The 144,179-nt window shown below is 40.5% G+C and overlaps 6 protein-coding genes and 2 pseudogenes across 8 annotated transcripts; 4 read left to right on the top strand and 4 right to left on the bottom strand.

The window, feature by feature from the left end:
* Nucleotides 1–1,524: 1,524 nt before the first annotated feature.
* LOC308705455 (Fc receptor-like protein 5) lies at nt 1,525–33,495 on the top strand (the record flags this gene model as incomplete). Its single annotated transcript, XM_081390478.1, has 11 exons — nt 1,525–1,651; nt 5,407–5,667; nt 23,218–23,472; nt 23,584–23,874; nt 28,682–28,930; nt 29,043–29,333; nt 29,694–29,954; nt 30,058–30,321; nt 31,362–31,646; nt 32,305–32,496; nt 32,627–33,495. The coding sequence occupies 11 exons, from the start codon at nt 1,525–1,527 to the stop codon at nt 33,493–33,495; spliced, it is 3,345 nt and encodes a 1,114-aa protein (XP_081246604.1).
* Nucleotides 33,496–45,684: 12,189 nt separating this feature from the next.
* On the bottom strand, nt 45,685–46,605 carry LOC308705445 (uncharacterized protein; the record flags this gene model as incomplete). Its single annotated transcript, XM_081390468.1, has 1 exon — nt 45,685–46,605. One exon carries the CDS (start codon nt 46,603–46,605, stop codon nt 45,685–45,687), a length of 921 nt encoding a protein of 306 aa, XP_081246594.1.
* A 15,763-nt stretch (nt 46,606–62,368) lies between these two features.
* On the top strand, nt 62,369–64,553 carry LOC308705435 (uncharacterized protein; the record flags this gene model as incomplete). Its single annotated transcript, XM_081390458.1, has 4 exons — nt 62,369–62,405; nt 63,445–63,662; nt 63,770–63,926; nt 64,417–64,553. The coding sequence occupies 4 exons, from the start codon at nt 62,369–62,371 to the stop codon at nt 64,551–64,553; spliced, it is 549 nt and encodes a 182-aa protein (XP_081246584.1).
* Nucleotides 64,554–66,257: 1,704 nt separating this feature from the next.
* On the bottom strand, nt 66,258–66,569 carry LOC308705428 (histone H4-like; the record flags this gene model as incomplete). Its single annotated transcript, XM_081390444.1, has 1 exon — nt 66,258–66,569. The coding sequence occupies one exon, from the start codon at nt 66,567–66,569 to the stop codon at nt 66,258–66,260; it is 312 nt and encodes a 103-aa protein (XP_081246570.1).
* Nucleotides 66,570–69,698: 3,129 nt separating this feature from the next.
* LOC308705418 (histone H2A-like) lies at nt 69,699–70,056 on the bottom strand (annotated as a pseudogene). The gene has a single exon. The product of its transcript is annotated as a histone H2A-like (transcript).
* Nucleotides 70,057–94,667: 24,611 nt separating this feature from the next.
* LOC308705408 (sialoadhesin-like) lies at nt 94,668–113,685 on the top strand (the record flags this gene model as incomplete). Its single annotated transcript, XM_081390424.1, has 4 exons — nt 94,668–94,917; nt 103,049–103,309; nt 113,287–113,574; nt 113,678–113,685. The coding sequence occupies 4 exons, from the start codon at nt 94,668–94,670 to the stop codon at nt 113,683–113,685; spliced, it is 807 nt and encodes a 268-aa protein (XP_081246550.1).
* A 274-nt stretch (nt 113,686–113,959) lies between these two features.
* On the top strand, nt 113,960–127,761 carry LOC308705404 (Fc receptor-like protein 5; the record flags this gene model as incomplete). The annotated part of the gene is made up of 8 exons (XM_081390415.1): nt 113,960–114,101; nt 114,935–115,219; nt 122,175–122,459; nt 122,535–122,813; nt 122,902–123,165; nt 123,854–124,111; nt 127,370–127,468; nt 127,718–127,761. The coding sequence occupies 8 exons, from the start codon at nt 113,960–113,962 to the stop codon at nt 127,759–127,761; spliced, it is 1,656 nt and encodes a 551-aa protein (XP_081246541.1).
* Nucleotides 127,762–131,984: 4,223 nt separating this feature from the next.
* On the bottom strand, nt 131,985–142,383 carry LOC308705397 (histone H2A-like; annotated as a pseudogene). Its single transcript has 2 exons — nt 142,276–142,383; nt 131,985–132,321 (listed from the first exon to the last, which is right to left on the bottom strand). The product of its transcript is annotated as a histone H2A-like (transcript).
* Between the last annotated feature and the right edge of the window lie 1,796 nt (nt 142,384–144,179).

The following is a 144,179-nucleotide window of genomic DNA, read 5'->3' as shown; positions in this document are numbered from 1 at the left end:
AGCGCCAATCTCATTGGTCGGATAGTTTTTGACACGGAGCGTCAAACCAAAAAAACGAACCCGAGGCGTTTTTAAAAAAATGACGCTTTTACGCGTGCCGTTTTTCGCGCCGGTGTACACTCACATTGGCGCCCTTTGTTTATTCACAGGGCGTTAAACGTCGGCGAATATCGCGCGCGAAATTCGTCCCGGTGTGAACAGGCCTTAAAAGTGATCGGTGCCGGCCATCATCATCTTGGCAGCGCGTCACCGTGTGTCACTCCCGGATAACAGAAAATGGGCAAAGAGGTGGGACGTGGGTGGAGCTGAGGTGCCCGGCTGCTGAAACTATGCTTGCCTAGCTCGACGTGATTGAGTTTGCTCAGGCTAAGGAGCTAATGCTACATGCTAGTTAGTAACCTACTGAGCAAGTGGGCCTCCCGCTAAAGTGACGGCTGACTTGATGATGTAAAGCCAATAGATTCAATAAAGTTCATGTTTTTGCCCTTCGAAATACTATAATAGTTAAAAGACATAGCTAAAAGTGAGACTATGTGTGTCATGATGCTGTATTAATCTACTAGTTTAAAATGTATTATGTACTAATTTACAATATTGCTCTGAGTGCAAGTGGCTGACGCACGCAAACCAACCATTCCGCCATTCCATTGGCTTCTGGCTATACAAGCGGGCCATTTCGCCATAGGAATCTGATTTAATCTCCTTGCAGCAAGCAGCTCAGTGGACGGCGGCCTCCCGACCTACACGCTAGAACTCTACGCCGCCTCTTCTGATTCGCCATTCACCTGCGGCCATCCGACGAGGAGCCTATATCCTTTTAAAGAGCTTTACAGTGTGTTCGTCACCGTTAAAAAAGAGCAAATTTCAAACAACGGCATTGTTTCAAATGCCGCATCCGGATTGTGCATGGCAGGCACAGTGAGTGCACTTCATGCCTGGGACGTCACCACGCGGAAGCGACACTCGGCAAAGGCGGCTGCTTTCACTGTGAGCGCGGCTAGCTCTCTTCTCAGAGGGTGACCCCGCCCCTCACGCTCTCCCGTTTCCCACCCTCCTCGAACCGTGGAGGAAAGCCAGAGGATGCCTGAGCGAATGGAGATGAGCGAGCCCACGCCGGCCATGTCCCTGCGTGCCTCGCTCTCTCTAGTGGAGACCCCTTCACCTGTTCTGTTCACTCAGACGGACCAGCGCCCCTCACCGCAAGCGGCAGGCCTCGTCTCTTTCGGTGAATCAGAAGAGGAGGAAGATGACAGCCTGTCTTTGGCTGCATCCGAGTGCAAGGATTGGGCGGGCTCGGCTGACCCCGCCCCCTCATCTCAGTCCAGTGAAGTAGAAAGTTCTTTCCTGAGGTACATGACGAGCTGACTAAATCATGGCGCGGGGCTACTTGGCCCGTCTGAGAACATCCACCTCCGCAACGCTCTGTTGACGGCGCTGAGGAGAAGGGATACGAGAAGCTGCCACCCCCCCCCCCCCCCCAGAGGATGCAGTGGCCTAGCACCTCTGCCCACCCACTGCTATTGGATGGAGATCTTAGGCAGTTCATCCATCGAAACCCTGCAGAGCCACTTCAGCTCTCGCCTGCCGAGCTTACACCGCCGCTGGCCAAGCTGCATCAGCCCTGCACACCATGGCGGTCCTCCCCCTGGAGGTCCGATGATGACCTCGGAGGTCGTCGAAAGGGGTCTTGGGATCTGCTGCTACATATCACGAGACCTGCACAGAGCATTCAACGCATACACAAAAGCACAAGCGAATAACAGTTCTACCAAGGTTGTAGAGAGCCTGAGCTCATTATTATCAGGACAGACTACCCAAAACATATTGATAACACCTTCCCTCCTCAGAAAGAAGTACAGATAATGTTCACTTTATTCTTTAGAGAAATACACATGAAAGAAGTACAATTCTGTGAACTAGACCATGTAAGTCACGTAGAGGTTAGTCTCGCGTAGCCAGACCTTCAGACTGACGGCTGAAGGTCTGGAATTCATAGCAGCTTTCTTTGGCCAAGGCCCGCCCATAAGGCCGTTTGACCGACATGTCAAACAACCAATTACAGTTCGTTTCGTTCAGCGTCACGTTTCGGGCGTGGAAATGTCCCCACAACAACAGACCGGCGTGCAACAAGTCAGTCAGGATAGAAAATCAAAGAAGGAGAAGAAAACAAGCAGTAAGTCATTGATCTGTTCGTGCACGTGTACTTTTGAGAATCCTACGTTTAGCTGATCTTGATAAATGCTCATTGTCACTCATGTAAACACAACAGTTTTTCTTCCGCAATCACACGTCTGCGCTTTGTTTCCCGGCTGACCGAAAATAAACGCGACACTCGCGCCCCCCGGAAATCCGATAAAATTCAACCAATCAGATGACGACTTCGACATTCCTGAAGTGTTTCCAGTTAAGTGTACCATATGCATCAGACGTTTAGCCAACGTTCCGTGGGCGTGACGTCTGAGGCTGAGACTCCTGTAACCTAAACTTGGTCAGCAGAAAACAGACATAGGGTCATCTGATGAGTCTTCAGGCTTGACCTCTTCTATTAGTTATTAGCTGTCTTCCCAATACAAAGAGCCTGTTCTCAAGGTCCTCGTTCAGGGCACTAGTCACAGACACCATAATGCACTTAGAAATATACTGGTAGAAATGCTGACAACAAAATATGATTAAAACTATATGTGTATCACTTATTGAATATAGTAATGTTTATATAACTTGATTAGTACTTGTTATAGAAATAATGTACAAAAAAACTCAAAAGGAAATATAGATATAGTAAAGAGACAAGGGATTCTGACCCCAACCCTTCACTTTCATATCCAGATAGCCCCCCATCACAGGCCATTCTTGAGTTTCGCCTTCGAGGGGCAGGCTTATCAATACACAGTTCTGCCATTCGACCTGTCTCTGGCACCTTGTGCATTTACGAAGTGCATGGACGCAGCTCTTCCCCCCTGAGACAGCGGGGAATGCGCGTTCTGAATTACCTCGATGATTGGCTCATTCTGGCCCAATCGGAGGCCGAATTACTGACCCACAGATCCTGGCTTCTTAGCCATTTGCAATTTACAAGAGTGTACAGTGCGTGCAGAATTATTAGGCACGTGGATTTTCTGATCATATTTTATTCCCAGGCACATTTTGCCAATTCCAAACCATATTAATCTTAATACTATTAATTTTGTATTTAATCATTTATAAGTGATACATAATTGTTCATGAAGGCTGCAAATGAAAACGCCTTATATTCAGGTGTGCAGAATTATTAGGCACGTTTCTTTTACAGATAAAATAAGCCAAAAAAGAGATTTAACTCAAACTGAAAATTAAAAAATTATTAAATGCCCATGAGAAGGATACAATACTAATGCAATACTAGAGATTGCAGTTAATTAAGGCATGACCATTGGACAGTGAAATGCTCATTAGGTCAGCAGGGTTAGACAAAAACAGGTGGAAAGAAAAGACACGTTAACTGCAAAAGAATTAGGAATTAAGGTGAAGAATTAAGTGTGAAACCATCAGGAACCCTTTAGTCTCCAGCGCCACCATTTTCCAGAACTGTAACCTACCTGGAGTCTCCAGAAGAGCAAGGTGTCAGGATCTCAGAGACTAGGGTTAGGTAAAGAATCCTAAAAATGAACCCCCTCTTAATAAGAATCACAAGCTGAAGTGTAATAAAATACATGAAGACTGATTTTTTTATAGGCTTTATAGACAGACAGATTGAGAGTAACTCTTGAAGGACCAGCACCACATCCTCTTGTACCAGTATTTGAAGAATTCATCTTCCAGAATCTGACAAGTTTTGGGAGTTCATTTTTAGTCCATCTCTGCAAAACGGACTTCAGGGTAAGAGATGGACTAAAAATTAACTCCAAAAACTTACTGTCAGATTCTGGAAGATGAATAAAATATGATCAGAAAATCAACGTGCCTAATAATTCTGCACGCACTGTACTGTCTCCCAGCCAAAGTGTAACCTTCCTGGGAATAGTTTTCGACTCTGTTCAGATGAGATCACGGTTCACGCCAGACCGCGCTCTCTATTCAACAGCTAGCAGCATCGTTCAGGGCGGGCTCTCACACGCCCCTCAGAACATTTCAGAGGATTCTGGGCCTTATGGCCTCAGCATCATCATAGTCCAGGCGTTTTAGGAAAAAAGGGTGAACAAATTGCAACAGAATCAAACTCAACTGATTTTGTATCCTCCATGTGTCCTGAGTAAGGAAAAAAAGCCCAGAAGAATCCCATTAGGGGAAAGTTCAGAAAAAGACCCAAATATATCTTATTCATACGCCTATTCATTATTTTTCTCACATGAATAGGGTAAAAAATGTAACCTTTAGTTATCACCATGAAAATTACTGAGTTGATTACTTATATTAAGACAAACAAAAAATGTATTACAAGTTTTTTTTTTTTATTGTTTGTTAACATGGACAAACGGTGCATAATCTAATTACAGATGTGCCAATTTGCATAAATACCACAACAGATCTAAACATTGGGTACAGCCAGGAGAAAATGTCTTGTTGAATCTTGTTGACATATAACAGTAAAAGACTAAATGTTAAGGTCTGAATGAAACCCATAAGTTAGTAAGTTAGTAAGTTCCCAGTTCAGATCTTTTTAAAGTCTGCGTGAACCAGAAGTTGCAAACGACTTTTCTCCAGTGTTGTGACGTATTTCCAAGTGAAACGGAATATTGAACAGAGGGCAGGGTTTTACTCTAGCGCTCCTCCTCTCCATCTCTCGCTCATAGCAGACTGACGGTTTGAGGGGAGTGGTTAAGCGTTTTCAACCCAAGCCGTCAAACCTACATCATCAGAGAAGGAACGCTATTCCAGACCGGAAGTAACTTTTCAAATTGTGATTAATCTTTGTGATTAAAGATTACCACGGCAAACTATTTTTTTCTGGGTTGCACATGTGGGTTTTAGCTAGGGCTCATGTGAAGCCCACGTTAATTAACTGGGCCCCATCTGGGCAGCCCAGATGGGGCCCACTCACCAGCCCATATCCATCCCTTATGGGCCCCACATGGGTGTGTTGACAGGGTATTAACTTGCACGGATTAATTGTTCACCACAAGACTAGTAATATGCGCTAATAAAGTAAATAGGGTCAATTTTGATTTCATGTCGACTTTAAACACTCAGACTGTAAACAGCATCATCTACTGGTCAGAACTGGCAGATCAATAATACAAAAGACATGCAGACTGGATAAATCTAGAAGTTTCATTTAGTTTTTACCAGCACATACATTTTTGATGTAATCATTACAATTTACAAGCAAACTAGATTTTTAATTTAAGTGTTTTTCTCCTGATGAAGTTTTGAGTTCATGACAGTGATCTTGATACTGCAATGCTTTTCAATATTTACTTCTTTTCTCAGTGAAACCTGTAGTGACGGTGAAGCCAGATCAGCGTGTGTTCATAGGAGAGACAGTCACTCTCACATGTGCCATACAGAGAGAAGGAAACATTCAGTGGGGATACAGATGGTTTAAAGATGGATACACTGAATGTCAATGTATGACCAAAGCAGTGTACAGTTTCACAGCTGATGTGTCTGCCAGTGGTAAATACACTTGTAGAGGAGAGAGATCATACTTATACACAGACTTCAGTGATGCTGTTACACTGACTGTATCAGGTGAGTCTTCATATTTACATCTGTTTATTGATCATTTAAATTAATATTTCAACACTTATCATTTTCAACCACATCTGTTGTTATAAGAGGACTGAAAATTCACTTTTTAGTAATTATTCAGTAACTGCACACGTCTTGTGTGTGTTGCGTGTTTTGTTGAGGTTTTGGTTTATTATAAAATCATGTAAATTGTGACTCCAGTCTGAAGGGTGTCTCCATCTTTGATATTTAGTCACTCTCACTATGGTTACATGAGATATTCATGAGTAGGCTATCATGAGAATAGAAAAGGACTTGGGCGATTGAGTTCAGTACTGATGAGTTTTGTACTGAAGTCAGAGAGAATGACGTGACTTACAGATTATTAGTGTTGTAGTCAAAACCACAAACTGAGACCAAGACCAGAGTGTTTTCCCAGATAACACATTTTTCCAAACATTCTGTTTTAGTGATGGAAACGTTAAAATGTCCGGTTTTCCTAGTGATGAGTTAAACATAATTGTCCTCCTAAACTCTCTGTTATGATCATATAGAGACATATAGAGCGCAGAGTATATTATACTTTTTTCTTAAGTGAAACAGATTCACATTATGCAACAATAGCCGCTTTCCGACCGGAGGAACCTTTTCACAGTTCCTAGAACTATTAGCTAAAGTACCCGGATGTCGGCGTGTTCGCACCGCAGGAACTAGGAACGATTTTAGTTCTAGGAACTCCATTTGGAGGAACTAATTTAGGTCCTACTTCAGAGTAGGGTCTAAACCAGCACTATAGGAACTATCCGTGACGTTAGTGTACGCTGATTGACCGAACGCACGCGGAACACCAGCACCCGCCATTTTTTAAAAAGCTAGAATGTAAACACACAGATTATAGCCTATATATTTACTCCATAAACTAACTATACAAACATGGAAAACAGTGATAGATGGGTCTCTAAACCTTTATGCTGAAGAGAAAATCCAACGCAACTTTGAGGGGACCAAGCCAAACATGATTATGTTTATCTGCCCAGCTAGCAAAACTGGACATCAACCACACGGCATAGGCTAATAACCTTTTTTTCATATACTGTCTACTTTCTATAACAGTTATATCTAATAAGATATTAAACAGTACTGTTAGACAGATTGCTAACTAATAAACAGAGAATGAATGCGAGCATTGTTTGCTCTGGCGTTCTCAGCGCCGCCAAAATAAAGGTCCGTCGCGCCGTCAAAATAAAAGTCACCGTGCTTGCGTCACTCCCTTACCCCTCCTACCAGTTCCTATGGCCACTTGGCCAGTGCGAACGCAAACAGCAAAACCGAGTTTGGGGGAGAGTAGTTCTTAGAACTGTTTAGAAGTGGACAGTTCCTAGAACTAAGTTCCTAGAACTACTTGGTCGGAAAGCGGCTTATAAATGATTCAAACTGTCACAAGACATCATCACATTGCAAGTTTAATTCAGCACTATTTTGTACTGTCTTATATTATGTAAGTATTGTACAACCTGCAGTTGTTTCTCTGTATGTTGTGTTGTCTCTGTAAAACTGTGGAATGGACAGAGTCCAAAACAAATTTCCCTTCATGGACAATAAAGTATATCTTTAATTATCTTATCTTATCTTATCTTATCTTATCTTATCTTATCTTATCTTATCTTATCTTATCTTATCTTATCTTATCTTAGTAGGGGAGAGCCGGGACGATTGAAACGCGGGACGGATGAAACACTGAGATTTCCATGAAAACCACTCAAATCATGTGCGTCAAATTTCGTTAGCACGTACCGTACGTATGCCTACCATACCCGCGAAAACATTTCTTCTCTATAGAGTACGTATACGTTATGCCGTTTCGCAGGTTACCAGGAGCTTAATGACTTCACGAACCGTAACTACCACAATGTTAACAGAAAGTAAATAAAGGTAATAAAAGGCTGATTTGACATTTACTTGACTGACAGGACAGCTGTTTCATTGGTTGCCTAGCAACATAAAAAAACGCAGCGCACTGCTCGTTCTGTGTAATGTAAAGTGCTGTGCACCTCGCGTTTTCGAACCTGAAAAACGCGTCAGGTGTGATCGGCCCCATAGTCAGCCAGTCTGACCAGCTAAAAACAGCCTGACCAGCTAAGCCCAACAATGACCAGCTAAAACCAGCTAAGCCCAACAATGACCAGCTAAGACCAGCCTGACCAGCTAAGACCAGCCTGACCAGCTAAAACCAGCTAAGACCAGCCTGACCAGCTAAGACCAGCCTGACCAGCTAAAACCAGCTAAGACCAGCCTGACCAGCTAAGACCAGCCTGACCAGCTAAAACCAGCTAAGCCCAAACATTACTAGCCTGGCCAGATAAAACCAGCTAAGCCCAACAATGACCAGCTAAAACCAGCTAAGCCCAACAATGACCAGCCTGACCAGCTAAAACCAGCTAAGACCAGCCTGACCAGCTAAAACCAGCTAAGACCAGCCTGACCAGCTAAAACCAGCTAAGCCCAAAAATTACCAGCCTGGCCAGCTAAAACCAGCTAAGCCCAACAATGACCAGCCTGACCAGCTAAAACCAGCTAAGCCCAACAATGACCAGCCTGACCAGCTAAAACCAGCTAAGCACAACAATGACCAGCTAAGACCAGCCAGGCTGACCAGCTAAAACCAGCTAAGACCAGCCTGACCAGCTAAGACCAGCCTGACCAGCTAAGACCAGCCAGGCTGACCAGCTTAGACCAGCCTGACCAGCTAAAAAAGTGTTCAAAACCCCTCTAAAACCAGCCTGATAAACCAGCTATGACCAGGCTGGGAGACCAGCCAAAACCAGCCTGACCAGCTTAGGCTGGTTTTAGCTGGATTTTTCAGCAGGCGCACTCGCCTCCGAACACATTAATCACGATATGAACATAACAACAACAATCGGATGTACAGCTGCTACATGAAAGTGTTAATATATCTCGATATAACAGCTAAATATATAAATAAACTTACATTCATGCACGCACATTTACCACTCGTAGAAGATGGCGGCAGAAACGAAACTAAGAGAAAACTGAAACCGCTCTGGCGGAATGCACGTCAGCGCGCTGTTCGTGCGTAACAGTGTAATACAAATTAAAGGGCTACCAATACCAAATGTATAAGGAATTTAGTACATATTCTTTTTAACCACAAATGCCCGTCTTGTACCATCTCTGAGATGCACCATGCATTATGTCATCACTTTGGAAAGGTCACGAGTGACATCGTTAAACATCCAGGATATGCACACGTAAGGACCATTTTAAACAATAAACTGACACAAATACATATATAGTGGAGCGGCTAAGTGATATAATCGTGATATAGTGGTTTATTTGGTGATACAAGCATGAAAATTGGCATGAGCAGTCTCTGATGGTCACTAGACAATAAGCCACCCACAGCTACTTGAAATTTCAAGATGGCGGCCATTTTTCAAGATGGCCACCACCTTAGTGGAGCAATTAGGCTTAAGAAATCATTTAGTTGGTAATACAAGCATGAAAATTGCCATGAGCTGTCTCAAAGGGTCATTTGACAAGAAACCTCCCACAGCAACATAAAATTTCAAGATGGCGGCAATTTTTCAGGATTACTGCCGCCCGCCATGTGGATCTTTAAATGATACATTTTCTCATAGAAATGTATTGGGTTCCTCAAAAGACTCTGTCAAGAGAGGTAGTTTGACTGTGTTTTGTCTGACTCCTCACCCATGACCTGTCTAGTTTGGTAAAGCCTGTCAGGAGTTGCCTCCCACCGGCATAGCTCTCAGGGTTCATTGAGGTACACAAGCTCCCTTACCACGACAAGGTAACAGTCACAAGGGAGGGAGGTCACAAGGTTAGTTTTTTTAAACTAACAATTATTAAACATGTCAAATTAATACTGAGAGGTGGGGAAACAAAAATAAGATTCATAAATTAGCACAGTTGTGGTGCTGAACGGACAGTGCACCAAACAAAAAATTGAGCAATGACTAATACTGAATGTCAATAAGAACAGATCCAGAGGCAACAGCGACTCTGGCTGACACAGCCATGGAACCATGACAAACAGAAAGTATCTCAAACAATACTAAGGAACTAAACTGAAAATGTCACAGTGATAGTCTGGTGACAAAATAAAACATGATGCGCCGATGTGGCGAGGGGAAGCCGAGCCATAGGCCTACACCGGAAAACATAGAGGACTAACACTGGCAAAAGAAACATGCAAATAGGTTCTAGCAGGGGCAACTACATAGGCATGTGCAACAAAGCTTTCGAGGGCTGGGATCCTCTTGGCCTCTTGACATGGATATCTTTGGTATCTTCAGTGTCTTTAACAGCAGTAGATGCTCTCTTTTGGGCCCTTTCCAGCTTTGTGTTATTGAACATAAGTTTACAGCTTGAATGATATTTTGCTCTGTTTCTTGTCAATGTATTTTCTATGCCATCACCTTCATCTAGTCGGGTTGGACTAAGTAAGATAGGCAGAGCATTGATCTTATGAAATAATGGAACATTTCTTGCAATGGTATCATAACCAGTACGATCGTGCACTCTGTTGAATAAACTCGGATGAATGAGTTTTTCCTTGGTGTCCTGCTGACAAATGAAACATCTGTCCCAGTTAGTTTTCTCAACTGTTATGATGGCTTCTGCCATGTCTGCAGCAAATGTATAGGCAGAGGCCGAGGGTTTATCCTTTTACCACCTTTTACCAAGCACTTTGATGTATGGGATACAACTAAGGCCCCATCCACACTACGGCGTTTTAGTTTAGAAACGGAGAATTAAAACGAATACGATCTCCGTCCACACCAGCGTTTTAGCTGCGTATTAGAATTGATCTCAGTCCACATTAAAACGACTGAAAACGCGGATCACGTGACCATTCACCAACACTGGGCATGCGCGTGCCGGTGTAAACCTAGAGACTTTCAAAAATAGACTGTAAAAAAATGCTTTCAAACATCAAAATGTCATTTTTTAATATGTATTTGTGTCAAAATGACATATAAACATCTTTTCCTATTCTATTTTGCCTGGAAACGCTTCCAACATTGTGTGTCGCATAAAAAATAGGCGTTGGTTCTATTTCTAGCATGCATGCGTTTTCCGCGCGAGCCGCGCCTGAGACTCCAATATTATGAGTTTCTTACTGTAAGAAACTGTTCCAGCGGGTGGAGTTTACTGGTACTGAATATTACCTGTGTATACTCCATGACTGATGACACCCAATCATAGAGCCAAGCGTGAGCCTCTGCGTCATCGTTTCTAAAGTCCTCCGTTTTGACCCGTCCAGACTAAAACGCCCTCCGGAGATTCAAAACGAAAAACGGGTCGGCAGCGTTTCTAAACTTCTCCGTTTTGAGTCTCCATTTTTGCCGTTTTAGTGTGGACGGGAGGTGCAAACGTAGCAAAAGGTCTCTGTTTTTAAACGAAAACGCAGTAGTGTGGACGGGGCCTAAGTTCATGCCTTAACCCTACACTTAGTCCGATCGTTCATCCAATGCCATTTATATCCCGTGCGATCTGTACACCATCTGGTTAACTAAAACCCCATTAACCTTGGCTCGGCTCTCCCGCACTGGCACAACCTGTCAATTCAGGCGCGGCTATCTAACTGTTTTGGGATAGATTAGACAGCATTTGGTATACTAACTTTACAATTCTGACATTGAACCCCACTCTGAGTTTAACAGCAGTGATATATCACCAGTGTGCCCTGGTAGTGCAGATATTCACTCTTGTCTAATCTATCTATAATCAACAAATCAACACAACTGTATTTTGATGCGTTAAAAGTTGTTCTTTAGAATAATCTAAAACATATAAAATAAAATGACACCAAATCGTCCTTAATGAAAAAACAAACAAACAAAAAAAAAACATTTCTATCGTAAAATTGATCTTTTGAGGATCCAGGGGTCGGCCATCTTGAAAATAGAAATTTCAAGTGGCTGAGAGTGTTTTCTTGTCAAGCAACCCTTAGAGACTGGTCATACCAATTTGCATGCTTATGTCACTAACTAAACAATTATATCGCTTAACTGCTCCATTTAGGTGGTGGTAATCTTAAAAAAAAGGCAGCCATCTTGAAATTTCAAGTGGCTGTGGGCGGTTTCTTGTCAAATGACCCTTTGAGACAGCTCATGGCAATTTTCATGCTTGTATCACCAACTAAATGATTTCTTAAGCTTAATTGCTCCACTAAGGTGGTGGCCATCTTGAAAAATGTCCGCCATCTTGAAATTTCAAGTAGCTGTAGGTGGCTTATTGTCAAGTGACCCTCAGAGACTGCTCATGCCAATTTTCATGCTTGTATCACCAAATAAACCACTATATCATTTAACTGCTCCACTAAGGTGTCGGCCATCTTGAAAAATGGCCGCCATCTTGAAATTTCAAGTGGCTCGGACAATTTTCTTGTCAAGTGACCCATGGAGACTGCTCATGCCAATTTTCACGCTTGTATCATAAACTGAATGATTCTGCCAAACATAAGCACTTAGCCGCTCCACTAATAAATGTGTCATTCAACATACAATAACTTTGAACGGTCCAACTACGTAACTTAATTAACTTAACAACTTAAGTAATAATAATAATAAAATAAATACAGGTAACTTAAATTAAAATTAAAGTTCATTGAAAGTATTTTTTATATATATTTTTTTTGTGTGTGTGTGGCAAAAGCAGATAACTCCACATTTCATGTTTCAGAGTTAAACAAAGCCAAGTAATTGCTATGATACATAATAAAACATTTTGTGGCAGAGCGGGGGAGCTATGGGGTGAGGCGGAGTGGCGCGCTGACTATAAACGCACTCAGCAAACTCAAATCAATATAATTTCCGACTACGCCACCTGGGGGATTTCACCCCAGGAATTAAACACAACCTCTAAAGGCACGCACAGGTCCTAATCATCATTAGGGTCAGAGACATAAGTAATCATACAAAAGTATTTTATTAGCAGTTAAAAGAGACATTCATAGTTAAAAGAGGCATTGACCAGCAATCACACTCATCTCAATTGTTAAGTTCAATCATTGGTGGCAAGGGAAACCCGGGCTTACCAACAGGGGCAGTCTCAGAATATCACCCTTAATGAAAATCACTCAAATCACAGTGCGCACACACTAGCACACACACAGCGACTAATGTCAGAGAAGACCACGACACACTGTGAAGGATGCCACCACCAGATAGTCACTTGTCTGCACCCGGGTGCCCAGGTCCTGCCAACAACCAAAAAGAAAAGACATTAAGATGGAGCAGAGATATGCACAAACAAAATAATAATATAACAATATAAGGAGTAACTTAATACAATTCCAGGAAGGAACCAACTACTTGGTTCCGCCCGGGTTGTCACGGATCAAGATCAGAAGTAGCAAAAGGAAAGCATAACTCAAATTAAGTATAAACAAATTATTAAATAAATTAGAACAACACAGAAAAACTCGTTGAGACCAAGGGCGTAACTTTGGCTCTAACATTGGGGGGGTTAAACTTGCGGCATATTTATCAATTCATTTATTTATTGAATAATTTACTTGTGTAAAAGGTAACATGCTAATTTGCCGTTCCTGTATTAGAAATACATTGTGATACTTTTACTGATTTAGGCTACTTAATGTAAATGCAGCTGTTCACTTGACTATTTATGCCATAATGACACAGTAGTTAAATTAAGTCTTTAAGCACTAGCCAGCAGTGGCAGCTTCCACTTAATTGATTTTTTGTGTGTGTTCAATATCTTACGGAAAAAAAAAACCCAAGAACTTAAAGATTAATCAATTGCATCACTGTATTGGCACCTACATGCAGCAAATGTATTATGCACAATTCAACTCTCAATACATTACACAATACAGGGTGGCACACTGGAGTGCAGCTTGCACCTTTATTCTGAACAGATTTCACATATTGGTGGGCATCACCAAAACTCACCATCCACTAACAAAATCTAAACAAAAGCATGTAAATACAAAAGAAGGCCTATCTGTAAATCACATTTTAAGGTATGTTACAACAAGGCTGCAACTTAACACACATACCATTCAGATAAAAGCACCAAACACCTGTTTACGTCTCGGTGCAAAAGAAAAGAACTGTGCACACACTGACTTCTTAGTTAAGAGGTCCAATTTGTCCTGATGGATGTGACAAACTGCAACATGGTTCAGCCTCTGCTGTGTCATAGTTGTGCGTAACCAAGTCTTTAATCGTCTAAGAGCACTAAAGCTTCTCTCTGCCTCAGAGGACGAGACTGGTACCACAAGGAGTAACCTGATCAGAGTTTCAACTTCAGTAAACAAGCCTCGCACCTCTACTGGCAAATCTTTGAGAATGTTTGTTGCCTCTCCACAGGAACCATACATGTAATTATGTTTGAACATAGGTAGCTGGATTTCCAGCAGCTGGGCATTAATTTCTGGGTAGTCATGAACCACCGGATCAATCTTTCCAGAAAGCAAGGTGTTCTCCAGCTTTTGTAGGGTAAGAAGTCCACCCTGCTGGAAACGTTCTGTGAATTGTGTGTGAATGGTGTCAAGTACCTTATTAAACTCAACTCTGTAGTATTCCATAGGAGTTTTAGGACTGAAACCACTTGATTCTCCACTATAGCGCTTGGGTGGTTGTCGAACTCTTGGCATTGTTATGGGTTCTAAGTCTAAAGAATTCACAACTGTAGATGCCCTCTCAAAAAGGTGTTGGAAGGCATCATCACTCCTCTTGCCCCTGAGAGTAGACTGAACCTTACAAACAGCAGCCTGCATGCCAGAAACAGTCTGTGTCCTTCTCTGAAGAGACCTGTTGAGACACTCTAGCTCTCCAATAACTGCTTGTGCCATCACAAGACCAAGTACAGTACTGCCTCTCATAAACTGCTGAAATAGACCATTTGCAGTGGCTGCAGTGGGAGAGTTAGTCCCTGCCATTTCCTCCAAGGCAGTGAGGATAGAGTCATACTGTGTTAAAGCAGAATGGATGGCACCGTGTCTAACAGTCCACCTAGTTTCACAGAGTGGTTTCAGGGCACTTGAGGTTCCATGGTCAGATATCGCAATCTGATGAAACATCTGTTTGAATTTGCCAGACTGTCCACACAAAACTCCTAATTGATGAACCCAGTCAAGGGCATCTCGCACAAGTATAGAAGCTGTGCATGCCTTCTGTGCTATCAAATTAACACAGTGTGCTCCACAGTGCCCATATAAAGCAAGTGGTTGTTTCTTCCTAATGTGAGCCTGTGTTCCAGAATATTTGCCGGACATATTCGGTGCACCATCATATGTCTGCCCACGCAGTGCTGACAATGGCAAATTTAGTCTGCAGATTACATCTAATGCTACATTTGCAATAGATTCTCCTGTGGTCTCAGGCACTGAATACATCCCAATGAATTCCTCATGAGGATTTAAGTCAAGATCCACATAACGAAGACATACAGATTCTTGTTCTTGACCTGATATGTCTTGTGTCCCATCAACAATCAAGGCAGACTGTGTGACTGGGAGGCATCGAATAGTGTCAGCTATTCCTCTTATTATGTATTTGCTCATTATGCCTAGTATTTCGTTTTGAATGAGAGCACTTGTGTAATCCTGCTTATGTGTCACTAATCACTTCTGAAAAGCAGGGTCATCTTCTGCCTTTTCTTTCAGATGTTGGGATAGATTACCCTTCTCTTCCACATGACCTCGTAGAGCTAAACCTTGCCTAGCTAAGTATTTGATGGAGCCTACAATCTTCATCAATCCATACCTTGCTTCCTCCTGTTGTCTGGCAACAGCTAAAGAAAGCTGTGAAGCCACAGTGTTACCTTTTTGTGCACAGATGTTCATGGCATGGATATGCAACTGACTTTTTGCATGTTCTGAGAACCTCTGGATAGCCTTTTTCCAATTTTTAAAGCCTACACTTACAAAGGCAGGGTCAACTTGAGAGTATCAGTCTCGGGCTTGACACGGACTAATTCACTGGACACAGATGAAAACCCATTGAGAGCGTCTCAGTCTCATGGAAACAGAACAGCAACTATGATGAAACACAGAGCGTCGGAGCGAGAGCAACTCTATGATGAGGCACAGAGCATATAACAAGAGATCAGAACACCGCCATTGCCCTTGTCACACGCCTAAAAACAAAACAGAAAGTGTTACACGGCCATTCATTCTTCCCTTGGCTTCAGGCTCGAGCAAGCATACTCACAATAGCAGATGCTGCACTGGGATTAATATCCCGAATTCCTAGCGATGCCATGGAGCACTGCGCTAGAAAGAGGTTCAAGGAGACCGAGACGCGCTAAAGCAGCGCACCATGTTGTTTTCTTTATTTTTCACAGGCATGACATTTTGTAGTCATTTTGAATGTACACAAATAAAATTATAGGCTACATTTTACTGTTTCGAATGACAGAGTATTAAACAACAGAATATTAAGTTATTTCCCCTGCTGAGCAACAAATCCAAGTGATGGCGCTGGCGCATCGCGCTTACACAACATAGGCATCAGTTCACTTCTGGGATTGCTAACTTGACATTACAGCCTGTTCATTATTAAAATAAAACTGTCAACCAAACATTTAAAAAAGTTATTCTGCTTAATTTAATTCGTCTTTTGTACAATATAAAGGCTGTGCCGGTCAGTCATAACTGGCTGTTATTCCGATAATTTCTCTTGAAGATGCTGATTTAGCCTTTGTGTATATTAGGACTCGACTGAAGTACGAAGCCTTCTTTACATTATAGTTAGCATCCAAATGTTACATTGCAAATATGGAAACGTTGGACCGAATGAGAGAATGCGCGAAACCAACGTCTGTAGGCTACAGTTTCAGTTTAGATTAAAAAAAAATTCGTTTAGGCTTGGTGTTTAAAATAGGCTAAATGTTGTTTGTAATAAAGTGCACAATAGGCTATTTTTATAGGCTAGGCTACTATGTATATTTTTATTATATGTGGCTACTTATTTTTCATTCTTGTTGTTTTCTGAATTCCATTCATTTACGGATTTATAGGCTACAGTATGGGGAAGTAAAATACTTATACTTAATAGTGTTTATAATGATCATTTTGTATTTTATTTAACAGTCTTTTACACTATGCGCATGTGTCTCAACTTGACCCGGTGCACCACGCACAAGCGCGCATCCTTTAGATATTAAATTATAGGCTAATAAATGTGAATAAAACAGTAAAAAAAAGGATGTTGTGTTCTCTTATTACGATGTTTATTGATAAATGTCCACTAGATGGGGATATTGTTCTAGATATGAAAGTAGGAAGGTGGAGAGGAGGAGGTTGTTGTGCTTATGGAGAATGAAAACTAAAGAGACCAGGGCCCGGTTTCCCGATAACGCTCACTCTTAGCCTGCTAAGAAGACTCGAAAGATATATCTTACCAAATTTGTTTATTTTCCTAAGTGTGTTCCCCGAACTATACCTTAGGAAGCCGCTTAAGATATACCTTCTTACGTGGGACGTGACCAGGCGCTGTCCGTGCCAATGGTGCTGAATTGTTTGAAATCGATGGCTCGAGAATCAATTATTCTCTCGTGCAGGGGCTGTTTATGTGAAAAAGCGGTCATCTTTATAAAAGAAGCACTTCAGAAATAGTTGAAATTTCAATTTATTATGATTATTGGATATTATAAAAAATAATTCAAACTATAATAGCCTATAAAAGCGTAGCCTACATATTTTAAAATTGTAACATATAGCCTAATTGCTGCCACAATAACCTTTTCAAAAATTTACGTGCCGCCTTTTCTTTCCCATTTTTGTTCGCTGAGGTGGAGCTGCTATGAAATATTGTTCTTGTGTAAATACTTCCCAGCATTTCAGTAATAAAAGTTTACATCTTGCGTACGGTGCTCGGCAGTGATCAAAAAGGATTTAAACCGTGAATTTTGAATCTCTTGTAAACTCGGAGATGTGGATTCAGACGGCAATTAAATTACCACACGACCTGTTTGTCAAAAAACAGAAGGTACTAATTTGGCCATGGATTTTTACGCGGATTGGGTGAGAAAAACACTGATATTATGGATTCGGACGGCACTAAAATCACCGACTTACCCCTGTAAATGTTTAAAATACCGGACGAGCCCATGAGAAACAATATTAGCGTCCGAATAGGACTTAACTGACAGTAGCCTTTGCTTTCACTGGCCTTTAAAAGAGCGTTTTAATTCAATTAATAATATTGTATAATAATATAATTAAAAATCTAACAACAATCAGTGTAATGACAATTTTATTCTTTGCATGAAAACACTTGAATTAGCCTAATGTAATACTGTCTGGGTGTATTAAAACTTCATAATTATATTCATTTAGACCTGCAACAACGCTAAGAGAGAGCTACGAATGGTCCAGACCAACCTTACGAAAGTGTGACTTACAAAAGATATACTTAGCGTACGAACGTTTCGGGAACCGTCCCATAAGGTTAAGAGAGAGGTTAAGGAATAGGTTAAGAACTACTTAGAGATAAGAACGCTTTGGGAAACCGGGCCCTGTTCGCTACTCGGTGTGCTTTACACAACAGATTGGTGACGAGGATGGCAGTTCATCTTCCTCCTACATACTTACAATGGCCTGGTGAGCCTGCAGTTCCGTTTGGGATATGGACGCAAATGTTTGAGAACTACTTGTTGGCGATTCATGCTGAGGGAGATACTCGTAAGCGTGCTACACTGCTTCACTGCCTGGGCACAGAAGCACAGATAATATTCTACACTCTTCCTAATACCGGTACGACCTATGCATCTGCTCTTACAGCTCTCAGAATGCATTTTGTATCGAAAGTTAATGTCATTGTTGAGCGACATAAATTTCGTCAAAGGGAGCAAAGGCATGACGAAAATATACTTCACTATGTGGCCGCGCTTCGTGATATGGTGTCATTATGTGTATTTGGTAACAAAGAAGATGAAATGCTAAGAGATCAAATTGTGGAGAACGTGCACTGCAGTCGAATTTGTGAACGCTTACTACTTGAAGCGGATTTGACGTTAGACAGAGCAGTACAAGTGGCCATTCTAGTGGAAAATGCCATGGCTAATGCGAGTGAATTTGCAAAACCTTCCGACTTACCAGTTCAACCGCTATATGTCAGAAAAAAGAAACGACCATGCGTAGAACCACACAAGGTAAAACCCAGAGCCATTCTGCACGCAAATGTTATTGCTGTGATTCTAGCTGCCATTTGGCAAATTCCAAGCAGTGCCCTGCTTTAAATAAGACATGTAAGTTGTGTGGTAAAATGGGACATTTTGCAAAAGTGTCCCGCTCTGGATGAAGACAGGACATCAGAGAAATCAAAGTCCCTGAAATGACTGTTTTGTACATGACTAACACAGTTGCTGCTGCAAACAAAATTGTGTGAGACATTGAAATGGGCACATTTTCTGGAACTACGACGCAAGAACGAATTGTTGAAACTGGATCATCCGTATCTTTGTTTCCAGAGCATATATATAAGCAATACTTCTCTGAACTACCCTTGGAACAGTCAGATATGTGCGTCTATGTGCGTCTTGTCACATATTCGAAAGATGACCTTCCAGTGCTGGGATGTATTAAGATGTCTGTGTGACATGGTGAACATTCAGTACCTGCCACATTCTATATTGTGAAAAGTGGAAAAGCACTTATGGGCATGGATTTAATATATTCCTTGAACTTGTGAATAACAGGAAATTGAGTACTCACCCCCAACACAGCTACCCCATTCCACACATTGAAGAACTCTTTTCACAGTTGAGAGGTGCTGTGATGTTTTCTACAATCGACCTGGCAAATGCTTACCATCATGTAACCCCTCTCACCGGGTCCTTCACACCCCGCTCCGTGCGGGTCTCCGGCATGAGAGTCAGGCGCTCTAACAAGGAGGCTAAAGACTGCAGCCTCTAGCATCTGTCGCTAGAGCGCCTATTGAGATCAGAGGAGTGAGGTTTACTCGCACAGCAACTACTAGCTGGCCTCCGTTACACTCACCCCCCTAAACCTCACTCCCATCCGGGTCACGGCACCAATATAACCCCTCTAACCGGGTACTTCACACCCCGCTCCGTGCGGGTCTCGAACTCGGGTCTCCGGCATGAGAGTCAGGCGCTCTAACAAAGAGGCTAAAGACTGCAGCCTCTAGCATCTGTCGCTAGAGTGCCTATTGAGATCAGAGGAGTGAGGTTTACTCGCACAGCAACTACTAGCTGGCCTCCGTTACACTCAGGTACCACTACATGAGGACAGTAGGGACCTCACTAAAATAACTGATTGCACAGAGCTCTGCAATGGCTTTATTTGATCCTGCTTTGCCAACAATTGTTGCAACAGATGCCTCAGACTATGGCATAGGTGGCATCCTGACTCAGCTTCATCCAGATAAGTCAGAAAGGGCCGTGGCTTTCGCATCCAGAACCTTGACATTGGCAGAAAGGAAATATTCTGTTACTGAAAAAGAAGCCCTTGCTTGTGTCTGGGTCATTGAGCGTTGGAGGACATACATGTGGGGCAAACACTTCAAATTAAGATCAGACCACCAAGCCCTATAACCACCCTTTTGACTACTAAAGGTATGGGACGAGCTGGACTGAGAGTAGCACGATGGTCTGCCAGACTACTCTGCTTTAACTATACTATGCAGTACAGATGGGGGTTGACAACCAGGTAGCGGATTGCCTTTCGTGTCTTCCATTGCCAAATTAAATTAATTCTGACTTTGATTCTGAACCCGAAACTGTTGCTGCTATCACTACACTCCTGTCAGCTGTTCCTGTGGCCGAGTTTGCTGCTGAAAGCTCCTCATGTCCTGAGCTTGCCAAACTTCGCCAATACATTGAGTATTGCTGGCTCGCTACATCCAAAGCCCTACATCCTGACATGTCCAGGTACTTTCCAATACGAGACAAACTGTCTATTTTGGACTCATATGTGCTAAGAGGACCACACCGACTGATTGTGCCACTTAGTTTACGTTCGCGTTTGGTCACCCTCGCTCATAATGGCCGTCAAGGCATTGTGAGAACCAAGCAACGGCTTAGGGAGCTATACTGGTGGCCTAAGATGGATTCACAGTTACAGTCCACAATTGCAACCTGCGTCACCTGCCAACTCAATGATAAAACTACTAGAACCACACATGCACCACTTACCCCAGTTGACTATCCAGTAGGTCCGTGGCAGAAACTGGGCATTGACGTGGTGGGTCCTTTCGACATTGTTAGTTGTAGATTCGCGATCACATTGGTAGTAGCTTTTGCACCTCTTGTGACTGCATCTACCATTAATTGTTTTCTGAGGTCAGTATTCAGCCAAAAGGGGAATCCTCTGGAGATTGTTACTGACAATGGGCCTCAGTTCCTGTCAACGGAGTTCAAACTATTTCTACAAGAAAGAGATGTAAAGCACATCCGTACTTCTATATATGACCCAGAAGGAAATGGAGCTGTGGAGCGCTGGAATAAGGTACTGAAGGAGGCTATTCTGACTGCAGAAAGGGAGAGAGCCCCTTGGACATCATTCATTCCGGATTTTCTGCAAACTTACCGAGCCACACCTCACGCCATGACAGGAATTTCTCCTTTTGAGCTGATGTTTGGAAGAAAAATGAGAACAAAATTGACAATTCTTCCAAAGTGCAATGTGAATCCTGCTATAAAAAAGCTGAAAACAAAAGTGATGCGAAACCAGAGGAAAATGAAAGCATACCTGGATACAAAGCGCAAAGCAAAGACTCCGGGGCTCAAGGAAGGCGACTTTGTACGGGTGAGAAAACCTGTGCATGTGAGAAAAGGGAAATCAGAATTCAGCAACCCTGTGCAGATTGTTAGAAGGAAGGGGACACATAGTTTTGAACTGAGTGATGGACGAACTTGGGACGTATCTCATTTGGCACCATTGCACACAGAATTTACTCAGGTTCCTGAACACTCTGAACAATCAGCTCCTACTGCATCACCTGGAAGTGGTAACAACCAATTGGAGGGACGTTGTAGAAGAAAGCCAGTATGGTTGAAGGACTATGTAACTGCCAAAGTAGGTAAAGAAGAAAGTAATGGGAAAAGAAGGAAACGAAAAACCCAGAAGTTTAGTTCAGGAAAGTTGTGGTTTGAACTGAAAGGATGTTCATGTAACTATTCATGCTATATGTGTTTTGTCAAGAGACATTGTTAGACATTGTTCTGTGTTCTCTAATATAAGTAAAGAAATCCGGTAAGAAAACAAAATGACTGAATATATTGTTTAGCAATGTTCATCGTAACTGCAGATGGAAACAAATTAAGTCAGGGGAGATGTTGTGTTCTCTTATTACATTGCTAATTGATAAATGTCCACTAGATGGGGATATTGTTCTAGATGGAGAATGAAAAGTAAAGAGATCTGTTCGCTACTCTGTGTGCTCTCATTTATTTTGATGTGATTACACAACAAAGGCCTACATCATAAAACTCAGAATTTTAATATCTCTGTTGCTCTCTGTTCTCCGGTTGTTAGATAGTCAGTCTGATAGTCAGTCTAGATAGTTAGGCCTATTATATAGGCTAGTCAATGCATTATTCTTTCCTTTTTGTATAAGTGTTTAAAATCTTTAATTTACAATTAATTATATTTAGTACATAAATACATACATATGTTAATGTATTAGTAGTATACTTAGCACAAAATAATGTATTTCAAATACATTTTGTTATATTTATTTTTGTGTATATTAGATCTGTGTATTACTGTAGCTCTTAAAGGGTAACTAAACCCTAAAACAACCTTTTTTAGTTAATGATCTGTAAGACTGGGGCTTTATTAAGGCTGTTCATTGATTCAAGTAATGTTTTTGACATTTGTGTATAAAGTGTTTTAATTCTACAAAATATGGTGTAAAAACATCTGAGTGCTGCCCTCTTCAGGTTTAACGGTGGCTACTGCAGTTGAATTTTCTTATTGAAAGTTGTGGTGCCCTCCGATGTCAGAGGGCACCAGCTAACCACGCCCTTGCCTACAGAAAGACGCCTCAGATGCACGTTGGATGTGGTGGAAGGTGGATGTGTGATATATAGTGCAAGAATATGGATGTACTGCAACAAAATGTGTTTTTGTGTCAAATATAAACCACTTAGAGTAATGCTCATTTAACAGCATTTGTAGCAATGTTGTTTTACAAAATAATATAATATAATAATTCATAATCCATACAAACAAATATTTTGGTTAGTTAGGCACATATGTAAGTGAATGGGATCAAATATTGAAGGCCATAGCGTCAGCCATCAAACACTGAACTGGACTAGATCCAAAAAGCAACAGTATGAACTAAAAAGTCTGTGCTTGCAAATATAATGGCTGAATACGTTTATTTGTTTATGTTTAGCCTTTTTCCTTCAGCATTTGTTGTATGGTGATATTTATCATATTTTATCTGTAAACTTACCCGGGTCTTTTGGATAACCTGCTTACATAGTTTACTGTTTAAAAAAGAATGATAAAAACAGAAGAATACTGAAAGATATGAGCAATAACACTATAAATGAGCTCAACACTGCATCACTGTTCACTTACAGATAAACCGATTCTGACTGTAAAGCCCCAGAGTTCAGTGTTCACTGGAGACACAGTTACTCTCAGCTGTGACGTGGGAAGCTCAACTGGATGGACGTTTCTCTGGAGGAAAGACTCAAACCCTGAATCCAGTGATGATGCAGGAACTAAAACAATCAGTTCTGTGAGAGTCTCTGATGGAGGAACATACGAGTGTAGAGCACAGCGAGGAGAATACTACACACACTCCAGTAATGCAATAAAGATAACAGTGAGAGGTAAGTGCTCTTTTACTCTGTAGATTTTATTATTATTATTATTATTATTGAAAGCTAATTTTGAGTTTTTAAAAATTCAAACATGAAGTGTGTTGTTTTCTCATTTCACAGAGAGACCCAAACCTGTAGTGAAGGTGAAGCCTGATGTTCGTGTGTTCAGAGGAGAGAGAGTCACTCTCACATGTGTCATACAGGAGACAGGAGTCTGGAGGTACAGCTGGTATAAAGATCAAGAGAACAGCAGAAGAACAGACCAGATCTATTACAGCGCAGGACAAGACCAGATCTATATAATCACATCTGTGGATCCGTCTCATGCTGGTCTGTACAGATGTAGAGGAACTCAGACTGAAACCCAACAGAACTCAGAGATCAGTGATGGAGTTACACTGACAGTATCAGGTGAGTGTGTTCATCATTTTCATCACTTTAACCTGAAGACACTGAGAAGATAACCAAGTAAATCTGAGCTTACTTTCTATATACAGTGACAGGGTGATGAGGATCACAGATCTTTTCAGAGTTCATTATCTATATTCTCCAGACATGTTCAGTTCATTCATGAGCTTCTACTCTTCAGATTATTTGAGATGAATGAAACCGTCAGTGTAGCAAACAAGCCTTGAGACTTGATCATTTGTCCTCAGTCAGACCGAGGTCAGGATAGAAATGGTTACAGTAAGTTACAGAGCCTCAGTTTATCTGTTCTCCTGGCCTGAGAGTGTCAGCAGTTTTAAGACTAAAATAGTAAAACTGACACCAGATCAGCGTGTGTTCAGAGGAGAGAGAGTCACTCTCACATGTGACGTACAGAGGGGAGGAAACATTCAGTGGAGATACAGCTTGTTTAGAGATGGAAACATTCATATGAACAGAGTTTCACAGCTGATGTTTCTGATAAGTGTTTCTCTGAGATCGTGACTGTAAGTCTGGGCTACCCTGCGAGAAAGCAAAAGGCTCTCATGAGAATTAACATTTGAACTCTCTCTTACATATGTAACAGCATCACACTGCAGCGCACACCTCACTTTTACAGTCTCATCATCTCCCCCTGCTCCCCCTCTTCTCCTCCTCACCTAAAACTCACTAAAAACCTATGCAAAGTTAAATGTGTACAATAAGTGATTATACATGTTTGGTATCATTTGAAATGTCTCTGTGCGACTGGTACAAATGGTCTCATTCCCAAAGAAGTAAAACAAAAGGTAATAAAGTTTTTAAGAGTTTAGAGATAACTTGCATACAGAGGAGGGTGCGTCTTCCAGGCAAATGGCCTCCTGCTCTCAAAAGGTGTAAACTCTGAATGCAAATTCCCATTATAGCAAATGTTTCCATGTGAAAGAAGTTTCTGTCTTGGTCTGGGTATATAATGAATTGCAATAAGAGGCTCAGGGCAATTTGTAACTCAAATTAGCCTTTTTGCAGAATATATGCAGGCACTTCGAATCAGTGTATCATTCGTTCAGTCTTTTTTTTATTTTTAATTATTTAATATTGAAAGTAGAAAAATGAGAAAACAGTTCCTTTTTCGTTTTTGCGTTCTGAGGTAGAAAAATTAATAAACAGCTTGAATATTCGATTTCTACATGTGGGCGGGAATGAAACGCCCCTTTCCTCTGATCTCAGTTCCGTCATCAGTTCTTCTTCAGTTCCGCACAGCAGAATAAGAGTCCTCCGCTGCTGCAGTTGTGCGGATTCTTAATTAATTTATTTTTTATCATGAAGCACGCTGTCATTTATTTCTAAATGACTTAGGTCTATATAATGCATGTTACTTCAAATAATCTAAATCGACTTTCAAAAGTAGGCGCACCAAGAAGGCTATTCGCTGTATTTTGGTTCATTTTTGGTGCGCTAGAAAGAGGTTCAAGGAGACCGAGACGCGCTAAAGCAGCGCACCATGTTGTTTTCTTTATTTTTCACAGGCATGACATTTTGTAGTCATTCAGAACGTACACAAATAAAATTATAGGCTACATTTTACTGTTTCGAATGACAGAGTATTAAGTTATTTCCCCTGCTGAGAAACAAATCCAAGTGATGGCGCTGGCGCATCGCGCTTACACAACATAGGCATCAGTTCACTTCTGGGATTGCTAACTTGGCATCGCAGCCTGTTCATTATTAAAACAAAACAGTCAACCAAACATTTAAAAAAGTTATTTGCTTAATTTAATTTGTCTTTTACAATATAAAGGCTGTGCCGGTCAGACTTAACTGGCTGTTATTCCGATCATTTCTCTTGAAGATGCTGATTTAGCCTTTGTGTATATTAGGACTCGACTGAAGTACGAAGCCTTCTTTACATTATAGTTAGCATCCAAATGTTACATTGCAAATGCAGTTACAATCAAATGCTTTTGTCACCACACAATCTCTAAACCATGATGTGACAGGGGCAGTAGTGTGGTGAGTCTATGACCTTATACACCTGTGCTGGAGAGGGGAGTGTGATTTCACCAGTACGTATTTTAATGCTGTGAAAATCCGACTCCCCCTGGAAAACCCATCTTAATGCAGTTACAATCAAATGCTTTTGTCACCACACAATCTCTAAACCATGATGTGACAGGGCAGGGGCAGTAGTGTGCTAGTACTCCAGCTATTTTAATTGTAGGCTATATCCATAAGCTATGTAAGATGTAAAAGTGAAAGAATGAATGAAATAAATAATGCTTTTTGGGGCCCTAATGTGCTGGAAAATAACTATTAATTAAAAAAAAGTGTCTAAGGTTTCTTTACATTTTTAGCTTCGTCAATTATCACTAATAATTTGTTTTATTTCTATTTTTAAGACACAATTAAGCAAAAAAGAAACAAACAAAAAGACAGGTATTTATATATATATTTATATATATATACAGTAGCCTATTTGATGAACTCTTAAAGCCTATCTTCGTGAAAAAAGGTTAAATATTATTATTTTTAATGGGGAGATAGGCTAGGCCTAATACAATATTTTCCTATGAATCATAGCGTGTTTAACACAAACTATAAGTTCGGTTAAATTAAGTGAAATTAGCAGTTTTGTTTTGATAGCTGGTAGCTTTATTCCTTCGTCGAAGTTTATATAGTTTGAAATGATCTGCCATGTTTTTTGCTTGCTTGTTTGTTTTGTGTTTGTTTTTGCATCTTTTATCCACACTAGTTCACTTTCTGTTAATTTATTTAAGTGTAGACAAAGATTCATGCGGGATCTGGGTGCTTGCAGTGTGAAAAATCGATCGATAAACGGATATCATGGCAAAGGAAGTGCATTTAAACTCGCTTGCGCGTGCACGCGAAGGGAAGTGCGATTTGTCCGGGGAGTCGGATTTCGGTACAACACCGGTCAGTCATAACTTGCTGTTATTCCGATCATTTCTCTTGAAGATGCTGATTTAGCCTTTGTGTATATTAGGACTCGACTGAAGTACGAAGCCTTCTTTACATTATAGTTAGCATCCAAATGTTACATTGCAAATATGGAAACGTTAGACCGAATGAGAGAATGCGCGAAACCAACGTCTGTAGGCTACAGTTTCAGTTTAGATTCAAATAAATTCGTTTAGGCTTGGTGTTTAAAATAGGCTAAATGTTGTCGTTTGTAATAAAGTGCACAATAGGCTATTTTTATAGGCTAGGCTACAATGTATATTTGTATTATACGTGGCTACTTATTTTTCATTCTTGTTCTTTTCTGAATTCCATTCATTTAAGGATTTATAGGCTACAGTATGGGGAAGTAAAATAGGCTACAGTATAGCCAATATGTTATTAGTAGTGTTTATAATGTTCATTTTGTATTTTATTTAATTAATGGTCTTTTACACTATGTGTGTGTTTCTCAACATGACCCGATGCACTGCGCACAAGCACGCATCCTTTAGATAATTAAATTATAGGCTAATAAATGTTAATAAAACACAAGGCCTACATCATAAAACTCAGTATTTTAATATCTCTGTTGCTCTCTGTTCTCCGGTTGTTAGATAGTCAGTCTGAATGACATGCGTGAACGTTAGGCCTATTATAGGCTAGTCAATGCATTATTCTTTCCTTTTTGTATTAGTGTTTAAAATCTTTAATTTACAATTAATTATATTTAGTACATAAATGCATAAATATGTTAATGTATTAGTGGTATACTTAGCACAAAATAATGTATTTCAAATACATTTAGGTAAGTGTATATTTATTTTTGTGTAGGCCTATATTAGATCTGTGTAGTACTGTATTCTTAAAGTGAAAGCAGCCTAATTTAAGAATCAGTAGAGTATACGTTTTATTCATACAGTGAAGAATATGCGGTTTTATTTTTTCATTTGATTATTCAATTTCATACTTGAACGCTGCTTTTAGGCATACCTTTACCTGGAAAATTTAAAGCAGTTTATTTTATTTGCATCTTTCTATTATTGTATTTGTCTTATATTGTTTGTTTGTTTGCTTTTTGTATGCTGATATTACCATTGCCTTCTGCAACAAAACAAAAACAATTAAAAATAAATGTTATTAACAAAGGTGGATGTGTGATATAGTGCAAGAATATGGATGTACTGCAACAAAATGTATGTTTTTGTGTCAAATATAAACCACTTAGAGTAATGCTCATTTAACAGCATTTGTAGCAATGTTGTTTTACAAAATTATATAATATAATAATTCATAATCCATACAAACAAATATCTTGGCTAGTTAGGAACATATGTACAGTATGGCCTTCAATATTTGATCCCATTCACTTAGTGTCAGCCATCAAACACTGAACTGGACTAGATCCAAATGAGCAACAGTATGAACTAAAAAGTCTGTGCTTGCAAATATAATGGATGAATACGTTTATTTGTTTATGTTTAGCCTTTTTCCTTCAGCATTTGTTGTATGGTGATATTTATTATATTTTAATATTATTATTTTTTTTTAAAAGATGAGATCATCCTCTTACTTATCTGTAAACTTACCTGTAGTTTTGCATAACCTTCTTAATACTCTGAACTAACTAATATTCCCTGATACCTGAGATTGTCTTTAACATTTATTCTTTGAAAGTGCGGAAATTTTCTGTTTGGTGTCACTAGTGGGAGCAGAAAAGACAAACACCCATTTAAATCAAAATAAAATACATAGTACTGTTTAAAAAAAAGAATGATAAAAACAGAAGACTAGTGAAAGATATGAGCAATAACACTATAAATGAGCTCAACACTGCATCACTGTTCACTTACAGATAAACCGATTCTGACTGTAAAGCCCCAGAGTTCAGTGTTCACTGGAGACACAGTTACTCTCAGCTGTGACGTGGGAAGCTCAACTGGATGGACGTTTCTCTGGAGGAAAGACTCAAACCCTGAATCCAGTGATGATGCAGGAACTAAAACAATCAGTTCTGTGAGAGTCTCTGATGGAGGAACATACGAGTGTAGAGCACAGCGAGGAGAATACTACACAGACCTCAGTCATACAATAAAGATAAGAGGTAAGTGCCCTTTTACTTTGTAGTTTTTTTATTATTATTATTTTTATTATTGAAAGCTAATTTTGAGTTTTAAAAGATTCAAACATGAAGTGTGTGTTTGCTCATTTCACAGAGAGACCCAAACCTGTAGTGAAGGTGAAGCCTGATGTTCGTGTGTTCAGAGGAGAGAGAGTCACTCTCACATGTGTCATACAGGAGACAGGAGTCTGGAGGTACAGCTGGTATAAAGATCAAGATAACAGCAGAAGAACAGACCAGATCTATTACAGCGCAGGACAAGACCCGATCTATATAATCACATCTGTGGATCCGTCTCATGCTGGTCTGTACAGATGTAGAGGAACTCTGACTGAAACCCAACAGAACTCAGAGATCAGTGATGGAGTTACACTGACAGTATCAGGTGAGTGTGTTCATCATTTCATCACATCACTTTAACCTGAAGACACTGAGAAGATAACCAACTAAATCTGAGCTTACTTTCTATATACAGTGGCAGTCTGATGAGGATCACAGATCTTTTCAGAGTTCATTATCTATATCCTCCAGACATGTTCAGTTCATTCATGAGCTTCTGCTCTTCAGATTATCTGTGATGAATGAAACCGTCAGAGTAGCAAACAAGCCTTGAGACTTGATCATTTGTCCTCAGTCAGACATAGTTTACTGTTTAAAAAAAGAATGATAAAAACAGAAGAATACTGAAAGATATGAGCAATAACACTATAAATGAGCTCAACACTGCATCACTGTTCACTTACAGATAAACCGCAGCCGATTCTGACTGTAACGCCCCAGAGTTCAGTGTTCACTGGAGACACAGTTACTCTCAGCTGTGACGTGGGAAGCTCAACTGGATGGACGTTTCACTGGAGGAAAGACTCAAACCCTGAATCCAGTGATGATGCAGGAACTAAAACAATCAGTTCTGTGAGAGTCTCTGATGGAGGAACATACGAGTGTAGAGCACAGCGAGGAGAATACTACACACACTTCAGTGATGCAATAAAGATAACAGTGAGAGGTAAGTGCTCTTTTACTCTTTTGCTCTTTTTTTTTCCCAGTGAAAGCTAATTTTGAGTTTTAAAAGATTCAAACATGAAGTGTGTTGTTTGCTCATTTCACAGAGAGACCCAAACCTGTAGTGAAGGTGAAGCCTGATGTTCGTGTGTTCAGAGGAGAGAGAGTCACTCTCACATGTGTCATACAGGAGACAGGAGTCTGGAGGTACAGCTGGTATAAAGACACAAGACAAGAAAACAGAGCAAGAAAAGACCAGATAATCACATCTGTGGATCCGTCTCATGCTGGTCTGTACAGCTGTAGAGGAACTCTGACTAAAACCCTACAGAACTCAGAGATCAGTGATGGAGTTACACTGACAGTATCAGGTGAGTGTGTTCTTAATTTCATCCCCATACACAAAATAAATATATTTGAAATATATTTTCAGAGTATATTTTGGAATATATGCAAATATTTGAAATTGGCCCAATAAATATATTTCACACTTAACATCATATATTTTTGTTATATTTCAGAATATATTTAAATGTATTTGGAATATATGCCACATATATTTTTGACACTTTTGGGGACCCATACAGAAAAAATACATTGAAATATATTCTGAAATATAACAAAAATATATGATGTTAAGTGTGAAATATATTTATTGGGCCAATTTCAAATATTTGCATATATTCCAAAATATACTCTGAAAATATATTTCAAATATATTTATTTTGTGTATGGGCACATCACTTTAACCTGAAGACACTGAGAAGAAAACCAAGTAAATCTGAGCGTACTTCCTATATACAGTGACAGGGTGATTAGGATCACAGATCTTTTCAGAGTTCATTATCTATATCCTCCAGACATGTTCTGTTCATTCATGAGCTTCTACTCTTCAGATTATCTGTGATGAATGAAACCGTCAGTGTAGCAAACAAGCCTTGAGACTTGATCATTTGTCCTCAGTCAGACCGAGGTCAGGATAGAAATATTACAGTAAGTTACAGAGCCTCAGTTTATCTGTTCTCATGGCCTGAGTGTGTCGGCAGTTTTTCAGACTAAAATAGTAAAACTGACACCAGATCAGCGTGTGTTCAGAGGAGAGAGAGTCACTCTCACATGTGACGTACAGGGAGGAGGAAAATGAATGAAACATTCAGTGGAGATACAGCTGGTTTAGAGATGGAAACAATCATATGAACAGTTCAGTTTTACGGCTGATGTTTCTGATCAGTGTTTGTCTGAGATCGTGACGGAGCCGAAGCCTCAAAACGCACAAGAAAACATCTCAGGTTACGACTGTAACCTACAGTATGTTCCCTGAGAACAGGGAACCAGACACTGCATCTATTGACGCTATTGGGGAACGCAATAATCATTTGTCCTAGTCAGTGTGTTTTGTCTCTCTTCTCAGGTTTACCCACATCTACAGTGACTGTGACACCAGACCGTCCTGTATTCACTGGAGAAACAGTTAATCTGAAGTGTGTGATAAAGTCTGATCATAGTGACTGGAGATCTGAGTGGTATAAAGACAGTGTAATTTTACAGACGTCTGAGCGTTACACTGTAAACAGAGAAACTCTCAGTATTGTTAAAGCTACTGAGTCTGATCAGGGTCAGTATGGGTGTAAAGGACAGAGAGATGGAAGACCAAACTCATCAACACCAAGCTCTGCTGTTTATCTCTCTGTGAAGGGTGAGTTCAACATCATTGTCCTCTTAAACTCTCTCTTACATGATCATGATCACACAACCAATTGAGAGACTTTTACTCTCATTCACACTGCTGATAAATACAGTTGTTACTCCTCTTTTTATTTAAATATCTCTGCTTTTGTGTGACAAACTATTTGAAGGAGAAAAACAATGAAACTGAATGCAGAGGTCTGAAAATGCATTTAAAGCTAAAGTGTTTTTAACTTTAAGTGTAATCTTAAAAACACAACACTCATGAAGTTCTTAAAAAAAACAGAGAAACACAACAAATAAAGTCGTCTGTCTGATGCATGTGAACACAGATCTGAGAAACAGCTAAAAATAGTTCTGTTAATGGCTGCTAATTACACTTTAATTCCACCTATTCAGTAACATATTTCTGTATGTAATTACTTTTTTTTCTGCTTGCACTTTCTGAGAATCTTTGAGTCTATACCTAGGCGAGTGGTCCCTGAACTCATAGACAGTCAGTCTGATATGGAGTGTGTTCAGCGAGCCCGAAGTCGAACTTTTCGTCTCGAGAGCCAAGTGCCAACACCCACTGCGCAGTGTTCTTCTCGAAGAACAGGGACGCGTTGGCCCATCTCTGGCCCAGCCGTCCCTTTTATGCGTTTCCCCCCGTTTCAATGATCCCCCAGGTCATCAAACGGGTCAGGGAGAGCGGATGCCCAGTCCTCCTAGTGACCCCCGTCTGGAAATCCAGGCCGTGGTTTCCAGAGCTGGTTCAGTTTTCGGACAGAGTCCCCTGGCCTGTTCCGCTGAGGAAAGACCTCCTCACACAGGCATCCGCGACCCGACTTATGGGCCCTCCATGTCTGGCCCCTCATCGGGTACCCAGAGACCTTCCTGAGAAGGTCTTGAACACTATCACTGAGGCTAGGGCCCCGTCTACCAGGCGCCTTTATGCTCTGAAGTGGTCAGTGTTCTCCAGCTGGTGCTCGGAAAAACTCTTTGATTCAGGGTCATGTGAGGTATCTGTGATACTCTCCTTCCTACAAGAGTGGTTGGACGCGGGCCGTTCCCTGTCCACACTCAAAGTTTATGTGGCAGCCATTGCAGATCATCATGCTCCGGTGGCTGGCCAATCATTAGGAAGAAACGACCTGGTGGTACGGTTTCTAAAAGGAGCTAGGAGGATGAACCCCTTCAGACCTCCGTCTGTGCCGTCATGGGACCTCTCCACGGTCCTTGGGGCCCTGAAGAGACCACCATTTGAACCGCTCCAGTCGGCTGATCTTAAACCTCTCTCACTAAAGACTGCTCTCCTGCTGGCACTGGCATCTATCAAGCGAGTGGGTGATCTGCAGGCCCTCTCTGTGAGCCCTTCCTGTTTGGAGTTTGGATTGGATGACTCCAGGGTCATCCTCAAACCCAGACATAGTTATATACCCAAAGTGCTTTCAACGCCGTTTAGAGCAAAGGTTATCACATTATTAGCTCTTCCCCCTTCTGCTCAGGATGGGGAGGCTAATCTACTCTGCCCTGTCAGAGCACTGAGAATCTATCTGGAGCGTTCTGCGTCTTTTAGACAATCAGAACAGCTCTTTGTCTGCTTTGGTGGCCGATCTAAGGGTTATCCAGTCACAAAGCAAAGACTGTCTAGATGGATAATAGATGCCATATCTATGGCATATACCTCAGTGGGTCAGGATTGCCCTATAGGTATTAGAGCTCATTCGACGAGAGGCATGGCTTCGTCTTGGGCTTTGTCTTCTGGGTTTCCCATTCAGGATATTTGTGCGACGGCCGGCTGGTCCTCGCCTTCCACATTTATGAAGTTCTATAAAATGGAGGTACCTTCCCTGCAGGCGAAGGTACTTTCGGTATGATTAAGGCCCGATGGTTTCTGGTCTTGTCTACAAATTTTGTCACTGTGCACAAACACATATCCATTTTATCATAAAACCCGCCTTTGGCCGGTTATATTTCCCCATACTAATAGACCCGACAGTGTCCGTCTTATTGGTAAATTATGTTGGTTAAGTTACTGATATTGTTCGGTCTGTTCAGTATATATATACTTGGGTTCCGGCTTGTTTCTGTGAGCACAGGGGTCCTGAGCTGCAGTAGACAACCAGTTACTTATAGTGCGGCGTTTTACATGGCATCCCCACTGAGTATAGCTATGCAATACAAAGTGACCGTTCTCGAAAGGGAACTACTCGGTTACTATCGTAACCTCAGTTCCCTGAGAGTAGGGAACGAGTATTGCATAGCCGGACGCACTATGGTAACCTGGCAAGTTGTCGCTTCAGTCGTTTAAACTTGCTAAAATTGAGTTTTCTGGGACTAATATAGGCTAAGGCCGCGCCTCTTTGGCGGGCTCTGACGTGTAATGGCGTGATGCTAGCTCATTGGTGCACACGTCAGAGGCGCCCGCGCCATTGGATGTGCAGTTGCCGCAGCACAGCCAATGAGTGAGCCAGACACTCACTGTGCTAGCTGTGCAGCTGCAAAATGCATTTTACATTTTAGACTTCAGTAAATCGAGGAAAAGGAGTTTCCTCACTGCGTATAGCTACGCAATACGAAGTGACTGTTCTCGGAAGGGAACCGAGGTTACGATAGTAACCGAGTAGTTTTGTCTTAAGTGAATGTAAACTTCTGGGCTGGGGAAAAAAAATCGTGTATGCCTAGTGAAAAAAAACTACCAAAATGTATTTAAAATAGCCTACTTTTATTTCAAACTAAGTATACTACAAATTCATTAACATATTTACTGACACATCGCTTGAGACTTACTGATATACAATTATAATTCATATTTATTTGGAGTAGGGCTACTTATTTTTTGTACAATGCACATTTCTTAATATTAAGCCTAAAATGTGTTTTAATATCACTATTAGTAAGGATAGTATGATCTCTGTAAAATATCAGTCTTTAAATGCAAGATATTTAAAATATACTTTCAATAGTTTCACTTTAGCACAATCAAATATACTTAAATTTAGAAATATATTTTTAGTTCCACACAAGAAAGAAATTCAAACAGGTTTGAACAACATGAAGGTCAGTAAATTTCAGCAGAATATGAATTTTTAAATGAACTATTCCTTTAATACAGAGCTTTAAAAGGGAAATGGTGGTGAAATAATATGAGATGGGAGGAAAAAATATTGCAAAGCTTTTATATTCACTCACAAAACTCAATAATGTGCTTGTGTTTCTGTCTTTCAGTGTCACGTTCAGGTCAGATTTCTGTCCTCAAAATCCTCAGTTTTCTTCTGGCCGCTTCTCCGTATCTGCTAGCGACAGTCGTGCTGCTTTACAAATGTTACAGAGCGAGAGGTAAAACTCTGACACACACACACACACTCTCTCTCTCTCTCTCTCTCTGCATTTACTGCCTGTCTTTTATATTATATAAATCTGTATTTTAAATAGATAATGGTCATTCATGAAAGCAATAACTGCAGTAAAAAAAAACATAAGACATGTCCGTTTAAATGTTGATTTTTTTTGTGTGTGTGTATTTCACAGTTTCAACTGCTGAAGACCAAAGTCAGTTCATCGTAGCAGAGGAAGACACTTCAGTCTGATATTAACCAGTTTAAAACGACTCGTACTGTTATTTCTGTCAACATATGGTTTGTAAATATTGTAGCTGGTTCTTCTTTAATAGACTTCAAATGTGTAATTTAATTGCAGGGATGCAGGAAGATTGGTAATCAGGGGGATATGGTAGGCCTAATATATAAAAATAGTATATAGAATAAAGAAATAATATATAAAACATGTCAACACCACCAAGCATAACAAACATTCCCTGAGAACGCTCCTTTTATTGAGCTTACAGGCCTGCATTTTTGACAGAACAGTGATTCTTGCTATTGTAATTTAATGTGGAATGTATTTGTGATAAAAAAAAAGGCTATTGAGGTATTTTTACAGGCAAACCAAACCTGACTAAATACTTTGTATGCTTTTTGGGCGTTCATTTACACGACAGTGGCGTTTGGGGGACTTTTAAAAACGTGTTTCAAAGTGTAAGTACAAACGAGACCCTTATCATCTCCGTGTAAAAACAAAAATGCGAATTTGTGAAAATGGTGACGTCATGCACATGCGTAGGCTATTACGTGTTTAGTCTATTAAGCTTTTTTTTTTGTAAGTTCCTTAGAACAGACTCAAGGATGATGTATGTTTTCGAAGCCTTGTGTTCAAAGGTTTTCTTAAAGGAAGTAAAAGTGACTTTATATCAGAGGATAATATTCTAAAATTGGGATTACAGTGAATCTTTATGGCTTTGTGAAGATGAAATTTATCCAGAAGACAAAGTAATAATACAGTATTATCAAGATTAACATCCTTAGAATGACAATCAGACAAAAATGTGATAGATTATGTAATTTGTGTCTATATAGGCCTGTGCGCTCAGCTCGAGTGAACTATAGTAAAATAATGTGTGTGTGTGCAGTCCCTTAGTCTTCATTTACTAAGTCACATCGCCAACTACCTGTCTGGCATGCATAATACATCATTATTAGTCGTTTTTACAGATCCGTGTGAACAGGGATTGTTTTGATAACGTTGTCATCTGTACAAAGAAAAAACGTTTCTGTTTTTAGCACATTGTGTTCATGTAAACGCCCTTGTTCTCCAGAGTGCAGTGGAAATCCTCCAGTAGGTGGCGGCAAATCACTGTCAATGAGTGAGTCATTGAACCTCGTTCAAATTAGGGCTGCACAATTAATCGCGATTATGAAATCGCAAAGGCTGCGATTATTTCTTTATGCGCACCTTGTCATTGATGTATGGCTCTGTAAACACTGTGAGTTTGAGACACTTATAACATGCATTTGAAAAAGCATCACACGTCAAACATCTTTTCCAACATGAGAAGCATTTATGAACCTCTTGTCCAACAACAGACAACATTTAATAACATGCTTTTACTCCAAACTCACTTCATAACAACGCTCAGTAGAGACAGTAGAGCTCCTCCTTCTGTGAGATGATGCGATTCTTACACAGAATAAGGCAGTCGTGTGTTTATTAGTCATGTTTAATTAAACCGTTTCAATCTTCTGATTATTCAGCAACAGACAGTATGGAATGATGTGTGTTATTGTACTACTACTTCATATTTGCCGTGTGTGTGAGACGCCCTCTAGTGTGTGTGTGTGTGTGTGTGTGTGTGAGAAGCCAGATGGAGCAGCATTTACTACCGATCAGCCGTTCTTCACTGACAAACTGCGCATAAAATAATCGCAGCTTTTGCCAAATCAGGCAGTCATTCGTTCAGAGATTATTTCATTACGTGTTGCTCAGACGAGCAAATATTCTCATGTGGCTTTGTTTAAAACTGTTCATTTAGCAAAAAAACAGACAATATGTGTCTATAATGTAAGTTACATAATATTAACTTGTTTATTTAACCATTCTATAACAATATCACACTTGAAATATGTTTTCCAGGAAAAACAGCACTCTTGCTCTTTACTCTGATTGCTTACCTATATCATAAATAAACATCAGGAACTCATATAAAATAATATTAAACTCGTATAAAATTCAGGAACTCAAAATATTGTATTTTGTATTATTTTAATAAATATTGTTTTATTTGTGTGTTTTTTTATGTTTAATTTTTTCGTGGAAAATTAAATTTTTGATAAATTTTTCACTTTTAATTAATTTAATAACCTTGTTACTTCAACTAGCTACTGTAAAAAAAAAAAAAAATTATATATATACGTTTTGCAGCACACACGAAGACAAACGATTGAGCATGTTTGGGGTGAATTTGGAGCATGTGGGGGGGCTGGTGACGTCATCGTCTATAATTCAATTTCTGATATTTTAAAACCCAACGCAGCACAAACGAAAAATTTACCGGCACAAACGAAGCACAAACGAATGAGACTATTTTGGGTGAATTTGGAGCATGTGGGGGGGCTGAGTGACCTCTGAATGACCTAAAAATATAATTTTAATATCTAAAAAACCGAAGCAGCGCAAACGAAACTTTTTACAGCACAAACCATCACAAACGAAGCACAAACGATTGAGCATAGTTTGGGTGAATTTGAAGCATGTGGGGGGGCTGGTGATGTCATCAACAATAATTTAATGTATAATATTTTAAAACCCAACGCAGCACAAACAAAAATTTTACCGGCACAAACGAAGCACAAACGAACGAGACTATTTTGGGTGAATTTGGAGCATGTGGGGGGGCTGAGTGACCTCAGAATGACCTAAAAATATTTATACAAATTGCTTTGATTTTAGATGTTCGCTTCCACAAACTGAAAGAAAAGTTGGAAGTAGACATTAAAAGAGCAGCATAATAAAAATGATTATAAAAGTAAATAGTTAAATATGTTTACCTGTGTTACTCAACATGATGTCCTCTTCATGACATACACACTATATGTGAAATGGATTTAACATTAAAGATGTATAAATAAATAAAAACAGACAGAGAGCTTGAACATATTGTTTGACTCTCATATGGGTGTTAATATTCACCCTCTATTCTCTTCATTTAAATTACATTTTTTTGGTTGACAAGTCAACATTTGTGAACAACTAGTGAAAAATCAATAGTGCAGTGCACAGTCCTCTGATATACTATAGTAAAAAACACCCGAAACTGATTCAATCTGTATTTTATGAGGGAAGAGGAAGATGAACTCAGTTACTACTGTAAACATCAGAGACAAGAAGCTGGATTGTCCAAAAATATATAAATAAAAACATTTAAATATAAATGTTAATAAAAAATAATGCTTTTGCATTAACATTTGCTGAGGACAAGAGCCAATATGCCGTTAGAACAGTTTTTCATCTTAGTCTAAAAAAAGCAACAGATTTAAACGGTGTATTTTTTTAAAATTATTTTTTTTATGTAAATATAAAAGTAAACCCTTGAAATAAGTTGATTTTATGTTATGACATGAATTTTAGTCTGGGAGCTTAAGCAGGGTCCGAAATGAGGGGGGTCTGGGGGGGTCCCAGACGGATTTAGTGTTAACTTCCTTGCTCAAGTGTCAGAATGACACTTTGTCATGTCAGGGATTAGATTTATATAAGGAGCTGTAACTTTGTTGCTCCAGAGTTACACTGTTAGACTTTTCAAGTTTTTTTTTTGGCAAATTACCAAAAAAATACCTTAATTACAGTAACACTGTTGCCAGTAAGTTACTGTAATTAAGAGTTAGAGTACCAAACCGTATTTCAGTTTTACAGTACATGGTACTGTAATTGTGTAATACAGTGCATTACTGTAAAAACGAAGCTAATCAGTACACTACTCTATTTTTATTTGTACTAAATATAAATTAGATTTCATAATTTTGATATATGATTAATTTTATTTTTACCCTACATAATTATACTGACATACAAACCAATTACACAAAGTTATCACAAAATACCATTTTTTTATTTAAAACATTTCATATATATCACAAAATAAACAATATAGTTGCTGGAATGCTGGAAATGATGTGTGAAATTTTTACACATTAATGGGTGAGTTTAGGGACAACATTTTTTGTGTTAATTTTAACTCATTCATTGTGTTAATGATTTTAACAAAGTAAATTATGTCAGAAAGGTTAGCACAAAGATGTGTAAACATGTTAAATTAACACATTATGTGCTGTCCTTCACTGCACACATTTTTAAAAACATACATAAAACCATAAACAAAACATTAGCATTTGACTAAATGAATGTAGAGTCATTGGTTGTTTAGCTTATACAAGTATTATAAGGAAATATCAACCATTACATTCATAAAACTGCAGAATATAAATACATTTTTAAGCAGTCAAAAAGGAAATGTCCAACACAGGACAAAACACAGTTATTTTCACAATCAGGGTTCCTGCAGGTTTCAGTTAGTCAAATTTAAGACCTTTTTAAGACATTTTAAGACCATAAAGATTGAAATTTAAGACCTACACGACGCATTGCCAAAAAATATTCAAATCAAAGAATTCATTTTATTTCAATGAATTCAGTAATTGAAAAAGCATTAACTTAATTTGTTACATTTATATAGCGCTTTTCTAGGTACTCAAAGCGCTTTACATGAAAGGGGGAATCTCCTCAACCACCACCAATGTGCAGCATCCACCTGGATGATGCGACGGCAGCCATATTGCGCCAGAACGCCCACCACACACCAGCTTACTGGTGGAGAGGAGACAGTGATGAAGCCAATCAGTATATGGGGATGATTAGGAGGCCATGATGGACAGAGGCCAAGGGGCAAATTTGGCCAGGATGCCAGGGTTACACCCCTACTCTTTTTCGAAGGACATCCTGGGATTTTTAATGACCACAGAGAGTCAGGACCTCGTTTTAACGTCTCATCCGAAGGACGGTGCTCTTTTGGCAGTATAGTGTCCCCGTCACTACACTGGGGTGTTAGGACCCACACAGACCACAGGGTGAGCACCCCTACAGGCCTCACTAACACCTCTTCCAGCAGCAACCTGGTTTTCTCAGGAGGTCTCCCATCCAGGTACTAACCAGGCTCAGCCCTGCTTAGCTTCAGTGAGCAACCAGTCTCGGGCTACAGGGTGATATGGCTGCTGGCGTAAACTTATCTGTAAACTTAATTTACAGATAAAACAATCACATAACCTTCCAGACCCAACAACGCGTGTCAGAGAAAAGAACAGAATCAGATATAATTTTTTTATAGAAAATTTTACTTTGCATATTATAGGCCTACTGTAAAAACACATAATTAGTTGATTTTAGTTGATCATAGTTGATCATAACTAGAGATGAAATGGCATGAACATTTCATTTAATTATTATAGTGCCAAAAATTATCACTGTTATCACAGAATCCTGTTCAAAAAGTAGGCTACTAATACTACACAATGAAATCAATTCACCAAGTTTTATGTCGAAAAACAGCAAATAACAAATAAAATTAGCATCAATACGCACTAACATAAACATTAAAATAATACGATTAAAAATGATAGCCAGATTTTAAAAGTATACTAACATGTAGGCTACAAGTTCAAATAAAGTTGACTTTCAGACTTTAATTTATCTTTTTTGACTCATTATTTTTATAAAAAATGATTTAGTGACATTTACAATACACGCTTATCTTTTATTATTAATAGTAAAATTCGGTACGATTTTCCCGTGGCGTCTGTCGTTGCTATGCAACTCCACAATGACAAAAAAAGTTTTAGTGGCTAATGGATTCATTTCCACCACCGAAAAACGGTTGCTGTAGCTCTGTTACAAGATTTACGGAGAAGAGAAAAACACCCGTAGTGTTTGGGTGCACCCGCATCCTTCATGTCTTTTTTCATGTTGCTGCGCCTGGAAAAAAAAAACGGGCGCCTACATTTGAATGAACTTGAGCGCGAAAAAGACGCGATATGTGAACTGCCTCTTGGCGAGCGACTTCAATACTTTTTTGCTACTTTGTAATAACTTTCTGCGGTCAGCGTTTCTGGAAATGAACGAGGGTAAAATCTTTTTTAAGACCTGACTAAATGAAATTTAAGACTGCGGATGAAAATCTGGCTGTTTTTAAGACGTTTTAAGGCCTTAAATTTAAAGTTCAGAATTTAAGACATTTTAAGACTTTTTAAGACCCCGCGGGAACCCTGACAATACATGACACATATGTACACTGGTGGCCAAAAAAAGTATTTAAGTGTCTTAATGTTTTTGAACGAAGTCTCTTTGATGCTCAAGAAACATTTCTTATTACATTTCTGTGTGCGTGTCCACAAACACAAATGTACTCAGTCCTTCAGAGGAGATCCCGGTTCCAACACTATATGAGAGAGAGAGAGAGAGAGAGAGAGAGAGAGAGAGAGAGAGAGAGAGAGAGAGAGAGAGAGAGAGAGAGAGAGAGAGAGAGAGAGAGAGAGATTTGATTAATTCGGTTTGCGAAATCTCCAACGGGGGGGGGTCTGATTAATTCGGTTCGCGAAATCTCCACACACACGCACACTAACACACACACACGCACGCACGCACACTAACACACACACACGCACGCACACTAGCACACACACGCACGCACACTAGCACACACACGCAAGGTCTCTCGCTCCCTCTCTCTGCCGTGCGCACGCTACGCTTTCGCGCTCTTGCTTCCGGGAGATTTTAACTGATTTGCGGGCATCAGGGAGCTGCTATCAATATGCGGGAGACTCCCGGAACTTCCGGGAGACTTGGGATGTCTGGGTTAGTAAAAAATAAAGCTGGTAATGCTGTTTATGGAGTTGTTGAATCCTCCTCTGCATAGAACTTGTTAACAGCAGGTGTTCATCATTAATGCCCAATCATCACTTAATTAATCACTTAAGTATCTTATTAACTTTAACTCTGATTCAGAGTTATTTTAACTCTTTGTAGAGAGGGACCAAATGTTCTCTGAACAGAGTTAATTTAACTCTGGGGATTTTGCTGTGTATATTTGTAAACAGCTTTTGTCAATAAATAGCATACAAAAGAACTAAATTAAATTATGACAGATTAAATTTGAATACTTACAAATCCTAAATTCTGTCCAAAAATGCTGAGATCCATAGAGAGAAAGACTGAAATCGATGATTTTAGCCCATTTCAGCTTGTCTGCAGTGAAGGAGTACCTGTTTGAGCCAAATACACAGTAAGACACATGCAAGAAATCACTGTGTGAAGATCGTTCTCCTTCCTACAGTAGTTAACCCACCTGTGCGGCGTGCGCTGATATTAGGACCTTCCTGGTCAGGTGGGACTGCAATGGTAGAGTTTTCTGCCTAATAAAATATCAAAGTAATGCAAAAATATAAACTTAAGTTGTTTAGAATGCTAGATTTGGTATGAATGAATTAGTGACAGTTTTACTGCAGTGCTTACCTGAATACATTTAATCTGGTGAGACTGAACAAAGACAATGGTCCATCTTCTGATTAGTTCAGTTGCTGTGTAATAAATATAAAGCTAGACATGATGCAAAGGTCACTTATTTTGATATAAAGTTAACCAATTTTATAGAGATTTTATAAGATATTGTATGCTACTGTAGCGGGTAACATAAATTCTATAATTCAAAATTAAGTGTCTGAATTAGTTAGCAGACTCTAATAACAAAACAGCATTTCAATTATTTACACTTTGGGCTATATGTTTATATAAACGGACCAATTACGCACCAGAAAATCACAGGAACGGCTACTGGAGGTAGTGGATATCAACTGAAGAACACAGGAGCCAATAATGCGGTAAGTACTTTACTTTGAATAATTTTCCCAAATAAAAGTAGGCCTTTTTAAAAGAAAACAATTAAATCAACAATAGGAAAAAAACAACAAATCACATTTTTCCAATGTAAAATAAATAAAAAAAACTCTTCAAATACAGCCAGTTATCACTGGTTAACAGTCACCTGTTACCGTCACAGTGAATTAACCCTAGTAATACCAGATTCACTGTGTATAATACCCCTTTTCCACCAAGGCAGTGCTGGTGCTGGTTCGGAGCCAGAGCCTAGTTTCAAATCGGTTCTTTGTTTTTCCACACAAATAAACCTGGCTCTGGGCCAAGAAAACCGGTTCCAACTCAGCACCAACTTTGCGCTGGTCTAGAGATAAGAACCGGTTACGTCAGGTGCTGGGGGCGGGGTTATCGTAACGTTCGAAAACAAAAACTTCGGGGCGCCATTTTTAAAACACCGGTCAGCTGTTAACTTTAGCTTTGGACATGGACGGAAAACAAAAACAACCGTGGTCTGTGGAGGAAACGAACTGTTTGCTGGCTTTGTGGTCCTCCACAGAAATTCAAAATAAATTGGATGGAGCTGTGCGGACAAAACCCGTCTTTGAAAAGCTACAGAATGAAATGTCGATAGCGGGTTACCAGAGGAGTGTAGACCAACTGATAAACAAAATAAAAAAATTAAAAAAAGATTATCGGGACCAAAAAAAGGAGCTTGGGCGAAGTGGTAGCGGCGGTCGTCAAAGAAGATCCCCACATTTCGACATCCTGGACTCCATACTTGGTGACCGACCGGCATGCCAAACTACCGGGGCACTTAACTCTGCCACAGCCTTGTTAGAGGCTATGGTGAATGGAGAGGCAGACAATTCCAATGCTTCAGGTGGGTCTTATATTTCATGTTTCAATGTCAATCATGTCTTTTTTTTAACCGTGTTTTTTAACCAGCTATGTCGTGTTTTAATGTTATATACGCATGGTTAACATTAGTTGCTGATGACAAGCAAAGTGTAGCAAGCTACCGCTAGCAAACTTAACTTAGCTAAACGTTATTATTAACGTTACTGTTCATATTTTGGCACAATGTTTCTGACCGTAGTAGTGGTCTTATAGTGACTAAAAGTGTGATGTGCGATGCTAAAACGAAACTACACGCTGTTTTCAGGCAGGTAAAGTAACTTTGTCTTTTGTGCTCATCAACTATTTAGTCCATACATAAGATTTTGATTTGACTGTTATTCACCAACAAAATGTCCTGTTTGTGCAACACTTTTAAAAGCCAAACCAACATTCAGCTGAAGGTTTGCTCACTGATGAAATAATACATGCTCTGTATGCAGTCTGCAGCTTACATCTGGGGATGATTAAGAGGAGCAAACACACAACCACTTTTATTTTCTGTTATGAGAATTGAATTTGAAGATTTTTTATTTATGACACAGTTAAACCACAGCTAAATCACCTCATGTTTTTTTAGGCCAAAGAAAAAAAAGGGATGTTTCATAAAGGTGTCTCAGGTCTTATTGTGAAAAGTGTGCCTTGAATGAGCTTTATAAACTAAACCTGCTCCCTGTTTTGGTTGTTTATAGAGTTGTCTGTAACTGGGGAGGAAGGGGATGCTGAAGATGACACGGAGCTACCACCACCGGACTGCAACTCGCCGGTACCATCTGCCTCCGTGTCATCACGGCAAGCCAGAGGAGGTAAGATATTTTGCACTATGTATTAAGCGTTTCCTTAATGTTTACATGTTCTACATAGCCTCATAGCTTACATATTGTCCAACAAGCATTTAACCTAGTCTCTTTAAATGAAGGGCCAGTATGTCCTATTGAAACCATATGGTCAACATGCAGGTGCATTGTTTGCAGATAAATTGTTAGATACGATGGCAGCAAATATAAAACAAACTGTTGCTTATCTGCAGTAATGTGTGGACTTGCACTATTAGTGCAGAGGTACAAGATGAATTTATATTACAACAACTATAACCCCTCCCTCTCCCTGTGTTTTCTACACAGGAAAAAGAAAGCGTGAAAATGAGGAGCTGTTGGAGTACATGGAGAAGGCTGACGATAAGTTCTTGCAGCTCAACAAGGACATGACAGCAAAGATGGAGGCAGACACAAGCGCTCTGCTTGAGCTCATGGGCCGCATGGTGGCAGTGATGGAGGCGCAAGCAAAAAAATAGACTTTTAGACTATTTAATTAACATGTTATTTATTTTATTTATTTATGTATTGTAATTTGATTGTCTATAAATAAATGCTTATATATTTATCAACATTCTCACCCTTCTCTATTCCAGCAAGTCAGATAACACAATACCAGACTGGATATTAATTGAAAATATGTAAAAAACAACATTTTTGAATATGTGAACGTGCCGTGCAAACAAACTCATTTGGAACAACACACACAGGCACAACCAGTTAAAAGATATCATTTGATGAATGTATTCCACATTAACTACCTATACAAAATTACAGGGATAATCAACAGATACATGTACCACAAAACAAGTAAAAACATTGAACAAACACATGAAACTTCCCCAGTTGATTTCTGATATTAAGACAATTCTTTTTTTCTATTACAAGTTTTCTAAAATGTCTCATGTCTAAGTATGCAAATGAGACATTTACTAATGCCAACTTTTGGTGCATTTAGAAGAAATATACAGACTCAAATAGACAAAGTGTAGTCAAATAAACACCATGAAATATGTATTTTGAACATTTTTTTCTGTTAGATGCTTTTTAGAGGTTAAATGTTGAAGGAAACAGGTAACTGGCAGTATTGATGTTTGAAAACAATCACTCCTCTCTACTGAAATAGTTGATTAAGGCTGCTCTAATATCTGCCCCTTCTGGCTCACCATGCTCAGGTAATGCCTGACCTGGAGGTTGAACGTTTAACTGCCTGTCCACACGCTCCTCAATGAAATTGTCACCATGCTCTTCACAGATATTATGAAGCACACAACAAGTCAACGTCATTTTCTTGCTGAGCTCCAGCTTACAGTCATTTCTTTTGAGGAGACATCTCCAACGGCCCTTTAACCTTCCAAAAGCCATCTCTACAACTGAACGCGCACTGCTTAATCTGTAATTGTAGGTGTGTTGTTCAGGTGACAGTCTTCCAGTGTCGGAGAAGGGCTTCATAAGCCATTTCTGCATTGGGTAAGCGGGGTCACCGATTAGGTAGAATCCAACATTAATGCCAGAGATGATCATTTTGTTTTGTCCAAATAATTCCCCATCACTTAGTTGGTCCCATAAATTTGATTGCCTAAGTACTCTTGCGTCATGCACACTCCCTGCATATCCCACACACACATCCCAAAACAGGCCTCTGCCATCCACAACTCCTTGCAATATAATCGAGTGCCACCCTTTCCTGTTGAAATAGTCACGGGGATACTCCTCAGGTGCAATGATTGGGATGTGGCTTCCATCTATTGCACCAACACACTGTGGTATTCTCCAGCGGTTATGGAAGAAGGTGGACATTTCAATCAGCTTAGCAGCATCTGGAGTGGTGATGTGTTTAGGGAGCAAGACCTTTATGACCGAGTCACAGAAATCCTGAACACAGTTAAACACTGTGCTTAGACCTACACCAAAAAGGTGGCTAATGGTCCTATACTCAATGCCGGTAGCCAGCTTCCAGAGAGCAATTGCTACACGTTTTTTCACTGGAACAGACATACGGTAATTGGTGTTGATTTTGCCCATGGGATGCCTGACTTGATCGCATATGTATTCAAAAGACTCCCGGGACATTCGAAAGTTTTCAACAAACTGTGTAGGGGTGAAATCCGGCACAACCGTGTCCCACCAATAGTGTGATCGGTGGTATGCCCAGACAACATGTGTCCTCCTCCGCCTTGCCCTCAGCCATAATACAATCTGCAAAAATAAAATCCTGTATCATTTGGTTTGTTTAAAGTTAGGCTATGGTATTATATAGTATTACATCCACCCCCCACGCACGCACACACACACACACACACACACACACACACACACACACACACACACACATAAACTAGGGTGACCAGATTTCTGGGAACTAAGAAATAGAAAACATGCACATTGCATGTGCATTACAATTTCATATAAATAATATTAATTATTTATTAACTATTAACTAAGCCTATTTTTTTCCCAAAATGTCTCTGCACATCCCTGGCTAGCGAAATAGCCTAACCGTTAAAACAAGACGGCATTGATAAGAACTAAGAAGAGGCATTGCAACAATGTTTACAAACACTGTAACACTGGCTGCACAGATAATGCAGACGCAGACTGCAATGATTGACTGACACACACACATTGTTAAAATCATACGCTGGACGCTTTATTAGTCTTTTTACATGGGTTTAGTTAGTGATCGGGCTATAATTAGACCACGTCGGCTATGTAATCGCTGACAACCGGGACAATTTCATAGTGATTGGTGTAAACCGGGACATTGTAGCGTCCTGACATGACAGTTTTTTTCTCTGGTCGGACACGCAACTCAAGATCGGCTGTGTCCCGGTCAAACCTGGACGTCTGGTCACCCTATTTTAAACACACAACATTCATTTCATAACTTATAATACACTTGAACTTGAACTTTACCGCTAGTTAGTGATATATGCTATAGATGTTGTCATCGCAAGCCAGCAAAACATATAATAATAACAGTCAAAACATGCGAGATAATTACCTTTCTTTTTGAACGTATCCTCTGTCCATACCGGTCACGAAGAGCTGTCAATGCGCGTTTTTGAATTGCAGTGTTAATTTGTAAAGCCAGGAGCAGGAGTATTGATATGTACCGGTAGTTCTCCATTGCTGTTATGGTTGTCAAGACGCGTTGCTAGGACAACGGAGGTAGCCCTACTCTGGCTCTACAGTCAGTGGAAAATCGAGCTGGTTCTTAGATAATTGGCGAATAGAACCAGCACCGAACTGGCATAAGCACCAGCCCAGAACCAGCACCTGTTTAGCATTGGTGGAAAAGGGGTATCATTGGTCAATTCTATTATACATCTTATTCGAATTATTCCTCTTACATTATATTTCAGTTAACAATCATAACTATACGTTATAATTGATTTAAACTATATACAATTCTTATTATTAATCCTGAAATTAAGTCAGGGTTACACTACCTCTGCACCAGTGAGCAATTTTCACATATTGCTAATCATTTCAGCAAACGTATCTCAAAATATCACAAATGGCCTACCTCAGGAATCTTGCTAGAAGTCACTGGCGCGAATTGGCGCTTTGTTGCAGTTGCCTTTAAACAAATATAAAAATGGAAGTATAGGCCTACATATTAAATTCCATTTATAAAAAAAAATATAATATGTTATAGTTTGCATACTAATGCTAAAACTATAAAGGTTCTCATCAGTAGGCCAACATTATCTACAACCAAAACAGAATTTCACATTAGTTTATTCACATTTATTGTTAATGTAAACGCGTTGCTCGTTGGCATATTTTAACTCGACAATTCAATAATCTAAAAAAGTGTGTAAAATGAAACGTTAGTGTAGCACCCTGACCGCCTGGTTAGGGAGATAATGGTCAATAAAAAAGACACCGGACACGGAGCTGCTGCAATGTCTTCAGAGTCTCTGTATTGTCTGACTAATGCAAATATTTCTGCATTCTCATATTTCAATGAAACATATGATAACAGATTTCAGATCTCTTTAGAGAAAAACACATATACAGAAAGAAAACAGAATTATTCTCAGCTTCTATACAGCTTCTCAACAGGTGCTCTTTCCACAAATAATTTCAATATAAACTCATTAAAATGCACATTCTTAATACTGCGTACAGTATTTTGAATACAATATTCACATTTTATACTCTATCTAGTTACACACTTTCATTACAAAACCACATACTCGCTCTGAACCAACAGATTCCTTTGTTAAACAGTGTCATCTGTCACTTAACTCTTAAATTATTTCTCAAAAACACCAATATAATATTAATTTACTCGTTTTCACATTTATATGACCGCATGGTCTCTGCCATCAGTTTAGCATTCACCAGTTGTACACGTGATACACACGCGGTTAACTTGAACCGAACTTTTAGACATACATATATACACATTGACTACACTTCAACAATGACACTCGACGTCTTCCGCATCTTTGACTTATATAAAGTGTATTTCAACAAAGTTTTACTCATTTATACCTGGTTAGGGAGATAATGGTCAATAAAAAAGACACCGGACACGGAGCTGCTGCAATGTCTTCAGAGTCTCTACAGAGAAACATTTCCTTTTTTTCTTTATATAAATTTATATATTTTTATAACCACCACATTAGCTCAGTTTACCGTGGTAAAGTTCGTTACCGCCATGTTGACGAGTAAGTTAGGCACACGTTATAACATAGGTTAAATTGGGCACAATACTGTCAACACACACAGAATGTTTTTTTTTTTTTTTTTTTTTTTTTTTTTTCTTGCTTGCTGATCTCTCTCTCGGTGAAGTGAATTCCGTCTCTTCCCCGGGCCAGACACGAACGGCGCGATCCAACAAAAGACAGACCCCACTGATATTACACTGGATGCTCTGGCCAGCGCAACACGACAAATCCCAGACAGTGTAGTGATGCGCCGCGGCCGTTATATTTCTGACGTACGGTACTCCGAGTCCAAGCGCTCGCGCTATTTCTGACAAGGGACAAACAGGTTCAACCAACAGGTTTGCATTTTGTATTAAAGGTCCGGTCGCTTCAATGTGTCCAATATAGACAGCCTCTGGCTATTATAGCGTTGTAGACACGCGGTGTAAGGCAAAAATTAGGAAATAAAAAGCACGATGGAATGGTGCCAGCCAGAGAGACCGTTACGTCAAATACAGTAGTATACAGCAAATTTAAAAAATACAGTAAGTCTCTGTATGTGGTGTTAGACGTCACAGAAAATTCCCATGATGCAATGGGAATCACAGTTATTTACTGTAAAGAGAAATAGCAGTATAATGCCGCGTTCCAGGCAACCTGTAACCAGGGACGGACTGACAATCTGTGCATTCTGGAAAAGTCCAGAACGGCCGCCCAACGAGGGCCGTCGGCACATGCCACAGACTTCAACTAATGGTATCATTTTGCGACCTTTTCAACTAAACTTTTCAATTTGCACTTTTGCCTCTACAAAATTACCCAACTCTCTTTGATTATACGCTGTCATTTGCGTTGCTTATGAGAAACATCAAATGGCAAACGCTCAAAAAGCGGAACAAAACTAGTTTGATCTGAGCAGCGCAGAGCATTATCAGCTCGGCCAAATCGCGGCCAAAGCAGCTCTGCGGGCTGATCTCGATCACGCGAACATTAATACACAGAGCTGCATGATCCACTGATAAGCATTTAAATGCTCTCTTATAAACCCACAGATGACTATGTGATTTAAGCTTGTTAAAAGCCAGATGAAACAGCGCTGATATTCTCAACATATTGGCGCAAATAACAGACGAAACATTGTTCCTAGAACAAACCAGTTAGAAGACATTTCACTCCACAACATAATTAACTTTAGTAAAAAAAAAAAAAAACTTTTTTGGCAGAAATGTGCCTGTAGCCTATATATTCATATTAAAATGCTGTTATAGGCCTATTAATTTAGTCATGTATAAATGTATTAAATGTAATGCAGTAATGCTTTTGTTTAGAAGTTATGGCAGTTTATTTATTTATTTTTTGCATTTATATTTATACTAAATGTTTGGACTACTATTTTTGATAACACATAGATTTATAGAAAATCCCCCCCCCCCCCCCCCAAAAAAAAAAAAAAAAAAAAAAATATATATATATATATATATATATATATATATATATATATATATATATATATATATATATATATATATTCATAATTTTTTTCAGGAATTGTTGATTTTTTTTTTCTGAACTAGTCTGAACCAGAATATCAAGATATTTTATTATTTGATGGTGAAAAGTAAAAAAGAACCACCATGTTATATGTATAATAAATATTGGAGTATAACAAACAAAAATCCCTTCTAGATTATTTTATCCCTTGAGGTAGCCCTCGCACACAAAAAGGTTGGAGACCCCTGGTATATAGTAACTATATGTTTTATAATTACAAGTTTGTGTAATTTGGGGTTTCTGTATAGCCAGTGACATTTCATTATTTGTATTTTATGGTATTGTACATTTTTTGTTTTTATTTGAAGGCTGAGGCCAATTATCATCATTGGTTTTGAGATGTTACTTGCTGTGAATACCTTCTGATAGGCTACAGTATTTTAGCATAGTATCAGGACATCCTGGCTATAGTGTCTGTCGCACACGGCTGGCGAATGGCCGGATGATGGGCCTTTTTGGGAGAAAGTCCAGGGCTGTTTTTTATCCCCAGTCCGTCCCTGCCTGTAACCCGTGTTTTTCCAACTCGTAACTGGTAGTACATCGATCTAGTACGAGTTCACGGGTGGGAAGTTTGGGTCACGGTCACGGGTTTGACTGCCGTTCCAGTGCACTTTCACGGGTATAAGGTTGGAAAAACACGGGTTACAGGTTGCCTGGAACGATGTACTCCCAGTTACGAGTTGGAAAAACACGGGTTACAGGTTGCCTGGAACGCGGCATAATACTGGGGGATTTAAAGTAAATAACTGTAGAAATTGCAGAAAATCATTACCGAAGTCATTTCGAACCCTGAGTTTAAGCCTTGTCTGTGAAACCAGCCATAAATGTCTTAACATTAATTAACTTACGACATTTTTTTCTCTACATGTATGTGATTAAGTGTGCAATTCAACTGCACTTCTGCAGATAATATGCGTGGCTCTTAAAAGAGCCTTTGTGTGTGTGTTGCGCTGACTCCTCTACTTGGAGCTGGTGTATTTGGTCACCGCCTTTGTGCCCTCAGACACGGCGTGTTTGGCCAGCTCTCCGGGCAGCAGCAGACGCACGGCGGTCTGGATCTCTCGAGATGTGATGGTGGAGCGCTTGTTGTAGTGAGCGAGACGAGACGCTTCACCGGCGATGCGCTCGAAGATGTCGTTGACGAAAGAGTTCATGATTCCCATCGCCTTGGAGGAGATCCCGCCCAGACAGCATTTACATCTGTGTACATCTGTGCCAGATCCGTTTTCGAATCAGCAGATTCGCGCAGCAGTCGCACTCACTATACAGATCTGCACCAACTCTGCGCCAGACTTGTCTGTTGCGAACGCTGTGACAGTCCGTCCTGCGGGTGCGGGGCCGATCCGGGGCAGCTGCGCCGACCAGACGCGCCATATGACGAGTGGATAATGCCTTTTCTAAGTCTACCCTGAAGAAGGCGAAGGAGCAGTCTACCCTTCCGTCGCCGTCAGTCCGTGTCTATTTTTGAATGGGATTGATAGAGACGTCAAATGACAGACCGGCGACGACGTCATGGCGACGTCACAGTAGTAACGTATACTTACGGCGACGTGGCGACGGCGTACGTGAGAAATGTATAAAAAATCATAACGTCTGAACCAGGCACGTCGCCTAATAAGACGCCTGATACACACGTCGTCCCTCAGTACGTCGCCTAATAAGACGCCTGATACACACGTCGTCCCTCAGTACGTCGCCTAATAAGACGCCTGATACACACGTCGTCCCTCAGTACGTCGCCTAATAAGACGCCTAAAAAAACACGTCGTCCCTCTGTACGTCGCCTAATAAGACGCATGATAAACACGGCTTCCCCAATGTATTTCGCCTTTAAACATTTCAGAGTTTTCCTTAGTAGATGTACTTGTTATAGGCTATTGCTTTTAGCCTACAGTAAACTAATTTCTCAAAAAGGGCCACTGGTGCTTAATAACTAAGTTTAGCCTATTCAATGTTTGATAAGCTATAGGCCTACAGTCAAAAGTTTATGAACGGTAAGATATTTTAGACAGTAATATTGAAATAGGCTATTTATACAACTTAAAATAACTGTTTTCTATTTGAATATATTTTAAAATGTCATTTATTCCTGCAATCAAAGCTGAATTTTCAGCATCATTACTCCAGTCTTTAATGTCACATGATCCTTCAGGAATCATTGTAATATGATGATTTTATGCTCAAGAAACATTTATGATTATTATCAATGTTAAAAACAATTGTGTACAATTTTGTTTTTACGATTATTTGATTAATAGAAAGTTCAAAACAACAGCAACTATCTGAAATTTGCCAGCACAGAAAAAAATTGCATTTTAAAATATATTAAAATAGAAAGGTTTAAATTGTATACATTTTAAAATGTGAAACAGTTTAAATTGAATAAATATTTCACAATATTATTGTTTTTGCTGTATTTTGAATCAAATAAATGAAGCATTGGCTTGGAGAGCAGAAGAGACTTAAAAAAATCTTACCGTTCAAAAACCGATGTAGCCTAACTATATTGGCTGTTACGTTAGCGTGTAAAAGATTTTTGTTTCAATTTCATTAAGTCCTTATTTCAACATTTCGACATAAGTAGCTCGTTATTTCGACATAATACGTTGTTATTTCGATATAATATCTGTTATTTAGACATAATAATGGGACATTCTATCTGCATTAAGCCACATTAAGCATTCTTATAATGGTTTTCTATGGGAGGAAAATTCTTAACGTGTAATTAAACATCTAATTTTTTGAACATATAGTATAGCCTATTTTATTATGATTTTATATCATAATGATTTATAAATGCAGGCACAATTATCCGTGAACTTGATGAATGTTGCAGATGTTTTATGCGCAAATAAATGCCTTAGTTTGAACTGTGCAAAATTCAGAATTAATTGAATATGCAGCAATTTGTATAAATAGAGAGTCTTTAGACATGTTGTAGCCATTAAATAAGCGCATTTGGTTTCATATTTGTTACAATATTATAATGTTATTTTTTCCCCAATCTATGTTGATAATGAAAAGTGAACAGCATGAGTAAGATTGGATGCGCAATATATCGGGAGACATGATTTTGACCACTTCATAAGTGTTGTTTTTAGGAAACCTTTCTTTAAAGTGAATTTCGTTTTGTATAAATTGCACCTTAATTTTAAGCAATTTTTCATTAACCAGTTGCCTGGATTTAATAGGCTAAATAAGAAGCAAATAGCAGACAATATAATCATGACATGGAGGCGCCCGCGCGGTCACTTGCATTGCACGTGAACTGGAGCGCATCTCACAACTTAACCAAAACTCAGCGTTTGTATAAAATTGTATTAATTATAAATTGTGAAACAGTTTAAATTGTAAAAATATTTCACAATATCACAGTTTTTCTGTATTTTGAATCAAATAAATGAAGCCTTGGTGAGCAGAAGAGACTTATTTTAAAAATATTTAAAAATCTTATAAAAACCGGTAGTGTAAATATATTGGCTATAACATTAGTGTGTAAAAAAATTTACATATATTGAACATCGAAGGCATTCTTTTTTACTATCCCTTAGAGCCCATGCACATTTTTTGCCTTGTTTTCTAGTGATCTCGCCTTTATTCTCTTTAAGTCATTCAACATTTTCTTCAGCATTTAATGACGTGGAGAACAAGGTATTCTGAAAAAATATGCTTAGTTTCTTATGTTTTATCAATTTATTGTCAAAATATAGTTGTTGGTTTTTTTTGTTACAAAAAAAGGAAAAACATGGTAACTTATGACCACTTTTGAATAAGAAACAATATCAAGACTATAAAACTCGTCAAAAAACGCGCGCACACTCAAACCACCTGACTGCACATCACATTTTTGACTTTATTGATTCTGCTTTTATTCGTAATGCAATGGACCGGTCAACGGGACATAAATGAATCCTTAAAGGATGGGACTTTATGGGACATTTGCACAAAAATAATAATTAACTTACCGTAGCCTATTTTATAAGTCGCTCCGGAGACGCATATCAGTCAAAAAATGCGCCACGAAGAAGAAAAAAAAAACATATTTAGCCTAAGTCGCACTGGAATAAGTTGCATTTTTAAAAAAAAATTATTTCACAAAAAAAAAAAAAAAAAGTTACAGACAGTTCTCCGCTACGGACGTGAGCGCTCTAAAGCGGCACTAAAATAATGTTTTAAAACTTTCACAGAGACCTAAAACTGAAAGCACAAAGCCTGTCTTTAAATTTAATTTCGTTTTGTATTAATTGTATCTTAATTTTAATCAATATTTCATCAACAAATTTTCTGGATTTAATAAGAAGTAGCTAAATATAGGCTATTAGAAAATAGATAATCAGGACACGGAGGCGCTGGCGAACCTGAGCTCGTCTCATAAATGAACCGAAACTCAGCATAGGCCTATAAGGTAGCCTATTGCCTCACAGACCTGAGACATATAGATAGCTTGAAATGTCTACTTTTAAGCAGGACAATTCAAAACGAAAGAAAACAGACGGCGCTGCTTATGTAATTCGTATGAAATGTGCATTTCTCTCTGGCGCTGCGAAGAGACTGGGTTGGTCTAGCCGACACTGACATAAAAAAAAGAACTGTTTTATTAGTAAACAATTAAAATGTATCCTGATATATTTAACATATTTGCCTGTTCCTTACAAAACACTGACAGTGGGTTTTTTTTTTTTTTTTTTTTTTTTTTTTTTTTTTTTTTTAGCAGCATGCGGACAAATTTTTTCGACACACACAATATTACATAACACTCAGCGCTAATGTTTTAAAAAGATAATTTAACATATAAATAACCATTTTTAAATAGCCCACTTAAAGTGTTTATTACAAATAAATGACTAAATGCTAAAAATTAATACATTTTAATGAACAAACATATGCGTTGCATTTACAATTGCCACTTCCCGCGGCCCTGGTTGTGGGACAACATAGATCCTTATACATTTAACCCATTGGTACTATTCTGTTCAACAGTTGTTTTTGTGGCAAAAATGGACATTCCTTGTATTATTTTATTCTATGTTTTGGTACTTTTCGGTGCATTTCGGAATATGGACGAAACTTGTGCTGTTGAACTTATTTAGCAACTTAAAAACACGCTAACAACACCAAAAAAATGAACCAATATATTTCTAAGAATGCAAATAGATGTTTGAGGTTTCAAAATGAAACTGTTGGCTATAGCAAAACATTACAGATTAAGTGCAATCAAACACTAGATAAACAATGGTTTGCTCTTGATGTCAAGTGTAACAATTATCGTCAGGCCTCTTGCGCCCTCTGTTGGCATTTGTTATAGTAATATACATAAGTTCATTGTTTATATATTTCTTCATGTATTTTAATAGTGTTGTTAAATAAAACAATAAAATTAATTACTTTTAATACTTTATTTGAACAAATTATATCGCCTCATTTGTAATGTATTTAAGTCATACTAAAGGCTATTGTTCACTTCAGATCTATCTTTCTGACCAAAAAATATATAAATAAAATAATCGACACTGACAGCCCTGTTTTGAACATTTGAACATGAACCTACATTGTTTTACATTTTGTGACTAAAAGACTATTTCCCTGTCTTATATTTTTTCATTGTTGATTTCTTGAAAATAATAGGCTATTAAAATACTTTCTTGTCACCTTTTTCTGTAAACAATATCGTGAATAGTTTCATATTGTGTATTCGCCCATTATGGTCAACTGTGTTAATTAAAATTATTACCACCTTCAAAAGTAAAAACTCAGAATGACACATTCCAGAATATTATGTTTATAGATAATGAATTTATCTGTTCAACTTTAAAGTTGTTGTTAATAGCCTAATTGTGCAAAAAGTTGTGACTTTGATGGTGTATAATTTGCATAGTCCTCATATCCAGTAGAAAGTGAGTGAATTATAAAAAAAAAAAAAAAATACTATGCCCGTAAACCATTCAGAGATGACATTAATGAGATACACAACTTTGTATACAATACAAAATTTGTATCAAAGATATTTTCAATGTCATCAGAACACAAGAAAAGAATGATTGATTAGAAAGATAACAAAGGAAAGATAAGAAAAGCTAGGGGGAAAATAGATATTAATTTATTGTGATACGACGTTGGAGTCACATGTTGGTGTCACGCGTCTGTGATGAGACGTGCTGTGGTGCGACGTTGGTGTCACGCGTCTATGATGAGACGTGCTTTGGTGCGACGTTGGAGTCACACGTTGGTGTCACGCGTCTGTGATGAGACGTGCTGTGGTGCGACGTTGGTGTCACGCGTCTGTGATGCGGCGTACCCCTTCGGTCACGTAAAAGTACACGACTGTCGACTTCGGTAAGTTATCCGTGGCATTATCCACTCGCCATACGCGCCACAACTGCATTGAATCCTCACGGCGGATGTGTGCCGGATCCGTGCCAGCTGCGCATAATCGGACGCGCCGCCGCCATTAACGTTTTTTTCCCCCGCATATACCCGCGGACGCATCAGAGAGTGGAAGACTGCAGTTACACCGTACTTTGCTAAGGAATTGGTAAGTTCATACAAGTACGATTTAGTTCCTGCATTATAAAAGTAAACTGGTGTTGATTGATGTCATGTTTAGTCTGTTAAATTATTATATTAAAAAATAAGTTTACAAACGCTGACTTTCTGAGATGTGTCAGACAAGCTAGTAGGGGCTAACTTAGTTAGCTAACGTTAGGTCTTTTAAAACATCCACAACTAATGTGAACATAGGCTTTAATGCTGAATCGGTGATCTTTGCATATTTTTTACCAAAATTGCTGAATATCCTGTGTGTGTTAACAGTTAACATGAGAGAATCGACACACCGCCGCCATTAAAGTTTTTTCCCGCATATAACGTTGTTACACGCTGACGCATCAGAGTGGAAGATCGCATCGTCTTTGCAGGAATTGGTAAGTTAATACAAGTACGATTTAGTACCTGCACTATAAAAGTAAACTGGTGTTGATGTCATGTTTAGTCTGGTAAATTATTATATTAAAAAATAAGTTTACAAACGCTGACTTTCTGAGATGTGTCAAACAAGCTAACTTAGTAGGGGATAACTTACAGTTAGCTAACGTTAGGTCTTTTAAAACATCCACAACTGAACATAGGCTTTAATGCTGAATAGGTGATTTTTGCATATTTTTCACCAAAATGGCTGAATATCCTGTGTGTGTTAACAGTTAACTTGAGAGTATCGGACACACCGCCGCCATTAAAGTTTTTTCCCCCGCATATAACGTTAAGTTACACGCTGACGCATCAGAGTGGAAGATCGCAGGTTATATAGGAGCCAAAACACTGTACATATTATTTGGGATATGGAATAACCTTATATTTGATTTATAAGGGTCATATTACTACATTAATAGCTTATTGCTAATAGTAATCGGACATAACTTTATTAAAAGATTATTATTTCTCAGTTATGTTTCTTAGTAATGTTAAGGAGGTTTACAGAAAACGATCATTGATATAATTTGAATTATAAATGCTGTTTTTGTGATTTGGAAACAATGAAAACCATTTTCTATTTAGCTCAGGGTTTAGGTTGAATTTAGGGCTACCGCCCCTTTAAGAGAATTGTGCTGGGTTTCCCGCAATACCGTTGAAGCGTCATAACTGACTTTGGACGCTCGGAGCCAGCTGTGAACTAGGACCTGAGCGATATAGTTTTCTTACCGTAGCCTATGGACGTTACATTGTCTTAGAAATATCAGACAGCATTAGTTTTGGTTTAAGAAACATTTATTTTATTACTCCTGTAAGAAGATTTCACTGTGGGACCTGAATAAACGGTCATTTTTGTTATCCTTCGACATTGGAGTCCAGTGGATTTTTTATTTTATTTTTTTTTTTATGCCCTGATACAACGTTCTACGGCACGAGTAACTAACTGTTGCAAGGGATTGGACTGCTGGCCCTGACAGGTTACATCGTCTTTGCTTAGGAATTGGTAAGTGCATTTTACAAGTACAATTTCGCATATTTTTCACCAAAATGGCTGAATATCATGTCCATTGTGTGTTAACAGATAGAAGAGCTGTGTATATCTTTTATGCACATGTAAGTAAGTACACTTTCATGACACCAGTAAAATGTATTTTGTTAATAAACATGCATACACAACAGACACACCAGCAATATACAGTGTTTATGAAAAGTATTCACCATCCAGGCACCATAAATGGCTAATGCTATTTTCATTTTCTCTCTATCTCTCTCTCTCTCTCTCTCTCAAAAGAATGTTCTGTGTTGTGCAATATTTTGATGCCAAGAAGTCTGTGTCTGTGGTGCCTCAATCATGGTACAATGACGGTTTTACTTTCTGGCCAAATTACACAAGCGATGAGAGGATTAACAAAGCTGTGAAGTTCGCTTAAGTGCCAGGCCACAAATGGTCGAAGCATCCTGTCAGACTATTGAAGACATATGGTATAGATTTTTTAATCGCCTAGTTGTTATTATTACCTTGTACTGTGTCTTTCCCGATGATTTACCTATGCAAATGTTCTTTTAGGTGACTTCCAGTCAGCCTGGCAAGGAATGAAACAGTCACTGACATGTGACACATCGGAGCTAGACACCGATGATGAAAATTAGGAAGTTGATCGAGGCAAAAGAACACCTAAACCTTTGTAAGAGAGAATCATGTTTATGATATTTGTCAGGTTTAAATGGATATAATACATAGATTTTATTTGTCATGTACATAGAAATGTAATGTTAGACATGTACTGAATTAGAATTTGAATGTTCAACTTTTGTGTACATGGGGTGAAAGAAAGAAAGATCAGGAAAGTAATTTAATAAATGGCAAAAGAGGGGAGTATAAGTGCAAAGTGTTCACAGTGTTAGTGTTAAAGGTGCTAGTGTGTGAAAGTGCAAGTGCCAAGTGATGTGATGAATTATGTAGTTTTGGTGTGTTCTGTGTGAAAGTGCAAGTGTCAGTCTAAGTGAATTGTGTCTCCTAAAAATTAGGCACCATTAAGGCCATTGCACACTGAGTCCGAAATTTTCGCATGCGTTTTTTCGTGTTCGTCAGCCTTAAAATTCGTCACGCACAAAAACCTTGCACACTGAGTCCGATGCGTATTTATTAAACCTTTGCGGAAAAAAACGCAAAAAATACTAAATTGATTCGTCAAGCAGTGAGGATGATTTTGTTGCCTTCCTTCTAAAAAGAGAAAAAGAAAGAGGAAATATTGGGTCCATCCAATCCTGAGATTGCGCCGAGAGAAGGAGTTTCACCTCCTTATCAAGGATTTGCGAAATTATCCCGAGCGATTTAAAATTTACCTCAGAATGTCAGTGGAACAGTTTGAAGCTTTGCAAGCAATACTGGAGCCACATATTAAAAAGAAGACCACCAATTTCCGTGAACCAATCGATCCTGAACAGAGACTGGCACACGCGCGCACACACACACACACACACAAACACAAACACACACACACACACACGGCCGGCGGAAGCGCTGGGCAGACAGAACAGCTGTATACAGGTTATATTTTATACCCAAATAATACATGGGTTTTGTCGTTCGCTTGTACGGTGGCTCTGAATTGTGAAAACACCATTCAAAATGCTTGCTACGGATGCGAAAAACGCAGAAAATCGAACCTGATCCGAATTTTTTTTTGACGGACGAAAGTTTCGGAGGCAGTGTGCAAGCGTGATTGACATAACGTGAGGTCGTATTTATTTTTTAACGTGCGAAAATTTCGGATGCGAATTTCGGACAAGGCCATTGCACACTGAAGGCCATTGCACACTGAGTCCGAAATTCGCATCCGAAATTTTCGCACGTTAAAAAATAAATACGACCTCACGTTATGTCAATCACGCTTGCACACTGCCTCCGAAACTTTCGTCCGTCAAAAAAAAATTCGGATCAGGTTCGATTTTCTGCGTTTTTCGCATCCGTAGCAAGCATTTTGAATGGTGTTTTCACAATTCAGAGCCACCGTACAAGCGAACGACAAAACCCATGTATTATTTGGGTATAAAATATAACCTGTATACAGCTGTTCTGTCTGCCCAGCGCTTCCGCCGGCCGTGTGTGTGTGTGTTTGTGTGTGTGTGTGCGTGTGCCAGTCTCTGTTCAGGATCGATTGGTTCACGGAAATTGGTGGTCTTCTTTTTAATATGTGGCTCCAGTATCGCTTGCAAAGCTTCAAACTGTTCCACTGACATTCTGAGGTAAATTTTAAATCGCTCGGGATAATTTCGCAAATCCTTGATAAGGAGGTGAAACTCCTTCCTCTCGGCGCAATCTCAGGATTGGATGGACCCAATATTTCCTCTTTCTTTTTCTCTTTTTAGAAGGAGGGCAACAAAATCATCCTCACTGCTTGACGAATCAATTTAGTATTTTTTGCGTTTTTTTCCGCAAAGGTTTAATAAATACGCATCGGACTCAGTGTGCAAGGTTTCTGTGCGTGACGAATTTTAAGGCTGACGAACACGAAAAAACGCATGCGAAAATTTCGGACTCAGTGTGCAATGGCCTTAAGTGTGCAATGGCCTTTACGGTGATACTGAAGACGACAGTGACAGAGAGCCTGCATCTAGGAAAGCACCCACATCATCGATTCAACATCGGCCTTCTTCAGGACCCTCATTAACATCACGATGGTAAATAACTTTTAATAAATGGTGGGCATAGATAATTTTTTTAAAATCTAGATTAATTTATTATCGAGAACTAATCGATCGTCGATTAATCCTTGACATCCCTAATCAGGGTTTCCGCGGGGTCTTAAAAATCTTAAATCCTGAACTTTAAATTTAAGGCCTTAAAAAGGTTTGGTGGAGGTGGCAGGGCGTCTCTGTCATGGAGACAATGATAGCAATTTAATATTATAGCAACCCAAATAATCATGGATAGATAGATACTCTAGTTATTCTGAGGTAAGTATATCTATCTAACATGGATTATCTGGTGTGTGCGCGCTACATGGGTTGGAGTAGCCTGTTCAATCTCTATTAGTTCAATCTCTATTATCTAATCTCTAATGTAAATAAATATGAGATGAAATCTATTCTATTAGAGGGCAAGTTTGTTTTAGCCTATTTTCATTTTAGGCCTAAGGTTTTGGGCATTTGTGGAATGTTACTAATGTGATTGCTTTATCTGTAAATGAAACTAATGCTTTTTCAAATACTTATTCTTTTTTAGAAATCTTCTGTTTGAAATGTCACTGAAATATCTCCATTATAACCTTCCCTTATGTTTTATGTTTAGCAACCAACCAGCTCCAGGGCCATCCTACTTTGCCCAACCTCCACTACCACCCCCCCCAGGGCCAACCTCCTGTTCTCCACCTCCACCACTCACCCCTCCAGAGCCATCTTCATTTTCTCCACCTCCACCATGCTCTCCTTCAAGGCCCGCCTCATTTTTTACACCTCCTACTCAGCAGCCATTCCAACCTCCTTACTTCTGTTCTTCTCAGAACACCGATATGTCTCTATGCCATCCACCTACTGGGATGTCATCTGATGGTTTAACAACTAGCTATAGAGAAAGAGCAACTGAAGTATTCATGCCCAGCTTGAACATGGGGCGTTCTGGGAAGGACCCAATCGTCTGTACACGTAAGTGAATTATTGCGCAATTAAACATGCTTACACAATAGCCGCTTTCCGACTGGAGGAACCTTTTCACAGTTCCTAGAACTATTGGCTAAAGTTCCCGGATGTTCCTGCGGTGCGAACATGCCAACTAGGAAAGATATTAGTTTTAGGAACTCCATTTGGAGGAACTAATTTAACTCCTACTTCAGAGTAGGGTCTAAACCAGCACTATAGAAACTACCCACGACGTTTGTGTACGCTGATTGACCAAACACACATGGAACACCTGCAGTTTGTATGCTATTTTGTTTCCATAGCAGATTAACAAAACGTATATACCCTATAATAACTATTAACACTAAAATATTTAAAAAAAATATAAGCCTAATAATAACAGTCTTTAGTTGACTCATTGTACCATCACAAAGAACCAAAAAATCACTCTTCAGAACATTCTCTTTCACAGTTCCATGCTGGTGGAATGATCTCCCCACCGTCATCCGTAAAGCAGTCAAAAGACAATTGAAAACCTTTCGCAAGCACTATACCCCATAGAAGAAAAAAAAATGTCCCTTACCTGTCCTTCTCCCTTCCTTGTCTGTCTTATACGTTCCTGAGCAATGTCTGCACTTTGTTTTGAGCACTTCTTGCGTTTTTTTTGCCTCGTCACGATGACTCGCTTAATTTCATCCTAATTTTGTAAGTCGCTTTGGATAAAAGCGTCTGCTAAATGACTAAATGTACAACTCTGCCATGTGTGAAAATCTAAAGCAGCTTCAAACACTTGTTTAACAAGAGATTTTCTTCTTTTTTTACTGTCATTAATGTAGGTCAACGAGACATTAAGCCTGTAACTACTTGGTCGGAAAGCGGCTAATGTTGAATCACATGAACCATTTAAACAAAACCAAATTATTTTAACATTGAGAAACTCACTCAGAAACATTAAAACAATGCTTCTAAAAAAATATTTCAATTCAGTTATTTAGTATTTTCTGCGTTGTCTGCTTTTGTTGCATTTAGAATTCATATCATGTCTCTAAATTTGGTGCTTTTGTAGCTGCTGACCTCCACATGCTGACACTAATGGAGACCATGAAACAACAGATGAACCAGCTTTCACTGAATGTGAGTGTGATCATGGCCAGAATGGCACCTGCTGAGCCTGTTGTGGACATTCCGGAGGAGATCTCTTTGCCCCTAGCCTCCCTCGAGGAGGTTGATCATTTCGAAGGATGGTTGAAAAACCCAGGAAACACAGCCAAAAAACAGCACTTGGTATTTATGCTTATATAACATCTAAGCACCCATTGCTATGTTGCCCATACCTCTCTATCATTTATCAATCTCTTACTTCTCACTAATTTAGTCTCTTGTTTCCACAGGTGGGGATGCTGGCCTCCATTGGGGGAAGAGACACAAAAAACATATTTAACATTTTGGCACACATTTTTGCCGACAGTGTAGCCAAATCAATCAATTGGAAAGGGATGAACAACAAAAGAAAATTCAGTGAGATGGCAACCAAGGCCATTATGACTCGTAAGTATTATATATATATTCCTTTCACTCAGTCTTTACTCAATCCCCTTCTCTCATCCATTCACTCACTTGTACAATGAACATTTACACTCACGGAGCTGAAATGTGAAATGTAAAAAACTTGTCAAATAGAAGTTGAATATTAAAATTTGCACTTTCATACAATAGTCACAAACCTGTATTCTGTCTATTGTCTGCGAGTGCAAATTTCAATATTCAACCTAAGATTTTTACTTTACAGGTTTTCACATTGGAGCTGTGAGTGTTAATGTTCACATACAAGTACGAATATACTTGTACGAGTTCTCAAATTCACATCTGTGTGCTCTTGAGTTTTGCTACTGTTTACCTTCATACTACTCACTCCACACTTTAGTCACATTTATTATTTATTTGTACAAGCATTTTACTATAATGTCATGTAATAAAGAATTTTTTAATATTGATTCTAATAATTAATCTTTTTCTTTGCTTTTTGTACGTTTTACAGGAGCAGTGAGGAAAAATCGTATGTCCGACAAAGCTACAGACACTGAAATAAACCATTACGCCATCAGGTGGTTTAATCTTGCATGCGACCGCGGGGGTGGCCGCCGTGCCCGGTCACATCCACCTAATGACCAGTAAATTGGATAAGAACGCAGAGTTCACTAGGTTTTACTTGATTTTTTTTTTTGTGCACCTGGATGTTTACTGTAGAGCGCAGGGCAGTGTTTGAGTTTTTCCAAATGAGTTTCTTACAGGTCCATGTGAAAAGAGCTTCAAGTCTCTAGATATGATATAGATATATATGATATATATATATAGATATGATATAGATATATATGATATATATATATATCTAGATATGATATGCATACATACAAAATGTAATGAATGACTGATTATTGTTTTATTTTTTTGTGCATCTGGATGTTTACTGGATGGTTGTTCATGAGAGCGCAGGGCAGCGTTTGAGTTTTTCCAAATTAATTTCTTACAGGTCCATGTGAAAAGAGCTTCAAATCTCTAGATATGATATAGATATATATGATATGTATATATATACGTACAAAATGTAATAAATGACTGATTATTGTTTTTTTTTGTGCATCTGGATTTTTACAGATGGTTGTTCGATTTAGAGCGTAGGGCAGCATTTCAGTTGTTTTAGAGGTCCATGTGAAAAGAGCTTTAAGTCTTTAGATATGATTTGGACTCTTATATCATTAATAACAATGACATTGAGACGTGAGTGTGTATATACAAAATTTTATATGACCAAATGTTAGTTTCTTTTGCCTTTTTAAAATAAACTATTTTGAAAATTACAAATTGTGGTGTTTGGGTCTGATAGCATGTGAATAACGGACCAGGGCCAGATGAGCCCCAGATGTAAAATATGATTCGCAGATCTGGCCCAGATCTGCACCACACGTCATGGCATTAACAACTGTTCTGGTCCAGTTCTGGCCCAGATCTGTTTCTGATCCGTAAATCCAACCTGTTCCGGCATTGGGCCGTTGGAAAGGATGAGCCCGTTCCAGGTCCGTTTAGCGGATCTGGGCCAAATGTTAATGAAGACCTGGCCCAAATCTGGCCCAAATTCATTTTGCGGTGTCGGGATGAACCTGCTTCAGGACTTTGTACACGTAGAGGGCGTAGCTCTCCTTCCTGGACTTTCTGCGCTTCTTTCCGCCCTTGCCGGCGGTTTTAGTCTTCTTCGAGCCCTTCTTGGGTGCGGACTTCGCTGGTTCAGGCATGATGATTCAGTCAGAGAAACTCAAAGTACAATAAAGCTGTGATGCTACATGCGGGCTTTATGCTCTGCTCTATGCTAATATCCAAAGGGAAGTACGTCCTTCTCTGATTGCTAGTTTTCCTGAACCAACCCATAGAATGTGTTCATTGGCTACATTAAAAGTTCCGTCACTTGCATGACACCCAATCACAGGCTTTAAATGTTGATCCGCCCATCGCCTCATGTCCTACTACCAAACCCCATTACATCATGTTTCTTTGTTTCATTTTCCCGCATTTTTTCGTAATGCAATGCACTGCAGTATTAAATATTGAAGGTACAATATTGATCATTTCAGTTTAATCAACTTGAAAACAATAAAATACAATTCAAACAGCAAAAGCACAGATATTAGCATATTTAATTGGCACATAATGACCAGTGGGAAATGTTATAGTAACCATTTTATCACTCTATGTAAAGAATAAATAACTCATAATCTCGTTGAACTCGACTTAATCTAGTTTTTAACCACTTGGAAACGTGCTCTTTGTGTGTAAATGTGGGTGGCTCTTAAAAGAGCCGTTGGGTTTTTCTTCTTCGTGGATCTCTTAACCCCCGAACCCGTACAGAGTGCGTCCCTGTCGCTTCAGCGCGTACACAACATCCATGGCGGTGACGGTCTTTCTCTTAGCGTGTTCAGTGTAAGTCAGAGCATCACGAATGACGTTCTCCAGAAACACCTTCAACACACCGCGAGTCTCTTCATAGATCAGGCCAGAAATACGCTTGACGCCGCCACGTCGAGCAAGACGCCGAATAGCGGGTTTAGTGATTCCCTGGATATTATCGCGAAGAACCTTTCGGTGACGCTTAGCGCCTCCTTTCCCGAGTCCTTTACGGCCTTTCCCTCTTCCAGACATGACTGTAAATACTCTTCAAATCACAACTGCCGAATATCATAAAAACTCTTCTTCTTCTTCTTCTTCTGATTCTTGGCAGATTACGTTTTTTTTTGTAGTATACCGCCACCAACTGTACAGGAGTGTGTAATACCATGAACGTCATAGAATCTAGGCTTCTATCAATTCAAAAAAAAAAAAAGGAACCCAATTATACCCTTTTCATTAACCCAGTATTATTAAGATACATAAATAAAGCTTTAAGTCTCTCCCTTGTCAAGCCATTTTCTTCCAAAATTTCATGAATAGAGTTCTCCCCTTCCATTTGCTGCCAGATTACTCTATGATCATTATACTTCTCACAAATAAAAAGTACATGATTAACATCTTCTCTGTCTCGGCACACTGTGCATAAACCATTACCCTTTCCTACTATATTTAAAGTGGAGTTTAGCCCTGTATGTCCTAGTCGAAGTCTGGTATATACCACTTCTTCCCTTCTGTTTAGATTCAGTGAAGTAACCCTTTTCCCTGTCACATTCTTCTGAGATTTATGGTAGTGTCTTGCATTAAATTCGGCCTCCCATTCCCTTTGCCATTTTTGTACAATTGCTGATTTAATTATAGATTTGGCTTCACCCTTACCCATTGGCACAGTAATTCCTATATATTTGTTTTCCAACATCTTTTTTGCAATATTATCCGCCTCCTCATTACCTTTAATGCCTATATGAGCTGGAACCCAACAAAACTGAATACTGATCCCTAGATTCTTGAGTTGCAGTAACAAATATTTAATTTCAATTATCAAATCTTCTCTTGAAGAGTGACCTGTATCTAGACTATGTAAAGCTGCCATGGAATCTGTACATATTACATTTCTCAATGTCTTAACCTCTTCAATCCACCTAAGGGCTGTTATTAACCCAGTCATTTCAATAGAATATACAGATAAAAAATGATTTAGTCTTAACCCCTCTCTTTTGTTAAATTCTGGGATATATATCCCAATACCACAATGTCCATTTTTTGGATCTTTTGATCCATCAGTATATATTTGAACATATCCATTGAATGATGTTTTTAAATATCCCTGGCAATATGCTGCAAAACTTTTTTCATTTGGATACTCATTCTTTTCTTTCAGTAATTCACTGTTAACCTCAGGTGATGGAAGAAACCATGGGGGAACCGCACTTAAAACCAGTGAAGGACTAAATTTAAATTCTTTAACTCTATATTGTTCTGCTATACTATTAATGTTCCAACCAAACCCTTTTGATTCTGTGTGATACTCCCAGCAATCATTAAGAACAGAAATAGCAGGATTATTGATACTTCATAAAAAAAAAAACTCACTGGGGAAGAGGAGTTTATAGTCAGCTAGCGGACCTAGTTGAAACCACATTCAGGGGCGGTTCTACTAAACGTCACCAGTTACGCCGAGGTCGGTCTTTTGATACTGTATACTAGTGGAAATTACTAGGATTTAAGGTATATTGATCTGCATAATATATGAAATAAAAATAAATAATATGCATAAACTGTAGTAATAATAATAATAATAATAATTATAGCTACATAAACATAATAATACAATAACTAAATGTCGTAGCATAACACACACACACACACACACAAAAAAAAACACAAACAAAACACTTAAAGGTGCTGTATGTAACTTTTTTTTAAAAATGAATCCTTTTTTTATTGCCTGTCTGTGAAGGGGTTGTAATCACATTACAATGATCCACTTTTCGTGTTTTGCTATTACCTCTGAAGGCCAGTATTCCTATTTTTATGTGAAGTCTCCGGGTCGGATTTTCTGCGAAATCCACCGGATGTGACGTGCATGCGCGCTCCCGAGCCTCTCTCCTTTTTATATACAGTCTATGCGACGGCACTGCAGCTAACGACATGGAGTCTGATAACACCAAAAAGCGACCTGCCTCCAGCACAACACAGACTCCAACACAACCTCCAAAAAAATATAAAAAACAAAAAAAATGATCTGCTGAAGCTCGTCAGGCCAAACGTCAATCGGACTCAGGACGAAAACACGGATCAACATTGGCAGAGCGTTTGAATTATGGAGAGACCTCCGCTTTGTTTTAGGTAGCCTATAAAAACAGAACCTGAGTTGGCTTTTTTTCTGATAAATTACAAGTTTTCAGATATGCTGAAATAAATAATAGTAAACTGTAATGAAATAGCAAGGTAAAATACAACATACATGAGACATGAAATGAATACAAAAGACTGTTCCATGATAACAAAAAGTAGGTGCTTTAGGATGTAACTTTTATTTTATGTACTAGGTCTACTGTCTAACGTCACTCATCCCACTACGATCATATTGTTTATAATACACATTTCCAGACACGTTCAGTAGGCCTACAGTAATATTACTTCCTACTGTCTTATTGTTACACTGAAATTGTTCAGTCTAGTTGACTAACCGTTTTCCTTATCATTCATTGACCTATATTGACATTGCTAATTGTGAAAGATACACGAATAGTTAGTGAAATGCCTTATGCTAGATAACACCATGTCGGCAAAATGCAGTCAATGTAACGTTATCATGGTACGAGCATGGAGCATTAGTTATACGTCAAGCTGATAAAAGTAGCCTATTATGGTAATGTTGCAGTGGGAGTTTACATGAGTTTCCAGCATGTTGTGTGATGCTTTCTCCGTTGTGTTGAAAGTCTGTGTGGCCGGTAGTGAGTGCGGCGCGCGCTCTTGAGTTTGAGCACCCGCACGAGCACGAGCGCTGTTGTTGCAATCTGAAACATCACCGCTAGAGGCCGCTGGATCCTACATACAGCACCTTTAAACCATCCTTAATTCCTTTTATGTTCTATTGTCAGTTGGCCAATGACTGTGCGCCTCCTGATTTTCCACTCAGTCTTATGATAATCGTGCATTGCCATTTGTACATAAATCTAATGCAGCGTTATTTCGATTAAAAAGGCTCAGAAAACTATATTTATTCGTTTACAATATTAACACCGTGGAGTACTAAAAACTAATTTTATTTTTTTGCTGGGTAGTGAACTTTAATAATGACTGGATTCATGTAATCACTCTTTCTTGGAGAAATTGGGTGGCTCTTAAAAGAGCCTTTGGTTTGAGTCGAAGCTTCGGTCAGTCTACAGCCTTCGCGGGCTTCTCGGTCTTCTTGGGCAGCAGCACGGCCTGAATGTTGGGCAACACACCACCCTGAGCGATGGTCACGCCACCCAGAAGCTTGTTCAGCTCCTCGTCATTGCGCACCGCCAGCTGCAGGTGTCGAGGGATGATGCGGGTCTTCTTGTTGTCCCGAGCGGCGTTTCCAGCCAACTCCAGGATCTCAGCGGTCAGATACTCGAGCACAGCGGCCAAATACACCGGAGCTCCGGCACCGACGCGCTGGGCATAGTTGCCTTTGCGGAGAAGCCTGTGAACACGGCCGACGGGGAACTGCAGTGCGAGCCTTTCCCCCGGTTTTACCTCTTCCACTCATTACAGCTTAAGTTTGTTTACGATTAGCGAGGAGAAGAATACTATGCCGTTGCCAGTTGTGAAGTGACTTATAAATGAAAGCGTGACAGTCTCCTATTGGCTGAAATCTGAAAACATTCCCAGCCAATCAGTGATCTTCCCTCCAAGCACCAAACCCTCCTTTCTGCTGCTGACACTCAAGCACGTCACGCTGTAGTATCATTTAATGCCACTAGTCTTCCTTTTAAAGGGTGACTTTATTTTGATAATCTTGATCACAAGCTTTGCGAATTTGTTGTGGAGCGTTTAGATCCTCTCCAATCACAGCAGTGCAAGTAGAGATGGGTGTAATGCCTCAAGTAATTCGTAGGCTCAAGTTAAAGATGAGGTATTTCATAAGCATAAAGGGACACTCGGACAGTCACCCAGTTAAAATGGTGTTGGAGGATTGTTGGGAATATGGACATAAAAAGTTATCAAGTTTTGGATGGAAGGCCAGTGATATTCAATTGCTTAAAGAAAAGCATAACAATACAAATGGATTAGGAAATTTAGATATACAGCAATACATTGATCAAACTTATTATAGTGCAGTTCAAATATACACTGATGGTTCAAAAGACCCAGAATTTGGGAAAACAGCAGTAGCGGTATATATTCCACTTTTTAACATTAGAATGTCAAAAAGAATATCAGATCATGTTTCGGTATTCACTGCAGAAATAATAGCAATATGTCTAGCAATTCAGTGGATAGAAGAAATACAAACAACAAGGGTAGTGATTTGTACAGATTCTTCATCCGCTCTAAATAGCTTGGAAAGTGGAACATCATCAGCAAGGCAAGACATGATAAATGAAGTAATGCAGAGTCTTTACAGAACAAGACAGTATGGAATTCTGGTAAATCTTGTATGGGTTCCATCACATATGGGTGTGAAAGGAAATGAGGAGGCTGATAATCTGGCTAAACAGGCATTAAATCATTCACAAATTGACATTGAAGTGGCATTAAGTAAAACAGAAATTAAAGTGATAATAGCGAAACAAATAGGCCTACAGGAAATTTGGCAGAAAGAATGGAATGAAGGAATAAAAGGTAGACATTTTTACTGTGTTCAAGGAAAAGTTGGTTCAGAGAGAAGAAGATTCGGAAACAGGAAAGAGGATGTTTTAGTAACAAGAATGCGTATTGGACATTGTTTATTAAATCAAAGCTTACAAAGAATTGGTAAACATGAGAATGGAAATTGTGATAAATGTGGGTTAGTTGAAACTATAGAACATGTCCTTTTAGAATGCGAAGCTTATGAAAGAGAGCGGTCCCAGTTAAGACATGCTTTAAGAAATGTAGAAATCAATGAGCTGACACTTCAGGTTCTCCTAGGACAAGGTGCTAAACAATCAAGAGTTTATCATGAGTTATTTATATTTTTAAAGGAAACAGGATTATTTAACAGGATTTAAAACTCCATTATGTGTAAATTTTATATATATATATATATATATATATATATATATTTTTTTTTTAATTTTTTTTTTTTAAAGAGTAGATCTAGTTTAAACTTCCTTTCCAAATATGCGCTTCACACTCCATTTCAGTAGGTGGCGGGAATGCACCTTTTAAGTTGGTTTGCCAACCGCCATTAAATCCTAGAAGAAGAAGAAGAAGAAGAAGATAATCTTGATGAAGATGATTATGATGATGATAATAATGATAAAAATGTGTGATTACAAGTAAAACATTTCAGTTATTAAGCATAATAGCTTTAGTTTAATTGTATAAATATGTAAACATATACATAATATGTATTTGTGTATAATATACTTTATCTGTCTGTAACTTTAAGAGAAAGATAGATGCAAAAGATTTATAACTCAGTTCAGAATGACACCCTTTTTCGTTTCCACCAAGGCAGAACGGTTTTAACTCTTGTAGCTGTTGTGTATTAGTTGTCTATACTGATTACACTGAATTCGGGTGGGTTTTGTACCTAATCTTGCATATTTATCTTAATATATAGGATAATCATAATCTGTTGAACACTTATTATAGTTTTTCATATATGCATTTATTGAGGTTTAATGGCCATAAAAGTGATATCATTATAGGCCTACATTATATTTTATCCTTTTAGCGATTATTTGTACTTGACTTGTCTAACTTATAGTTTTGCCGTTATTGTGCCTTAGCTTGTAAGGCTAATGATAGCATTATCATGTGTGTGTGTGTGTGTGTGTGTGTGTGTGTGTGTGTGTGTGTGTATTGATGATGTATATTTCATCTGTTTTGGTGTAATTTAATTCGCTTGAGGTACATTTTAAAGTTGTAAACAACATAATGCATATGAAGCCCAGACAGATTCACTGACAGAAAAACTGTTTACGGTTTACTCTAATGTATGACACAGCAAGTTTGTTTTTCCTTTAATTATTAATCTCATGTCTGTATTTCTATAAATATTCATCATGTGTCTATTTTAAAACACTTATTAGTCTGTGTAAGTGGCCACTGGAGGCCGCTAGAGGTAATGCATTCACAGTCAGGTCATTCATTGGGATGGAGGCTGTAAATTCAGGAACTTGTATGGCTGATCAACAGTTTGCTGTCGCCTGATTTCTCTCATCTCAGAAGCTCAGGGTCATATTTCAGAGACCTTCAAGCTAGCGGCTAGTTCAGGAAAGCAGCAAGTCTAAAGTTTGCACCCTTGGTGAGCGGAGTGAGGTGTGCATTATTTGGCTCCATCCTCCATGTATAAGAGAAGGAAAGGCTTTAAGGATGTAAAATGTCTATATTGACTGTTACTGGAAATTGTTTTGTTGTGTATTCTTGTACCAGGAAAGCTGCATGTGTTATGTGAGCAAATTATTGTTTCATGTGTTGTTATTTTTAATGTGCATTGCACATATCCACAAATGCATGATGATGCACTGTAAAAGAGGTGAGGATTTATTTGTACTTTTGTAAAAAAAAAAAAAAAAGAAAAAAAGAAAAACAACTGCTAATATCTGAGATATGTGGTGACAAATAAACTGGTTATTCTCAAATATCTACTGACCAAGTCTCTTTCCGGACACTTAAAGATGATTGTCCTTTCAACAGCCAACCTATTTCTTCAGGCCTAATAATAGAGTTGAGCTCATAGTCGTGGTTTGACTTCTGCTCTGTTTCTGCTCTGTGGTTTTAACCAGAGTAGAGGAAACATTTATCCCTTTTCTGCATCTTTAGTTTCATAAACCTCAAAATATCATCACAAGATCAAAGATTTAAAGAATGTCTGTGTAATTTTCATTGACTTCCCTTTTTTTAGAAATCCAAAACCATGTTAATTCTTCTCTAAAAGGAGGGCAGTGAGAAAGGGTTGTTTAGAAGTGATGAAAGATGTCTCTTCTAAAGTGTCCTTCCCATCCTTACAGATACACATGCACATGCATACACACATTACTTTACTGACTGACCCCTGACCCCCTAACTGACCCCTGACCTCCCAACTGTCTCTTAAGCCTGATTCAGGGATCCTCTCTTCCTGACTCTCCTCAAGCTCACTGTCAGAGGGATTGACCCAATCATGTTCCTTCCGCCCAGAAAATATTCTTGTGTCCAATTCCTGTAAGTATCAACACTGACTATTGGTGCGTTCAAGTCATGTCAGAAAGTAATTATGAGTTGAACGCACATGAACTGCACCACAAAGTCGTAATTACGAGTGGGAAGCAATGGCGGAAACAAATAGTTTTCAATCATAAATGTATTTCTGAATACTGACAATATACAATGTACTTTGTATGCATTATGTGTATTGTTAATGAAGATGAGAGATAAAGCTTACCAGAAAACACTCATTCAGACATGAGCTGAAGGGCTTGAGTGACCAAACTACATTTCCCAGCATTCTCTGCAGCATATTACTACTACTACTAGTAATAATAATAATAATAATAATAATAATAATAATAATAACTAGACTAAAAAGTTCATCAAGACAAACTTTAAGTTGGCTTGAGAAAGTTTGGACCAGAAAGTTTGAAGAAGTTGAAATTAGTTTATAGTTGTTAAATTAGTTTAACGTTTAAACTGGGTGGTTGCTAGGGTGTTCTGGGAGGTTGCTATGGTGTTGCTAGGCGGTTGGTAGGGTATTCTAGGTTGTTGCTAGGGTGTTCTGGGTGGTTTTTAGGCAGTTGCTATGGTGTTCTGGGTGGTTGCTATGGTGTTACTAGGCGGTTGCTAAGGAATTTTGGGTGTGTTCTAGGGTGTTCATGGTGGTTGCTATGGTGTTGCTAGACGGTTACACACACACACACACACACACACACAAACTTGCTCAAACACACTCATTTCACCGAACAGACATGTCAGCTGATATTATATATCTTTTGTATTTTTTATTTATTTTATTTTTATTAAAACAATTAATAATTAAAGGAGCAGTGTGAGGTCCAAAAAGGTAGTTTGCTGTCTGAGAGCAACATCATGCCATCTCGTTGTGGACAATTATCAGTTCATTTGTACATATGAGTTCATATTGAGTCTCTGAACATTTGAAATTAATATAGTAAAAGATAAGTGAAATATTTTATAATGAATATCTTTGTTTACTTTCTTAGAAACAATCACACTGGGCTTTAAATGTTGACAAATTGCTGCAAATTATGTGAAATATGATGAAAACACTTTCATGACGAAGATTTTTATCTCATATTACAGAAAGAACGTTTTTAATAAAATAAACAAAGGATGGAAAATATGCAGATTCTGCCAGATTTGAATGACATTAGATTACTTGTTTATTCAATCCTCATGTAAAACAAGCTTTATTAAACAAACAAGCTATTTCAGATGCATCCACTTTATCAGCAACAGGGATTGTGATGTTGACTGCAGATCGCTGGTCGACAGCTTGTGTGTTTCAGGGTCCTAATGTTCTCCAGATTCAGGGTCTGTTAACACACATTAAGGAAACTTTTTTAAAGGTCAGGACTCATTTTCCAAAAGGTCCTATTAACTTTATTAACTTACTACTACTAACCCTAAGCCTAACTTAAAGAAGCTCTGGCCTTTTGTGATTCTGTTTCTCCAACCATTTCTCCAGTTCCATCGAGTCGAGGCCTGTTATACTGAGAGCCGAAGCGCTGAGGAACAGAAAACACCTTTGACCAGCAGCATTTGAGTTTTTATGGAACAACACTTTATGATATAAAAGGCTGTATATTTCATTCACTGATATGTTGTAGAGTTATATTAGACACACATTAGATGTCGCGTGGTGATTTCTCTTTAATCACTGTCTGTCTTCTATGTGTGACTGTGAACGAACACAATAACAGTGAGAACAATCTCCATCAGAACTGATCTGGAAAATATGATTTTAAGTAGATGAACAGAGCTGTGACAACTGGAATAAATTAGTAGCTAAATATCTTAGACTGGATCTCTCTTTTCTTTATCTGTGTATTTCTGTGTAGAGTTTTGTCTCCTCCTCCCTCGTCTCTTCTTTCAAACACAGGAAGTGTGTGTTTTAACACTCAGCGCTGTTAACACAGTCTATTAATGTGACAGTATGGGCTCCAGTGCACTGCCTCTCATCTGTGAGTATTTGATCATATTCTTTACTATCTCCTTTTTTTTTGTTCCTAATGCATTGTATTCAGCTGAAGATGGGATATAATAATGAGTGTTGTGTATGAATCCACAGTCTCACTGCTTATTGTATTATTTATTGATCAGATCTTATGTAATGATGTTACGTGTTGATCAGATAAAGAGGTTTATGATGCATTTATCTGTGTGATGATGCGTGTGAAAGATGGAGGTAATGTGTGCATGTACTTTTGCTTTGATATTGTAACATCTTTCTTCCTATTTCATGTAGTTGAGATAACCCATACAGAACAAAAATACATTGAAATATATTTTAAAGTGTCAAAAATATATCTGGCATATATTCCAAATACACTGAAATATATTTGCATTGTTGTTCACTTATATTTATCATTTTGAAATATATTCTGAAATATAACAAAAATATATGATGTTAAGTGTTAAATATATTTACATTTATAACATGTAATGTAAAATATATGACAAAATATATGGTCATAAAATGTTTAGCTTGCTAAAGAAGGGTCGAACATGTATTTTGATCATAGTAATTCCTCTACTTTTCCCCTCTACACAACAGTAGGCTACCATATTTCACTACTGTATTATGACACACAGCTATAATAAATACTGTACTTACATTTAAATGACTGCAATGTAAAATGACAGATAGTTGCTTTCCTAGGACTATTAGGCCATATTAGGTGGCACGTACCTAACACTAAGTGCAATTATTAGATTTATTGTTGTTTTATTGACATCTTTCCTGAAGTCATTTAAATATTGAAAATATGCACAATATTTATGATGCAAGTATAACAGTGACACTCCAACTGTGAAGTGTTTGTTTGTGAAAATGTTAACTTTTTAAATTTCAAAATATATTTCAAATGAAACAATTTGCAAAAGTTAAAACATATATGAACATATATGTTGTTAGTAAATATATTGACATATAAATATATTCACATAGGCTATTTAACTAAAATATATTTTCAAAAAAATAGTAAATATTTAACTAAAATATATTTATTGGGCCAATTTCGAATATTTGCATATATTTCAAATATATTTATTTTGTGTATGGGAAATCAGATGTATTTGTGTTGATGTGAGTTAGTGTTGAATGATGCTGTGTCTTTAAATAATCTCTCCATCAGAGACTCAGAGAGTTTGAGAGACCGAACACACACTCATCTTCTCTATCACTTCTCTTTCTCTCTGACTCTCTCATTGAGAAATAACTGCAAAATGAATTTGGCCAATTAAATTTCATTTTTCAAACAAACAGTTTATCAAACAAAGTAGAGCTTTTCTCAGAGCTAACTTCTCTTTTCTGAGACACGTTTCAGTTATTTTTAACCAGTTCGCCTGAACTTCATATTTAGTTGTTGTGTGAAGTCCGTTCACACGTGTGTCAGAATAACCACAGGTTTCCAGAACAAGTTCATGACGTCGACATATGAACATGTTCCACCAATGCTTGACAATCAGAAAGTATCTCAGACTTTTGTTGTCCTTTTAAACATATTTATTTATTCATATTTTGCAAAGCTAATACATTTTATTTTGACAAATGTCTTGATTGAAAACTGTGCTTGAGCTTTATTTATTTCAATAGCAAATATACTGATACATGTTTAATGTGGTTTAAGGGCTTTTTCACACTAGTTTGTTTGAGAGACTGCAAGCGGTCAACACATTAACATACTGTGGTCAGAATATGGTTTGTTTTTGGGTCCTTTTAGGAGGAACTGAGATCATTTAGTGTTGACATATGCATTATTTCTGACGAGGCGAGAGCTCTTGAAGTGCTGAAACACACGAGGTGTGAAAATACTCTTAGACCAGAAGCACGAGGTCACTTGCAGCAGCTTTTCTTTCTGGTTCACTGTAGCTGAACTGTAGCCTGGCAAGCCAGACACACATCGAGATGTTGGGTCTGGGAACACACCATTGGCAGGACTCAATCCGAGGGCCGGGATAAACGGTTGTCTTTCAAATTCCCTCTGCACACAATAGGATAGCGCTACAACCAACCAGAGTGTTTTCCCACCAGGAGCTAGTTGATAAATTAAACTTTTGCTGCATCTGGTCGGCAAAACTACGAACACATCTTCCTTTTTTAAGAGTGACTTCAGTGCCGTTCTTTGTTCTTTTCTCAAAGAAAAGCTTAACTCCAAGTCCTCCAGAGTCGCGGCCAAAGCCGATTCGAAAGACTGTCTGCAGCCATTCTTTGTTTTCAAGTAGCAGGGAAATTCCATAGACTGTAAAAAAAATATGGATGTAGTGTCCGTGACGTCACCCGTAGGTTTCTGAAGACCGTTTTTGAAGCCTAAAGTGGACGTGGCCGACCGTCGCCATCTTGGCAGCGCGTCACTCCCGAATTTACTATTTAAATAATCTTTACAGTCAGACAATGAACTGAGGTAATGTGACGGCTAACAGACAGCAGTCAGACGGCTAATGATGACTAATGACCACAGCAGCGGGAATCCACCTGTCACTCAAAAGTGGACACCCTTAATTATGCACAAATTTAAGGCTTAATATAATTTAAAAGTTATAAAAAAATTCACCCCCCTCACAGTTGTCATGAAGGGCAAAATTAGCTGTATAGACCAAAGCCACTTTTTGCTCCAGGCTGTAAACATGTTTTTTTCTGCTGTAAAGTTGGTCATTTCAACATGGGGGAGATGCAGATTTGACTCACTTCTGTACCCAGCCTCAAGCGGCCAGTTGATGAATTGCCATAATACACTTCCGTGTTGGTTTCAAGAGAGAGACAGGGAGGTTGCCGCTTGGGACATTCACACGAAACCATCACAACTCTGTCGTCATTATGTTAATTCCGCACACCGACTCTATACACGATGTGATATTGGCCTGACGAAAGGCAATGGGGAGTTGCTAGACTACTCTGGCTGCAAAATAAAATTTGCTGCCGCTAGGGTGTGTCTAGATTTCTAGGCTAGCTGAACTGGGTTTGGGTCATTAAAGTGTACTATATTATATTAAGTGTCCAAATTATTTTTGCAGCCAATATAACTTAAAGGCGCAATGAAGTTGAGGGTGCCGACGTCAAACAGGAAGTGATGTCGTGTGTCTCAAACACATTGACCTGATTTGGTTCTGAAGCTTGTTCTGTTCCAGTGAAGAATCAGTGATGTGAAACGTTAATCACATTAATGTTAGGGATGCAACGGTACGCGGTAAAATCCCGGACCGTTCGGTCAGCCCTGCACGGGACAATCTACCCTCGTGTCCCGCGGGACTTCGGTTTTGCCACTGAGTTCGCGCTGATCCTTTTAGTTTTTGCTTTAGGCGCCGTTCACATATCGCGCTCAAAAACGCGTAGAAAACGCTAGGCGCGCCGCGTTCTCCTTTTTCCAAAGCGCTAGGGCGGTTGCGCTCCGGAGGCGTCTGTCGTTGCTAAAGCAACTAGTGATGTGTCGTTCATGAACGATTCGTTCATTTTGAACGAATCTTTAATATGACTCGGGACTACCGAGTTGTCTCGGAGAATGATTCGTTCATTTTGTGTCGACCGCGCATGCGCATTACGCAACATATGGGTCAGTGACTCGTCAGTGTCTGACTCTGATCTGTCTGCTTGGCCGGAAACAGAAAAGATTAGTTCATCTTTCGAGTCTCGAGTTCGGGTTCGGGTCCGAGTCTTTCGTTCTTCCTGTCAGTCCCATAGAGGCTATGCTGTCAGTAACGGAAACAGAAATGATTAGTTCATCTCTCGAGTCTCGAGTCTTCGGGTTCGAGTCCGAGTCTTTCGTTCTTCCTGTCAGTTAGAGGCTATGCTGTCAGTAGCGGAAACAGAAATGATTAGTTCATCTCTCGAGTCTTCGGGTTTGAGTCCTTCGTTCCTTTGTCACGTGACTTGTAACCGTATTGAACACTAATTCACAACCTTTTTACAAACAAGCGCGTAGTTATTTTTTATTTTTTTATTATTATTTTTTTTACTCTTACAGTTACGTGATGCGTTTCTGTTCTGTTTTTAGGTGATTTATTATGGACAAAAAACATAGTGAATGACTCAAAAAATATACATGAATCCAAAATACATAACACTTCATTTCAATTTTTTAAACTGATTTTTATTCATTAATAACACAAGGACAACAAAATAATATAACAACTCAATAGAGAAAAATAAAATACAGATGATACAAAATTAGTAATAGTCTAATTGACTTGAATTTGTGAAGTTAGATTTGAATAGTCAATATATTTCCCATATTTGTATATGTTTATGAAATTAACTGAAAATTATAATCCACTGTAAGTCTCATCAAAGTGGTTTCCCCTATCATATAGATAAAGCTTTGCATTAACCAACTCTTAAATATCACATTCAATGTTATAGAAAATAATCTTGAGAACAGAAACGCATCACGTAACTGTAAGAGTAAAAAAAATAATAATAATAATTAAAAAAATAACTACGCGCTTGTTTGTAAAAAGGTTGTGAATTAGTGTTCAATACGGTTACAAGTCACGTGACAAAAGAACGACTATGGGACTGAAAGGAAGAACGAAAGACTCGGACTCGAACCCGAAGACTCGAGACTCGAGAGATGAACTAATCATTTCTGTTTCCGGAGTCCGGACCGGACCTGTGTCACACGGCCCGGCCCAGATCAGAGTCAGACACAAACGAGTCGACAACTAACGTCTCGACACGAACCCGAAAACACGAGAGGAGGAGAACAAACGTGATAAATATGAAGTTGCAAAAAAAAAGAACGTCTCGGATCAGGAGGTGAGGTCAGATGAACTAAAACTGCATAGCCTGAACTTAAGACTCAACAACTAATCAATTAATTAAACATTTCAGTTTCTTATAATTCTGATTATTTTTTTTTACAAATGTAATCAACATTTTCACAAGTACTATATGTGTTGGGCTATTTAACATGTAATTTTAATTATATTCTGCGGAAATGAACGAAATGACTCGAAAAAAGATTCGTTCATTTTGCTGAACGAGACTCAAAGATCCGAGTCAGTAAAATGATCCGAACTTCCCACTACTAAAAGCAAACATCAGCTGCGCTCTGGTTGGTTCTTGTCACGTGACCTACGGTGCGCTTGCGGCATTCTGAAAAGTTGAGAATTTTCTCCACTGCTGGGGACATCGTTAGTGCCAACCGGTCTCGCCTTGCACCAGACAGTGTTGATAGACTCATCTTTTTGCACAAGAATCTCTCAATAGTGGATGAGTAAATAGCATTGCACTTTGTATCCTGAATGCAGTATTTTTTTATTATATTATTTTGCTCTGCTTTTTTTTTTAATTCAAAGCACAACCTAATTTATGTTTGTTAAAGGTAAAAGTGCATTGATCACTTCATATACCAGTTATCAAGGTTTGGAATTGGGATCCACTTGAATATTTTGAAGTGTGTTTGTTTACATTTTGTATTTCATATAAGTGATAGTTGAAGAGGTTGTATTACTTAGTGTTGTTCAGTACAGACTAGAGTGTTCATTTATTCCATACATTGATGTTCTTCCTACTGTGACATTCTGTTTATGCTCATAAGAAAAATAAAACATATTTTTGTGATGAAATAGCAGTCTCTTTCTGCACAAAACATGTACCGAAACCGAACCGAGACCGTGGCCCAAAAACCGAGGTACGGACCATACCGTGGGCTATCTGTACCGTTGCACCCCTAATTAATGTTAATATTTAATTTTTAACATGTGTATGCAAGTGTCTTTATTCATAAAGTGTGTCTTTATGTACTGTGATATAATGCATTATAGTGGTGTGAAAGGTGCATAATTCTATATTATTTATACATTTTTAATTGTGTCTTTCATGTTAGGGTTAGAAACATGTTATACAGACAAAATTCAATAGGGAGCAAAAATAAATAAATACAAACTTAAATTTAAAAAACAAAAAAAAAACAAGAGAAAACAAATAACTATGAAGACAGTTACAGAAATACACTGATATCACATTTATTGATGAGTATAATGTCATATAATGTTGGATGTTGTGAAGTTCAGTGATTCAAACTGCTGCTTTATTGTTGAGCATCAGTGAATCAGTGAATCAAACAGTGAATCAGTGAATCAAACAGTGAATCAGTGAATCAAACAGTGAATCAGTGAATAAAATAGTGAATCACTGAATCGACTCTCTTTTTTTTAATTAAATGCCAGTCACATACAAATAATAGATTTTAACAAAAAAAAGACAATTTTCAAAATTCAACATTACAACAAAATAAAAAAGAAAATATAGTGCAAATTAAAATAAATTATACAAGTAAAAGAAAAAGAAAATAATATAAAAGGAAAAGAAAAAGAGTATGAGATCATCAAATAAATAACCTAAAAGCTTCACATAAAGACCTAGTACATTTTGCTTTGCTGTTTTTCAACCCAAGTAGTAACTCAATATAACTCTTAATTTCTTTCCGAAACAACCAAAAATTGGGTTTTTCTTTAGCCCATTTTTTCTTATAAATATGGTATTTTCCCATTATCAAACAGAGATTAATAATGAATGCCACATCTGGTGACAGTCTTTGTCCATTAAAAAAAAACAAAACAAAAAAAAAAAAACATCTTTTTCAGAAAAAGAAAAACAAACTTTCATCCCTAAACATTTACAAAGAAAACATTCCAAATCTACCCAAAACATTTTGCTGTAAATGCAACTAAAAAATAAATGGACAACACTTTCCTCCTCAGTGCCACAGAAATCACATTCAACATCTACATCAGCACGAAACCGAAGAAAAAGAGTTTTAACTGGGTACACCAGATGAAGTATCTTAAAATGTACTTCTCTCACCTTATTTGTTATGCAGTATTTTTTTGGCAGCAACCATGCATATTTCCAGTCACTCAACTTTAGAAAGCCAGTATGTTTTAGAAGGTATTGGGCTGTATTCAGTAAGTAACTTCCTAATAAAGTAATTATTCCATCTTTTATCAACAATATTAACTCCTTTAATTGCAACATCAGATCTGAAACTCACAGTCTCCTTATTCACATTTCCTTTAAACAGACATTTTAAACCGGATGGTATAGCATCGAACGCTATACAATATTCTTTTGGGATTATTGGAATATTACACTTTTGAAGAAATTCTACATATGTATACAGGTGCCCATTCTCATTAAATAACTGTTTAACAAATATGATGCCATTATCAACCCATTTTTGAAAAAACAAAGTTTTATGCTTAAACGTTATATACCGGTTATTCCAAATTATACATTTGTTTGGAGAAAAAATATGTTTGTAGATAAGCATCCACGAGAGTAGCACCTGCCTGTGAAAATGACTTAGTCTAACGGGAATCTAACTGATTTCACACAGTAAAAGCACATTTAAACCTCCATTACCAACCGAATTAGTTAAGGTACCTTGTTTAATGTAATGAGATCTATTTCTCCAAATGAAATTGAAAAGATTTTTATCGACTTCTTTAATTATGTTATCAGGGACTTCTAGTGAAATAGCAGGATAGAGCAGACGAGATAAACATTCAGTTTTTGATAAAATAATTCTACCATTAATTGTCAAGTCTCGCATTAACCATAAATTAAATCTATTTTTAACTTTACAGATTGAAAATTAAGCTGACCCCTTTCCTTTTCGTCTTTACATATTTTGATTCCTAAATAGGTAATAACATTCTTTACAGGGATGCCATTAATATCAAGAAGATCACTATTTTTCAGAGGGCACAACTCACATTTGTTTAAGTTTAATTTTAACCCTGAGACTAATGAAAAGTTATTTAAACAATCAATCACACTTTTAATTTCTAATGAATCTCAAACAAATATTGTTGTATCATCTGCTAATTGACAGCATTTTATTTCTCTTAAATCCTGATGCCGTTAAAATGAAAAAAAAAATATATATATATATAAAGAGTCATTGTCTGAGTTACAAGTAAAAACAAAAAAGGTGCTATTGGGCATCCCTGCCTTATGCCTCTTTCTAAAAGAAATCTGGGGGTAGTGCCATTTTACTGAGCTATTACACCCATTATATAACGTACAAATGGCCCTTTTAAAGAAATTACCAAAGCCAAAAAAATCTAAAGTCTCCAACATAAAATTGTGGTCAACAGTGTCAAATGCTTTATAAAAATCTACAAAAAATATAAACCTTTCACTATCAATATACTCATTATAACCAATTAAATCTAGGACCAAACAAATGTTATTACTTATATGTCTGCCCTTCATGAATCCTGATTGGCAATCATCTATAATTTGTTCTAAGCATTTTTTCAGTCTTTCTGCAAAAAATAATAGCAAATACCTTAATATCATTATTAAGTAATGTAATCGGTCTCCAGTTGTCCTTATTAGCTTTTGGTATCAAACTATTAAACTTTTAAAAACAAGTACTTTAGTACTTTTACTTACGTAGACATCTGACTGTAGTACTTTTACTTGTTCTTGAATAAAATTTAGCAAGGGGTATCTGTACTTTTACTCAAGTAATGAAGCTGTGTACTCTGTCCGCCTCTGTTCATTAAACACACATAATAAAAATGTAGATAATTGTTCTTGAAATTCCTTGTAAAATTCGCTAATCAAACCGTCGTTACCAGGAGTTCTCTTACGAGAGGTTCTCTCATATTGCGTAAGTAGCTTACGCTGCGGAAAGTCTTCTTTCTCGAGATACTGAAGTCAAAAAATTATCCTTAATTTTTAATAATCTTGTCAACGCAGTGCGGCAGCATGCAGACCTAGGGCAGGCTTACTAGCGTGCCCATTGGCTGCCCTGCGGCAACTGCAGCAGCCTATCGCTGAGCCCTTGGCGTGACGTCACGACCAATAAGCGCGCTAGGCGCGCTTCGTGCGTCACAGCCCGCCAAAAGGGGCGTGGCTTAGCGTATATAAGCAGGGCTCAGAGGCTGCTTCACTGATTTCTGTCTCTTCAGCGAAGCTCTCCGCATCGCTGGACTCCGAGGAAGCCGCCGTTGAATCAAGCGACCAGCACGCCGAGGATCTCAGACTGAGGAAGCCGGCCGCCTTCGCCGCCTTCAGCTTTCCCTGCCTGCTTCGCTATCCGGCAATATATCCTTTACCTGCTCTGTGTGTGTGTTTGTGTGTTGCGACACACTTTGCATCTAAAAGAGCGCGAGGCGTTGCTTCAAATGCCTCGCTCATCCTGTGGCTCGTGCAGAGCCCCGCTCAGCGACGGAGACCGCCATGTGATCTGCGCTCTCTGCCTGGGCTTCGACCACGCAGCCCTCGCCCTTTCTGCTGTCGGCTGCGAACAGTGCGAGGACATGCCGATGTCGACCCTGCGGGCTCGACTCGCCATGTTTGAGGATCCTCCCCCTTCTCCGGCTACCTCTTCCGGGCCGCGTAAAAAGAAACGCGCTCTCAAAGGCCTCCCGAGCCGGGTATGACAGCTGAGCGCTCGCCAGAACCCCTCCCGCGAGCCTCGCTCTCTCCTTCTCCCCCGCCCTTCACCGACGCGCAGCGGCCGGCCTCTGCCCGCACTGCCGTCACCTCAGGGGACGAAGCAGATGACGCCGCTGACTGCTGCTCTCTGCTGGCTTCAGACAGCGAGGAGTGGTCGGGCTCTCACCGCTCCGCCTCCTCGACTCAAGAGTCCAGCTGGTCCCGCGCCAGTGTCGACGCGGAGCTTCTCCGCCTCCTCACCAAAGCGGTCGACCGACTGGGTCTGGACTGGTCCCCACCGAAGGAGCCTTCACCTAATCGGCTCGATGGGGGCTTTCTGCCTAGCCGCCCCCAAGCGCCAGCCTCTAGGCCAGCACCCTTCCTGCCTGAGCTCCACACGGAGCTATCAAAGTCTTGGAATGCACCCTTCTCCGCTAGACTCTGCTCTTCAGTCTCCTCGGCTCTCTCCCAGGTGGACGGGGCCGCCGAGAAGGGGTATGCTGGCATCCCCCCCGTGGAGGAAGCTGTGGCAACGCACCTTTGCCCGCCGTCTGCCAGATGGCGCTCAAAGTCTGCCCTGCCGTCTAAAGCCTGCAGGACCACCTCAGCTCTCGCCGGCCGCGCTTTCGCCGCCTCCGGCCAAGCTGCTTCTGCCCTGCACTCCATGGCTGTGCTTCAGATCCTACAAGCCGACCTCCTCCGTGAACTGGATGAGAAGGGCCCGGATCATGCAGCACTAACGGATCTGCGCAGCGCTACGGACCTTTCACTCCGTGCCACCAAGACCGCTGCACAAGCCATCGGCAGATCTATGGCCGCGCTCACCGTCATCGACAGACATCTATGGCTGACGCTGGCGGATATGAGTGAGACAGAGCACGCTGTGTTCCTCAATGCCCCGCTCTCGCCCACTGGCCTCTTCGGCCCTGCGGTCAGCGGGATTGTGGATCGCTTCTCTGAAGTGCAGAAGGCGTCGCAGGCGATGAACCTCTTCCTGCCCCGCCGCTCGAGCCCAGCCGCAGGCCGCTCTCAAGCTCAGCCTCCTGCGCGCAGCTCCACACAGCGCCCGTCTCGGCCACCTACTGCTTCGCAGCGACGTCAGGGCGGCCGCCCTAGGTCGCGCTCGACCAGCCGTCACAGACCGCCGCCCCCCCGGGGACCGCGGCCCAAGATAACGCTGAAGTCTGAGCCTGCGAAGTCCTCCTAGCAACCGTAAGGAGGAAAAGATGGCTGAGTCCCGCTGCGGCCGGACCGCCATCAAAGCGCCCAGCTCTGTCAGTCCCCTCAAGTCAGGCTACTGCAGCAGCTTACACCGCAGCCAACGAGCCAGTAATACCACTCGCTCGCCTGCACACAAACGCCGTTTTTACGGCGGCCCAGATAAATCTCAGAAAGAGTATAAATTCGGGTTTTCCGGCTCCGGCCGAAGGTGTTATAAGTGTAGAAAATGTGCCCACTCCCATGTGCTCACTGCTACACACAAACACGGTCCCCATGGTAACGCGCTCAGAGCGCTCTCTCATAAAGCGGACACACGCCGCTCGAGTCCTAAGTGTAGTAAATGTGCCCACAACTCTGTGCTCACACCTACCCGCTGCCCGCTCTGCCATTCAGTTGCCTCGGGTTACAGACCCTCTAAAGCTCCCGAACACCGGCCGTGTCATAAGTGCAAACTCTGCGCCCGCTCACGAGCACGCGCACTCACTTTCAGACATGAAAAACCCCACGCCGCTCTCGCGCCAGGGGTGTTTGACAGCAAAACGCGCTCCATCCATAGGGATCGAGCCACCGCACGCTGTACAGCCGGCCAGCACTGTTTACCAGCCCCCGTGTTCGAGCACCGGCCCATCCTCTCTGATACAGGTTCCCCATCCCGCGCAGCGCGCCGATCTGAACCCAGAGACCATTCGACCCCTAGCTATGCATGCAAAAGCATGGGAAGCTATTCAGGGCGCGTCAGAATGGGTGCTGAATACTATAAAACACGGCTATTCGCTTCAATTCGCTCGTCGCCCCCCGCGCTTTCTAGCGCAGACGGAGACGAAAGTGAGTTTAGAAGCAGCGCACATGCTTCAAGCAGAAATAACGAAGCTGCTGCGCAAAGGGGCTATAGAACAGGTTCATCCTTCTCTGAGCGAGTCGGGCTTTTACAGCCGTTACTTCCTCGTACCCAAGAAGGACGGAGCGTTAAGACCTATTTTAGATCTGAGACATCTGAACTAAGCCCTCATGAGACGGCCGTTCAAAATGATCACAACCAGACAAATCCTCGCGCAGATTCGCCCAGGAGACTGGTTTATTTCTCTCGATCTAAAGGATGCGTACTTTCAGATCCAGATAACTCCCCGTCACAGGCCATTCTTGAGATTCGCCTTCGACGGTCGAGTATATCAATACACGGTCCTGCCCTTCGGCCTGTCTTTAGCACCCCGTACATTTACGAAATGCATTGACACGGCTCTCGCTCCCCTGAGAAGACAGGGGATGCGGATACTGAACTATCTGGACGATTGGCTTATTCTAGCGCAGTCAGAGACGGAACTTGTGTCTCACAGAACAGCGCTTCTCAGCCATCTGGAAGGTCTGGGTCTCTCAGTCAACTGGACCAAGAGCTTGTTATCGCCCCGTCAGTCAATTTCCTTTCTTGGAATAGAACTAGACTCGGTGGCTATGACGGCCAGATTGTCGGAGCAGCGCGCGCGCCGCATCCGTCACCTCGCCGCATCCGTCACCTCGCCGCATCCTTCCAAATAGGCAGCCAGGTTCTGCTGAGGACATTCCAGCGTATCCTGGGGCATATGGCCTCAGCTGCAGCAGTGCTTCAGCTGGGCTTATTGCGCATGCGCCCGCTTCAACGCTGGCTGAAAGCGCGCGTGCCCCACCGAGCCTGGGCTGCCGGCGGCTCGCGAGTCAGAGTGAATCAGGGCTACATTTCAGCCCTGCAGCCCTGGCTGGCAGCCGAATGGTATCACACAGGAGTGACTATGGGGGTGATTTCACACCGGAAAGTTGACTCGACAGACGCTTCCAACCTAGGTTGGGGAGCACTCTTCGAAGGCAGACCGGTCTATGGCCGCTGGTCAGACCAGGAGAATCTCCTACACATAAACTGTTTAGAGATGCTCGCGGTCGAGAAAGCGCTTCTCCCATTCCTCCCATTCCTCCTAGGTCACCATGTTCTAGTCCGTACGGACAATACATCGGTAGTGGCCTATGTGAATCGCCAGGGCGGTGTCAGATCAAAGACGCTCTGCACCCTGGCGGAACGCCTCCTCGTGTGGGCTCAGCACTCTCTGCGCTCGCTGAGAGCCGCGCATGTGCCTGGTCACCTGAACGAGGGCCCCGACAGACTGTCCAGGGACAACGTTCTCCCTGGGGAGTGGTCTCTACACCCCCAAACAGTCCAGTCACTGTGGCGCCATTTCGGCAAAGCGAAAGTCGACCTTTTTGCGTCAAAAGACAACGCTCACTACCCAGAGTTCTAATACAGCTGGCAGACACAGTCCCCTGGCCGATACCGGTGAGGAGAGACCTTCTCTCTCAAGCCCGCGGACCGATCTGGCATCCCCATCCAGAGCGCTGGTCTCTGCATGCGTGGAGCCTCAACGGTTACCCGATGATCTGCCAAGAGGGGTTATGAACACGATCATACAATCTAGAGCCCCCTCTACGAGGCGGCTCTACACGTCAAAATGGTCTGTGTTTAGCAAATGGTGCACTGCCAAGGGGCTCGATCCACAGACATGTGGGGTATCGCAAGTATTGTGTTTCCTTCAAGAGCTGCTGGACGCGGGCAGGTCCCCCTCCACGCTCAAAGTTTATGTTGCGGCCATTTCAGCTTTCACTGTCTCAGAGCTGGGCCGCGCATTAGGAAGGAACGAGTTCGTCACCCGCTTCCCAGGAGGATGAACCCCCCGCGACCCCCCTCGGTTCCTATGTGGGATCTTTCACTGGTCTTGGGGGCCCTGAAAGCGCATCCCTTTGAACCCTTGGAAACTGTGGATATGTTACGGAATTATGTAATTTCGTATAATGTTTTGAGTTTGTATATTGTTTGTATTTGTATTTATTTTGTTATTGTTGTTTTTTGTGTGTGTGCTTATTTTGCTGTCTGTTTTAGGATTACGATGATTAGCTGTGAGTTGGCTCCACCCTTTTACGTGGGTTTAAAACCGTGCTTCTGTTTCCAGAAGACGAGTTGTTGCGATTCCGGGCCGGTCGCACTTCTCCTGGCTCCTCTCCAGCCGTCAGACCATTGTCGTAGCAGCTTATGTTAGATACTTTTTTTGTCTTTGTTTTCAGTGGTGTTCTTTGTAGGGTTGACCTGCCCTTTACTTTTGAAATCCTGTTCGTTCTGTTTTGTTAGAGTATGGAGGGTAATTTGTTGTATTTTTAATTTTGGATACTTTGAGGGAAGTTAGTTGCTTATTTTATTTATTATCTGTTTTGTTTGTTATTTTGGGCCTTGGGTCTTCCTGAAGACTATAACACCTACTGTTTGTTTTTCGTTACTTTATTTGAATACATCCAACTTTCAAATTGTTCAAATTTTCTTGTCTTAATAAAACGTTTATCGTTTTTCTTGATTTTTTTTGGAAGTCACTTGAGTCCTTTGGGTCTGACGACTGGGCGTGGGAGACATGTTTATTTATTTTATTCTCTTGTTACGATTAACCCTAGACGAATCGTAATAAATGGGGGCTCGTCCGTTTTTTTTCGTTAGGCCATAATTTTTTTCCTCTCGTTTGATTATTTTCGTTTTCTCTCGTCTTCGGGAACAGTGTTTTTCGGAAATCTTGCTGGTGAGTACACTATTTGCTAAATGCATGTATTGTTGTTTCTGATTGGCATCTTTTATTTGTGCAGGGTAGTTGGAAATAGTTGTATAATGGACTTTAGCATTGAAGCGTTTAAACTTTCACCTACTTTGCAAGCGTTAGAGAAATGTCGTAAATCGATACTTGGTTACTCACGTAACCTCGGTTCTCTCTAGAGAGGGAACGAGTATTGCGTAAGCTGTGCTTACGCAGCGGGAAAAGCCTTCTTTTCTCGAGATACTGAAACCAAAAATTATCCTTAATTTCATATATTGTCAACGCAGTGCAGCTGCAGGCAGCTGAGCTAGAGCGGCATACTGCGCGCTCATTGGCTGCCGCGCGGCAACTGCTTAAGCCTACCAGTGAGCCTGGCGTGACGTCACGCCCAATGAGGGCGCGCGCGACCTCGCGCGTCACAGCCCGCCAGAATGGGCGGCGTCAGAGCGTATATAAGGAAGGCTCGTAGGCTATATTCTCTGTTTTCTGTCGACTGAAGCGACACGAGCGATAGGCTCAGCACGGTCAGGGAACGCAATACTCGTTCCCTCTCTAGAGAGAACCGAGGTTACGTGAGTAACCCAAGTATCGTTCTCTTACGAGAGGTTCTCTCGTAATGCGTAAGCTGTGCTTACGCAGCGGGAACCCTTTGTCCACGCCGTGCGAGCCTAACAATCACATATGACTCATAGAAAAACATAGAGGTGATCAAAACAGGTGGCCAGCGGTGCGGGCCAGCGCATGTTCATAAGCACACATAGGGAAAAAACACAGAATGGCACTGCCGGTTCATGTAACTGATACCCTGAGCGTGCAGCTCAACAGACAAGCTAATCGGTAATACAGCCTGACCCTTGGGCAGGACACGAAACACGACTAGACTGACAGAAGTTTAGCCTGCATAGCGGGAACTTCCAGGTTATAAAACCTAACAAATGTGGAGGGGGACGCCCAGCCCGCCGCCCTACAAATGTCGTCAATGGAAATCCCACTGGACCATGCCCACGATGAGGCCATGCCTCTGGTGGAATGAGCCCGTATGCCTAACGGACATTGCAGGTCTTTGGACGCATAAGCTGCTGCAATCGCGTCTACTATCCATCTGGACAGTGTCTGTTTCGAAGCGGCGCGACCCTTGGTGCGCCCGCCAAACGAAACGAAAAGCTGCTCTGAGAACCTGAAGGCTGCAGAGCGCGTCACATAACGCCTTAACGCCCTGACCGGGCAAAGGCGGTTAACCCCTTCCTCACTGCTGGAGGACGGCAGGGCCGATAGGGTAACGACCTGAGTCCTGAAGGGAGTGCCTAACACTTTGGGGACATAGCCGTGCTTCGGTTTGAGAATGGCTAACGAGTCGTTAGGTCCAAACTCGAGGCACGACGCGCTGATGGACAGCGCATGTAAATCTCCCACACGTTTAACTGAAGCCAGAGCTAGCAGAAAAACGGTCTTAAGCGTTAAGTATTTCAACTCCACAGAGTCCAAAGGCTCAAAGGGATGCGCTTTTAAGGACTCCAGGACCAGGGACAGGTCCCAAATAGGAACCGACGGGGGCCGCGGAGGGTTCATTCTCCTGGCCCCGCGTAGAAAGCGGGTAATGAGTTCATTTCTGCCCAGTGCACGGCCGCGCGCCGACTCAGCGAACGGAAAAAATCCACGGCCCGAAATCCATGCTTTGCGGGGCATTTCCGTTTTTAGCCAGCGTTGAAGCGGACGCATTCGGAGTAAACCCAGCTGCAGGACAGCTGCTGCTGATGCCATGTGGCCCAGCAACCTCTGAAAAGTTTTCAATGGAAAAACTTTTCCCTCCTGAAAGGAGGCGGCGAGGTGTCGAACACAGCGCGCGCGCTGTGCGGACAGTCTGGCCGTCATCGCCGCCGAGTCCAGATCTATACCCAGAAAAGTGATAGACTGGCTGGGGGCTAAAGAGCTCTTGTCCCAGTTCACGGAAAGACCCAAGCTTTGCAGGTGACCGAGAAGCGCTTCTCTGTGGGAAACTAGTTCCTCCGCCGAGTGCGCTATAATGAGCCAATCGTCCAGATAGTTCAGGATTCGCATTCCCCTCGATCTCAGGGGTGCGAGAGCCGCATCCATGCACTTCGTAAATGTACGGGGTGCCAGGGATAGGCCGAACGGCAGGACGGTGTACTGATATACCTGGCCGTCGAAGGCGAATCTCAAGAATGGCCTGTGACGGGGTATAATCTGAATCTGAAAGTACGCGTCTTTCAGGTCGAGAGATATGAACCAGTCCCCCGGGCGAATCTGCGCGAGGATTTGACTGGTTGTGAGCATTTTGAACGGCCGTTTCATAAGCGTTTTGTTCAAATATCTCAGATCCAATATAGGTCTGAGTGCTCCGCCCTTCTTGGGTACAAGGAAATAGCGGCTGTATATGCCTGCCTCGGAACCCGGAGGGAGAACCCGTTCTATCGCCCCTTTGTGCAGCAAATTCGCTATTTCTGTGTGAAGCAGATGCGCTGCATCCGCTTTCACTATAGTCTCGGCCCGAGCGCGATAGCGCGGAGGGCGGCGAGCGAATTGAAGCGAATAGCCCTTTATCACTGTGTTCAGTACCCACTTCGACACTCCCTGAATAGCTTTCCATGCATTCGCACTCATAGCTAGGGGTCGAATCGCCTCTGAGTCTCGCCCGCCGCACAGCGCGGGACGGGGGATCTGTGGCGGTGTAAGTGCGAGTCGCGCAGTGGCAGTGAGGGGGAACGGGTGTTCGCTGATGGCGGCAGCCGGCTGAACGGCGCTGTGAGAGAGCTTTGTGTGTGACGGCTCGCGGCGCGGAAGCGGGGCGGGCTCGTGCATGTTTATCGGAGAGTGTGCGTGCTGTAAAGCGGGCACAGAGCTCTTTATTATCACACAGCCGGTGGCTGACTCGTACGTGTTTACATGAGAGTGTGCGTGCTGTGTAGCGGGCACAGGGCTCTTTATTAACACGCGGCCAGTGGCAGAATGTTCTGGTCCCCAAGCGTGTGAGACAGAGCGAGCACTGTGTAGGTGTGAGCACTGAAGTGTGGGCGCGTGACCTACAGTTATCACTCGAGCGGCCGTAGCGCGCTTTATGTGAGTGCACTCTGTGGGGTACACAGGGGGATTTGTGCTTGTGTGTAGTGATGAGCACTGGGAAGTGGGCAAGCTTACTACACTCATAACACTGACGGCGTGAGCCGACTGACCAGATATTACACTCTTTATTCGATTTATCTGGGTCGCCGTAAAAACGGCGTTTGTGTGCAGGCGAGAGAGTTGAAAAACTGGCTCGTTGGCTGCTGTGGGCACTACTGCAGTAGCCTTTGATAAGGGGACTGGCAGAGGGATACATTTTAGCTTTGACGGTGGTCCGGCCGCAGCGGGACTCGACCGTCTTTTCCTCCCGACGGGTGCTAGGAGGACTTTGCAGGCTCGGGCTTCAGCGTTACTTTAGGCCGAGGCCCACGCGGGGGCGGCGGCCTGTGCTGGCTGGTGGAGCGGGACCTGGGGCGGCCGCGCTGGCGCTGCTGGGAGGCTGGGGGTCGAGATGACCGCTGTGCGGAGCTGCGTGCAGGAGGCTGGTTAGAGCGGCCTGCAGCGGAGCTCGAGCGGCGGGGCAGGAAGAGGTTCATGGCCTGTGACGCTTTCTGTACCTCAGAAAAACGGTCCACGAGGCCACTCACTGCAGGGCCGAAGAGACCAGTAGACGAGAGCGGGGCGTTCAGGAAGACGGACCGCTCTTGTTCCCCCATGTCGGCTAGTGTTAACCAAAGGTGGCGCTCAATGACGGTCAGCGAAGCCATGGATCGTCCGATAGCTTGGGCCGCTGTCTTGGTCGTGTGAAGGGAAAGGTCCGTCGCACTGCGCAGGTTGGTTAAGGCCGATCTGTCCAGTTCTCCCTCGTCGAGCTGGCGGAGGAGGTCCGCTTGGAGAACTTGAAGGACTGCCATTGTGTGCAGGGCTGAGGCGGCTTGCCCAGCGGCGGAGAAGGCGCGGCTGGCGAACGCCGAAGTAGTCCTGCAGGCTTTAGACGGGAGGGCAGTCTTTGAGCGCCATCTCGCGGATGGGGGGCAAAGATGCGCTGCAACCGCCTGTTCGACCGGTGGAATCCGGTCATACCCCTTCTCCGTGGCTCCGTCCACGCGGGAGAGAGTCGATGAGGCTGGAGAACGGAGTCTGGCCGAAACTGGAGCGTTCCACGATTTAGCAAACTCGTCGTGAAGCTCAGGCAGAAACGGCGCTGGTCTAGACGCTGGGGCCTGGCGACTGGTGGTCAGGAAGCATCCATCGAGCCTGTTAGGCGGGGGTACCTCTGGCGGTGACCACTCGAGGCCCAGACGCTCGACTGCCATAGTGAGGAGGCGGAGAAGCTCGGCCTCCACCCCGGCGGGAGCCCTGCTGGAAGCTCTGGTGGAGGAGGCGGATCGGGCGGAGCCGGACCACACCTCGCTGTCCGACGCCAACAAAGAGCACGTGTCCAGTCGATCGTTGTCATCCGCTTCATCCGCTGTGTCGACGGCATCGAGGGCGAGAGCCGTCGGCTGCGCGTCGGGGAGCGGGGGCGGAGAGGGAGAGAGCGAGGCTCGCGGGAGAGGCTCCGGCGAGGCCCTGGCTCGTGTCTCAGGCTCCGGTGTCTCAGGCTCCCTCCAGCAACGGCAGGAGCGGTGTCTGAAAAGAGGGCGAGTCGAGCCCGCAGGGTCGACATCTGCAGCTCTTCGCAGAATTCGCAGCCGCCCGAGGAAAACGCGACGGCTGCATGATCCCGTCCCAGGCAGAGAGCGCAGAGGAGATGGCAGTCTCTGTCGCTGAGCGGCGAGCGGCATGAGCCGCACGTGGTGCGAGGCATTTGCAACAACGCCTCGTGCTCTTTTAGAGTGCTGCGGAGAAAAGGCAAACACACGCAAAAAGAGCTTATCAATGAAGGATATGTATCGCCGGATAGCTGAGCTGGCACGGCAGGCTGAAGGCGGCGAAGAGATCGTCCGGCTTCCTCAGGCTGTCCTAAGCTGGCTCGTTAGCTTGATCCAAGAAGGCCACGGCGACGGTTTCCTCTCAGAGATCAGCGATGCGAGTGCTTCGCTGAAAAGACAGAAATCAGAGAATATAGCCTACGAGCCTTCCTTATATACGCTCTGACGCCGCCCATTCTGGCGGGCTGTGAGGGTCGCGCGCGCCCTCATTGGGCGTGACGTCACGCCAGGCTCACTGGTAGGCTTAAGCAGTTGCCGCGCGGCAGCCAATGAGCGCGCAGTATGCCGCTCTAGCTCAGCTGCCTGCAGCTGCACTGCGTTGACAATATATGAAATTAAGGATAATTTTTGGTTTCAGTATCTCGAGAAAAGAAGGCTTTTCCCGCTGCGTAAGCACAGCTTACGCAATACGAGAGAACCTCTCGTAAGAGAACTGACTTGTTTCTGATAGCTGATTTTTATGATATACCTATTCCAAGAGCTGGGACAAACTGTACTGCTTCACACAGTGTCTGTTTGAACAAGAATAAAGTTCAACATAAGCTACTATCAATGAAGTGGAGTCTACGTTTTTTAAGCAGTTTTAATTTGATAAACATGACACAATATAACATGACAACGACACGAAAAGAGTTTTCACTGTTATAATAAACTGATTTGAGAGCTTTAGAGGAACTAAAGGTGTTCGAATAAACACGAAACACACGTGATCGTTGTCATGCGGTGAATCCGGCCAATCGTGGAACAGCTGTGTCGTCATCAGCCCACGTGCAGCCCAGTGCAGCCGCTCTTGAGAAGCTGCGCTGGCTGAGTTCTCCGGCTACTCTCGAATTGCTCTCGCGGTGCTTTGATGGCATACGTCACAGTCACGTGGCGTCGGCGCTGTATCAAGTCGGACAAAATTTCTAACCGGCATGCACTGCTTCAAGTCAGCCGCCGATCGGTCTGCGCAGAGCTGCATGAAGTCGAACAAGCCTTATGAGTTAGTCCCAGAAGCTTATCGTCAGAAGTTTCGTTGTCATTTAAAAGGTGCCAATCAGACGTTTGTGGAGTTTGCCCGTGATAAGGGAGCTCTTTTTGATAAGTGGTGTCAATCCAGCAAGGTAAGTGATTTTGGTAAACTTCGTGAATTGGTATTACTTGAAGATTTCAAGAATTCGTTATCTGATAGAATCGTGGTGCATCTAAATGATCAGAAGGTGACCACACTTTCGGAGGCCGCTGTTTGTGCAGATGAATTTGTTCTAACGCACAAAAATAATTTTTTGCCACCTAATCGTCGTGAAAATTCTCAAAATAGTGTGGGTAAAAATGTGAAATATACGAAAACTGTAGTTCCAAATCAAGGAGAAAATCGCAAATGCTTCTACTGTCACGAATTTGGCCATTTGATTGCGGTGTGTCCAGTACTTAAAAGGAAAAATCAGTCACCAAGAAGGGATAATCCTAAAAGTGTTGGTTTCGTTCGTGTGCAATCGAAAATTAACCTCGATGAACGAAATGTTGATTCAGGATATGATCCGTTTATTTGTGATGGTGTAGTATCTTTCGTTGATAAAAACGAAACGAAATCAATTCGGATTCTCCGTGACACCGGAGCAGCTCAATCGTTCATACTTGACAGTGTGTTACCATTCTCGAAGGATTCGTCATGTAATTCAACTGTCTTAGTTCAAGGCATTGAACTGGGAATACTTGAAGTACCCTTGCATTATGTGAATATTAAGTCTGACCTAGTTTCTGGTCCTGTTAAAATTGCTGTGCGTCCACAGTTGCCTATTAGAGAAATTGAGTTGATCCTCGGTAATGATCTTGCCGGAGAAAAAGTTTTGCCGTTACCCGAAGTTATCAATGATCCGATTTATGAACTTCAAAATTCAAAAGATTTGGCTTTCTCGTTGCCGAATGTTAGCAGTGGAGAAAGATGATCTAGATAAGAGACCTGTTGCATATTTCTGGGACGATGGATTATTGATGCGCAAGTGGTCATCAGTTGCTTGTGAAGTTGAATGCAATTCAGTCTATCAGATCGTGGTACCTATGAACTCGCGTTCTCACGTTTTGACTTTGGCTCACGACCATAATTTTTCGGGCCATCTAGGTATTACGAAGACTTATAAACGCATTTTGAGACACTTTTTCTGGCCTGGTTTGAAATCAGATGTAGTGAAACACTGTCGATCCTGTCATGTTTGTCAGCTGGTTGGAAAGCCAAACCAGACGATTCCTCCTGCTCCTTTGTGTCCTATACCCGTTGTGGGAGAGCCGTTTGAACACCTCATATTAGATTGCGTTGGTCCGTTGCCCAAAACGAAAACTGGGCATAAATATTTACTCACTCTGATGTGTACGGCTACTCGTTTCCCAGAGGCTATACCATTACGTTCTCTGAGTACTAAGGTCGTGTTGCGATCTTTGATCAAATTTTTTTCTACTTTTGGTTTGCCAAAAATAGTACAGACTGATCAAGGATCTAATTTTATGTCCAGGGTGTTTAAACAAGTTTTGACTCAACTGAACATAAAACATCATGTGGCTAGTGCCTATCATCCAGAGTCGCAAGGCGCTTTGGAAAGATTTCACCAGACTTTAAAGTCTATGTTACGTACCTATTGCGCTGATTCTGCCAAAGAGTGGGATGAAGGCTTACCATTACTGTTATTTGCTATACGCGAAACTACACAAGAATCTTTGGGTTTTAGTCCGGCAGACTTGGTTTTTGGGCATACTGTCCGAGGTCCACTTAAGATTTTGAAAGAAAAGATGTCTAGGGAATCCACAGAAATCTCATTTCTGTCATACCTGCCTGATTCGTCTCGAAGTGATGTAAGTGAGTTAATACAGTCTCACCATGCTCTGTTCTCAGATGTGCCTTCACGTACTACTGCTGCGTTTCATGACATTGAGGTAGGAGATCATACTCCAATTAAGCAGCATGCTTATCGTTTAAATCCCACCAAACGTGAGTTAATGCAATCTGAGATAAAGTATCTTCTGGACAATGGTCTTGCTGTTCCTAGCTACAGTCCTTGGAGTTCACCATGCCTCCTGGTTCCCAAGAGTGACGGTTCAGTTCGTTTCTGCACCGACTATCGAAGGGTTAATGCAGTTACGAAAGCGGATTCGTTTCCCCTTCCTCGTATGGAGGACTGCGTGGATAAAGTTGGTTCTGCTATGTTCGTTACAAAATTAGATCTGCTTAAAGGATATTGGCAGGTACCCTTGACGCCTCGTGCTGCCGAAATTTCTGCGTTCGTCACTCCTGACAATCTACTACAATACACCGTTATGGCTTTCGGTCTTCGAAATGCTCCGGCAACATTTCAGCGCCTTATGAATTCTGTACTTGCTGGTGTTTCTAATTGTGAAGCATACTTGGATGATGTTGTGATTTATTCCTCCACTTGGGATGATCATTTGAAAACCCTTCACGATGTCTTTAATCGCTTTCAAGAGGCTTCGCTTACCGTTAATCTCGCAAAATGCGAGTTTGTTAAAGCTACGGTAACCTACCTAGGAAAGCAGGTGGGTCCGGGACAAGTTTGCCCTAGTTTCTGCTAAAGTGCAAGCTATCCTAGAATTCCCTATGCCAAGAACTAAGAAAGAATTGAGGCGGTTCTTAGGCATGGTTGGTTATTATCGTGGCTTCTGCAGAAATTTTTCTGATATTGTTCTGCCTCTTACGAATTTGCTTAGTCAATCTCGAGATTTTGTTTGGTCTGACCTTTGTCAAACAGCTTTTGATTCGGTTAAAAGTCTTTTATGTAGCACCCCTGTGTTAAAAGCTCCGAACTTTTCAGTTCCTTTCAAAATTGAGGTGGATGCTAGCGCAAATGGAGCTGGTGCTGTGCTCTTGCAAGAAGACGATCACGGCATGGATCATCCCGTGTTACTTCTCGAAGAAGTTTTTGAAACATCAACTGCATTATAGCACTATCGAAAAAGAAGCTTTAGCGCTATTATTGTCTCTTCAGCACTTTGAGGTATATGTGGGTTCGAGTTCATTGCCAGTTAAAGTTTTTACCGATCATAATCCACTAACTTTTCTTGCAAAAATGCAGAACTCTAATCAGCGCATTATGCAGTGGGCATTGATTGTACAAGAGTTTAATATTGACATCTGTTATAAGAAAGGAAAAGAGAATGTGTTAGCAGATGCATTGTCACGCTCTGTATAGGAATGATGTTAACTCTTAGTGGAGGGGGTGTTACGGAATTATGTAATTTCGTATAATGTTTTGAGTTTGTATATTGTTTGTATTTGTATTTATTTTGTTATTGTTGTTTTTTGTGTGTGTGCTTATTTTGCTGTCTGTTTTAGGATTACGATGATTAGCTGTGAGTTGGCTCCACCCTTTTACGTGGGTTTAAAACCGTGCTTCCGTTTCCAGAAGACGAGTTGTTGCGATTCCGGGCCGGTCGCACTTCTCCTGGCTCCTCTCCAGCCGTCAGACCATTGTCGTAGCAGCTTATGTTAGATACTTTTTTTGTCTTTGTTTTCAGTGGTGTTCTTTGTAGGGTTGACCTGCCCTTTACTTTTGAAATCCTGTTCGTTCTGTTTTGTTAGAGTATGGAGGGTAATTTGTTGTATTTTTAATTTTGGATACTTTGAGGGAAGTTAGTTGCTTATTTTATTTATTATCTGTTTTGTTTGTTATTTTGGGCCTTGGGTCTTCCTGAAGACTAAAACAACTGTTGTTTTTTCTTCGTTACTTTATTTGAATACATCCAACTTTCAAATTGTTCAAATTTTCTTGTCTTAATAAAACGTTTATCGTTTTTCTTGATTTTTTTTGGAAGTCACTTGAGTCCTTTGGGTCTGACGACTGGGCGTGGGAGACATGTTTATTTATTTTATTCTCTTGTTACGATTAACCCTAGACGAATCGTAATAGGATATGAAATACCTCACGTTCAAAACCGTTTTTCTCATAGCTCTGTCTTCAGTTAAACGAGTGGGAGACCTTCACGCATTATCTATTAACGCCGCGTGCCTCGAGTTCGGACCTAATGACTCTAAAGTTATTCTCAGACCGAGGCATGGTTACGTTCCCAAAATTTTGGGCACTCCCTTCAGAGCGCAGGTCATTTCCCTCTCAGCCCTGCCAACCCCTGGCAGCGAGGCCGATAGTAATCTCCTCTGCCCGGTCAGGGCACTGAGAAATTACATCACACGCTCCGCTGCTTTCAGGCGCTCGGAGCAGCTTTTTGTTTCGTTTGGAGGGCGCACCAAGGGTCTCGCCGCCTCGAAACACAGCCTGTCTAGATGGATAGTGGACGCTATCGCAACTGCTTATGCGTCTAAAGACCTGCAGTGCCCACTGGGCATTCGAGCTCACTCCACCAGAGGCATGGCCTCATCGTGGGCGTGGTCCAGCGGGATTTCCATTCATGACATTTGTGCAGCGGCAGGCTGGGCCTCCCCCTCCACATTTGTTAGGTTTTACAACCTGGAAGTTCCCGCCTTGCAGGCGAAAGTTTTATCAGTCTAAGTCTCGTGTAGACCGGCCCACTATCAGTGCGCGTGCGCTACATTGCTTGATTTAGCTCTACTGGTTGAGCTGCACTGTGCAGGGAATTGTCAGTTCGGACCGGCTGTGCCGCTCCGTGCTCCCTAATATGTGCTGTGTACTGCGCTAGCCTTCATTTGGCCGCCCGGCTCCCTGTTATCACGTTCCCCTGGCTCTCCCTGGGACTCATTCAGTGGATGCTGGGCGCGCACGGCGTCGACAAGGGAGTTCCCGCAGCGTAAGCTACTTACGCAATACGAGAGAACCTCTCGTAAGAGAACGTATCGGTTACTAACATAACCTCTGTTCTCTCTAGAAGAGGGAACGAGTATTGCGTAACCTGCCGTGCTCGCGCCACGAGCTCACTCGCTTCAGCGACAGAAACCAGTGAAGCAGCCTCTGAGCCCTGCTTATATACGCTAAGCCACGCCCCTTTTGGCGGGCTGTGACGCACGAAGCGCGCCTAGCGCGCTCATTGGTCGTGACGTCACGCCAAGGGCTCAGCGATAGGCTGCTGCAGTTGCCGCAGGGCAGCCAATGGGCACGCTAGTAAGCCTGCCCTAGGTCTGCATGCTGCCGCACTGCGTTGACAAGATTATTAAAAATTAAGGATAATTTTTTGGCTTCAGTATCTCGAGAAAGAAGACTTTCCGCAGCGTAAGCTACTTACGCAATACTCGTTCCCTCTTCTAGAGAGAACAGAGGTTACGTTTAGTAACCGATTACGATTTATTATCTTTCAGTTTACTGATCCCAGATCTAACTTCATCTATAGAAATATCTTTGTCGCACAACATCATACAATCCTGATCTATACATTTAGCATTTGCTTTAATGCTATCTAGAAATTGTATCAGTTCATGAGTCCTGTGACGTCATCGTGTGTGATGATGTTAAATGCTGGACAATAATCCATCAGTTCTCCCCTGAATGAGCATCACAACAGAAAAACACTTTCAGTTCATGTAGAATAAACTCTAGACATGTTTCAGTGTGTGATTTACATTGTGTTGAATGAATGGAAAAGCTTCATATCTGTTTCTTCTGCTTTTAGTGCTGATGTCCCTCGTTCACTCTGGACTCGGTCAAGGTACTGTCCGTTACTGCAGTACATTTTAGTTTTTAACTAATGTGAATTGTGTTGTAGTCGTTTATTTGTCTTATTTGTCTACATCAGGATCCCACATTTGTCCCTTTGCTGATGTTTTATGTCCATGTTTTGCATATTTCACAGAATCATCTGACTGTAGTTCCTTATGCTGCAAAACATTACAGAAATCTGCTATTTATTCAATCAATCAAGAGTCTTGCAGTTGTAAAGATAGTTCAGTCAGACATTGATTTCAAAAGATCATTTTATTTGCATGTTTCTGAGTTTTTGCTGCAATATTAATTATTGACTGTGTGTCATTAAGATCTTGAGCACCAATGCTTAGCTTTCTTCATTCAGTGTGGTTTGGTTTGAAGGGCTGGAAGAGAAAAGGGCTTGAGAACAGACAGAAGTTAGTAAGTTCAGTTCAGATCTTTAAACACTCAGACTGTAAACAGCATCATCTACTGGTCAGAACTGGAAGAGCAATAATACAAAGGACATGCGGACTGAATACATACACTACTGGTCAAAAGTTTTAGATCGGTAAGACTTTTTATGTTTTTAAAAGAAGTCTCTTCAGCTCACCAAGGCTGCATTTATTTGATAAACAATTCAAAAAAAACAAAACAAACAAAAAAAAAAACAGTAATATTGTGAAATATTATGACAATTTAAAATGACTGTTTTCTATTTTAATACATTTTAAAATGTAATTTATTCCTCAGATGAAAGCTGAATTTTCAACATCAGTCTTCAGTGTCACATGATCCTTTAGAAATCATTCTAATATGCTGATTTTATGCTCAAGAAACATTCATTATTATTTTCAATGTTGAAAACAGTTGTGTACATTTTTTTTTTCAAAATTATTTGATGAATAGAAAGTTCAAAAGAACAGCATTTATTTAAAATAGAATATTTTCTAACATTATAAATGTCTTTAATGTAACTTTTGATCAGTTTAACTCATCCTTGATGAATAAAAGTATTGATTTATTTTATTTCTTTCCCCAAAAAATAAAATAAAAATTCTTACTGACCCCAAACTTTTGAACGGTAGTGTTTAATGTTACAAAAGCTTTCCATTTCAGATAAATGCTGTTCTTTTGAACTTTCTATTCATCATAGCATCATGAAATAAAAATGTAAAAAAACTGTTTTCAACACTGATAATAATCATAAATGTTTATTGAGCATCAAATCATCATATTAGAGTGATTTCTGAAGGATCATGTGACACTGAAGACTGGAGTAATGATGCTGAAAATTCAGCTTTGATCACAGGAATAAATTACACTTTACTGTAGAAAACAGCTGTTTTAAATTGTAATAATATTTCACAATATGACTGTTTTTGTTTGTATTTTTAATCAAATAAATGCAGCCTTGGTGAGCAGAAGATACTTCTTTTAAACACATTAAAAATCTTACCGATCTAAAACTTTTGACCGGTAGTGTATATCAGTTTCATTTAGTTTTTACCAACACATACATTTTTGATGTAATCATTACAATTTACAAGCAAACTAGATTTTTAATTTAAGTGTTTTTCTCCTGATGAAGTTTTGAGTTCATGACAGTGATCTTGATACTGCGATGCTTTTCAATATTTACTTCTATGTTTCTCAGTGAAACCTGTAGTGACGGTGAAGCCAGATCAGCGTGTGTTCAGAGGAGAGACAGTCACTCTCACATGTGACATACAGGGAGGAGGAGACATTCAGTGGATATACAGCTGGTTTAGAGATGGAGACACTGTCTATACATATATAACAACAGCAGAGATCAGTTTCACAGCTGATGTGTATCGCAGTGGTGAATACAGTTGTAGAGGAGGGACATCATACTCATGGACAGACAGCAGTGATGCTGTTACACTGACTGTATCAGGTGAGTCTTCATATTCACATCTGTTTAATGATCATCACTTATAATTTTCAACCACATCTGTTCTCATAAGAGGACTGACAATTCACTTTTTAGTAATTATTCAGTAACTGCACACGTCTTGTGTGTGTTGCATGTTTTATGGAGGTTTTGGTTTATTATAAAATCATATAAATTGTGACTTTCCAGTGTTATAAGCGTCTCCATCTTTAATTTATGTGCGTCTCCATCTTTGATATTTAGTCACTGTCACTATGGTTACAGGAGATATTCATGAGTATCATGAGAATAGAAAAGGACTCGAGCGACTGAGTTCAGTTCTGATGAGTTTTGGACTGAAGTCAGAGAGAATGACGTGATTTACAGATTATTAGTGTTGAAGTCAAAACCACAAACCCAGACCAGAGTGTTTTCACAGATTACACATTTTTGTTCTAAGAACGGTTTTAAAACATTTTGGTTTGGTGATGGAAACTTTAAAGTGTCCATTTTTCTTAGTGCTAGTGGAGCTTTTCTTTTTTTCTTTTTTTTGGGGGGGAAGGTTAGTTTGATGTTCCTGAAATATTCTTTTCACCTAATTTGTATTAACAACTCAAAAGTCCTCCTCAAAAAACCTTTACTAATTAATAAAATAGAGAAAGTTATAGTGATGTGATACACAGCGAAATCCTCAGTGTTGAATGAACTCGACGTCTAAATGAGTCCAAGAGTGTTAAAGATGAAGAAACTACAGTTTTTGTGCTAATTTTGAGAACATTATTAAAGACCAGATAACATTGAACAAACATTTACTGGAAGAATTTTTGTTCATAACTTTGAGAGATCCTTAACGTTAGCCAAAGTTATGATAACGTTCCCCGTTAGCTGGTTATGGTTATGGTAAAAGTATATTCATCATAAAAGCTCAACACAAAATGCACACATCCAGCGGGCAAAACAAACTCAGTGAGGATCTCAACCACAGAAACTGCCAAAGGGAAGAGAAAGCTGCACACCACAACTCCAATAATAGAAACATGTATTTCATGTTCTCAATGGCCATTAGACTCGACACTCGAAAACATGAAATAAATATATTTACATTATTTTGTAACTGTGTAACAAACTGTGGTTTGCCAACTTTCTCTTCCTTTTTGCAAGAGTATATTTATCATCATATGACCAAGACCAGTGTAATGTATTTCTGTCACAGAATGGCTCCATGAACTAAATCCCTCTGGAAACCGTTGGTCAAATGCTTTGCTCAAAGACACAATAGTGATGGTTAACAGTTCATTCACTGCAGGGTTTATACCATCAACATTCCCATTTACAACCGAAGGTCCTTCTGAACAATCAGTTTTATTCCCTGAATATTATAGTACTACTATAGTACATGTCCAGAAAAACATATATTTTGTGCATGCAAATACCCTTATGATGAATATGATATTAAATAGCATAGCAAACAATGAAGTACCATGGTGCTTAAACACTGTACACACTCTACACACTGTACACACACTGCATTAGTATCGGTTGTTGCACTGTAAACCCAGATTTTGTTTCTAATTAAACTTACGAGTAATCATTACTTATTCTTTTATGTTTAGTAAAAACCTGCTATCATTACTAAACAACATTAGTTGTTTGCACTATTTAGCTGAAAGATTCATTGCACTAATCATGTTAAGTTGAGATAACTCGCTATGTTAAGCTTCTGTAAGGGAGGGGCGTGGTCTATTTAAACAGGTGACAGTGCGCAGAGTGCGCCATTTAAAGTTTGAACCGAAGAGTCGAACATTACCAGCTTAACTTATTACTAAACAGACTGACTTTATTTCTGTCAGACGTCTACAAAAGATCTTGTTGAGAATCAACAGAGGTTTAGATGGTGATTATTTATTATTTATTGTTTCATTTGTAGTCACCATGATGGTGAAAGGTGTTGGCTTTAGTTGGGCTCTTGCCTTTGATATTTAAACATTATATTTTCTCTGGCTGCTTTAACTGTGAGTTTAAAAGGCACAATAATTACAGCAAAAAACCAAGAGTAAAGTGATCAATTGACTATAACTGCCTATTGATGTTGTTATCAATAGAGATTGTAAGTCACTAAAGTCAGTAGCACTTGACTTTTCCTGTGATTTTACAGCAGGAAATCCAACAGAATTGTATATGAATCTCATCAATGGTGACACTTGCAATGCATGCTGGGTACCCAATAGTAAACCTATTATCCTAAACCATGTAAATACAACATAACATGTTTAGTTTCAGCTTGTGTAAAAGGTTAGGGTTCCATGTTAATTCAACTCAACATGTTTAGTTTCAGCTTGTGTAAAAGGTTAGGGTTATATGTTAATTCAACTCAACATGTTTAGTTTCAGCTTGTGTAAAAGGTTAGGGTTATATGTTAATACAACTCAACATGTTTAGTTTCTGCTTGTGTAAAAACTAAAGTGGTATAAGGCAACGGGTTTCCTCGCGATTTGCGAGTAAAGTCAACTAATTTGGGTTAAGAGTGTGGTATCGGAGCATTTTTATGAGTATGAATATGAGAGCGCAGTATCGGGCCGACACCAATACTGGTGTTAATATAGACCTTTCTCACTCGTGGTTATGGGCTCCAGAAAGGCCGCTGTGAGTAAGTTCAGTCACTCAGAGCTCATGGTGAACAACACACACACATTCTCAATCTCACAGATCATCAAATCCTGGAGTCACCGGCTGCGTCTCATCTCGAAGGCTGAATCCTCCGGAGGTCACATTTATCTGCCGTCATGAGGCTCTTCATCTCAGTAAACTGACCATTACATTCCCATGAGGAAACTACAACAATTTACACTTCACTAGCAATAACGCTCAGTTTTATAATGGAGACTGTCCTGAAATAAGACGTTCTTTATGACGTATGCGGCCGATAAATGTGACGTCAAGAGGACGCAGCTTCGACACGAGACACAGATCCATGAAAACAGACGCTAAGAAGCAGAGAGTCGTTCAGATTGTACTATCATTATTATTTTAAACTCTTTTAATCTTTAAACAGTTTTTTATTACTGATTAAACTATTGAGAAGTATATTACTGTGAACAACAATTATATTGTTTTTGATGTTTCTTATAAAATAAAGAAAGATTGACTGAAATAAAAACAGTCTGTGCTTGCAAATATAATATGGTTGAATAAGTTTATTATTTTGTTTAGCCTTTTTGCTTCAGCATTTGTTGTATGATGATATTTATCATATTTTATTTTTAATATTAAAAAAAGTTGAGGTTATTCGCTTATCCGTAAATTTGCCTGGGTCTGTCACATAACCTGTTAAAACTCTATAAATATTCCCTGAAATTACCAGAACATCCCACTTCATGATTTTATGGTGAAATGTCTTATTTTTCAGTTCACCACAACTTTCACCACTGTTGCATATTTCACTCAAAATTATGATATACACATTCTCTTACAGTGAGGTAAATTCTTTATTACAAATACAAACAAGATAATACTTCCCAATAATGAATAATATGTAGCAGTCCTAGACGAGAAAACGGCGGCCACACACACACACTCTGAGCCACACACACACTCTCTGAGCATGTTCATCTCTGAGCTTGTCTTTAACATATGCAAATGGCGTGCTCCGAAGCCAAATTAATTTGAGTTAATCAAATAAAATAAATCTCATAGATGACACTATTTACATTTTATGTTAGACTTATTAAATATATATGTATTATTCTTAATTAGATATATTTAAATAAAGTGAACACAATTTAAATGTGTCATACCTAAGAAGGGCTTGAATAATTTTTTTGAGTGGAGCAGAAAAGACAAACACTTCAAATCAAAATAAATGACACAGTTTACTGTACAAAAAAGAATGATAAAACAGAAGACTAGTGAAAGATATGATCAGTAACATAAATGAGCTCAACACTGCATCACTGTTCACTTCCAGATAAACCGATTCTGACTGTAAAGCCCCAGAGTTCAGTGTTCACTGGAGACACAGTTACTCTCAGCTGTGACGTGGGAAGCTCAACTGGATGGACGTTTCACTGGAGGAAAGACTCAAACTGGGAATCCAGTGATGATGCAGGAACTAAAACAATCAGTTCTGTGAGAGTCTCTGATGGAGGAACATACGAGTGTAGAGCACAGCGAGGAGGATACTACACACACTCCAGTGATGCAATAAAGATAACTGTGAGAGGTAAGTGCCCTTTCACTCTTTTACTCTTTTTTTTTTCAGTGAAAGCTAATTTTGAGTTTTAAAAGATTCAAACATGAAGTGTGTTGTTTTCTCATTTAACAGAGAGACCCAAACCTGTAGTGAAGGTGAAGCCTGATGTTCGTGTGTTCAGAGGAGAGAGAGTCACTCTCACATGTGACATACAGGAGACAGGAGTCTGGAGGTACAGCTGGTATAAAGATCAAGATAACAGCAGAAGAACAGACCAGATCTATATAATCACATCTGTGGATCCGTCTCATGCTGGTCTGTACAGATGTAGAGGAACTCTGACAGAAACCCAACAGTACTCACAGATCAGTGATAGAGTTACACTGACAGTATCAGGTGAGTGTGTTCATGTGCTCCTCAGACAGAATTACTTGTTTGCTTGTTTGATTTGTTGGTAACACTTTACAACAAGGTTCCATTTGTTAATTTTACTTAATGCATATTAATACATTTAATATTTAATAATCTTTGTGAACATTAGATAATACAACTATTCATTGTTAGTTCATGTTAGCTGAGGTCCATTAAATAATATTCACAGCTGGAACTTTTGATTAATAATATATTAGTAAATGTTGAAATTAACATGGACTAAGATTAATATATGATTTAAGAGTATTTTTCATTGCTCATTTTAACTAGTAACTTTGGCTGTATCCCATCACTGTAACAACATTGAGTCTACAGATTTATTTTAATTATTTATTTTTAATATTTTGCATGTTTTAAATAGATCCAATGTTGCATTGAAATGCATACATAAAAATAAATAATAAAATCAGTGTAGTTTTTTTATATTCATTCATAGTCTATGAGATGTGGGATAAACGGATGTTTCGACTGCATTAATGTGCACATTGAAGCTCAAATAGCAACTGGTTACTCTTTGATAATAATTTCAGCCTCATGTCAGAGATAATGTTTTAGGAGTGTAGAAGCATCGGACCATTAGACTTTGACTTTCCTGTCACTAGCTAAATGTGTCACCACAGGGGCAATATTACAATTTAATAGAAATAAGCACATAGAAATATACTTAAAGTACATCCATAAAATACAGAATTAAATAATACAAAAATAATATAAATAAATTAATATGTATCATAATTGTAATATAAAAACTCAATTCTTTCAGGGCAAAATAAAAATTCAAAAATAAAAACGAAGCCTTAAAGTTCCCATTTTAGGAGAAATGTAAGATTCAAGACTGAAAATCTCACAATAACTTCAGCATTCAAAATTATTAGAATTGCATTCTTTTATCTTTTTATTTCTTACATTTATCTGCATCTTTTTTCTTTCTTTCTTCTTTTTTTATTTAATTTTGTATTTATTTAACATTGACATTTAACCATCTATATCCAGCAATATCAAAGTGACAGAAGTGTGAAGTAGCCTTAGACCTGATCTTAGCTGAGACTTTAACTTTTGGCTATACCTTGAAAGAGTGACACATCTTATTGATTCCTGTTCAAATATGTTTTGATCCTGTCATGCTGCATGTTCTCATTTGTTTCCTTGGTTATTAATTATGTTCCTCATCTTAGTTTAAGATAAACTGTTTAGTTTGTGGTTTTGCTTGGATGGTCTCCTTGTTTTGTTCTGTAGGCCTAAATGAAGACTTCTCAAAATCAATATTTTTGCTATTCCATTAAGTGGTGTCACTAGTGGGAGCAGAAAGGACACATCCCTTTAAATCAAAATAAATTACAGTTTACTGTACAAAAAAAAAAAAGACAAGACAAGATATGAGCAATAACATAAATGAGCTCAACACTGCATCACTGTTCACTTCCAGATAAACCGCAGCCCATTGTGACTGTAAAGCCCCAGAGTTCAGTGTTCACTGGAGACATAGTTACTCTCAGCTGTGACGTGGGAAGCTCAACTGGATGGACGTTTGACTGGTCGAAAGACTCAAACTGGGAATCCAGTGATGATGCAAAAACTAAAACAATCAGTTCTGTGAGAGTCTCTGATGGAGGAACATACGAGTGTAGAGCAAAGCGAGGAGAATACTACACACACTTCAGTTATGTTAAGATAACTGTGAGAGGTAAGTGCTCTTTTTTACTCTGTAGATTTTTTTCAGTGAAAGCTAATTTTGAGTTTTTGATTCAAACATGAAGTGTGTGTTTGCTCATTTCACAGAGAGACCCAAACCTGTAGTGAAGGTGAAGCCTGATGTTCGTGTGTTCAGAGGAGAGAGAGTCACTCTCACATGTGACATACAGGAGACAGGAGTCTGGAGGTACAGCTGGTATAAAGATCAAGATAACAGAAGAAGAACAGACCAGATCTATTACAGCGCAGGACAAGACCAGATCTATATAATCACATCTGTGGATCCGTCTCATGCTGGTCTGTACAGCTGTAGAGGAACTCAGTCTGAAACCCCACAGTACTCAGAGATCAGTGATGGAGTTACACTGACAGTATCAGGTGAGTGTGTTCATCATTTCATCACATCACTTTAACCTGAAGACATTGAGTAGAAAAGAGTTTACTTTGTCTCACACTCAGTCAGATTATGTTAGTTAAGAGTTTGTATTCATCTCTATATACAGTGACAGGCTGATTATGATCTCAGATCTTTTCAGAGTTCATTATCTAGAGAGCGGGGAACAGTCTAATACTTTTTGACTTTCTCAGTTTGTGTAAATTCACTTGGGGTTCAGAGTATTTATTTTTTCCACATTCATTTCCCACATGTCTAGTACAATTATGTGGTTTTGTTTAATTAATACAGTATATACCTTTTTTTTAATTATTTTTTTTATTTACCCCGAAAGAACGGAAGTGAAATGTGACAACATGCCCCATAGGTGGAGTACATTGTAACATGTTAACCTTAAAATGTTATCAGATCTAATTAAAAAATATACAAGACAAACTAAAATATGTTGTCAATAAAATACAATTATTGACTTTTTCATATAAAATAATGGCATTTTTTAATAATTAAAAATAAATATATATTTTTTAGATTTACAACAAACACCACATATCAGCTATACAGCATAGTACAAAACATAATAATAATTCATAATTTCTGAACTCTGACTCTGTCTTTATTCACCTTTTTCTCATGATTTCTCAATAGAATTGATAAAAGTGTAGAATAGAATATCATAGTTCTAATAGAGGCTCATAGTAACGCAGTGTGACAACATGCCCCGCCTGTACAACTGGGATTCAAACCCTGCTAGTGTCTTCTGCTGGTTAGATCAGCATTCAATAACTATCTCAACTGTTAAATTAACTATCTAAACTGCTAGATTGGAGATTAAAATAATATCAAATTTGTCTAATTTTAAATAAACATTAAATCAAAATTTACTTAAGTAAGAAATTCAATTTTGCTATGGTTAAATAAATGTTCAGTGATATCATCCAAAGATTGTTCACTATATTGTTGATATGACAACTAGTAAATACACTGAGACCACATCCACACCAAACCAGAGTTTCCCAATCCAATCTTTTTTCCCTCATTTAAAAAAAAAAATTCTGTAAACACGGCATCGTCTCAAGAAATATCTGCGTACGCACAAAACCACTGAAACCGACTCAAAACGATGTAGTTCACATGCCAGACCAGTGTGTGGCGCTGTAATTCTGCCACAGAGATACACTAAAAATGGAGAAGACTTGGAGCATTTGCATAAACCTGGTGCGCTGTATACAATAATAATAGGCTCAGTAGTTTCTTCTTTATTTTATTTATTTATTTTTACTAATAACTTTATTGAACAATATAAACAACCATAAATAGCCTGGTACAAAATATGAAATGTCTCAGACAACAGACAAGCATCATAGCATGAGAAAGAAAATATGAAGAAATAAAGAAATAAAACAAAAATACATTCAAGTGAATAATACATAAAGAAATAAGAGGCTCAGCAGCTTCTGCAACACGAACACACCGCAGTTGTTTCTGCTCTTACGTGACGTAGTGGTGCGGTGATGATATCATTGTTTCACAAAATACACGGATTGGCTGTACACACGAAAACGCAAGTGTGTCGGTTTCAGATTTATCCACTCTGGGACCTTGTTTCAAAAAATAGCGGTTTCAGGCTCCCAAAACGCCGGATGCGTACGATTTACGTGTTACAACCAAGTGGCAACATTCTAATCTGAAAAATGAAGCCTACCCGGAAATGCGAAAAACTGCAATACATCGAAAATCTGCTAGGGGCAGGTCCCAAAAGGGAGCAAATGTCCATAGACCCTCATGTTAAAATGTCCGTTTTCACAGTATAAATTCATGTTTTTGCAGGTTGGTCCCATGGACTTTTATTGTATTTTTCGATAGGTTCCGAGTGCCTGACAACTGTGAGGGGGGTGAATTTTTTTCTAACTCGTTAGTTTAGATTGTATTTAGATATAAAATGTATGACAAATAAGGGCGTGGTTAACTTTGATTGACAGCTTGATTGACAGCTGATAACGAGCATATGATCTGACACAACACATCATACCACCTCTGTACTGTATCTGAACATTTGTATTGAAATATCGTACATAAAATGGGTTGCGTTCGTTGTAGTACTAACTTGTTAACTGTTCACATGAGTTTACCCGGATAGTACCTTGCAGGATACATAACTATAAGGTGTCTGAACATGCCTTTAAGAGACATACATGAACTTCACGTTACAACTTACCAGCAAATTCAGATGGGTTGTACTCTTCAGCAGCTTTGCAGTGAATGTAGTAGCCATAGACTGTAAAAAGTAGCCTAGTCTGCCAGTCGATCTTGTAACGATAGCTGAGGCTGCTTGGCTGAAGAGGCGGGTCCACCGGCCGGCTCAGTCTCACACAAAGCCCGCCCTTTTACCCATATATGGATTGGCCAGAAGGTGGGCGGGGTTAGGATTTCCCAAGATTTTCCAAGATGGCGCCACCCATACTCCCCATAAACGGCCTCAAAACCATTCTTCAGAAAGTCTATGGGTGACGTCACAGACGCTTTGTCCATATTTTTTACAGTCTATGGTTACAACTAGCTCTGCGTTAGTTTGTGCCTCGCTCACCCCCATCCTCCAGACATGTTCAGTTCATTCATGAGCTGCTGCCCTTCAGATTATCCCCTTCCGGAACAAAAATATATGGGAATATATTGCAAAATATAATGCAATATATTACAAAATACATGTCCATATATGGGAAACTAGAGCTTATATTTTTCAATACACTGCAATATATGCATTAACCATATGGCGATATATTAATACCAGTAGCCGGCGGTGCATTTCACACCTAACCTTCAGTGGTGTCCCAGCTGAATTAATCCAGCTCTTAATACGCTTTTAGTAGTGTAGCGCACCGACTCTATAATTTTGAAATTGCTGTTTTATTTTGCACCGGCAGTTATAGGGTTAATGCGGTGAGTTTATATCTGCAATATTATATTACACATGCAGTACCATATCTGATCACATATACATCTATATATTATGAAGTGTATTACTGAATATTAAATTCCATACATTATGATATATTAGTAAATACATTGTAACTTTTTTTTTTTCAATATATGAAAAGCGGTAATTCCTTATGTATTATTCAATATAATGTAATATATTAACACAATATATTTTTATGTATATGTTCAAATATACTGTTAAACCATTTAATATATTGATCATTTATAGGAAAATATATTTTCTTTTCATAAGGGTTTGCAGATTAATGAAACCAGCTGTTTGAGTCTCTTAGTTTGTGTTTCTGTCTTTCTTCTCAGGTTTACCCACATCTACAGTGACTGTGACACCAGACAGTCCTGTATTCACTGGAGAAACAGTCAATCTGAAGTGTGTGATAAACTCTGATCACAGTGACTGGAGATATGAGTGGTATAAAGGCAGTGTAAAGTTACAGACGTCTGATGATCGTTACACTGTAAACAGAGACACTCTCACTATCAGAGGAGCTACTGAGTCTGATCAGGGTCAGTACTGGTGTAAAGGACAGAGAGATGGAAGACCAAACTCATCAACATCAAGCTCTGCTGTTTCTCTCTCTGTGAAGGGTGAGTTGAACATCATTGTCCTCATAAAAACTTTCACTACAAACTTTCCACTGATGTCTGTGAAAAAGGGATGCGCTCGACAAGCTTGTGCTTCTCGTAACAGCAATATAGACGTGACTATTCGTTTAATATTCCACTGATTAGACATTTACTTCATAGACGGCTTTCTATTGTATCTTTTTTCTTTTTTATCCAGTTTTTGTATCCCCATTATACTCTCTGTTGTCAGTTTCTCTGTCTGGACACAAACACTGTACACACTGTACACACACTGCATTAGTATCGGTTGTTGGTATCGGAGCATTTTTATGAGTATGAATATGAGAGCGCAGTATCGGGCCGATACCAATACTGGTGTTAATATAGACCTTTCTCACTCGTGGTTATGGGCTCCAGAAAGGCAGCTGTGAGTAAGTTCAGTCACTCAGAGCTCATGGTGAACAACACACACACATTCTCAATCTCACAGATCATCAAATCCTGGAGTCACCGGCTGCGTCTCATCTCGAAGGCTGAATCCTCCGGAGGTCACATTTATCTGCCGCAAACGTCATGAGGCTCTTCATCTCAGTAAACTGACCATTACATTCCCATGAGGAAACTACAACAATTTACACTTCACTAGCAATAACGCTCAGTTTTATAATGGTGACTGTCCTGAAATAAGACGTTCTTTATGACGTATGCGGCCGATAAATGTGACGTCAAGAGGACGCAGCTTCGACACAAGACACAGATCCATGAAAACAGACGCTAAGAAGCAGAGAGTCGTTCTTCTCCTTTCAATTCACAATTTACATTCTTAGTGCAGATTGTGCAATCATTATTATTTTAAACTTATCTTTTAATCTTTAAACAGTTTTTTATTACTGATTAAACTATTGAGAAGTATATTACTGTGAACAAGAATTATATTGTTTTTAATGGTTGCAATAAGTTAAAAAAGAAAGATTGTCTGAACTAAAGACAGTCTGTTCTTGAAAAGATTATATGGCTGAATAAGTTTATTTTTTATGTCTGGCCTTTTATTAACATTTGTTATATGATGATATTTATCATATTTATTATTAAAAAGTTGAGATTATCCGCTTACTCATCCATAAACTTACCCGGGTCTGTCATATAACCTGTTAAAACTCTGAACTATAAATATTCCCTGAAATTTTCAGAGACTTTAACATTATTCTTTGAAAGCTCTGGAATTTTCTTCTCAATCTATAATTTTGTTATTCTGTTTGGTGGGTTTATACCAGCAACATTCCCATTTACAACCAGCGTTTACAACCGAAGGTCCTTCTGAACAATCAGTTTTATTCCCTGAAAGAGATGTTTGAGTCTTTATGTTTCTGTTTCTTCTCAGGTTTACCCACATCGACAGTGACTGTGACACCAGACAGTCGTGTATTCACTGGAGAAACAGTCAATCTGAAGTGTGTGATAAACTCTGATCACAGTGACTGGAGATATGAGTGGCATAAAGGCAGTGTAAAGTTACAGACATCTGATTATCGTTACACTGTAAACAGAGGCACTCTCACTATCAGAGGAGCTACTGAGTCTGATCAGGGTCAGTACTGGTGTAAAGGACAGAGATATGGAAGACCAAACTCATCCACATCAAGCTCTCTTTCTCTCTCTGTGAAGGGTGAGTTGAACATCATTGTCCTCATAAACTCTCTCTACATGATCATGATCACACAACAAATCGAGACACTGCAGGGTCACATGACCCACAGGTGGGACGTTTGTCATTATATATTTCAAACAATAATATTTTAGTAAAAACGTACTCGGTTACTAACGTAACCTCGGTTATCTCTAGAGAGGGAACGAGTACTGCGTAATATCTTACGCTTGGGGAAAACCTCTTTTCCACGAGATACTGAAGCCAAAAAAATATCCTTAATTTTGCAATAATGTAAAACGCATTGCAGCAGCATGCAGACATGGGCGAGACAGCTCGCGCGCCCATTGGCTGCTCTGCGGCAACTGCACCAGCCTATCAAGAGAGGCCCAGAACCAATGAGGGCGCTTCACGCCCACAACTTCATGTCCCGCCAAAAGCGGGTGGGGCTTGGCTATAAATACAGCCCCGAGAGGCTGGTTTGACCAGTTTTTCATCGCCGAAGCGAACCAGAGGGTGATGCATGCACGGCAAGATACGCAGTACTCGTTCCCTCTCTAGAGAGAACCGAGATTACGTTAGTAACCGAGTACGTTCTCTTACGAGAGGTTCTCTCGTACTGCGTAATATCTTACGCTAGGGGAACACAGTGTAAAACGCTGTGCGTGCTTGAGATACAACACTAAAGTCCCAAGGGCAGGTGCCCGGGGCTCATACAGTGCCTAATCACAAGGGACTCAAAGAGAGTCCGGGAAGAGGGGCTAGAATAGCATCATTCCTGTAATATAGAGCTCTAATAAGAGCAGATTATATCAAGTGTTCCACACAGCCAGTGCGAACTCGGCCTGGACTGATAAATATGGGGGACTTACGCACTGCCCACAGAAGTATACAGACGATCAGCGATCGACGCTCTAGCAGTTTCAGCATCCTGAGCCGATAGCATCGGGCAGGCAATACTGAAAATTTAGACCGAGAGCAACTTAGCTTGTAAAGCGGGAACCTCGAGGTTATAAAACCTTATAAATGTAGACGGGGAGGCCCAGCCCGCCGCCATACAGATATCTTGCAAGGCAATCCCACTAGACCAAGCCCACGACAAGGCCATGCCTCTCGTGGAGTGCGCTTTGACACCTAACGGACATTGCAGGCCCTTAGATGTATAAGCTAGCGCTATAGCATCAACTATCCATCTGGATAAACTCTGTTTTGACGCAGCTAGTCCCTTAGAACGTCCGCTGAACAAAACAAAGAGCTGCTCCGTCTGTCTGAAAACAGATGAGCGAGACACATAGGCTCTTAACGCCCTGACTGGGCAAAGGAAGCCTGCGTCCCCTTCCTCTTCAGATACCGGCAGGGCCGACAGGGAGATCACCTGTGCCCTAAACGGTGTATTGAGGGATTTAGGAACATATCCGTGCTTTGGTTTGAGTATGACTCTCGTCATTAGGCCCAAACTCCATACACGTCGCGCTCACTGAGAGCGCTTGCAAGTCCACTATGCGCTTCACTGAAGCGAGAGCCAGAAGAAACACTGTTTTGAGAGACAAGTGTTTTAGGTCTATTGACTGTATTGGCTCGAATGGGGCACCTTTCATGGCTTCCAGAACCGTGGAAAGGTCCCAAACGGGAACCGAGGGAGATCTGGGAGGATTCAGCCTCTTAGCTCCTCTAAGGAAGCGAATGACCAGATCGTTCCTTCCTAATGACTGGCCAAGCGTTGGTTCAGCGAACGCTGCTATGGCCGCCACATAAACTTTGAGCGTGGATGGGGCTCTGCCCTTATCCAGAAGCTCTTGTAAAAAGGAAAGAACCTCCGACACCCCACAGTGTGAGGGTGAAGTGCCACGCGCTGTAAACCAGCTAGTGAACACAGACCATTTTGAGGAATAGAGCCGTCTCGTAGATGGAGCTCTAGCCTGCGTGATCGTGTTTAACACTCCCGCTGGGAGGTTAACGGGTACCCGTTGATGGCCCACACATGTAGGGACCAAAGCTCCGGGCAAGGATGCCAGATCGAGCCGTTTGCCTGCGAGAGGAGATCCTTCCTCACCGGTATCGGCCACGGGGCGGTACTCGTCAGCTGCATCAGGACTGGAAACCAGGCTTGGTTCGTCCATAATGGGGCGACGAGTAGCACTGGGCATCCGTTTTCCCTGATTCGCTCTAACACCTGGGGTAGGAGCGTGACAGGGGGAAACGCATAGAGCGGGCAGCGGGGCCAGACGTGGGCCAGCGCATCCCTGCTCTTGGAGAAAAATTCCTAACAGTGAGCGTTCTCTTCAGACGCAAATAGGTCTATTTTCGCTCTGCCAAATGTCCTCCATAGCAGTTTGACTGTCTGTGGGTATAAAGACCATTCTCCTGCCGGAAGATTGTTACTGGACAGTCTGTCTGGTCCCACATTCAGGCGGCCGGGCACATGCGCTGCTCTGAGCGAGCGCAGATTGTGCTGAGCCCAGACTAGGAGGCGTTCCGTCAGCCTGTGAAGGGTTCTGGATCTGATACCTCCTTGGTGATTTATATAAGCCACCACTGACATGTTGTCCGAACGGACCAGGACGTGGTGTCCTATTATCTGGGGACAAAAGCGCCTCAGCGCTTCATTTTCAGGCAGTTTATGTGTAGAAGCTTCTCCCGTTCTGACCACTGGCCGAAGAACGGTCTGCCCTATAGCAGCGCTCCCCATCCCGAGGTTGAGGCGTCCGTAGACACCACCTTCACACTCGAGGAAGTCCCTAGGCTTACACCTGACTGGTACCAATCGGTCGCTGTCCAAGGTTTCAGAGCTGCGGTGCATTTCTGATCGACCTTGAGGCGCAAGAGACCGGAGGTCCACGCTCTGCGCGGAACGCGCGGTTTTAACCAGTACTGCAGCGGGCGCATGCGAAGCAGACCCAGCTGAAGCACTGAAGATGCTGAAGCCATGAGACCCAGCATTTTCTGAAACTTTTTGAGCGGGACTAAAGTGCCGTGGCAAAAAGTTTCTGTCATGCGCTGAATACTCAGTCTGCGCTGCGGTGACAGTTGTGCTGTCATAGACAGCGAGTCCAGTTCTGTACCCAGAAAAGATTTTTTCTGACTGGGAGACAGCGAACTCTTCTCCCAATTGACTTTGAGACCTAAATTCTCGAGGTGATCGAGTAATATGGTCCTGTGTTCTATGAGCTCTGACTGTGATCGAGCTAGAACCAGCCAATCATCCAAATAATTCAGCACTCGTATGCCTCGGAGCTTGAGGGGTACGAGCGCTGCATCCATGCACATCGTGAATGCACGAGGTGCCAGGGATAGGCCAAACGGCAGGACTGTGTACTGATATGCCTGGCCCTAGAAGGCGAATCTCAAAAATCGCCTGTGACGTGACGCTATTTGTATTTGAAAATAAGCGTCTTTCAGATCTATCGACATGAATCAGTCCCCTTGGCAAATTTGCAAGAGGATTTTCCTGGTCGTGAGCATTCTGAACCGTCGTTTCAGAAGTGCTTTGTTTAGTCGTCTTAGATCTAGAATGGGTCTGAGACCCCCGTCTTTTTTGAGTACAAGAAAATATCTGCTGTACATGCCCCCTTCGCTCTGAGCTTGTGATAATAGCCCCTTTGCTCAGTAACTTCGCTATTTCGGCTCAAAGTAGGTGTGCTACTTCCTTTTTCACCGTAGTTTCGATTCGCGCTGCTTGGCGTTGCAGGCGTCGACCGAACTGTAGCGAATAGCCTCTTTCTATAATGTTCAGCACCCACTCTGATACCCCGGGAAGCTCTGCCCACGCTTTCGCGTGAGTGGCTAGGGGTAGAATGATATCTGGGCTCTGGTCGCGACCTAGTGGCGAGCGGAGAGCACCGGTGTGCTGTAACATGAGCGCCGCGCTTGCAGCGTGTGAGACTGGGGGCGCGCTGATCACAGCGGGCAGCCTGCCCGCGCTCAGTTCTCCTACAGCGGTGTGCTGAGAGAGAGCGAGCGGGGCGAACCCCGTGGGGTTTATTATGTCTGTGAGCGAATGAGGGCGCGGGACATCGGGCCCATGCAAAACGCTGAGAACACCGTCTGTTTGTGCAGACTGTATGTGCGTTGGTTTCGTTTTTACAGAAACCGTGAGACATGTAGTGTGTAGTGTTTGCGGGCACTGGGACGTGGGCACAATCACTACATTTGGTGCACAATCGACATGAGTCGATTTTATTTGTGCGGGCCGTGTGTGGCGGGCCGTGTTTGTGTGTAGGAATGGGCACTGGGCAGTGGGCATTTTTACTACACTCATAACACCATCGGCCGTGGCCGGAATACCAGAAAATACACTCTTTATGGGATTTATCTGGGTCGCCGTAAAAACGGCGTTTGTGTGCAGGCAAGCGGGCTGTGTTGCCGACTTGTTTACTGCAGAATACGCTGGAACAGTCACAATTACTGGAACTGAGTGAGCGAGAAGTTTTGGTGGGAGTCCGGCCGCAGCGGCTAGGAATACTTTGTGTTGCCATAGAAACAGTGTTTGGGCGCAGGCGAGCGGGTTGTACAATGCGCTCGTTGGCTGCAAAATACACATCTGCAGTCGCCTTTAAGGGAACTGACAGAATGAAAGCATTGATGGCATAATTTTATGTGCCAGTAGACCCGGGAGTCGAACACAGGTCTCTCGTGCGAAAGCCTAAGATTCCACCACTGAGCCACAGGGGGGAACACATAAGCTTTCAGTTAGCGCGAGAATATAAGAGAGCGTCAACATGTTGGCGTTTGTTTGCAGGCGTGCATGTAATACAACAGGCTCGTTTACTGCAATATTGACATTTCCAGTCGCCTGAACTTCAGAGGGGAATGAGAAATGTGTGAGAAATGGAGGTGGTCCGGCCTCAGCGGGACTAAAAGCACTCTCTTTTCTCATTTCACCAGCGACGCACGCGAACCATAGAAACGGTGTCTGGGTGCAGGCGAGCGGGTTGTACAACGCGCTCGTTGGCTGCAAAAAACACATCTGCAGTCGCCTTTTAAGGGAACTGACAGAGCGAAGCATTGACGGCATAATTTTATATGCCGGTAGACCCGGGATTCGAACACGGGTCTCTCGTGCGAAAGCCTAAGATTCCGCCGCTGAGCCACAGGGGGGGAACACATAAGCCTCAGTTAGCACGAGCATATAAGAGAGCGTCACATGTATGCTTCGGCGTTTGTTTGCAGGCGGGCGTGTATTATAACAGGCTCGTTTGCTGCAATATTGATATTTCCAGTCGCCTGAGGTGAAGCAGGCGGGCGCACCGGCGAGCTTTGTGGGCTGGGGGAGGTTCCGGGACCCGTTGAGCACGGCGCTTTTTACGGCGCGGTACCGCGGCGGGCGGAGGTGCAGTCTCGGAGAAGGATGGATGCCAGGCGAGTCCTCAGAGTCACCGTAGGCATTAGCTCGCTGAGGGCAGCGCCGTCAGCGAGCGCGAGAGCTGCGTGATCCTTACCAGGAAAAGGGGTGTCTTGATAAAGACGCCCGGCTCTTTTAGTGCAATGAGAGTGTGTGTCGCGGCGGCGAACACACACATACACAAAACATAGTAGCAGAGAAAAGGATATGTACGCCAGAAAGCGTGAGCAGGAACGGCGACTGAAGGCGGCGAGTTGTCGACCACCAGTGAGTGCTTCTATCAGACGGCGCGGCTTCTTCCTCTCGGGATCCAGCGATGCGTGAGCTTCGCTGAAGAGATGAAAAATTGGTCAAACCAGCCTCTCGGGGCTGTATTTATAGCCAAGCCCCACCCGCTTTTGGCGGGACATGACGTAGTGGGCGCGAAGCGCCCTCATTGGTTCTGACGTCATGAGGGGCCTCTCTCGATAGGCTGGTGCAGTTGCCGCAGAGCAGCCAATGGGCGCGCGAGCTGTCTTGCCCATGTCTGCATGCTGCTGCAATGCGTTTTACATTATTGCAAAATTAAGGATAATTTTTTGGCTTCAGTATCTCGTGGAAAAGAGGTTTTCCCCAAGCGTAAGATATTACGCAGTACGAGAGAACCTCTCGTAAGAGAACCTAAAGTAATATTGACAAACTATATATCATTTGAAAGCTTGCTGACTGATTTTCAAAATAAATGACAGAGGAGCAGTAATTTATCAATTTGCAACTAGAATATTTAATATGCATTAGGCATGTTCAGGCCTTTATTTTGAAATAGCTATGAACATGAAAAATCATGAAAGATTGGTAGAAACTCCTTTTCATGCCAACAGTTCAAAAGATAAAACCAATTCAATTGTATGAGGAAAAAAGGTCTGAAAAGGTTTTAAATATAATGAAACAAATGATGGATTATTGATATGTGATGTGGCGGCGAGCTGTAACGCACATATGTGTTTTTTATGCGTTTATTAGAGGTTGAATTCAAATCAAATACTGCTAAACTGCCCATACTACTTCTCAATAGATCTCTACTTCATAAATTGTATGATAATTATGGAAATATATGGTTTAGATCACTCTAAACATGTATGGAAATGGAGGCGTCCTTATATGGTCATTAACAGAGCTTGGCTGTCATCTAGTGAAAAGGTTTACTAAATTCACTGAAAGCTCATTTTTTGAGACATCAACCTAAACTTTGGAACACAACTTGGCTTTGATTTTCTTTCAGGTTTAAAGTAAAACATATTTTGTAAAAATAAATATTTTATATAAATAATTATATTTTTTACATTATATACATTTTCCTAAACTCAAACTTCTATAACTTTTTTTTTCTGTTTCACTTTCATGATTTTCACTTCTACAATAATCTTCCAAATGTCTTCTTTAAAACAAGAGCAGTCATAGGTCTATATTCCTAATCATTCTTGATTTACAACTATTTAAGTTTGGATAGTGATTTTCAGTGATACATACAGTGATGCACTGTGGGTAAATGTTACAGGTGAGAGAGACTGTAGTGTGTGATGCAACAAATACAGATCAGAGACAATATCTACACAACTTCTGAAACTATAAATGCAATAATCTGTGTTTGTACAGTGAGTCCTAAAGCTGTGCTGACGGTACGACCTGATGAACGAGTGTTTAGAGGAGAAACAGTCACTCTCAGATGTGATATAAAGTGGGCAGGAGACACTGAGTGGACATACAGATGGGAAATAGAGGGAACCAACAACCAATATAAAAACACTGTCAACCGAACCTCAACACAAGAGTTGAACATCAGCAGTGTTGATCTCTCTCACAGTGGTAAATACACCTGTACAGGACAGATACACACTCAAAGCTCTCAGCGCAGTGATGCTGTTACACTGACTGTCTCAGGTGAGTGTGTGTTTGTTGTGATCAACTTCTCCATCAGTTTCTCTACGGCTCTGTAACTCGTGATGTTTTGTTCAGCTGAAGCTCAGGCATCAGTGCGAGTGTCTCCACAGCCGTGGCTGACTGAAGGAGAATCAGTGACTCTGACCTGTGAGGTTTCAGGCTCCTCTAAAGGCTGGACGTTCAGCTGGTTCAGAGATCATGATCATCTGTCAGACAGCAGCAGAGGAGCTGGAGGATCTTACACTCTCAGTCCTGCTGCTCTACAGCACACAGGAGTTTATACGTGCAGAGCAGAGAGAGGACGACCAGCCTATTACACACACAACAGCAGCTCACACACACTGTGGATCACTGGTGAGGGTTTATGCTTGTGCTCATCCGGATCTGTGTTTCACTGCAGTCTCTGTGCTGTCAGTTTTGATGGAGATTTTCCTCTTTTCAGGAGTTTCTGCTTCAGTGTCTCTGGTCATCAATCCCAGCAGAAGTCAACACTTCTCATCGGACTCTCTCTCTCTGAGCTGTGAGGATCAGAGTAACTCTGCTGGATGGACAGTGAGAAGATACACAGACAAAGACACACAAACTTGTGCAAATCAAACAGGATCTGGATGTGTAATCGACTCTCTCAGCACATCTGACACTGGAGTGTACTGGTGTGAGTCTGAATCTGGAGAGAAACGCCATCCTCGAAACATCACTGTACATGGTGAGTCCAATCACACTTACAACCATAACATAAAAAACAAACAAAAAAAACAGCAACAATCTGTTCAGATTAAAAATTATTATTATAATAGAATTCAGACATGTGATTATGCATTAAACTAACTGAAAATATCAGATTTTTACCCCCCAGCACATTGAATATCAAGATTTCAACTCTATAATAAAATAAAATACACTACATTATCATTAAGTATTGGATTATATAATAACCCTTATATTTTATAATAACCCTTTTCTATGTGAATATAATGTAATTTATTCCTGTGATCAAAGCTGAATTTTCAGCATCATTACTCCAGTCTTCAGTGTCACATGATCCTTCAGAAATCACTCTAATATGATGATTTGATGCTCAAGAAACATTTATGATGAAAACTCTCTCAATGTTGAAAACAGTTGTGCTGCTTCTAAAACATTTATTTTTTCTTTGATGAATAGAAAGTTTGAATAACAATTTATTTGAAATATAAAACTTTTGTAACATTATAAATGTCTTTTTTGATCAATGCATTTGATAATGCATCCTCGCTGAATAAAAGTATCAGTTTCTCGGATTAACGGTAGTGAACATTTTGACCCTCCAGATCTTATTAATAATTGAAGTATGGCTCTGATTAACACAGCCTGTATCGTCACTACATCTGTTGATGTATTTCTTGTGTTTGTAGACGGTGAGGTGATCCTGGAGAGTTCTGTTGATCCTGTGATTGAGGGAGAGACTCTGACTCTACACTGTTTACATCGATCTACAAACTCCCCGATCCTCAGCGCTGATTTCTATAAAGACGGATCACTGATCCAGAATCAGACGACAGGAGAGATGAGCATCACTACTGTCTCAAAGTCACATGAGGGTTTCTACTCCTGTAAAACAGAGAGAGGACAGTCACTCCACAGCTGGATCTCAGTCAGTGAAGTCTTGAACGGTGAGATGATTTAATGAGAAACGCCACACCATTATTATATACTATTATATATTATAGTCTCTGGCTCTTATTTCTGCTGGAGCAAAATCAGTTATTGACATCAGTGTTTATTGTTTCATATAAACGAAAGCATAACCATCAAATCACATGCAAAATATTGTCATGTACTGGTCGGAGACACGAAGGTTGAGGATCCAAACACAGTATTTATTAGTGATGTTACGTTCTGTGCCGAGGCTTCAGAGTGTGTGTCGAGAAATCCCGGGAGCTTTCAGTGAAGCTCGTATCGAGGCTTGTATCGCTTTAGACCAATGACGTCATTGATGACTGGTTCAGGAAGCGGTCCAATCTTGGCGCAATATTTTCACAGATATATAAACTCATGGTTTAAACCCAGCCACTTTCCAGTTTTAGAATAATAATATTGGCCCTTCTGCGTATTATGACCAAATAATTGATTCACACACATTTGGAAACCCCTTTTTTGTTCAAGCCAATACATTTATAGAAACAAGAATAAGCCACCTTTTTCTTGCTTCTATTAGGAGTTGAAGTGTCTTTTGCGTCAAAAATAAAGTGTTGCACATTTTCACAAACACAAAAAGGCAAAAACATGAAACATCTTTGAAATTCTTTCGGCCAATTCTTCCAAACAGCGCTCAAGTATGTAATGTCTCCAATTCCTGTGGAATCTTACATGTTTTAAATCTGTATAATATCTTCCTTAGATTCCGATTTAGACAATTTCCTCATATTTGACAGCCAGACGGTGAGATAACTGTTTCTCCTTCCTCTCTTCAATCCCTTTAGCTAAAACAGCATATACTATGAAGACATGAGGAGGAGTGGCTTTAAAGCTAACTTAAAGTAAATTATACAAGGACAACTTTGAGTAAATGCAGTACAGGATAACTTCAAGTCAATTCTTGAATAATACAGCACTACACATAAAACAGAATAAAAGATGAGAATAATAATAATACAAATTTAAAACATTAAATTGGCTCTTACAACATTTATTACACAGTTATGTAATACAATCATTATATACCATCATAAAATACACATTGTATTCATATAAATAGATTAGTCTATGTGGGAATATATATTTTTTTAATTATTTCTAAGCCTTAACTGGCGCAAAATACAGTGTATCACAGACAGCGCAGGACTTAAACTGAGGCTGACAAACTCTCCTACAAATGACCTCAACTAGAACATCATTATGGAGTAGCACAAAATACACAACGTTTTCTGTAGTGGCTGGGCCGGATCAGCACCGAATGTAACGGTTCAGCAAAGACGACGGTTTGGCCAGTCGGTGGAAAAGTGGCTTTTGATGGAGCAAAAACGACAATGAGACGTAATGGCAATGAGACGGGCGAGAGCGCTCAAAACTCTTCAGATCGCATTATTTAGTGGAACATTAATAGAAACTGTCATCCGCTGAAAAGAAAATGAGGCGTGAACATGAGAATTAAAAGTAGCCATGTGATCACAAATTAACCAGAGCAGACGCGATTCAATAAGTGTATCCTTCTTATATGTAAAATTATTCAAAATACCAGTTTATGCAGTTTAATTATGGCCTCTAAGATCGCAGTCGGAAACTATTAGCCCCGGCTTATAGCCCTCGCTCGTACTGGCTCGACAGTGGAAAAGCAGCTAATAATTTCTGACTGGCATATAACTACACAAATCAAACAAACATAAACGTGTAAAGGTAGAGACCAGTCAAGCTCAATGGTAAGTCCGGCCTTGATCACAGATCACATCAGGTCACCTGTAATGGATCTGCTTGTTTTACACTCTTTGACCACCAGGTGGTGTGAGCAAATGAAGCCTCGAGAAATGAACCCTTTAGTGAACCACTGGGCTGAAAAGCTTCAATGTTTCATGAGGCTTCATCTCACCACTGTAAGAAATTGTAGTCTGCCTCGACCCAGATTCCACTCCTGAATATATTTTAGAATGAGCTCATCCCCAAAATGGCTTAATTATCATAGAGATTAAGGCAGTCAAGTTATATTGTTTCTTGACCATTTGGGTTGATCACATCCTGAGCAAATGGTAGTCAGTTGTAGAATGGGACTGGGTGTGGGACACAGAGAACCTTCTCAGACAATGGGGTGTCTCAACTTCATTAGCATACAGACCACAGCTGTCACAACAGGAGCAACTTCATTTACATTAAGAGTTGTAAACTGTAACAGGATAAAAGTTTTAAGATTTGGATGTTCTGGGTTCATTCTGACGCCGGTGAACCCAAGGTGCTTTGTGTCCCTTGCCACTGCTATACTGTAATAAACTTCATTTTTGAGATCTTCGACGTCCACATCATTTTTTCTTACACCACCACTACTCAGTGGTTCAGGAAGCCTCATTTTGCCATCACTACAAACAATAACTGAGTTAAGAGCTGAGGCGAACAGAGAAATCCAACTGAACAAGCAGAGAATCAGGAAATCCAGGAAACAAAGTTTTAGAAATGCAGTCAAGACATATACAACACTTAGCGATGAATGACTGAATTGACCAGGCTTATAAAGGGTGAGCTAACAAGGTTAATGAGACACAGCTGAAAACAATGAGTGCTGATGAGTTCGGGCAAAGGATTATGGGTAATGAAGTCCATGACAGAGTGGCACTGGTCTGGGATTGAGTGTCCTCTGGTGTTTATCAAGGGCTCTCCAGCTGGTGATCGTGACAATACTGAGATTTAGTGAAATCAACACCTTATAAACAACATCCCACAACTTTTCATTAATTATTAATTATTTTTGTTTTTTATTTATTTACTCACCCTTATATCATCCAAACATGTATAACTTTATTCTTCTGTGGAACATAAAATAAGTTATTTGGAAAAATGTATCTGTGTTTTTGTCCATACAATGTAACTGAAAAAAATCCTATATTATTATAGTAAGGATAGTATGATCTCTGTAAAATATCAGTCTTTAAATGCAAGATATTTAAAGTGTACCTAAAATATACTTGCAATAGTTTCACTTTAGCACAATCAGATATACTTAAATTTAGAAATCTATTTTTTGTTCCACACAAGAAAGAAATTCAAAATGAATGTCAGTAAATTTCAGCAGATTATGAATTTTTGAATGAACTATTCCTTTAATACAGAGCTCTGAAAGGGAAATGGTGGTGGAATAAGATGAGACAGGAGGAAAAATATTTTTGTTTTATATTCACTCACAAAACTTTGTTGCAGAATAATGTTCTTGTGTTTCTGTTTCTCAGGTCAGATTTCTGTCCTCAAAATCCTCAGTTTTCTTCTGGCCGCTTCTCCGTATCTGCTAGCGACAGTCGTGCTGCTTTACAAATGTTACAGAGCGAGAGGTAAAACTACTGTCTGACACACACACACACACACACACACACACACACACACAACTCTCTCTCTCTCTCTCTCTCTCTCCTCTAACTGAGAGATCTGCCTTTACTGCCTGTCTTTTATATTATATAAATCTATATTTTAAACAGATAATGGACATTCATGAAAGCAATAACTGCAGTGGGAAAAAAAAAAAAAAAAAACATAAGACATGTCCGTTTAAATGTTGAAAATGTTTTTTGTGTGTATTTCAGACCAAAGTCAGTTCACCGTAAGAGAGGAAGAAACTCCAACCTGATATTAATGAGCTGCAATAAACAAGCCTGACAAAATACTTTTTTTTGAAAACGCAAACTTTTAAAAACGTGTTTCAAAGTGCAAGTTTTTGAAAAAGAGACCAAAATCATCTCCGTGTAAATACAAAAAATGTGAATTTGTGAAAACAGTGACATCATGCTCATGCGTAGGCTATTGCGTGTTTAGTCTATAAGCTTTTTTAAATGAAAGGTTCCTTACAACAGACTCAAGGATGATGTATGTTTTCGAAGCCCTTGTGTTCAAAGGTTTTGGCATTTTCTTAAAGGAAGTAAAATTGACTTTATATCAGAGGAGAACATTCTAAGATTGGGATTATAGTGAATGTTTCTGGCTTTGTGAAGGTGAAATTTTCCCAGAAGACAAAGTAATAATACAGTATTATCAAGATTAACTTCCTTAGAATGGAAATCGGACAAAAACATCATAGATTATGTAATTTGTGTCTATAGGCCTATGCGCTCAGCTCGAGTGAACTATAGTAAAATAATGTGTGTATGCACAGTCCCGTTGTCTTCATTTACAAAGTCACATCGCCAACTACTTGTCTGGCATGCGTAATACAGCGTTATTAGTTGTTTTTTACGGAATCCGTGTGAACAGGGATATTTTTGATAACGTTGTCATCTGTACAAAGAAAAAGAGTTTCTGTTTTTAGCACATCATTGTCATGTAAACGTACCCTTGTTCTCCAGAGTGCAGTGGAAATCCTCCAGTAGGTGGCGGCAAATCACTGTCAATGAGTGAGTCATTGAACCTCATTCAAATTAGGGCTGCACGATTAATCGCGATTATTAAATCGCAAAGGCTGCGATTATTTCTTTATGCGCACCTTGTCATTGATGTATGGCTCTGTAAACACTGTGAGTTTGAGTCACTTATAACGTGCATTTGAAAAAGCAACACGCGTCAAACATCTTTCAAACATGAGAAGCATTTATGAACCTCTTGTCCAACAACAGACAACATTTAATAACATGCTTTTACTCCAAACTCACTTCATAACGACAGTTGAGCTCCTCCTTCTGTGAGATGATGCGATTCTTACACAGAATAAGGCAGTCGTGTGTTTATTAGTCATGTTTAATCAAAGCATTTCAATCTTCTGTTTATTGAACAGACAGTATGATGCCCGATAGGGATTCCCTGGAATGATGTGTGTTATTGTATGACTACTTCATTTTTGCCGTGTGTGTGAGATGCCCTCTAGTGTTCAGGTGTTTGTGTGTGTGTGTGAGACGCCCTCTAGTGTTCAGGTGTTTGTGTGTGTGTGTGAGACGCCCTCTAGTGTTCAGGTGTTTGTGTGTGTGTGTGAGACGCCCTCTAGTGTTCAGGTGTTTGTGTGTGTGTGTGAGACGCCCTCTAGTGTTCAGGTGTGTGTGTGTGTGTGTGTGTGAGACGCCCTCTAGTGTTCAGGTGTTTGTGTGTGTGTGTGTGTGAGACGCCCTCTAGTGTTCAGGTGTGTGTGTGTGTGTGAGACGCCCTCTAGTGTTCAGGTGTTTGTGTGTGTGTGTGAGACGCCCTCTAGTGTTCAGGTGTTTGTGTGTGTGTGTGAGACGCCCTCTAGTGTTCAGGTGTGTGTGTGTGTGTGTGTGAGACGCCCTCTAGTGTTCAGGTGTTTGTGTGTGTGTGTGAGACGCCCTCTAGTGTTCAGGTGTTTGTGTGTGTGTGTGAGACGCCCTCTAGTGTTCAGGTGTTTGTGTGTGTTTGTGAGACGCCCTCTAGTGTTCAGGTGTTTGTGTGTGTGTGTGAGAGACGCCCTCTAGTGTTCAGGTGTGTGTGTGTGTGTGTGTGTGAGAAGCCCTCTAGTGTTCAGGTGTTTGTGTGTGTGTGTGTGTGTGTGTGTGTGTGTGAGACGCCCTCTAGTGTTCAGGTGTGTGTGTGTGTGTGAGACGCCCTCTAGTGTTCAGGTGTTTGTGTGTGTGTGTGAGACGCCCTCTAGTGTTCAGGTGTTTGTGTGTGTGTGTGAGACGCCCTCTAGTGTTCAGGTGTTTGTGTGTGTGTGTGTGAGACGCCCTCTAGTGTTCAGGTGTGTGTGTGTGTGTGAGACGCCCTCTAGTGTTCAGGTGTTTGTGTGTGTGTGTGAGACGCCCTCTAGTGTTCAGGTGTTTGTGTGTGTGTGTGAGACGCCCTCTAGTGTTCAGGTGTTTGTGTGTGTGTGTGAGACGCCCTCTAGTGTTCAGGTGTTTGTGTGTGTGTGTGTGTGTGTGTGTGTGTGTGTGTGTGTGTGTGTGTGTGTGTGAGACGCCCTCTGGCGTTCAGATGGATCAGCATTTACTACATTTACTACCGATCAGCCGTTCTGCACTGACAAACTGTACATAAAATAATCGCAGCCTTTGCCAAATCAAGTGTGGTTTCAAGCGATTAATCGTGCAGATTTAAGAGATTATTTCATTACATGTTGCTCAGACGAGCAACTGTTCTCATGTGGCTTTGTTTAAAACTATTTTCATTTAGCAAAAAAACAGACAATATGTGTCTATAATGTATGTATATTAACTTGTTTATTTAACCATTCTATAACAATATCACACTTGCAATATGGTTTTCCAGGAAAAACGGCTCTTTACTCTTATTGCTTGCCTATATCATAAATAAAAATATGGAACTCATATAAAAATAATATTAAACTTATATAAAATTCAGGCATTCCCCAATGTATTGATTTTGTTATAACATTTTTGCGTTCATAAACCTGTGAAAACCATTGTTGTCTTAACCATAAACTGTAAATAAAAATGTTGTGTATGTGTGTTGTTGTGTATGTTCTTCCAATAGCTTACAATGATATCATGTTGCTTGTTCTAGATCACTCGTCTCAGTAATTAGTAAACATGCCAGTTTTATTCTGTATCAAATGTTCTGTATAAACAAATTACTAAATAAACAAGTGTGGATTTTAACTTATTTGGATTTTGCTCTGATCTAGGATCAGTCAAATGAAATACAATAAACGTACAAATAAATATTACAAATTAAAAAACGATCGGAAATGTCGTCTAATTTTCTAATACTATTATTTGATGACAACAATACATTTGGAAAACAAAATACAACCATTTCTGCTTTTTTTCTTTTAAACAAAAAACCAAGCTGCACCCTTTTTTAAATTTCATCTTTCATTCCGAAATAGGCCTAATGAATGAACGAAAAAGTACACGGACCAAATTACATGTAGGTTCACAAGTCAACGTTTGTGAACAACTGAAAAATCAATAGTGCAGCGCACAGACCTCTGATACTATAGTAAAAAACACCAGAAACTGATTCAGTCTGTATTTTATGAGGGAATAGGAAGATGAACTATCTCAGTAGGCCTATTGTAAACATCAGAGACGAGAAAGCTGGATTGTCCAAAAAAAATAAAATAATTATAATAATAATTAAAAACATTTAAATATAAATGTTAATAAAAAAACATTTGCTGAAGACAAAAGCCAATATGCCGTTAGAACAGTTTTCCATCTTAGTCTATAAAAAAAAGCAACATAGATTTAAAAGATTTGTGGATTTTTTAATGTAAATATAAAAGTAAACCCTTGAAATAAGTCGATTTTATGTTATGACATGAATTTTAGTCTGGGAGCTTAAGCCTAGTTTGTAAAAACAGTCATAAATCTCTGTCGCTAAACATAATTAGCTTACGACATTTTCTCCACATTCTTCAACTAAACGTCACCAGTTACTCATTTCCAAGTCGAGGTCGGTCTTTTGATGCTGGATACGAGTGGAAATGAATATTGATAACTGCATAACATATGAAATAAAAATAAATAATATGCATGAACTGTAATAATTATAATAATAACTGCATAAACATAATAATACAATAACTAAATGTCGTAGCATAACACACACACACACACACAAAAAAAAACACATTATCATCGTTAATTACTTTTTATATTCTATTGACAGTTGGCCAATGGCTGTGCGCCTCCTGATTTTTCGCTCAGTCTTTAACCGTGGATTGCCATTTGTACATAAATCTAATGCAGCGTGTTATTTCGGTTAAAAAGGCTCAGAAAACTCAACTATATTTATTCATTTATAATATTAACACTGTGAAATACTAAAAACTCATTTTATTTTTATGCTGGATATTTAACTTTAATAATGATTGGATTAATGTAATCACTCTTTCTTGGAGAAATTGTGTGGCTCTTAAAGGAGCCTTTGGTTTGAAGAGAAGCTTCCGTCAGTCTACTTGGCCTTCGCGGGCTTCTCGGTCTTCTTGGGCAGCAGCACGGCCTGAATGTTGGGCAACACACCACCCTGAGCGATGGTCACGCCACCCAGAAGCTTGTTCAGCTCCTCGTCATTGCGCACCGCCAGCTGCAGGTGTCGAGGGATGATGCGGGTCTTCTTGTTGTCCCGAGCGGCGTTTCCAGCCAACTCCAGGATCTCAGCGGTCAGATACTCGAGCACAGCGGCCAAATACACCGGAGCTCCGGCACCGACGCGCTGGGTATTTGCCTTTGCGGAGAAGCCTGTGAACACGGCCGACGGGGAACTGCAGTCCCGCCCTGGAAGAGCGACTCTTCCCAGATATTACATTTGGCCCGGATCCGTTTTAAGCCCCTTGCCTCCGTTTCTATCTTAGAGACGTTTTCTGATTGTGAACCAGATCCGTGCCAGATAGAGGTTTCAGCTTAAACATTCTAACTGCCATCAGTTCAGTATTTATATCATTTTACAGATCTGGCCCAGATCACTTTTCCCATAGGTAACCGAAAGACATTAGCTGTGTCTGACACTGATTTGGTCCAGATCTGCAGTATGAATCTGAGCCGAAAGCCTACTGTTTTCACATAGGCTACACTGGTGTGGCCCGAATCTGTGATACATATCTGAGCCGACTGCATTTAAAAAAGGGCTAAAAACTGCTCTGGCCCATATCTGCAAAACGGATTTGAGCCAACACTGTTTTGACAGAGACTACCTGATGTGGATGCAAATCTCAAACTTTTCTCAAACTGTGTGAAGAACTCCGTGGAATAAACATTTTCAAAACAACATGGTTAGCCTACCTAGTCTGCATATTTTTTTTTTCTATCTAGAGCATGAGATAAATGCATTGTCATAAGCTGAGCAATATTATCAGTGTTTAAAAACTATACAGCAACATTTTGTGATGCTATAAGGTCCGTTACAGCACACACTGTAAAAAAAAGTGTAATTTTACAGGTAATTGTCTGTATTTGTTTACAGATATTTACCGTTTTGTCATTATTACAGCAAATATCTGTAAAATAAAAGGCTGTAATTTAAAGGTCCACTGTTAAATTTGCAGGTAATAGAGTGCCGAAGTTAAGACGTCATTTTGTAGGACAACCCGGAAGTTAGCGGCGCATGGTTCCCTCGATCGAAAAGCAATGCATTTTCCCCATAGACTTTTGGAAAATCGCAAAAAATAAGATCTGTGTTCAACAAAGAGTTGTGACCCTAACACGTTTTGTCTATCAAGATAATCTTTACAAGTTAATCCAAAATTTATACATTTTGAAGCCTAAATAAAGCCGTCAGATATAAAATGCTAACGGTAGGCTATAAACGGACTACAGCACACCATGGTTGCGGATCAACGTCATCATCAAGCTTCCTCAAACTTTATTTAAAAAACACGCTCGCTCATTATGATCTGCGCTGTGTATGAACCTATTTTTTATGGTATGAACACTTATCCACTTTTTCATGAGAAATATTGCCCATTCGTTTTTTCCAAAAATGTTAGAAACTAATTGTGTTTATGCGTGCCTCTCTGAGATTTTTTTTAATCTTTTGTTAATGTTTTATTTATTTGTTTATTATTTTGTTAGTTTATATAAACCTTAATATTATTTTCTTTGTGATTAAGATTATTATGCCTTATCATTGTGCCCCAAATAAACTTTAAAGATTATCTTTCACTGTATTATGTTTGATTGTATGTTTGCATACCATTTGCTAATTCGCCAGGAAAAAAACGCGCTTTTACCATCTCAGAAGCACTAACGTTATGGCCGTATCAATTTCCAATCTTATGTCCTTTATAGAAAAACCATAGATCGAGGAGAGAACCACTATAAATCTGGACATGAACAGTGCAGCTTAGATGCTGGTTTACTTGCCGGTATATTAAAGGAGAACTTGGTAACTATTTTAACTAAATAAAACTGTCTAGAAATCATTTGGATGGTTAAACAACCTGTTCTGGTGATATTGGTGACTTTCCCCGCTCCCCCCAGCGTTCCCAGGCGGAAAACCAACCTTGCAACTTCGGGACTACCGTCCCGGCAAGATAGAAATTGGAAGTCTCGTGAGAAGCGAGAACGAGAACGAGAACGAGCGCGAAACACGAATTGTTTTACGGCAATTCGACATAAACACACACGCATGTATGATATATTACCAGATTACCCACCTCGGTAGACATAGCTCCACACAATACAGTTGGCTTGCTCCGATCAAAACAAACGCACATGAGCAGCGGTAGAGAGGGGGAGGAGGCCGCCGCAAGTGAGTTTTTTACGACCGTGTTGTGAAATATACGCCCCACCACAACTGTAGGGGGAGCTCGTGGGGAAAACATGCGACAACAAAAGGAAAAATCAGCGAAGAAGTGACTAGAGTTCGCTAGAGTTGCCGAGTTCTCCTTTAAGGGCCAGCATGAGGGACAAGGTTAATCGAGTCTCGGTAAGTAAAACTAGGGAGAGATAGAGGAGTTATAATAGTGTTCTATGTATTTAAGATAACTATATAAATAATCTCTGAACAAGCATAACACAGTTAAATTCCAAACATTTAATATAATAGTTGTAGGCCTATATAATTATATATGTTGAATTTAAAGAGAATTGTCCAATAGCAAATGCTTATTATATAGCCTATATTATAATTAAACCATATATGTTCCCTAAATAAACCATATATACTCATTTTGTTAACATTTTCTATATATTTTTACCTGGTAATCCACAAGCCCCAATGTGAGAGCCAGTGTAGTAAATTTTTATCTCACATTCACATTACTGTGAGCTGACTGGAGTGTAGTTACAATAGTATACAAGTAGTATACAATAGTTTAACATTTTATTTGTGTATTTGTCAGACAGGCAACTTACAGTGCATTAAGGCTATACATATCAGCGTGTTCTCTGGGAATGAGCCAAGGGTAAAAGCCAAGTTCACAAATATCAGGGTGCAGGACCCACCCTTTCTATAATTATATACAAACAAGTTACAATAAAAGTCAATAAACCAGGTATTATTTTTGAATATTTTAATTAAACACATTTCTCAACGTAACGTTAGCGGATCTAATCTATTAAACAGTGGCAAAGTAAACAAGCTTTTAGATATTTTAAGAGAAAGACAAGGTATTTTAGCTGTTGATTTGGTTATGAAAAACGTTTATTCTTGCTACTGCTAGCCTTTTTTACTCCATCTGGCACGAACCCAGAGTCTCCGCTGGGTAACATCGGACGGAAAACGGTAAAACGAGATTTCATTTTCATTCGATGACTTGTGGTTGCATTTCGGGACAAAACAAAAACAACGTTATGTACATTAACTGAAAGGTAAACTTCTAAGAACGCGAAGCTGAACGTGAAGCTGAAACGCGGGCTCGTGAGAGATTTCATGTTTGTCATGATGACGTCTAAGTCCCCGCCAAAAGATGTAGTCCCTTTTAGCAACTTGTTAGCAACCACCGTTTTTAAGACACAAAGTTTAAAAAAATCACAAGCAGCTATTACTGGTGTGTTTTATGTCAAAGATCAAAAAGTGAAAATATTTAGAGGCTTTGTTAACCACAGACCTTATTTCAGGCGATTTAGCAAAAACCCATTCAAAAAACCCATAGACTTTAGGGCGAGGGAACCAGTGCTAAAATGCTAACTCACTTCCGCGTTTTGGCCTACAAAGTGACGTCATAACTTCGGCACTCTATTGCTTGTATTTTGGTTTTACATCAATTTTTACGTTTTTTAAAAGGAACTTGTCTGTATTTTTACAGAGTTATGTGTAATTTTACAGAAATTATTAGGTAATATTTTACAGATTTTTTTCTGTGAAATTAGAAAACAAAGTAAAGAAGGTATAACTGCGGAAATCAGCATCTATTCAATATGTTTTCCTTACAGATTATTAAGCATGTGGGGGTTAAAGTGAGTTTTTTTAAGGTTAAATAATAGTATTTGTACAGTACCCTACATAGGCTACAGTAGGCCTGTATTGAATTATTTTTTATTTCACATTTTATTTTATAGGCCTACTCATTTTGATCATTATTTCATTGTCTTATTCTCCCATAATTTCATGTATATTTTATGAATATTTTTCCAAATCTCCGTTGCTGCACATTCAGGGCTTTGTGTGTGTGTGTGTGTGTGTGTGTGAGTGCGCGCGCGCGATGACGCAGATTCAAATTCGCCGCCATTACTTTTCCGCTGTTTACTCCCGCCCACAAAGGTTAACGTTAGCTGATCAGTCCAGTTTGGGCAAGCGGGAGATTTGAATTCAGTCTACTCTCGTGAAGTGGATTGTGAGATCAACAGTGGTTCAAAGCAATCGTATTCGTCAAGAGCAGCCGTGAGCAGGAGTTCTGTGTTTGTCAGTCAGTCCGTTTGGATTCTTTGGAAATAACGCCCTTTTCAGTGAGCCTTGTTCGTCACAGCGGACATCATGCCAACCGATCACCGGCTGAGGTAAGAGTCTCATTTACTAGCAGTTAGATGTGAACGATATTTTATATTACATTTGTGTTACGTTTACGGTTTTCAAGCTAACGTTAGCATTCTTAAATTATGTTCAGTTAACTGGCGAGAGCTGGAGGGCAAAACACTGATAATGTAGCATCATGCGTCTTTACGTTTTCCATCTGTTTTAAGAAAGATCAGTTGAACCCACATCTCAAAAGACCTAAAACAAGCTTTCGTAGACTTGTTATACATATCAAAGTCCGTTTAATTGTGTATAAAATCGTTGTTAATACGCGATAGTATGTGTCAGTAAATCACTCTTAAATGGCGGGACATTGAGGGAAGAGTGGGTTGAGTTAAATGATTGTTGCACCTGACCATTGATGAGCGTAAAGGAAGAGAGTGATTAAAAAGAGGGGCACAGCGAAGCGTGCGGGGTTCTGAGAAGCGGTGTGTTTTTACTAACGCCGAGCTGCACTCAAGGTTGGGGGGTGGGTGCCGTTCGCACGCTGTTTAGGGCTGCCGGCGGCGAAGATAGTGTAGCGGGCTAAACTGTAGATAAGGCCGGGTAATAGGAGTGCGTTGGGCGCCGCAGCTTTTCAGAAGGGGGGTGCTCCGTTTCCGCGATTGCTCGGAGGCCTCACGAGCGCTGTATTGGTGTTTGCTTTTTCCCCTTGACCAAACAGCGCCAAAGCCTAGACCCGGGGGGAGGGTCTCGGCTCCCGGGAGAGTTAAGTAGCCTATCAAACTTTATATGTGTGTGTGTGTGTGTGTTTGTGATTTTAAATCTAGCAGTATAACCATATCATGATGGGTGGGAGGGTTAGAATGAACTAAGTTCGTATGTTGCAGTCTGATGGCGTCTTGGGTGTTAGGTGCACGTGCCTTGCGAATGTGTGCCGTGTCTTGCGGTGGTGATGTGTTTTATAGCTTTTGTATATTTATTGTGTGTATACTAGCTTTTAGATAGTCTATTTATTTGCGGTTTCCTCTGTGTAGCATGCTCCATTGTGGTGTTGTTCGCCCAGGCTACTTAACATAGGTATTTGGGACATTTAGAACCTGACCCAGTCTCTGAAATGTTCGGTAACTGAATGAATTGTTAAATAAAGATTATTGTTTCTAATCCCGTGGTGCTGCTTGCTTTATAGAGTAGATTTCTCTAGCCACAACATTAGCCCCTGAATCAAGGTTTATTACAATAGCATGGGCAATTACGTCAGAATCAAGACTGAACGCTAGCACAGCTGATCAAACGGCGAGCACGGCGGCTGACGTAATGTCTCGTTCCCGCCTCTCAGGGAACCGAGGTTACGATAGTAACCTCGGTTCCCTTTCAAGGCGGTCACTTCGACATTACGTCACTGACGTATATGGGAACTGTATAGAATCCCGCCGTGAGCGCAGTGAAGATAAGCCCTGAACGGGGTCAAGCTACACTCCCACGAGAGACAACAGTTCTAAGCCAGCAGCGCCGCTAGGAGCACTCGAACTGATGGCGAAACTAGACCAAGAAACGTCTGTTCCGACCTACCAAGTTGCATATCCAATGCAATGAAGCGAAGGCTGCACTGGAGGGCAGCATAACACCATAAGCACTCAAGCACAAGAGTTAACACAGTGTCGACGGCAATAGCGGTGACAGCTGCATAACCTTATAGCCATACACAGAGTTAACAGAACATTGAAAACTACTGTGTAATGCGGAAACAGCTATGTAACATTATAGTCATAACACAGAGTTAGCAGCAATGGTAACTCTGCATAATGCAGACTACTGCACAGCTGGTGGTAACAGTTCATGAGTCCATTAATAAAACTCACCGAACCCACGACGCTATAGGCAGTGCATAAAACGTGAACCCCTGGCGAACGTGTTCTGAGAAGACAGCCAGCATACCTATATCCCGTAGGCATTAAACCACATGAAAAGCGTTGAATTCAGTGAGAAGTCTCAGTCCCTAGTACCATCCACCAAGCACACAAACAGCTAGTCAGACTGCTGCCTGGTGGTCCACGTACATCTGCAAAGCCCTAACAGGGCCAACAGCACTCTGAGCATCAGCATCATGTGAGGCTGACGGCTCAGCAGATAAGGCGGGCAGGGATAAATCTGTGCTCTGAACGGTGTAAGCGTCTTCGGAACGCAGTTTGGTATCGGACGGAGAGTGACGCTGCAGTCACTAGGTCCGAGACAACGTAACATCATTCACATAGAATGAGCGTAGGTCTCCAAGTGCTTCGCTGGGGTGAGAGCAGGTGGAAAGGTCCTTCTCAAGGAGATCTCTCAGCACTTATTAGTGTGAAGTGTCTTGCTCAACTAAGGACCCAGCAGCGGACACACAAGAAGGTTCCACAGCTTGGGGCTGGGGTGACAATCGTGCTGATCGCCTGTATTAGCAAGACCTTCTTGAGGGGGATTGTCATGGGGGAGCCCCATAACTCTCTCAGGTCCGTGAACCGGGGATGATAGGCCAGCAAGGGGGTCACGAGGAAACTGACACTCCCTTGTAGAACATAGTCCGATGTTCTATAGCCGATGTACAGAAGTGCAATTTAACACATAGCTGAATGTACATAAACACAGTGCCATTGGCCGTAGCGACAACAACTGTGAATATACGCAGTTAGATAATAGCCCCATAATAGCATAGCACCTCAGAAGTACACAAACACAGTCGTAGCCGTAGCTAGAACTGTGAGTATACGAGTTAGTACAGAATAGCCAGTTGCAGTGAAGGAAACAGGGCAACATAACAGCGTAGCACATGTACGTAACAGCATCGGTCGCTGTAGCGCCAACTATACGCAGTAGCTCAATATAGGCACTGAAGGATACGGGGCAACACCGCAGCATGAACACATCCATGTGCAATAATGCAGCGCAGGTCGCCGTATCGACAGAGACTGTGAATATGCACAGTTCGACTGGGATAGCTAGCTGCACTATATACTAGGGGTGTAACGGTACGTGTATTCGTACCGGACCGTTTCGGTACAGGGCTTTCGGTTCGGTGCACGTGTGTACCGAATGACTGAATGCAATATTTTGTGTGCGGAACATAGGTACGTTTTCGTGTTTCCACACGAACATATTAAGTGGGGGAAGTCTCCGCGTTCAGCGCAAATCCCGCCCTGCAGCTGATTCTAATGTTTTACCAGTGTTTTACCCGTCGTCACTGTAACCTAAACCAATGAAATAGACTGCAGGGCGAAAAAAAGCTTTTCCGCTCCGTGTGCGCCGCCGCACTCTCCGTTCCGTGTGTGTGTGTGTGTCGGCCCGCTGCGCTCTCTGCTCAATGTTTGAGTCCGTGTTTGCGCTGCGCGTTCTGCTCTGTCGTTAACGGCCCAAACACTCCAATCATGTACCGATCACGCACTGGAAAAGCAAAGTCTGCTCAAATAAGGTGAAATTTCTCAGTAGTAGACTTCTGTTTGCTGAGCTGATATAGTTATGCTGGCAACAATGGTAAAATGACCTGCTCTGATCACATGCTCTGGTAATAATAGCTTTGTACTATAGCTTTGGACTATATTTTATTTTGATAATTAGTAAAAAAGTGAAGAAAAAAAATCTTAAATTGAATATGTTGATTGATTATTGAAAAATAATAATACATTGATATATTTATGTTTAATATTATTTTAATATAGGGCTATTTTCTGTTCCTTTTTTCCCCGTGTTTCATTTAATTAGGTGATTATAAGTTTAATTATTGATGATTACAAGCTTGGAGGAATTGCAATTAATTACAGCAAATTGTGCAATTAATTAGTTCTTTTTTTTATCGATTCCCAGCCTTCATTTTTAAATATGAGCAGGCCTACAAGCTGGGATTGGTAATGCTGCACTGTAATCATAGTTATTTATTTATATTTTTCATTATATTTTATTATGTGATATTGGTTTGAGACTGAGAGTATTTTATTTAGTGGAGAACTTTGCAGCAGTATTTTATTTCTTATTCTTTTTTTATTTTATATCTATTTTATTATATTTTATTAAAAAGTGTTTAAAAAAGTGTAAACAAATTGTTAAAAAAAGTTTATAGTAATAAACAACCTACAGTTTAATGTTTGCATTTCTTTCCCTTACTGTACCGAAAATAAACCGAACCGTGACTTTAAAACCGAGGTACGTACCGAACCGTGATTTTTGTGTACCGTTACACCCCTACTATATACAGGGTAACATGACAGCATAACACAAGTGCGTAAGAATAGTGCATACATTTATGTATATAACTCAGCGTAAGTCACCGTAGCTGAGATGCACAGTTAGATCAGGATGGCTAGCTGCACTGAAGGAAACAGGGCAGCATTACAGCCTAACACATCCGTGCACGTACATATATCCAGAAACTATGAATATGCACGGTTAGATTAGGATAGCTAGTTTTGCACTGAAGGAACAGGGCAACAAAATAGCAAAAACACGTCCTTGTACGTACATAAGTGCAATGTAGTCGCTGTAGCGACAGAACTGTGAATATGCACAGTTAGATAGGACAGCTGGTTGTTGCACTGAAGGATAGGGGGCAACATAACAGCATAACACATCAGTGCGCACATTTAAAACGTGTGTATAATGCAGCGCAAGTCGTCGAAGCGACCGAAACTGCATGCATATGCGCAGTTCAAACACAATGGTCAGTTACGCTGAGGGCAACATAACAGCATAACGCTTCAGTGTGTATACACAGATGCAGCGCAAGTCGCCGTAGCGACGACTGTGACTATGCACAGATAGATAGGATAGCTAGTTGCACTGAAGGATACAGGGCAATATACAACGGCAAAATTCATAGCACATATAGTTTGTAGTGTACACATAGGCTAAACACAGCGTTAGTTGCATCGCACAACAACTGTGAATACGTACTGTGTAGCAATCAGAATAGCCATTTGCGCTGAAAAATACAGGGCAATATATAGTGGCATAAATCCTAACACATAACAGTGTGTCGTGTGTACATAACACAGAGTCAGTTGCATCACACAACAACTGTGTCTTCGTAGTAATCAGATTAGCCAATTGCACTGAAGGATACAGGGCAATATCGCGGCATAAGCATAACACACACATCAGTGTACATAATCACAGCGTCAGTGGCAGCACAACAACTGTGAATGTTGTAATCAGAATAGCCATTTGCACTGAAGGATACAGGGCAAAATATAACGGCACAAATCATAGCACATATAGTGTGCAGTGAGTACATAAACACAGCGTCAGTGGCGAAGCGACAACAACTGTGAATGCGTAGTTGAATGGCCAGTTGCCCTGAAGGATACAGGGCAAAATATAACGGCACAAATCATAGCACATAAAGTGAGCAGTGTGTACATAAACACAGCGTCAGTGGCGTAGCGACAACAACTGTGAATATGTAGTTAAATCAGCATGGCCATTTGCACTGAAGGATACAGGGCAACATCAGCTGTAAGCACATCAAAATGTAATGTTACGTAGGCCCAGCGTCAACAGCATAAGCGGTAACGACTGCGCAACAACACTCACTGGATTGCGGCTGTGCACTTCCATTGTCAGAGAGGGGCGGCTAGAGACCTCTATGCTAGAGACTCATAGCATCCGTACTTTCCCTTTTAGACACGGAGCCATGGCCTTTGCCTCGTCTCTCTAGACGCGCGTCTTGCGCACGACTACCAAAGGACGCCGTGGAAGACGGAGTCTTTCTTGAAGTAGCCTGGCTGAGATACCGGGCTAAAGTATTCCTTATCAACAGGGCCTATCGCGTCGAGTCCTTCTAGCGTGCCCGCGAAGAGGACCGGAGTGGCGACGGGCAGCGTACTCGTCCTAGGGCGGGAGAGGGCCCACCAGCGGCCTGCTGGCGGCAGTGGGCCTCATCCCCGCTGATGCCCGGGTTTATTCCCCTGAGGGCGCGCACTGTCCAGCACATGCCCGTCGTGAGTGCGGCCTCGGTTGATCCTTGTTAGGGTAGAGCGAGTCGATAGGACCCGCACATATCTGGCATGTAAGTTAGCAGCCATCGGATGCGGGGAGGAAATATGCTGAGTAACCTCTATTGCAACTTCCACGATGACTTCAGATAAGACTTCTAGCGTGAAGAAAGAGATTCTGACGTAATTGTCGCGCCCATGCTATTTATACTGCCCGCGGACCGGTCATTATTTGCATGTTTCGTGTCAATTGGCCAGCTGTCTCCAGCTGGCGTTAGCCTATAAGATTTCAGTGAAAATGAGGAGGAAGGGAGTTCCCATATACGTCAGTGACGTCGAAGTGACCGCCTTGAAAGGGAACCATAGTTAATTTTCGTAAGGGTTAACATGGCTATCTCAAGACTGGTAAGAAAACGAATTCAGTAAATACTGTACTTGTTGATGATACAGGAAAGCACATGAGACTAGAATATGAACACAACATGATAAACTGCAAATTCTGGCTGCATCTGCTTGCCAACACGTAGCTATAGAATGCATATGTGCATATATTAGGCTTATAAAATAAAAGTTGATAGAATGTTTGTGTTCTGATGAAGAAATTAACGTATCTACATTTTGGATGACCTGGGGTCACCATAGTAGCCTTTTTCATAGGATACTTTTGATCATTGGTTTGAAAATTGCATTGATCCAGATGAACAGACAGTTACACCCCTAACGTTAGGTGTCTTGTCTCAAAACATCACTGTTAGCCTTTCCTGCTCAGCTTCCAGATCATAGTCAGGTTTTGCATTGTCTCAGTGGAACATATTCTTACATGTGTAAATGTAATACTGAGTTGTTAATTTTTTTTTTTTTTTTTTGTGATTTCAGGTCAAGTGGAAAGCAGAATGATCATGGCAAACAAGGTATGGGAAGAAGTAATTTAAAATATCATAATGGCCGAGTCTTCTGATTCCATATGATTGCACTAAAAGTGGCAGAAAATTTAATTTGTTTTATACTATATTTTCCCATATATTAGGGCTGGGCGATATGGCCTAAAAATAAAATCTCAGATTTTATTTTTTTTAATTCGATTTCCGTTTTTTTTTCCGATTTTCCCCCCTACTTATTAAGGAAAGCAATAAGTACAAACGGCAGACAACTTAAAGCAAATTTTAGCTGTATTTAAATTTAAAGCAATACAGTGATATTTTTACATGTTCTAAATTATATACTAAGCTTGTATTTCCTATCATTCACGTATCTTGATGTTCAGTGTTTGTTTAAAGCTACAATGTGTAACTTTTTTAGTTGATTCTTAGCAAAAAACACTTAGTTCTTTCAAAAATATATGTGCTCATTAATGTATATTTACTTCTTTCAAGTAATAAAGTATTCTCTTAAGTTTATAATCTGCCATTGAAAGTACATACGGGTGAGGGGTTCGAATGCGGGTCGCCATGTTGCCCCTCCATCTTGAAACTACATTAGCCAAAGTGGGTCATGCCTGTAAATTCAAGCTTCGCCTTTTGCGTTTTTCACTCAGTGACACCGTGACGAATGCGAGGGGGAGATTACTCGCGAGATCTCGAGTGCCGGCAGATTTGAAAGATAGTGTGGTGTGTGTGTGTACTCACATTTGAAAGAGAGAATTAAAACGTCAACGCGACAGGCAAATCAGCAAGACCATAGTCAACATTGGAGTAACTTTTCCCAGATGGAAAGAGCTCATGAGGAGAAGATTTTAAAACGGACGCCGAGGTTGCCTGCTTAATTCATTTGTGTAAATTCGAAGTTTTATAGTTGC

This window comes from Scardinius erythrophthalmus (genome assembly GCF_964197995.2).
Source record: "Scardinius erythrophthalmus genome assembly, chromosome: 2".
NCBI lineage: Eukaryota > Metazoa > Chordata > Actinopteri > Cypriniformes > Leuciscidae > Scardinius > Scardinius erythrophthalmus.
This window is presented reverse-complemented; position numbering and strand designations above follow the sequence as displayed.